Raw genomic sequence first — 136,145 nt, 5'->3', positions numbered from 1 at the left:
CTTAACTTCCTAAATGGGTACCTATTGTGTCTTTTCTACACACATTCAACCTTGGCGAGACTCAAGGAACACTGGCTAATTTAGCCACTGACAGAGCATGCAGCTTTCTTTTTCTTGCATACACTTGCATCTGTCAATTTATACATTCGCATCACATAGATATAGCAATGCACACTACTGACACAAACAATAAAATTGTGTATAATAGACCATACACAATAGTACTGCTTGGAACCCCATCTGATTGGGAAACATACTATTGCAGAGTTATACATAGAACCTTTAATGGTTCCTCCAAAAGGACAAACAAAGAACCCTACAAGGTTTTATTCATTTATTTATTTATCTCCAGAGACAGTGGTTCTGGACCTTATTTAGAGCAATTTAGAGTAGACAATCCACCCACACCTATGTTCATGGGAGGTGGGAGGAAACTGGAGAACCCTCAAGAAATCCACACAGACACAGAGAGAACATGCATCAACCCGGGTACCCACTGCACCACCATTTCACCTATAGAATTTTAGATTTAACATAAAAAAAAGTAAAACACAGGCATATCACTCATGTTCTGGGCTTTTTTCTTTCACTGTGTTTCATTCAATTTAGTATTGTTCCACAAAAATACTCTCTCTGCACATTTACTAGAACCTGTTGGAATTAAACCTGGAGTTTGAGGAGAACAGAGTCAATTTACTATAACATCTTTCAAGATCAATAGACGTTTTTGGTTTCTCTATGGTTAAAGGTGACATAACAATACTGCTTCCTGCCTTTATTACTGCACTCATTAAAAAAAAAAAGTAAGTTCTGGACACCACAGGTCTCCTTTAAAGCATACAAAGGACAGGCTGACTTATTAGTGGCACAGTGGTTAATGGTTATTGGACCACATCCATCCATCCATACATCTTCTACCGCTTACTCCTTTTCAGGGTCACGGGGAACCTGGAGCCTATCCCATGAGGCATCGGGCACAAGGCGAGATACACCCTGGACAGGGTGCCAGTCCATCGCAGGGTTATTGGACCACAGTCATTTTGAATTCTCAAATCTGACTGGTCAGAAGGTGTTGATTAAGCTTTATGATATATATGATATAAGCTTTATATATCATTGCAAATCATAGGTTTATATTTAATGTGTTTGTTCTAATTTCTAATTCATAGGGACTTACCTGGCAGATGCTCAATGTAATCTAAGTCTAATAATTTTATTTAAAATCTGTTGTTATTTAACAAAGTAAACATAATTGTTGATACTGTGAAGCTTTCTTTAAGGAGCCATTTAGTTAACACTTTTTGGGACTAGTCTCCAGTGTCAGAGCTTCGTAAAGCTGTTTCTTAATGTTTTATGCCAACATATAAAGACAGACGACATGACATTTTTCTGTCTTTCTGTCTATCTGTAAAAAGCAATATAGTGTATGTCATTAATTTCAAAAGACGGATAAAAAGTTGACGTTGATGTCTTTAATAGATCAAACTTGCTGTGGTATGAAATAATGCTTTGGGACATGTTGCCAGAGTGAAGCAGTTGACTTTCTTACTTCACGCTGAGGTGTGAAATAAATATTGGAGTGCATCAAATGATAGTGATGGTAATATATGGTAATATATATATATATATATATATATATATATATATATATATATATATATATATATATATATATTGCTGTACTTAGTCTACTAAGATGGTTCTAGACTTCTATGTAGAACCTTTAAGGTTCTACAAAATGAAAAAAAACCTGTTAGGTTTCAAAATTTTAAAGAATTTGTAGCCCTTACTCTAGCACAGGGGCAAAATTGACCCCAGTGATGGGCTGTTTTGTTTTCTATCAGTAGTCCCAACCTTTCAACTGCTGTGCTACCATTTGCTGGAACCTGTGGGAATTATGGCTACACCCTGAGGAGAACAGAAAACCATTTGGTAATTAACTACCTTCAAGATCAGTAGGAGTCTCTGTTTCACTCTCTCTGTCTTTCTGGGGTTAAAGGTAACAGACCACTCACTGGCATATACTCTGTAGGAGCCAGCAGTCTTCAACAAAATTATCTGTTTCTAGGACAGAACAACATTCCTTTTTTCCGTTGGGCCCTGCGGTCCCGAACGCTGCCATTAAAACCTCCAGAAACGCTCACTTTCAATTGATTGCACAAAAAAACAGCCATGTGGGTGTTTGGTTTCTATACAATCCTTCTGTTTCTGTTGACTAGAGAAAACAACACAATGCATCTGTTTGTATGTCTCTGGTGCTGTTTTTTCATAGTTCACATTGTGACTCCTTTAGGATCATGAAAACAATGAGGTGCCTATAAAAATAGACTACCATGCTGGAAAGATGGTCTTATGCCACAATGGAAGAAATACACACACCACACACATACACACAAGTATGAAAGGTAACTTGATTTTTTTGTTTGTTTGTTTGTGTGTGTGTGTGTGTGTGTGTGTGTGTGTGTGTGTGTGTGTGTACGGGTTAAGAAATGTCTCACACTTCCACACAGTCTTCCAGAAGTTAAATGAGTTCTCTGCTTGTGGTATGTCCAACAATGCCAATTACATTATGACACACTATATGTAGCCCTTTAGTGGATGTCATTCATTTCTTTCCTTGTTCTTTCCCCCACTTAAAACAGTCGCACACAATCAAGTAGACGTTTACTTAAAGTGACATTTGAAAAAGCAATGTGGCATGCTACATTCATGATTTCATTAAATCAAAATCACCCTCAGAGAGTGAGCGTATTAACAGAATTATCTGTATTTACATGGAGATTGACCTTCTTTAATCTGGTTGTTTAAATGCTTTTGTAGGTGTGCATGTTGAATACACCTGACGTGGAATGACTTTTGCATGGCGGAAGATGATCATAAACCCACACTCCAGCTTTTAAAGTAAATACGTGACAGGACCATCTTGAGTCCTTATGTACCCTGCCTTGATCATGTTAATGAATTCATAGTGTCTAGCTCTTTCTTTCCACTACTTTTTAGTAATATACAACACCTACTCTTTAGTTCAATAGATTTTGTCTTGAGAATGCATTTTTATACAGTGTTGCTAAGAATATCTAAGTGAAATGTGAGAACGTGTGAAGACACCAGTGTACCCAGAGGGTGTATTTAGCACATTCAAAACCAGGTGGCTTGTTTCAAAGCCCTAACAATGTGTTTCTTGCTTTTTGTTGTTTTTGTTTGTTGGTTGTTTTTTGTTTTGTTCCCTGGATTTTTCATGTTAGTTAAATTAATATTCATAAACTGTTATTTACAAAGTGCCGGAGTTTAAAAGATTTATTTAAGCAGATCCTACATATTCCAGCACACAGATGAAACAAGCGGTGTCATTTTCCAGAGATGCGCAGCATGACCCAGGTGTCAGAGGATTTTATTCTGCTCTCTGCTCATCCCCAATTCTGGCTTTGAATTCTTGTCTTCTCCTAGAAAGATTTTCCTGTGTGAACTTGAAGATGCTCCCAACTTTATATCGCATAAACTCTTGTAAGCATAAATGCCAGAAAATTTGACTAAAGCCTCATCAATGCAGTCAAGTTCCTGAGGAAACATTTAGCTTTTATTTACTATAAAGTGTTTTAATGTAGCCAAAATGATATATTCCTCTGTTTAATATGGAGAGAGTTCTGGGTTTGCTTTCTTTTGTCACTTGAGGCTGTTGGGAATCTAGCAGCAAGCTTTAATCCCACAGTACTGAAATCCCCCTGTGAAGTGTTCCCTCTCTCCCCAGAGGAAGGCTATAAAATTCCTGCTCTTACTTAGCAGGCTGCAGTTCATCAGCAGCTGCACACAGCACTGGGTAAAGAAACATTGTGTGGTGGTTTTGTGCTTTAGGACCCTCAGGGCCTTTTTGCATGGGTCACTTTTCCTGAACCAAATGGTCACCTCTGGGGCCGTTTGGTCACTTTATAAAGAGAGTTTTTAATGGGCTGTGTGTACTTTTTATGTTCTTCGACATTCATGGTCAGCAATATGTAAATAATGGTGCTGTTTTTTGTTGCTTCTGCATTAAATCTATGTTGAGTTCACTGAGTCATCATTTAGTTCCACATTGACCAAAATGGCCATTTTTTCTATGTAGGATTGTTTAATTATTTAGAATGCCCTAGAAACTTCTAAAACAGGACTAAGAACATCTCTGCTCATTACCCCTGTTAAAAGGCTTGGCTCTGTGTATTTATGAGTAGCAATGGGGTGGTATTATGGCATGCCTCAAAATGATCACATTATCAGTACTTATACCACAGCGCTGTTAAATTCTCAAATCTAATTGGTCAGAAGTTGTTGATAAATTTTCTATATCTATTAATAAGTTTATATTAATATGCTTACTCTAAGACGTTATTTAACAAAGAAAAAACATTTAGGATATGGTGGAGTTTTCAGTAACAACATGTTTATTTAACTTTTATGGAAGGAGTCTCCAGTGCCAATGCTTTGTAATAGACAATAAGTTTTCCACCATGGGAAAGTCCTCAAAATAGAAGATTTGTGCCTTCTGGTTTCTTGGTTTCATTTTGAAGCGTTAACTGCTCAGACGGAGATTCAGTAGTTTATCTACAACTAAAGTAAATGAGACACTCCTTTCGTTACATTATTTAGACATAAGACACAACTGGTTTGGAGGAAGTATGAAGGAGGCCATGTATCTAAAACATGGCTGAAACATGGATACCTGAATGGGAGCACCTTACCGGACATCTCATCTCATTAGAGGTAAACTGCCTCCAAAATTATACCATCATAATTCCAGGCATTTTACCGAACATTTCAAATGATCTGGATCACATACATGAATAGAGACAAAAGTCTGCAACACCATGTATGATCTGATTATAGTGCAATCCAAACATGTTCACCCTGTTTCACAACCCCCCACACTAATGACTATCTTTTGACCATAACAAGTTTCATTTCAAGTTTCAAGACTAAAAATATTGAATATTGAATCTTGTAATGATAAGCTGGATGTCTTATTAACTTAAAGAGAAAAAAAAGCTGGTGAGAGAATGGCTGTTTATAGCCATGTGGTAATAAGAACTAACTTGTTTCACAGTTGTTCCACAATGTTCGACATAACTATAAATGGTTAAAATGCACTATAATAATAAATTATTAATACATTTTTAATGAATTGAAAAATTGAAACATTGGAAAATTGCTGTGGTATAAGAGGAATAAAACTGTTTGGGACACGTTATTAAAGCACGCCCTGTCATTGATTATTCCTTACTTAAAGTTGAACCTGTTGTCGAATAAATATTTGAGATCATCAAATGAGAGTGATGGATAATTTGCTTTGGATAAAAGTGTCAGGCGCATGTAAATTTCTGATTTGGTGTCAAAATATAGCTTTGCAAGATAATGATTCAACTGTTCTGCAGTTTGTTCTCATCCAACAGGGCAACTGGACTTTTGAAAAGATAATAGACACCGCCAAAACTCCCAGGGTTTCAGAGTGGATTAAATGCTGTTCCACTAAGTCATGGGATCCGAGTAGAGCATCCAACAGACCCTTGAATCCATAGCTGTGCTGGTCAGAGGCTGGTTTGGACAGCTTGGGATGCCTGCTGAGCCATGCTGTGAATGCACACACTCAGGAAACCACTAAATTATAGATGCAGAAACAGGAAATTCCTCCAGCCCTCAGCCCCTGTCATTCAGCCCATGACCTTCGACCTAATCAATTACCCAAGCCAGAGGCAGGCAGCAGGGTTACTCCTGCACCATGCTGAGCATAGTTTTAATTTATGAGAGACTCGTGGACCTCACTGGACTGACTCTGAGAGGTGGGTGGCCACTCTTAACCAGGGATAAAACCCTGCATTAAGTATTTCCATTTGCACAAATTTTCCAAAATTAGTTTGATTATACTTTCATCTTTGTAATTTACATTAATGCTTCTTCATGCAGGCCTTGAGCATTACACAAGTTCCCTTGTTTACTAGAACATTTTACAAATATGGCTGTAACAAAAGATTACCAATTAATATAATTATCTAGGATCTAAAACAGCGCATTAGCAGCCAGAGTTCATCAGAGTTTCCTAAACAGCTACTTAATTGAACTGGAAAACATAATAACATTGTGAATTACCCCTCTACTTCAGGCTGTTTCTCTACCAGCAAAGTTTAATGCTAGTGCTTCATTTTATCTAATCTCAAGGAAACAGCTCATCAGTGATTCAAATCTCCGAGCACAGAGGTCAAAGCCCTGTAGAATACTCCGAGACCAGATGTGAGCAGCGTTTTCTCGCAGCTCAGAGACCAGCTCATTTTACAAGGGGATACGAACAGTTGACTATACAGCTTTACGGTCTTTGTGTGAGTAGACATAGTTTCTATTGATGACCAGTGAGCCTCTGTAGTTTGTTGTGGTCTCAAAGCTTCCTCTAAACACTTTTTCAAACACAGGCGAGGAGCAGGTTGAACAAACTGACACATTTCACCAATCAGTCATAACTAAATATGGTATAATAGATGTCTTTTATGGAGCTGATCCTGAATTGTAAAGACACAATAGATGAAAAGAGACTCTGTTGTGGGTGTGTGGTTAGACATGATCAAAGATATTATCATCAAGAGAAAGTAAATACTAATAGGAGTAGACTTAGTAACAATCAGCTTAAGAGTTTTGTAGTAATTGAGAAATAACTTTAATGCATGTTTAAAAGCCATTTCTTCAGTAAGTAAAATGTCTTTCTCATAGGCTACCGAAGGTGAGAAAAAATCTTCCATTCAGGACAAACTCTGGATAAATGACACAGTTTCAGCAAACTCTTCTCCACCTTCAAGAGCTTAATGAGGTTAATTCTCAGCTCGGCGCTAATGCACATTGTGTAATTATACCAATTAGTTGTAATTGGATTGTGTACTAATAGTTACTCAAGGCGTCTGGACTTAACGTTTCACCACTTACCCAAGTGTCCACCTCTTGATTGATGTCATGAAACTTGTTATGGTCACATGATAGTCATTAGTGTGGGGGGTTATGAAGCAGGGTGAACATGTTTGGATTGCGCTATAAGCAGATCATACATGGTGTTGCAGACTTCTGCCACCATTCATGTATGTCATCGAGATCATTTGAAACGTTCAATAAAATGGCTGGATTTGTGATGGTATAAAATCAGAGACAGTTTTTGTCTCTTTTGGTTTTGTGCCAAAATCTTTCTCAGTTAAATGTGGAAGGAATGTACCTGGTCAAAATGAAGATTGCATGGATTCTATTTTAAATGATGTTTACCTTTGAGCTTGTTTTGATCAAAGGTGTGGAAGTGGGGCTTGAGTGAGATATTATGGGGGAAGACATGCAGAGTTTGATTACTTGCCGCGAATGCTGTGTTTTTGACATCTTTGATGATTACTTGCACTATTGTGCAGGACAGTGGGGGCAGGGGACCAGGGGCAGGGGCAGACAGAAGCTGACAAGCATGCTGTTTAATAGGACACACTGCACCATTTCACTTTCAGTTCAGTTCAATTCAATTTTATTTGTATAGCACCTTCAACAATAGACATTGTCACAAAGCAGCTTTACAGAAATCCAGATGTGGATTTAGATCTCTAATGAGCAAGCCAGAGGCCACAGTGCCAAGAAAACATTCTCTGAGATGACATGAAGACAAATTTTGTGAGGAACCAGACTCAAAGTGAACTCATCATCTTCTGGGTGACACCAGATAGTGGTAAACTGTCATATAGATAAAGTGCCCGGACAAAGCTCCAACTCTAAGACCGGCATTAAAAATAAAAAAAATATTTAAAAAAACAAATTTGCATGTGATCACCAGTCTTTTGGAGGAGTGTTCTCAGATCAGATGAAACAAAAATGCAAGTGTTTGGCAATAATTATCATGCCTCACCCTTTATATGGAGTAAAAAGTGTATGGGTACACTTCAGGAAATAGATGGCATCATGAGAAAGGAGGATAATCTACAAATATTACAAATAATAGAATCTACAAATCTAAAAAACACCTCCAGCAAGACAATGATCCTAAACATACCACCAACGTTGTAAAAAAAAAAAAAAAATGGCATAAAGACAACAAAATGAAAGTATTATATTGATCATCAGAAAGCCTTGACCTGAATCTCAGAAAATTTGTGGATTGAACTGAAAAAGAAAGAAAGAAAAAAAAAAAAACGCTTCTGTGCAAGGAGGCCCACAAACCTTACTAAGTTACAGCAGTTCTGTCAGGAAGAATGAGCAAAGATTTCCTGCAAAGTATTATGAGAAGCATATGGAAGGCTAAAACATGGAAGCTCAAGCAATTAAACAGCAATGTCACCAAATACTAACTAGGTGTATGTAAACGTTTGACCCACTGAATATCTGATATAGTAAATAAAACCTGAAATAAATCTGTTGTGTTTTCATCAATACTTTTTCCATTAGAAGCTAATTATGACTACTTATTAATTTATTCATCATCAGTAACCACCTAGTCAGGGTCATGGTGGATCTGGAGCCTGCTAAGATAGGAGCACACCCTGGATGGGTCGTAGTACTACAGGCAATTTAGCATTGCCAATCCACCCACCAGCATGTTGTTGGTAGGTAGGATGAAACCAAAGAACCCGAAGGAAACCCACAAGGACATGCAAAACTCTGCACAGGCATAAATCCAAGCTTGAATCAAGGTCCCTGGAGCTGTATGGAGGCAATGCTACTTGTTAGCACTGCACACCCCAATGATTAAGCAGACATTAATTTAGCAAAAACAAACCAATCAGGCATTTTCCAAATGTTTTTTGTCCTGAACATGAATAGGCCACCACCTAGTGTGAGCCCAAGGCTGAAAAACTGGACTTACCCCTGGCAAAAACACTGTAGTTCAGGAGGAATGATACATTTAACAATTATTTATTTAAGGTTTTAGAAGCAGATAGCCTAAGAACATTGGTTTATTATTTATAGTGCTCCATACTCACCAGTCTGGAAAGTTTTCTACAATGAGTTTTCTGCTTGGCCCGTCAAGAGATATTTAATGCACCATGTATGACCTGCTCTTGTCCTGCCCATGCTTCTTCTTTCCCACATCGATCCACCTGGATGTGCAGTCCTTTTTTAATATTTTTTCTGGTAAACCAACACACACAGGAAGGTGCTAGAAATGGAGTGCACATGTAGCACAGCACCCTATTTTAACCTCACCATACCAAATTAATCATTGCTAGGAATCTGTCTTTACAGCCACCTGGGTATTTTAATAACCTTCTTGATATTTAATGAAATCAGCCATAATGGATGGAAGGGAAACAAGGGGATGGAATGGATAAAAAAAAAGGTTTATGTGAACTGATTAAATGACTGTTGCAATGTGAAGGCCATCTGAAATCTTAGTATAATGCATCAGGTTTTCGTCATCCCTCCATGTTGAACGAATTGCAAAGACACTTTGGCAGCATTGCACATCACATCATTCATGAATGTGATTCTCAAAATTATATAAATGCTCTGGGAAGCTGAATGATAATTTGCTAGCTTTTTTTCTCTGCATGGTTTGTTAATCAGAAGCTTCTGTAAATATGCTGATGAGCAAAACCTCTGTTTGGGTACTTTGTGGCATCCACTTCAGGATGGCAGACTCATTATAAAATGCAAATGCATCTTTCTTCTTAAAGCGCTGCGGCTTTCGTCTCATTCGCTTACTCGCGGGTCTATTAAAGACAGGGAACTGGAAAACAAAGAGGGGAAAAAATGACATTTTGAAATGATGTGGCAAGTGAAACATCAATAGTTTTGATGTCAAAGAATGAAATCGAGTGTTCTTGTGAGGATACTCTAGCCAGAGTGTAATTGAGAGTAGGGACATTTACAAACATTTATTTCAAAAGTCTCATATTATTTTGGGTAAGACTTGGTTCCAACTTTCACCAAAACCACATGCTTTCTTCCTTTGCGTTGCGGTTATGCTGTTTGCTCAGCACCCTGTGCTGTCCTGATCATGTTTCCCCTCTGACCTTTGACTCTACATGCTGTTCTCTCCTAATTTGGATAATTGCAACATGCACACGGACACACAGGCCCAGCCCACCCTTCTTACTTCACACAGCTGTGAACCCAATTCTAGGTCAAATCAGTTGTTCCACATTGACCACCATGATGTCCACGAATGTGTCCTGCAGCTAGTGACCTATAATTCACAATCTGGGTTAGTATATGCATCTGCCATTGTACAACATGGCCTCTGGGCTTTGGATCAGTTCAGGGTCTTGGCCCTGATGCGTCCCGTGTAGATTTCTTCTAACCTTTAAAATGGTGTCTGGTGTTGACTCAGGTGCCCTCTGATTATTTTCAGCCTGAGCATGATCCAACCTTTACACCTCCTATAAAGACACTGAGGGTCCCATTAGAGAATATCTGGCCTGTAATACTACTAGAGGAACCTGATATGTCTGAAAATGCCCACGTCATGGTTAATCTCTTATTAGATGTGCAAAATCTGAAGAAACTGAGAAGCTTTATAAACCATTCAATGCTGAGACATGAGACAGAGCTTTTATGTTTTATATCTGCTCTCCAGCTGAGACAAAGAGCCGTTCTGTTTGCAGTAAAGGACAGACGGAGTCAGCGTTCAAAGATCTGCATCACCACAGCTGCCCTTGTACAATGCCAATGTTTTATGACTGCTTGTGTAATTGCATGGTGTCCTCTATTTCACTATATAGGTGTATGGAGGAGTTATGTACTCTGTAGATGCCTGTGTGCCTAAAGAACTTTACATGTGCAAGTGTAGAAGTGTTTATCCACAGCTGAGAGTCCTTGTGTGTGAATTTAGGGTGCAAAAAGAAGACTATATTTAAGGACAAACACAGCCAAGGCACTGTAACCCAATCTTCCACATCCCGTATGTGTGTGTGGCTAATATGCGCTCCATCTGTCTCTGTGGGAGGTGAAAAGGTGATTACATGCTTGGAAAACCAGCAAGAAATCTCTTCACATTGTAAGCACTGTTCTATCCTTAAAGTAGGTGTTTAATACGTTCTGTATTCTTTAAGAAAACGGTAAGAATAATGTAAACTCTTCACTAAAGAGGGCAAGAAGGGAAACAATGGCCCTGTTTTTCTCATCCATGAGCAGGCAAAAATATGAAATTAATTTTCCTCACGTGACAGGATCTTCAGATAATTTGGGAAGAAAATGCATATGTATGGGTTAAAATGGCGGGTGAGTCATTTACAGAGTGAATACTGATTGTGTTCATCTTACACAGCTCTGTCAGCAGCTCTGTTGCAGAGAGTGTAGATAAGAAAGTTACAGATATTTCACACTGTGAGTAGAGAGCAGGCACCATGCTGGGTGCAAATGATCCCTTTCTGTGACATCATCATCGTGGGACACAAAGACACGCTCCAATGATATTATGAAGCCCTGAAACATGCCTGTCCACACTTCATCTGCTGCTTAAAAGCACATGTTCCATTTATTTTCTCTTAAAGCCAGGAGAAAATATCTGCGATTTTAATGATTATTGAGACCCGCTTTCTGAAAGGCTTTGTACTGTTGACATCATCTTATGCATTACCATTCACATTCACAGTGAGTCCTCTACCTTTTTACATTAATCCATGGGCTGTCATGTTTTGAAAACCTGGCCCCCTGTTGCATTCATTTGCCCAAGCGATATTAAGAGAATTAACTCTCAACTTTAAAGCGTAGAGTTGAGGACACGGTAAAATAAGTGTAGCCATCAATAATCCTGACGTGCTCACATCTGCGCTGGGTAGAGCAAAATGGATCCTGAGGGGGGAAAAAAAACTGAAAGAGTTCATCATCTATTACACATAGTAAAGCTGTGCAGACTTTGAGTGTTTCACGTCAGGCTGTGTGATTGTGTATTGTATCTTTCGTCTGGCTTTTGTTGAATACCGTATTGGAGGTGATGAGGTCAAGGTAAGTCATATGTAGTAGGGTTTGAGACAAAAATAAAAGCTTCAGTATTACCACTTAGTGAGGAGATGGTGTCTGCGAGGGTTGCATGAAGACAAAACCACCGTCACCACTTTACAGCTCGCGTACTGCCTGCGGTTTTGTATTTACTGTTGCGTACGAGTGCTCCAGTACTGCAAGTGGCGCTATTAAACTTTCATGACAATTTCCATGACTGATAGAAGATGTTTACCTACCGCAACGATGTAGGAGTTGGAAGTATGTACAAACAAATGATAGAACATGAGGAAGAGGAAGATCTGCTGCTCCATATTTACAAAAAGAAAAGGAAATGAGAATTAAGATGCTTGCAGTACTTGAGAACTACTTGGAATGAATTGTCTTGGGCTTGCCTAGTTTGTAATGATCAGTCACAGGCTTGGTCATGCAGTGTGTTTTACAGCAGAGTTCTCGCAGCTGCCATTTGCACGAGATGGCCAGCAAAGTCCCTGCACAATGTCCGTTTGCTTCACAATTACACCATATTTCTGAATGCTGTCTCCACACAAAGAAAGTTGAGGCCTTTATCTAACAAACCTTCATACAGCCGTGTCAACTTCTTACCAATGTATAAAACCAGACCATCTCTGAGATTTTAGAAAATGGTTTGTACCTCCTTGCAACTTTTACCATCAATTTGAATTACAAATTCAAATGTATGCTACATGTTTGGACCCATGCTGAAAGATCCCAAAGGCAGTTTTTAATAATTCATATAATATCCTTAGACCTCATTTAGTACTGTGTCAGTGAGGCTCACCACCTTGCTGGAACTGTCCACTTGTGTTAGAATCATTGTGTGTGTTTTACATAGCTGGGTGTGGTCTAACAAAAGACTAAATAAATGGTGAAATATAGAAGGACAAGTATCCATTCACATCATAACAACAGTTATGATCGGTTTAACAGTTTATGGGAAACTGGGAGCTGGGTGTACATTCAATGTGTGTAATGTACTTTTAAAAAATTTCCTTGTACGTCCATTAGGTCCCTGAAGTGAAAGAAAGTCTGGTGTTGAGTGTAGAATTATTGATGACTTCACCAGTTGACCAGTCTTAAAACAAAACTCTAAGGTGCTTTTTTTTCATGCAATCATTTGAGCTCAACTGCACTTAGCACAATAAGGCAGCTCTTTTCTACACTATTCACTAAGCCCTGGTGGATAGCACTATTCTGCAGATGCGCCGTTTCGATTTTCAAGTAATTGCTTATATATTTTTTTTAGACCCTCTTACAACCTGCTGCCGCACCCCTCTCCTTTCATGTTCAGTGCCAGCTTGAAATACCACCTCTTATAAACCATCCAATTTCGCAAGATGTCTCCGTCTCCATTCTCCTTTTTTTTTTTCAAAACAACTTGTCAACCAGCAGCCGAGTCTCCAGCACCCGTGTCCTTGTGCCAATTCAAAGCATGGTACTCTACAGAGAAGACTCTCATTCAGATCCTTCCTCTGAGGACTGGCAGCTGTGCTCAGCTCTGTGATCTTCTGCTTCAATGCATCTGCAGTGGAAATCTCAGGGTTGAGCTCAATCCTCCATGTAATCCTTTACTGACCAGTAGTCCAATAATCCAATCCTTTTTTTTTTCAATCCTCTGCTGTTGGGTTATATTTTGTAAAATGGTCCTATGGCTGATAGTCTGGAATATTCATTTTTGGGATTGTGAAGACAGAGTGAAGACTGTTGTCTTTGCGCCAAATGGTTTGGTTTGTAAAACTCGCAGATGTGATTAGGTGATTATCTGCAGTGAATGAAGCAGATGCTGCCGGCCCATCCCACACCTCTGTTATTCAGTCAATGACACATGGTGAATACGTGATGGAGAGTTATTGCCAGAATGGTCCACATGTTGGCAAGAATTAAATCACTGAATACGAATGAACTGCACGGGCGATGCATTAGACTCTGGTTGTCTAGTAAGACCTATACCTTGATAACATCTAATATCTATTAACATCTATTAATCAATGCTTTTCTTGATTGTTTAGCTCTTTTATTAGATATACAAAATGTTTAGTGTGCATGCACAGGTGACTCATGCTCAGCTGCTGTGGATCAATTTACCTTGTACCTAAAATCTTCTGCTATAATTATAAACACTATGATTCTCACATTGAACATCTTTTCAACTCACTTAGTATTGTTGGGCTTTATATTATACAATAGCAGAAGTGTATTCATTTATAATAACTTTCATAATAGCACTATTCAGTATCACCAAGAAGGGAAAAGGGTTCATTTTTAGTCTGTTTCCTCTAAGTTTTTTTCCTCATCTGCCTCAGGGAGTTTTTCCTTGCCACTGTTGCCTCTGGCTTGCTCCTTAGGGATCTAAAACTATATCCAGAATTCTGTAAAGCTAGTTTGGGAAAAGTAGACTGGGCGTGGGGGCATGGTGGCTTAGCACATTTACTTCACACCTCTGGGGTTGAGGGTTCAAACCTAGCCTCCTCCCTGTAGGTGAGTTTGAATGTTCTCCCCATGCTTTAGGGGCTTCCTCTGGGTACTCTGGTTTCCTCCCCAGTCCAGCGAGATTTTAGGCTGACTGACACTGACAAATTGTCCATAGTGTGTGAATGTGTGTGCAATTGTGAACACCCCCCCCCCCCCCCAAGACCTGTATATGATTTGACTACCACTAACATGAGTCCATAAATATAACAGTGGTAGCTCAGTGGTTAAGATGTTGGACTGCTGATTGGAAGGTTCAAATCTGAGCACTGCCAAACTGCCACTGCTGGGCCCTTGAGCAAGGTCCTTCTACCTCAACTGCTCACCACAAATATATCCATGCTGCGTGGATGGCAATGAATCTGTCTAAATGATGAAGTTCTGCCTATTGTTTTGTAGCAAGCCTGATATGCATTGGCAAAACCTGGGCTCGATCTATGTGTTGTGACAGCAGTATTAGATTGTTGCAGCATCAGTGGTTAACATATGCTGATGTTTTTGGACACTCTGTTTAGTGCATTGTTGAACCAAAGAGCAATGGATTCAAGTTTTCAGTATTTCTTTATATTCTTAGTGTCTACATGTCGACAACTGCCTGAGTCCACAGCTAAATTATGTGATGTTTTTTTGCAGAACAGCTGAAACATGGGACAAAAAGATATAATACTCGATACACAGAGCAATAAGAAATCCATGGGTCCAATAAAAAGATGTCATGTCTCTGTCACAGTTGATCTGTAGTTGGAGCAGCATTGGGTTAGTGCATAACTTAAAAAAGGGGCGGCTTCTTGCTAGATGCATCTGTTTAGTATAAATGTATTACAGACAGTAGAAATGTTTGATGTAATTGACTATACACAGAGCCCAATCTTGTACAAATTATGAGAATCCTTGTTACATTTTATAAACAGTCGTGACAAAGCAATGCTGATCCTGCCTCTTGGCCTCTTGACTTTGCATATGTTAACCCTTTAAAATCAACTCCTTCAGCAAGTCCAGATTTACATCGATCACTCATAGGTACATAGCATTTCCATTTGTTTAAGGATTTAAACCTGTGCTTATTACCCAACAGCTTGACCAGTCTGAACTGGATGCAACAAATAGGAAACAGACACAACAGGATGTAAATTCAGACCCTTTTTTGTCTAAGCTGTTCCAAAAATCAAAGAAGGGTATCATTGTCAAGAGTCTATGTACATCCCTATCCTTAGGATATGGTCTAGATCCTTCACATCCCTGACCAGGTTAAAACGCTATTTCCATTTAAAGATTAGACTAACAACAGAACAAAACACAGGTGAGACAATAAATTAAAATTAATGATCAGAAGGTGTGGCCAAGGCCAGGCTAGGACACTGGCAGATAGAAACAGGTGGGTGATTCCATAGTTGTGGTGCCATTTGTGTCCCACTTAATTACAGTACATTACATTTACAAATATATAAATGTCATTTTAAACATTGGCAAAGTTTCCTTCATGACAAAGTAGGTTCATCTATCCATCCATTCATTTTCCATACCACTTATCCACACAGGGTTGCGGGGAGCTGGGAACCCATCGCAGGGCACAATCACACACACATTCACACACTACAGACAATTTGGAAATGCCAATCAGCCTACAGTGCATGTCTTTGGACTAGGGGAGGAAACTAGAGTACCTGGAGGAAACCTCCAAAGCACAGGGAGAACATGCAAACTCCATGCACACGGAGCAGATGCGGGATTCGAGCCCCCAACCCCAGAGGAGTGAAGCTAACACGCTAACCTGTTAATGTGTGAATCCTGTTCACATCTCATGCTGTAAACATCCTTTTCCACAAATCATCCATTATAGGTTATGAAAAATGTACCTTTTATTTCCACAACACTCACTCAACCCTATTACATAGACACATTCAACATGTTCAACAGGATGTTGCATCATATGAATTTCTTGGAAATGATAAGAAGAAGAAAAGTAAACCCTTTCATTATTTTTTCTTTATTTTCAATGATATTGTGCTATTGACTGATGAGATCACTTGAGAGAGTGCATTTTAAGTATATCATTAGAACGTCCTTAACATACTCGGCTGCTAGTTAAGCACTACTGTAATTCGATGACTAAAACACTCAAACTTGTTACTTTCAATCCTGGTACTATTGTAAGAGCAAAATGCATCCATTGTCAGCAAAGAAACCTTGTTTAAAAAAAAAAATGAGATTTTGATGTTTTCTTAGATTCAGTGTTGAAATTTTTTTGTTAAAATTATTTTTCATTTTCATATGATTCATTTTCATGTGATTCATTTTCATGTGATTCATTTTCATGTGATTCATTTACATGTGATTCATTTTCATGTGATTCATTTACATGTGATTCATTTTCATGTCATTCATTTACCTTTTCTCTTCTCTCCACCCTTCCCTTTCCCAAATATTTCATTGAGAAGAAGAAAAAAAAAAAACAACCAAAAAAAAACCACCCCACCCCGACAAATAACTGTCGCTGGTTATATAAATATTATAAAACCCAAGAACAGGCACAAAAATTTAAGTGGGAAGTGTCTGTAACTCCATAAAGTATACAGGGATGCCATTTATAAAAATAAATAAATAAATGAATAAATAAATAAATAAATAAATAAAAAAATTCATCTAAGTTAGGAGTGTATACAATACCTGTCTTTGCATTAGAGTACCAGCAACTATAATATATCTACCGTTCGCATCAGCGATAACGTTAGTGGATGAAAACTGTAAACCTTTCGTCAATTAAAATAGCGACCCCTCCTACTTTCAAATTAAAGTTCGAGTGGAAGACGTTTCAAATATGTAAAAACCTTAGATCTCTTGACAGGATTACCTCTGACGTTCCAACAAATAAATCTTAAAGGCGTGCCTGTCCCAGCCGGAGTGGGACCCCCCTCCCCCCCAACACACCCAAAGTCTCCATAAAACAAAGGGAGACAGCAGTGTTTCCCACCAAGAGTTGTCCACAATGTGAAAACAACTCAAAGAGTAAGCCGAACTAACCAACTAAATTACCTAAACAAAAAAAAAATTCCAGTAAGAGAAAAGTCCCCTACTGACTTCAAATCTGATCAATAGTCTGTGCACTTTAACAAATATAATGTCCTTACCTTTTAAAGACTTGTAACAAATAATATAACACAGTGTAGCACATAAAGATGAGGAAACAACATTAATAAAATGAAATAAACTCTAACCAAGTCAGAGCATCAAAACAGAGAAGCACATTAATACAGAAGTAAATCTTAAAATAATTTTTTTTTAAAAACTTTTCATTTTGATGAGTAGCAAGGCCTAGGTGGCACAGTAATGGTTGAATCACCCAGGAGTATTACAGTAAGGTTTTTGGACCCTAAGACCTACCAGCCCAAACCATTTGTGCCAGGGCCCTATTAGCCCATCATTTCTAACAAACGGTGGCTGAACTGTTGAGTCCTTCAACATGCTCAGAGGACGACATTCCAATCTGCTGCAGCACTGTGCAGATGTATAGCAATAAGGAGGACAAAGACTGCTCTCTTTCCTTTCAGATGAGCTTTCAGACAGTCACGTTTCCTGGCTGGCTGCACATGAAAATGAAAATGCATGACTTTAACACAGGCCAGTAGTAGTGCAAACCACTGCACTGCTAAAAGCAAAAACACATATTTCAAGGTGTCACCAATGACAGAAAGATTACACGGAGTTGCTAGTTTATTAGGTACACCTATCTAGCACATAATAAACTGGGAACTCCGTGTAAATGAAAAAATAAAAAGCTATAAAAACAGAGTTGACGGTTTATTAGGCACTAAATATGTGTATCCAATAAACGAGCAACTCAGTTTGTTTCAAGTTGTCACCAATATTGATTGATCGTCAGCTGTTTTAAAATGCTGAGATTGAAAAGTATTGCCAGGTTTTGTAGTTGGATTTGTTACATTCATTAAGGAAATCTTTGTAATACAGTACATAACAAAATGCATATTCATGTAGTTCTGCTCATCTCTGTATAAAATGAACAAGCTGTGGCTAGACAGATGGAGCACAGCTTAAGGGTTCTTATGCCAAATGCACAATGGTATGTAAGTTGTTGTTTCTTTTTTTTTTTTTTTTTTACTGAATATGACTATGGACCCTCCTCAACCCCCTCACTAGCTACAATTGTGACTGTAAGTTTCTTTAGAATTCTGGAGTGGCTGTGGCTCAGGTGGTAGAGCGGGTTGTCCACTAATCGTAGGGTTGGCGGTTCGATGCCCGGCCCACGTGACTCCACATGCAGAAGTGTCCTTGGGCAAGACACTGAACACCAAGTTGCTCCTGATGGCAAGGTAGCGCCTTACATGGCAGCTCTGCTACTATTGGTGTGTGAGTGCGTGTGTGAATGTGTAAAGCGCTTTGGATAAAAGCGTTATATAAGTGCAGACCATTTACCATAGTTAGTTACACCAGCTGAAGTTTGATTGTAAATCAGGGGGTAAAGTAAAAATCTTAATTCATACATTGAGAGTAGCTCGTTTTTTGGAATTTTGCTTGCACCACAGACACCGAAAGAATGCTGTAAATAGTACTGCAAAAAATTATTGTAGATCAAAACCTTTTTGCACAGACTCACATATTTCACCATCACCTGCCAATCGGACACAATCCGAAATCAACAGGAAATACTACATCCATAATTGGGAAGCAGGGAACTGATTAGCGGTTTGCATCTGTCCTTCTCAGTATAACATTTAGGCTACTTCCAACATGGTCTGTCTGTCACTTGAGTGAGTCATTTAATCAAAATCCAAACAGATTGTGCTTTAAAATAAAGTGGAGACTCAAATTAGTCATCTCTTGTATTTGGGCTTTATGTGCTTGAGCTCTCATGAAGTCTTACTGGAATTTGAGTAAAACACCATTGCAACAAAGCGGCTCTAAGCTTAATCAGAATTCACGTAAACTTGATTTTGACGTAATTGTAAAATTGATTTTGACATTCACGTAAATGTGACAAAATAAAGTATAACATTACATTAAGAGTACAATGTTTTACATATTTTGTGATGTACCTTTCCAGGAATCTCAATTTGACATTTTTATGCAAGCTGAGTATAGTTATAAAAAAGATATATATATCTAGAGATCAAAGAATAAAATATATATTATATATTGTACATAACCCATGACCCTGAAGGAAGGATAAGCGGTATAGAAGATGGATGGATGGATGGACATTATGCATACATTTGTATGTGCTGTTACAAAAAAAAAATATTTAAGGGGTGAGGTGGCCATGTCTGGTGATCATAATTCACAAAAATACTGTAAAAAAAAAAAAATCATTATACTCTGCACAACATATTAATTATAAAAAAAAGTTTAATCTGTACTTTGGACAGCATCACTGGGTAGTTTACAGCAGATGTTGCAAGTTTTAAATTATAATTTAAGGCTACATTAAAACTATGCTACTTGGTCCAACAGTTAATTAATTGTAGTTCATTAACCTGAATGTAGTGGCCATTTACATTCAAACTAGGCTACGACAGAGCTTATGTTTTACTAGTGCAACCATCTGTTACTTGAAGTCTCAAGTCAATTATCCTGATTTGTTAATAAATCTGTAATATTCCCCTTTACCTGCTCAGTCACAGCTCTAGTTTCACAAAGACATCAGCTAGAGAACGTTAATCTCTAACATAGCTAGCTACAGGTCATGCTAATAATGACATATGTGTTATGCTAATGTTATTTGCTACGATGTTCCTGCATGGTGGTGATTCTGTGGTATCCTTGTAAACTGATGTAATGGTAATGAACAAGTCAAAATTCTTTTCCCAATAAACAATCACATAAAATTGACTTCCATAAATTGTATTCCAGGTCCTCTAAGAGGTGGACACATTTCTGTATTCTCTCAGGGTTATTTAACATGGAAACAATAAGCGAGTTATGGATATAAAATTAAACTCTTCACCCTCCTGCCATCTAGTAAAAGGTACCGAAGCATTCGGGCCCTCGCGACCAGACTGTATAACGGTTTCTTCCCCTAAGCTATCAGACTTCTCAATACCCAGAGACTGGACTGGACTGACACCAAACTAGACATACATACTCATACTCAACTGAACATCATTCCACTACCTCTGCAATTTTTGCTCATTTCTTTCTTAAATTGTTGCTACAACGCAGTAAACAAAATACTGTATTGACCACCTGCATTTTTGCTGCTAATTAGTATGTTATGTTTACATTTACAACATTTATTTTTATATTGTCATATCTCTTTACAACGGTGGCTTAGTGGTTAGCACGTTCGCCTCACACCGACAGGGTTGGGGGTTCGATTCCCACAGCTCTGTGTGTGCGGAGTTTGCATGTTCTCCCCGTGCTGCGGGGGTTTCCTCCGGGTACTCCGGTTTCCTCCCCCAGTCCAAAGACATGCATGGTATGCTGATTGGCATGTCCAAAGTGTCGGTAGTGTATGAATGGGTGTGTGAGTGTGTGTGTGATTGTGTGCCCTGCGATGGATTGGCACCCTGTCCAGGGTGTACCCCGCCTTGTGCCCAATGCTCCCTGGGATAGGTTCCAGGTTCCCCGTGACCCTGAAAAGGTTAAAGCGGTATAGAAAATGGATGGATGGATGGATGGATCTCTTTACACCTTATTCCACACAAGAACTGTATACTGGTCGGCACCACACTGTCCTTTACTGTGACTTGATATAAACTCATCTGTGGAACATATGCAAAAAAACCCCCAAACAAACAAAACAAAAAAACAACAACAACAAACAAAACAACAAGCCAGTGAGTATGCATATGGCCTTTACTCTGAACTCAAACTGGTTGCAACATGTTTCTTTATGGACTACTGGCAGGAGAAAGAACAGCAGCGCACTTTGATTTGAATGCATTTTAGCACCTCCAGAATTCAATTATCACTTATGAATAGGTGATTTTTGGAGAGAGATTAAACAGTTTAATGTTTATTAATTCATGGAATAGTTGAAGAGCTACCTACTCAGTGCACAAAAACCAAAAGGACAAGAACTCATACAGCTAAGTCTTGTTTGCTCTTTAGCCTTCATTAGTAAGCCTACTTGGTCTTTTGCGATCTACCAGCTGTAATTATAAAACTGCTCATCTAAAAATGAGACAGAAAGACAGTGAACAATTAGTATATTTGTATTTCTTTCCCTATGTTGGTGTAAAAATCACTACAATATCTTACAATCATGTTGATATGCAACTACAAGTTGCACACTCATGACATTTGTAGATATGTTTTTTGGAAAATAAAGTGAACACCATATAGTGCACAGAATATAGTGAGGTTTTGTGATTTTTAATTGATTTCTATGGAGTTTATTCTTCACTCATGCCCACAATAAAATAAACAAAATAGACACAACATGGAAAACAGGCACAGTATGTTATAGAGGCTCTAGCATGCTGCTAACATGGCTGGTGTGTATTGAAACACGCGTTAAAATGAAAACTGAATGTGATCTTGAGATGACATATGACATCCAGTGTGAACTGGCCTTTACACCAAACTGATCACAAAAAACTTTGTACTAATTCAAAGGGTTAAGGGTGATGATGTGCAAATGCAAACAATACCTTTAAGACTAAACATAACCATGTGTAATCTTTTCATATAAAATGAGTCATTCGCGGAGTTGTTGTTGTTGTTGTTGCTGTTACAAACTTAAGCTATATAAGACCTTAAGCTATGTAAGACCTTATTAACTACATCACTGGGTCTACATAACAAAAAATATACATATTCTTCAGGGACACTTTATCTATAAATTATATTAAACAACTTTTTTTTTTTTAAAGACATTCTTCTGAAATTTTAATATATTTAAATGCCTGCTTAAATGTGATGCCTTATTTGAAATAAACTGCATTTAAATGTAACCCATAGGTAGATGTTTCTAGGACACACTGTTAATCATCACTTAACAACCAGCAGACTCAATATTTTTCTCAGTGATATTGCAAAATGCGCACTTACTGTATTACACAGTATATTAGGACTCTAACCTTGAGGAAGTAGTATCAGTAGCAAGGGTAATCTTTCTGATGTCGTGTTAATGAAGAATGATGGTATTTTGTTAGAGACATATAATTTGGCAAGACATTTTGTGTGTTTTTTTTCTTTTCAAAGCTGATGAAATTAGAACAGTTATTGGTAGTGCACTCAGATTATTGGACTGCACAATAAATTAACAACCAAGACAGGCATACTGAAATACACATCCACACTCACACGTGCTATCCACTTCTGGCTAGAAATCAATTGTAGACCCACCTTTAAAAAAAAAACAAAGCAATCAATTTAGTTGCCTAAGGCTGAACTTGCAGAGCAGTTTTATTTATGCTACCCCACAGCAAGGAGACTTAACTCCATACAGCAGCAAGTTTAGTTCATAATGAAGCTGGTCTTGTGCTACAGTGGCCTAAAACCGGTGCTGATTATCAAGGGTATTCAATTTGAACATTTAGCACATTCTGCGTCCTCATAAGTACATCAGCAAACCTTTTCATGGAATCTGGTCTCGAAATCAAGATCCAAATCACCACGAGTTGTCAGTGTAAATCACATGGGCTAGATCCAGACCACTTCAGCAGCTGTCCATTTGTACGTATCCAACGAACCTCATCAAATGTCTTCAGCAGTTTTGATATGTACTGCTGACACATCTTTCCTAACCCTTTCATCATAATTATAATTTGCAAGCAATAAACATGCATTGAATTGCAAAGGTACTTGAAACATCTGCCTCACTGAAAGCCCACCAACGACAGTATAGGAAGACGTGAAAATGTAAAGTGTGAGCGGAAAAGGAAAAATGTTTAGTTGCTAAACATATAGGGATTCAGCATAATTCGGATTTACACTGTAGGATTTCACTGGACATTTATTATTGTACGAAATTATCTCAGTAAAGGTTTGGCTGAATTCTATAACAGATAAAAAATGAAGAAGTCTTTATTTGTCACATATATATTATAGCACTTTGAAATTCTTTTTTACATTAGGAGGCTGGGGTCAGTCATGATACGGCACCCCTGGAGCCCATGGGGTTAAAGGCCTTGCTCAAGGGCCCAACACTGACAGCTTGGCAGTGCTGAGGTTTTAAACCCTGAACCTTCTGATCAGTGACCCAGAACCTTAACGGTTGAGCCACGACTACCTATGTCAGCTTATACTGTGAAGATCCACTGGTAGACCTGTGATTTAAGAACATCACTATGTTCTACTTATATCATTACAAATGATCTGGGCTTGAGAAAATGAGCTTGAGGTAATAACGATATATTGTTCTCTCTGAAATTGACCATCAGTGACAGAAAGATGCAGAATTGTCACTGGGGGACATGTGATGTGTCTGAATGGTAGTTAATGAATTATAATTTGTAAATACTACAAGGTGTTCCAAAAGTCTCCATGCATAGGGGACTATGGTTGCCAGCATCACGTCGGTTGTGCCTTCGTCAGTGGACATTCGTGGATGTCCGCTTCTTGGTTGGTCTGCGACACCTGCAGTCTTTTTGAATGTGTTAATAAGTTTGGGAACAGTGTCTTGTGCGATGTGCTCGCCCTGTTTCCTGTTAGAGTCCATCGCAACTTTACAACAGCTTCCCGATCCAGCCATGAAAATGATTTCAATACGTTCTTCTTTGGTCAACGGCTATCTGAAAAAAATATAGAATATGTACTAAGTATGGAAAAATTTTGGAAGACATTTTGCTAAAAGTCTTAATGTCCGCTATGTATGGAGACTTTTAGATCAAACCTTAACTGAGCAGTGTTTCAGGTGTTCATATTAGCATTTGACATCTCTGGTTAATGACAAAATGTAGTGAAATGTAAATGTAAATAAATGGAATCTTTAACATAATTAGTCTTAAACAGTAGGCTACTTGACAAATAGTAATTCCTTACTCTTACTGATGGAGAAGCTCCAATAGTGTTTAAAAACAGACTCACATTCTCCATCAGTCTGCGGTAGGAAGACATTCCTGGCATCGAACAGCTTCAAGTTGGTTAAACACTCCTTCAAAACATCACTCCAGCCATTTTCTGTACTTGGAAAAAATGAATAGTGTACAGGAAACTGCTCTGATGAACCATGGGTATGTCTCAATCAGCTACCTAGTTCAGTTGTCAGGGCACTGATCAGGGAGTCGGCCATTTTAAGCTCTGTCTCAACCGCAACATCCTTCCAGTGCAGTGGAACATTCACTCCATGGAGAAAAAAAAAAATCCCACAATGCACCGCAAAAACCAGGCAGTATCGATGCTCACTATGTTCACTTATTGGAAATGACCATGTTTTCTGAAGCCTCTCAGTTTGAAAAAAAAAAAAATGGGGGACAAACTCTCAGCCAACTTCGTCTACAAATGTAAGTAGCTTATTATCGTTGTTGTAGTGCTCAAACGATTACTTACGCTAGCGATTTTTAACTTTATTTTGACATTCTATATATGGTTTGTTTGAGTCTAACGACTTTTAAGTGTTTAATGATTTAAAAAAATTAAAAAATCCAATAGCTAATCTACGATCCTGCATGAAGTACAGTACCACGACAGAAATCTGTGTGATGAAGCAAACAAATTTATATGACATATAAAACTGAAATGTTTGTAACATTTTTCAATTTTCATTATGCAAGTACGTAAACATGTCTCCGGAAACTGTGTTATGAATGTCCCAACGTGTAGTGAGGCAGGATCCTTACCAGTTCCCGTACACAATATATTGATTCACGATCTAGGGAGCTAGAGGGCTGATCAAGACACACCCCATGTTTGCTGCTAACAAGCTGCTACTGTTGAGCAAGTGGGCGGGGCATATGCCTGCTAGATAGCATTTAACTGGACAAACACAAGACTAGCACAGGATGAGTCATAAAAAAAGCATTTTCTCTGAAGTGACAAATTAAACAAGAATATGTCCAATACTTTTTTTTTCTTCTTTAATATATATATATATATATATATATATATATATATATATATATATATATATATATCTTAATTCCAGGTATTAAATTGGTGTCTAAAACACTTAGGGACTGATACAAAAAGCCCTGAAACACCTATTATTATTTCAGGGCCACTTTCAAAAAATTTGCAGTTTTCGTCTACACTTGCTACACCTGTCTTACTTTCTCTCCCTGCAGTCACACACACTTTCTGTCTCTCGAGCTCACACTCTCTCTATCCCTCACTCTCTCACACACTCTGCTTATGCGCTCTCTCTCTCTCTCTCTCTCTTTATCTCACTCTCTCACACACTCTGCTTGCTCTCTCACACACACTCTGCTTGCTCTCTCTCTCTCACTCTCTCACACACTCTGCTTGCTCTCTCTCTCTCTCACACACACTCTGCTTATGCTCTCTCTCTCTCTCACTCTCTCACACACTCTGCTTGCTCTCTCTCTCACACACACTCTGCTTACACTTTCTCTCTCTCTCTATCTCTCACTCTCACACACTGCTTCCTCTCTCTCACTCTCTCACGCACTCTGCTTGCTCTCTCTCTCTCACACACACACTCTGCTTACACTTTCTCTCTCTCTCTCTCTCTCTCTCACTCTCTCACACACTCTGCTTGCTCTCTCTCTCTCTCACTCTCACACACTCTGCTTGCTCTCTCTCTCACACACACTCTGCTCATGCTCTCTCACTCTCTCACACACTCTGCTTGCTCTCTCTCTCACACACACACACTCTGCTTACTCTCTCTCTCTCACTCTCACACACTCTGCTTGCTCTCTCTCACTCACTCTCTCACGCACTCTGCTTGCTCTCTCTCTCAACACACTCTGCTGACACTTTCTCTCTCTCTCTCTCTCTCTTTCTCTCTCACTCTCTGCTTACACTCTCTCTCTCTCACTCTCTCTCTCACACACACTCTGCTTGCTCTCTCTCTCACTCTCTCTCTCACACACACTCTGCTTGCTCTCTCTCTCTCTCTCTCTCTCTCACACACACACACTCTGCTTGCTCTCTCTCTCTCTCTCTCTCTCTCTCTCTGTGATGAGTTTGACGGCGTTGCAGCTGTGATGTGCTGACAGTATGAGATTCGCCTCGTTTGTGGCTCTGTGTATCATTAAGAGTTCTTTTTAAACCCCAGCATGGGGAACTTTCAGTAAACCTGTGCAACTCTGCGATCTTATTCCGTCAGAGAGTCGCGTGCGTCTGATTCGAAGCGCTCGGACTCCGGAGCGGCTCCAGTCTGTTTCTAATCTGAAGCCAGTCGGACTTCAGCCGGTGTCGTGATTATATATGAGCGGGACATATATGAGGATTAGAGATCCTCAGTGAAGCCACAGAGAATGGACCTGACGGGCTTGTGCTTCATGCAGCTGCTGTTCTCAGGTGAGTGGCTCGAGCGCTTTCTGTAGAAATAACCGCGATATGAACAAAGTCCAGCACCTGAAACAAAGTCCAGCACCTGAAACACACACACACACACACACACACACACACACACACACACACACACACACACACACACACAGAGAGATCGTATATAGTTCAGGATGGTTGCTCATGTGATGGCGAGATGCACCACAAATGTTAATGTCAACGCAAATATTCCTGAACTCGTGTCTTTAAATAATCATTTTGCAAATGAGATTTAAATGTGTCCGAGGGGTTAAGGGAAGTCATTTATTAGAAAACAAGTTTGTGATTGTAGCTGGACCGTTAAATGACAGTAATAATAATCCTTTAAGATAGATAGATAGATAGATGGATAGATAGATGGATAGATAGATCACAACAACAACAACAACAACAACAATAATAACAATAGTAATAATAATAATAATAATAATAATAATAATAATAATAATAATAGTAATAATAATAATAATAATAATAATAATAGTATGGTGTATTGATGGACCGATATAGTAGACAGAGTCGACTCCAGAATTATTGGCACCGTTAATGATTTCTCATCTGATTTGATAATATATAGGAAACAAGTTTTCTGACAGCTTTGTGTCATATACAATAGATAGATAGATAGATAGATAGATAGATAGATGAGGTGAATAATGATGATGATGATGATGATAATAATAATAATAATAATAATAATAATAATAATAATATAGTGAGTTGGTGGACAGATAGCTATAGTAGATAGATATAGTTGACTCCAGAATTATTGGCACCCTTACTGACTTCTGAACTGATTATATAGGAAACAAGTTTTGTGACATAGCTTTGTGTCATATATGATAGATGGACAGATAGCGAGATAGTAGATGTGAATAATAATAATAATAATAATAATAATAATAATAATAGTGCATTTATGGACAGATAACTATAGTAGATAGATATAGTCGACTCCAGAATTATTGGCACTCAAAAATATTCAAAGAATGACATATTCAGTGAGTAATGTTTTGAGGTTTTGCACACAGAGATGCTGTATAGTTTAACACGTATTTCAGCACAGCTTTTTTTTTTCTCCAAACAAGTTTCTAAAACAGTGCGATTTGCTCTGCATATCACTGTGCTCAAATGATCAGCTCCATCACATTTTTTTAGTAAGAATCATTAACAGCACTGAGCTTCTTTCTTTGTTGTATAACATGATTTGAGACACTTGTGGAGGACCTTGAAGCCACCTCCATGCAGAACATTACAAGCTCATTTATATTCTCAGGTCTGTGCATATTCAATCCACAGGATTTCAGTAGAGTTAATTGAGAATGAGTGACTGAGATGGTCATTGCCAAACATTGATTTTGTGTTCCTGTGTTGATTTAAATGTATGTTTGAGCTCATCTTCTTTTTGAAAGATGTGTGGTGGCATTAATCTCCTCAGAGAGGCAGTAACATTTTCCATTTTGTGTTAAAACATCAGTACATATACAAGAGCTCCTGTCCACTAGCTGCAAAACAGCTCCATAGCATCAATGATATTTTACAGTAAGGCTGGGTGCTCTTCATTGTTGTTGTTTTTTTTGTTTCTGGTTAAATGTTCTGATGGTGTTCATGGTGAAAAATGTCTGACACATGATTCCAATTGTAGTTGTAATGATGCTTGTTGAATTTTACATGCAGAGTTTTGCAGGTAGTTATTTCCTGCAACCATTTCAGACAGCTTGCTATTATGTATAGTAGTTGATTTAGAAACTTTGAAACAAACTCAAGAATCAGCTAAACTGTACAAACTGACTTTGACTTTATTGCACATATACACACACATGGCAGTTTCACAAAACTGAAATATGAGCACTTACATATCCAAATAACAGATAAAAGAAAAGCTATTTTGTAACTTAGTTCTTATTAAACATTGTGTTAGGTAATTTTCTTTACCATTCAGTGCTCGTTTTTGGGGATCTGTAATTGAGTATACTTCCTGGTTTGCCAGAATGGCACTAGCGCTTAAGGGGAGTATTCAGCATGCTTTTGGGTCCAATTTCTGGCACTCTTCAAGACTTTTGAAACTTCTTATTATGGTACCATTGTGTTTAATGGGTTTAATGGTGTCTTTAACTACCTACCTACCTCTCTCTCTCTCTGTCTCTCTCTCTCTCTCTCTCTCTCTCTCTATATATATATATATAAATATATATATATACACAGTATCTCACAAAAGTGAGTACACCCCTCACGTTTTTGTAAATATTTGATTATATCTTTTCATGCGACAACACTGAAGAAATGACACTTTGCTACAATGTAAAGTAGTGAGTGTACAGCTTGTGTAACAGTGTAAATTTGCTGTCCCCTCAAAATAACTCACACACAGCCATTAATGTTTAAACCGCTGACAACAAAAGTGAGTACACCCCTAAGTGAAAATGTCCAAATTGGGCCCAGTTAGGCATTTTCCCTCCCCGGTGTTATGTGACTTGTTAGTGTTACAAGGTCTCAGGTGTGAATGGGGAGCAGGTGTGTTAAATTTGGTGTCATTGCTCTCACACTCCCTCATACTGGTCACTGGAAGTTCAACATGGCACCTCATGGCAAAGAACTCTCTGAGGATCTGAAAAAAAGAATTGTTGCTCTACATAAAGATGGCCTAGGCTATAAGAAGATTGCCAAGACCCTAACACTGAGCTGTAGCACGGTGGCCAAGACCATACAGCGGTTTAACAGGAAAGGTTCCACTCAGAACAGGCCTCGCCATGGTCGACCAAAGAAGTTGAGTGCACGTGCTGAGTGTCATATCCAGAGGTTGTCTTTGGGAAATAGACGTATGAGTGCTGCCAGCATTGCTGCAGAGATTGAAGGGGTGGGGGGTCAGCCTGTCAGTGCTCAGACCATACGCCACACACTGCATCAAATTGGTCTGCATGGCTGTCGTCCCAGAAGGAAGCCTCTTCTAAAGATGATGCACAAGAAAGACAGCAAACAGTTTGCTGAAGACAAGCAGACTAAGGACATGGATTACTGGAACCATGTCCTGTGGTCTGATGAGACCAAGATAAACTTATTTGGTTCAGATGGTGTCAAGCGTGTGTGGCGGCAACCAGGTGAGGAGTACAAAGACAAGTGTGTCTTGCCTACAGTCAAGCATGGTGGTGGGAGTGTCATGGTCTGGGGCTGCATGAGTTCTGCCGGCACTGGGGAGCTACAGTTCACTGAGGGAACCATGAATGCCAACATGTACTGTGACATACTGAAGCAGAGCATGATCCCCTCCCTTTGGAGACTGGGCCGCAGGGCAGTATTCCAGCATGATAATGACCCCAAACACGCCTCCAAGATGACCACTGCCTTGCTAAAGAAGCTGTGGGTGAAGGTGGAGGACTGGCCAAGCATGTCTCCAGACCTAAACCCTATTGAGCATCTGTGGGGTATCCTCAAACGGAAGGTGGAGGAACACAAGGTCTCTAACATCCACCAGCTCCGTGATGTCGTCATGGAGGAGTGGAAGAGGACTCTAGTGGTAACGTGTGAAGCTCTGGTGAACTCCATGCCCAAGAGGGTTAAGGCAGTGCTGGAAAATAATGGTGGTCAAACAAAATATTGACACTTGGGCCCAATCTGGACATTTTCACTTAGGGGTGTACTCACTTTTGTTGCCAGCGGTTTAGACATTAATGGCTGCGTGTTGAGTTATTTTGAGGGGACAGCAAATTTACACTGTTATACAAGCTGTACACTCACTCCTTTACATTGTAGCAAAGTGTCATTTCTTCAGTGTTTTCTCATTAAAAGATATAATCAAATATTTACAAAAATGTGAGGGGTGTACTCACTTTTGTGAGATACTGTATATATATTTTAAATATTCCTTTATCAAACGTATGCAGGTCAAACACCACCTGTAATTCTTATGTTGAAGGCTGTTTAGTTTTCCTGTCAGTAATGGCTGACAAAAAGATTTTACATGTTTGCAAGCTTATGTTTAATGAAAGGCAAAAATGAAGTTTCTGGATACAGAGAAAAATGATAATAATCTTGGGTCACAGTGTGTTTGCATTTATTTAAAAAAACAAAAAACAACAAAAAAAACCTAGAATACTAAAAATACTACTTTGATTTTAATAATTAATTTAGTCACTTATGTAAATATGAAATTGTATGAAATGTTACCTTTTATTGTTTTTACCATTTCTCTGTAAGGGAGCAATAATGATGATAGACAGACAGACAGACAGACCGACTGACTATTACCCAAGTTAGTGAAAGTTTGTCTTTGACTTCTCCATACATTAAAAAGACATAAAGCACATATTACAACCATACAAAGCATTTTGTTGTGCAAATCAGTAGTCAAGCAGCATCACAATAGTGTACTCAGTATTCAAATGTCTTAGCTATAGCTATTCAACACCTGGACAATGTGGTGAACAAAGAGACTTTTATATATGTCCCTTCTGGTCCTTGGAATGTAAAAACGTCAGCCAGATGGGAGAGACTCAAACTCCAAGGAGCTGAGAGGAATCTTAAATTATGCACATTGCTTTCCTGTGCATATTGCAAGAAAAAAACCACTCAGCTGTTTCTGATCACCTTTATTATAATGGGAAACTTTGAATGTCACTGTGGTAATAATGTCCAAATAAATTGTGGATATGCCCTTGAGTAGATGTCCAATAAACAAATCTGGTCATAAATCAGCCAACTTGGGTCTTAATTAGGTAACAGGTTTAATAAGGTGTGTCCAATCAGGATTTAGTCTCATGCCTTTTTACTGTAGCTATAGTGTTCCTTGTTTTTGCTCACATTTATCAAACTGTAAAAAAAATTTACACAAGAAATGTGGTGTTCATGAAAATCCAGTTAGTTTATAAAAACGTTTGTGTTCTATGAGAGCTCAACAATTTACGTACAAGGAGACTCACTAATGTGAAACTTGAACAATTTTAAATTGTATAACTGGCAGTGAGTTACTGCTAGGCTTGTGAGATCATGTACAAGATGCCCTCATTCTATCGTACCCCCTAACTATAACAGATTTACAGTAGTATCACAGTGGCTTTGGATGGGTGTAGGATGTAGTGACAGCGAGGAAGCAAAAAAGGGGGCGTGGCCAGACATACATGCTGTTACTTCATTACAGCTAAAAAAAAAAGAAGCTGTTTACAAGTTGACTGTAGCTGCTAGATTCTAGCATTTGCATATAGGCAGTTTTTTTTAATACTTTTTTTTTTTTTAAATTAGCCAGTAACAAGGTCAGCAGTGCTGCAAAACCGAAGCTGGGAATAGCTAATAACCTAATGAGTTATTAGCTCTAAGTAAGCTCATTATAACATTGAAAGAAAAAAATATATACACCATATTGACTACATTTACATGCACATCAATATTCTGATTTTAATTGGAATTTGGCAATATTCTAATTAGTGTTGAGTCATGTAAACGCCGCAATCCAATTGCAAATCAAATTAAGACAATATTTTGATGTGCGTGTAAACGTAGACGTTGTTTCATTTTCCTCAATTTAATCCCCTGTTCACTTTTTGCAAGCAAAGACATTCACAGCTTTATTTCTTTGGCAGCATGGACAAGGGAAGCTAAGATGCATCAGAGACAGATGTTTTGTTGCTCAGATCCAAAGTCAGACAACAGGTTATTAAGGTTTGCATAGGATACATAATAAGCTAAAAGGAAACACATATAACATGATACAACACAATTGATCAGACATTTAAATTGTCATGATAACCATTGTGATAGTTGGAATCTATCAGCGATTCCCTGATGCTATCATCAATCAACCCAAACCTACTGCAATACTATATACGTCAAGTTTATTCTTATCGCTTTTTTATTCCAATTGCACATGAATTTAGTAAACGTTTTAAGATTAATGACTTGAAAGAAAGCAAATCCATAAATGAAGACAAACAATACTAGCTATTCAATAAGGAGAAAAGTAATGGCACCCTGCAAATGGTGGAAGTGTCAATTGTGTCTACGCTAGCCGATGCAATACAATGGATAAGGTGCATTACAGAAAGATTCAGTCCATGCCATGTTTAAGAGGTGCTCTTTTATCGTTAATAGTGAAAAGTAGTCGATTCTCATTCTCAGCTCTCTAGGATCTTCTTCTTTTTGAGACATTTGTGGGTGTCACTAAGTGTGAATGAGTTGTGCCATGAATGAGCTTGCTAAATTTCGGGTGATTTGCATTTATCAACATACAAATAGCACACAGGTATGAAACGAAATCGGTATTACTGGGACTTTTTAGTTCAGATTGGCCTAGGAAAACACACACATTTTCACACACCTTTACTGAAATATTTATAAATAAGGCCAATTTCTAGTATTGAATATACAGCTCTACATTCCCCTCCAGAGTGTTCCAAACACTGAGGTCTGTAATCTGACCTGAATGGGTATGTGATTTAGGTGTGTGTGTGTGTGTGTGTGTGTGTGTGTGTGTCTTACGTTTTCTATTGAAAAATAAGTTCAATGGGGACTTTGGAGAATGAATGTTTGACTATAGTAATTGTGTGTGCACATGTTTGGGGCTTGTAGACCGTATGGTTTATCACAGTACAGCAAAGCCTCCAGTAATTGCATACTAACATTAATTTAATCTGTGCTTAAAACATGCAGAAAAAACCTTGGAACATTTTATTCTCAAATGTATTTTGTAATGGAGCCAGGGTCATTTAACTAAATGATAAAAAAATTAAATAACTTCTCAGATTAAACTCTATTGTTGACCATTACAAGACCTGACATCTCAGGAGGTTACACTTTATTTCCATGTGACTACACAAGGCTGTGGCAGGGTGAACACCGAAGGCAGAGTGGAGGCAAAACAGGAGGTGCTTTTATTTTTGTATGTGGAGGAGAAGGGGGAAAGTGCGGGTGTCAGGTCCCAGTGTGAGGGCTGTGCATAGCATGGTCTTCCCGTAGTGGGGAGAGCGGACTGGCTGGAGCAGGCTCAAGGCGGGAACCAGAGAGTGTTGCGTAGGCAGCGGGTATCAGCTGGGAGAGCGGCGGAGCCAGGGAGTGTCTTCGTTGGTGCTGTCGTCTTCTACATCAGCTTCTGCACTGTATAAGGACAAGAATATCAACATGACCAATATCGGAGATGTTTCTCTCCTCTCTGTGCTGCCATGGTCCTTTTATTCTCTCTCAGCATCTGCTGGATGGTGAGCAGCTGCCACTCCACTTATTGATTGCTAGCCTTGTGTTTCTGCTACCCCGCCTCGCAGCCATGTGCTTCTGTGCTGTCCAAAATATTCACAGTTCTGAAGTGGAGCTGTCCATTCAGCTCCCAGGTGGCAGTCGTGCGAGGAGCGCACAGAGGCGTCAGTGTGGACCGTGAAGGGCAGGTCGAACTCTGGGTTCCGTAGAATGGGGGAGCTGGTGAAGGCCTGCTTGCGGGCTTAGAGTGCCCACTCCGTGTCCTCTGTCTAGTGCACCCGTTCCGGCTGTCCTTTTTTCGTGAGGTCTGAGAGGGTGGGGGCTAGAGAGGAGAAGTTAGGCACGAATCTTCTGTAGTATCCTGCTAACCCCCAAAAGGCACATACCTGTTTCTTTGAAGTGGGTTGGGGGTACTCGTTCACTGACTCTGTCTTGTTCTCTTGAGGTTTTAGGAGGCCCTGGTTGATTCAGTACCCCAGGTACTGTGCATTGGTCAGCCCCAGATGGCACTTCCTTGGGTTAGCCATCTGCCTGGTTTTTCGGAGGCTCCCCAAAACTTCTTCCAGATCGTGGAAGTGATCCGACCAGGTGGAGGAGTGGCTGATGACATCATCCAGATAGGTGGCTGCAAATGGCCAGTGTGGTTTTAGGACGATGTCCATCAGTAGCTGGAACGTCGCTGGGGCTCTGTGGAGGCCAAAGGGGAGAATCCGGTACTGCCAGTGGCCACTGGCGGTGCTGAAGGCAGTCTTTGGTTTGGCCTCAGGAGCCAGGGCCACTTGCCAATATCCTTTGATTAGGTGCAGGGTAGAGATGAAATGGGCTCTCCCCAGCCTCTCCACCAGGTCATTCACTTGGTGAAGGGGGTAGCTGTCAAAGTCTGAGACCTGGTTCAGCTTCCAGAAGTTGTTGCAGAACCTGATACTGCCATCAGGCTTTGGCACTATGATGATGGGGCTAGACCAGGGGCTGGCGGACTCCTCTATGATGCCATCATGGAGCATCAAGCTGAGGATGGACCGGGGGAGGATGCGAAGATGTCGGCAAACTGGTCTAATCGCTCTGTCAGCTCTTGGTGCTGCATGGGAGTAAGGTCCTCTCAGAGAGCACTCAGACACCACTGGGGCAGGTTCAATCCATTTTTTAATAGATTAATGTGGTACAGTTTGGGAGTCTGCATGCTTACCAGGCTGTTGCAGTCAGTAATTGACTGGGCCAACCCTCTTGAGGACCGTTCGGGAGGCATTTGGGAGCAGAAGGAGCACCTGGTCACCCGGCCGGAACTCTGTGGGCTGGGCTGGTCGGTTGTACACCCACTGCTGGTCTCATTGGGTGGCCTCCATATGCTCCTGGATGATTTATGTTACTCTGTGAATTTGCTCCTGCATTTCCTGGATGTACTCTACCAGGGAGCAGAAGGGCCATGTCCAACAGTCCTCAGGGTGTCCTGAAGAGGAGCTCTAATGGGGTGAAGCCGGTGGACGCTTGGTGGCCTCTCAGACGATGAAGAGCATGTAGGGCAGGAGGAGGTCCCAGTTCCTACCGTCATCATCTACCACCCATCACAACATCCTCTTGAGGGTCTGATTAAACCTCTCCACCAGGCCATCAGTCTGAGGATGGTAGACGGATGTCTTTAGGTGCTTGACCTGCAACAGCCGGCAAAGATCGATCAGTAACTTTGGCACAAACGGCATACCTTGGTCTATCAAGATGTCAATGGGGACCCCCATGTGGTTGTACAGGAGCATGAGCTCTTTTCTGATGTTGCAGGAGGTGGCTTTCTGCAGGGGCACCACCTCGGGGTACTTCGTGGCACAGTCCACGATGAGCAGGATGTACTCATGACCCCGGGTGGATTTTAGCAGTGGCCCTACGTCGTCCACACCAGTCCTTTCAAAGGGGATGCCAATAATGGGCAGAGGAATAAGGGTGGTGGGTGCTGGCTTTCGAGGCTCAGTCCACTGACACTGGTGGTGCCTTCTGCAGAACTCTCGGACTGCCGCATCCATACAAGGCCACAGGAACCTGTCCTTCAACTTCTCCAGAGTGTTCCATGCCCCCAGGTGACCCCCAGCGGGTGCGAGTGGGCAAGGTGCATTAGGAGATGGGTTTGGGAGCATGGGATGATGAGTAGGTCACAGGGCTACCCCCGGTGGTCTGTCTGGAAATATAGTAGTCCCTTTTTTACTAGAAAATAGGCGGCGGGCAGTTGCTGTTCAGGGTTCTGGCTGACCCCCTCTATCTGCTGCACCTGGCTCCAACAGTTTTTCCAGGAGTCATCCTCTTTCTGTTTGGCCCTGAAATTTCCTTCTCAAGTGACCTGGGAAATACAGACAAAACAGGGTTAGTGTGTGTGGGTGTCTCACCTGAGGCAGCTCTCTCCATGGGCCAGGTAGGTCCACCGGACCTGCAGTTGAGGAGCTGTTGGCTTCCAGTGTCATCTGTTGTTGGTGGGCTGAGGGAGGGTGGTCACGGGGAACCCTGGCCAATCTTGCCCAAGGAGTAATGGGACGGGGAGCCCTGGGATAAGCCTGACAAGGAGGGGCCATTCTCCTGCTGTGGTTGAGACCCTGACTTGAGCCGCTGGAACTTCACGGTCATCCCCATACATGCAGGAAACCAGGAGAGTTCCAGTCTTCCGGGGGCCCTGGCCTAGGATGCTGGGCTGGGCCAGGGTCACAGTGCTCCCTGAGTCAAGGAGGGCGGAGACGGGCTTGACATTCACCCTGATGGCTAGGGTGGGGGCATCTGGAGGCTCTAGAGCATGGAATGCACACCCAGCCAGCCAGGGCTTGTAGGTCCATTGTATCATGGGCGGGTCTGGCTCAATGGGCATGAGCTCGTCCAGGGGCATTCAATAGGCAGGGCAGCTGTCCAGCCGTCATCTCTCACACTGGAGGTCCACTTCCATTCATCGAGGGGGCAGACCGTGGCGAGGGCCTAGGGGAACCTCTCTTCATTCTTCCATGCCAATCTCCAGGGTGGCTAAGGCACAGTCTAGCGGTTCCAGCATCTTTTTGGGGGTGGCGGCGCCTCGCATACCAACAGCCAATAGGCGGCAGAGCTTGCAGGAACCGGTCCATCATCACCCTTTCAACGACCTGGGCTATGGTGTGTCGGTCTGTCTGGAGCCGCCTCTGGGCTATGCGCAGCAGGGTGTCCATCTGGGCTCGTGGGATGACTCTGGGGTAGGACTATTTGTGAATCTCGGCCACCGCATTGGTGGGGGGTAGGCCACAGCGGACCAGAGTTTAGTTTTTGAAAGTCTCGTAGTCTGCCACTGTGGCCAGAGAGAGAGAGAGAGAGAGTAGTAAGCCAATTGTGCTTTCCCCGAGAGAAATGGCATGAGAATGTTGGCGCAGGTGTGCTCCTCCCACTCTTCTCATAGGGCGACACATTCAAAGATCTCCAGGAAGGCCTGAACAGCTCGATGCTTTGTGATAGGGGTCTGGAAGAGGGATGGCGGTAGTGTAACAGGACTTCTTTAGCTGCAGGAGCTCTTGTGTGGTGGTCCACAGACTCTGGGCCAGCTACTGGGTCACCACCTGCTGTTGGAGATTAGTCTCCAGTAAGCTTTGCAGAATGGGGTCCATACAGGTGGCCTAAGCAGGTTCCGTGGCCATGGGCTCCATGCAGGGGTTTGGTGCTGGGTCGATTTTCATGCCTGTATTCTCCACCACTGTGACTACTCAAGGCTGCTGCAGGGTGAACACAGACACACAGAAGGCAGAATGGAGGCAAAACTGGAGGTACTTTTATTTTAGTATGTGGAGGAAGGGGGAAAGTGTGGGTGTGAGGTCTCAGTGTGAGGGCTGTGCGTGGTGCGGTCTTCCCATAGTGGGGAGCGGCGGACTGGCTGGAGCTGGCTCGAGGCAGGACCCAGGGAGCCTGGCGCAGGCAGCATGTATTGGCCAGGAGAGCAACGGAGCAGCGGAGACAGGGAGTGTCTTCGTTGGCGCTGTCGTGTTCTATGTCTGTTTTCGCAATTTCAGGAATATCAGACGGGCAAGAATATCAGCATGACCAATATCAGAGACGCTTCTCTCCTTTCTGTGCTGCCATGGTCCTTTTATTCTCTCCTGGCGTCTGCTGGATGGTGAGTAGCTGCCACTCCATTCATTGGCTGCCAGCTGTGTGTGTTTCTGCCGCCCTGCCTCGCAACCATGTACTTTTGTGCTGTCAAAAACATTCCAGGTGTTGAAGTGGAGCTGTCCATTCAGCATCCGGGCCGCAGTTGTGCGAGGAGCGCGACGATGCTTCCCTCACCAAAATCAGTCTGTCACTTCAGCAACAATGAGTGATTTGAATTAATCAGTGTGCTCTGAAACACTACAGAGGCAGATCAGTTGGAGACAAAATTCGAAACAGGTGGTGGAAAAATCTAACGAAGCATAACAATGGCTGAAGACTGACATACAATTATCCACTCTGAAGGCCATTTCTTGATGGAAAAACCCGTTTTTTTCCAATTTGTCTTCTCACAACTGAACAGTCAGTTTTCATTCTGTTGTTACCTACAAGAAAAAATATCTACTAGTCTATGTATTTGGTGACGGGCTGAATTTTTAGAAGAATATAACGCTAGCCTTCATTTACACCCGTCTAGTCCAAAACTAGATATATAATGTAATAAATAAATAAAATAACCGTAATGTTAACCAATCATTAGGTTTTTTTTGATACCACAGTGATGTTGAATTCCCAAATCTCTAGGGGATTCATTTTCTATAACAGCAACTCTGACAGTTGTGCCAGCTATAATCAACTTCGAGAGCGAGAAAAAATTAGAGTATGTTGAGAAAATGACTGTTTATATCTGTTATAAAGTTATAAGTACAATAACAGGAACTGACTTGAGGACTTTTCACAACATTAAATGTAACCATAAATGTATGAAAGTATGCTGCATCATTCATTGATAAACTTAAAGTGTAATCATTCGCAAATCAACATGGATTATGAAGAATAATACACTTTAGGTCATGCTGTTATTGGAAAATGTTCATGACAGTACATTTACAGTATACAGTACTTCCATGAGCATGAGCCAAGTGAAATGAAATCTATTCCCATAACGCTTTTACAAACAACTTTCCCTGAACAAACTGCTGTACAGCGGTAGCTAATTCAAGGATATGGAGATTATCCTTGGATCGCCCAACAAGATAACACCAAAGTCCCAGTGTTTTGCTTTTTTCATCTCAGGTTCTGAACTTAACCTGGATGTAACCTGTTGTCTGGGCCATCTCTAAGTGCATATGTAGTCAATGAATAGCCATATGTGCATGGAGGATAGATCACTCTAAATGTGTTCTTCATCCTTAACAACATATATTCAGACTTGGTATAATTAGCCTTGCAAGTTGATGCTGAGGCAGGAAGTATTAAACACAGGAATGCCAATAACTGTGAATCTGTATAATATATCTTAGTAATGAATTATTTATTTCACTGTCTTATTCCCTCCTTATTTTCATTAATGGTATAAATAAAAAATGGTTCTTATAATATCCTAGGCTTTGCGCTATGGTCTGTAATTGCACCCCTGAGTAAGGTATGTCCCTCAGCAATGATGCAAAAATTTTGTGAACCTTTTGGTGGTAGTTCTTTAGTGAATCTCAGTGAAGGCACAAAAAAGGTTACCTTTGGACAGCTTTCAAACACAGACACGGATTTGCCAGCTATTGTGTGAGATGAAAATCCACAAATATCTGCGTGTCTCTAGTGTAGTAAGTTGTACTCATATAGAATTTCAACATTTACATTTTATCTTAACATGGCAGGCATCCTTGGTCCTGATATTTATCAGTTTGTCAAGTGCATTCTATTATTTACATTTATTATTATTATTATTATTATTATTATTTATATATATATATATGTGTGTGTGTGTGTGTGTGTGTAATCATCAATAGCGTAGCTCGTATAGTCCTTGGACTGCTCACTTCCATGACGTTTGCAATCAATCCTAAACTCACCACTAAATGGGTTGAACTAAATAAAGAAAACCAAAGGAAGAGCTTATTTTAAGCTTGTTTTCTCTCTGCCCAGCTTGAGAGATTGGATTAAAGTTAATGCCTACCTAATATAGGATTTAATTCAATTTGTCTTGAGGTAATTCCATTGTCAGCAGAGAAGACAGACAGGCAGCCACTTCCCCTCCAATTAGCTGAGCCAGGGGTCGATTTGTGCTAAAGGAACCTGTGAAGAAGAAACTCTATCAGTGTCCATTATACAAAGGAATGACTGTCACATGTTAATTCTGACCTTCTTATTTCATTATTGTTTACACCAATATTGATAGCTTTTTTCAGCTTCTTGCAGCAGTGTATCCTATAGCATATATCACACTGTTGTTGATGGTCCCTTAGCCAGAGGAAGAAACACTTGTATAACAATTAGGAAAGTGTGAGATCTTGCTGTAGGGGAAATGCATTCATTAAATAATAATAATAAAAAAAACACTTATCCAGTCTCACTAAAATGTGGTGTAGTTGACAAGATTTGGTACATTAGTACTTTATTTACTGTAGTAAATAAAGTTTTTGCTGTAGTACATATGTCCATTAACCTATTTGTGTTACATATTTGTAAAATTATAATTAAATATCTAGAGTAAAATAAGTAGATTAGGTTATAAATGTAGAGATAGGGGGGCTACTTTAGTTTAATTGGAGTGAAATATTTAAATGTGATTTTTCCCTTTTCACCTTTGGGGTTAACCAGACTTTAAAATGCTAAAACTCTGCTTCTGGTTGAAATACAAACATATTTCTGTTCTGGAAAACCTGTAGTTTTTGAAACTGTATATATACGACACTATATGGCCAATTGTTTGTGGACACCTCACGTTGACACCCATATGTGGTTCTTCTCCAAAGTGTTGCCACAAAGTTGGAAGCACACAATTGTATAGGATGCCTTTGTATTCTGTTACATTACAATTTCTTTTCACTGGAACTAAGAGGCTCAAACCTGTTCCAGCATGACAATGCTCCTGTGCACAAAGTGAGCTCCAGGAAGACATGGTTTGCCAAGGTTGGAGTGGAAGAACTAGAGTGTCCTGAACAGAGCCCTGACCTCAACCCCACTGAACACCTTTGAGATGAACTGGAACACTGACTGCACCCCAGACCTCCTCTCGCGACATTAGTGCCTGATCTCACTAATGCTCTTGTGGCTGAATGATCACAAATCCCCATAGCCATGCTCCAAAATGTCTTCTTACCAGAAGAGTGGAGGTTATTATAACAGGAAAGAGGGGGGAATGGGATGTTCAGCAAACAAGGGAGCACGGTGGCCTAGTGGTTAGCACATTTGCCTTGCACCTTGGGGGTTCAATTCCCGCCTCCGTCCTGTGTGCGTGGAGTATGTGTGGAGTCTCCCCGTGTTTTGGGGGTTTCCTCCAGGTACTCTGATTTCCTCTCCCAGTCCAAAGACATGCATTGTAGGCTGAGTGGCATTTCAAAATTGTCTGTAGTGTGTGAATGGGTGTGTGAATCGGTGTGTGATTGTGCACTGCGATGGGTTGGCATCCCGTCCATGGTCTCCCCCACCTCGTGCCCAGAGATCCCCGCAACCCTGTGTAGGATAAGCTGTAGTAAAAGTTGATGAATGGATGTTTAACAAGAATGTATGAGTGTAATGGTCATGTGGCCATAAACTTTTCTCCATATAGTATAGTAGAAAATGTCAAAATTTGATTCTGTGAAGGGTTTTCCCAAGCGGCCGCACATTTATTACCTGTTTATTAATTTATTATTTTTTATTAATTAATTAACCTTTTAATTTACTTTTATGCTCTGTGTTGGTAAATAGCTCTATATGTGCATTAAACTTCTGTTATGATTATAAATGCAGTTAAATGAAATTGTTAATTGGAATAATGCGTTCAACAATGAATCAGCAGTGAAAAAGTATAATTACTTAGATTTAGACTGTTTCTAAAGAAACTTGGGCTAAACAAACATTCCTGTAGTATGAAAAAAAACATTGTAAGCATCTGCCTGCCCATACTCGAAAATCTGAAATATAGTCTGCATTTGAGTAGAGTTTTTCTCATCCAATACAGCATTTCCACAGTGGTTACCCAGCAGATCTGTGCTGGAGAATTCACAGCTGGGAAACGCAGCCCGTGCATTGATCTTATCTGCATGACAAATGTGCAGTGGAACTCATCATGACAGACCTCCAAACGTTGCATGATATAAAACTAAACGCGTTCACATAAAGTGGGCCCTTCTTGGTTTCTAATTATTTGTCAACCTACTATAGTTCATCATAGTCACACCATGGCCATTTCGTCTTAAACAGCTAGTCTAACTTTAAGGTGAATGTGAGTGTATTGAATATTAATGGCACCGTCTGCAAGGATAAGACATGATTCTTGGTGGGATCCAGGAAAAAAAATCCTTCATCAAATAAGTGATAAGAAGACAATCCTAGGTGAGATCTATGGCAAAATAAAAGGATTTTGCAGAAATTTCCCCCTCACTGATAACATGACTGACAGTGATCTCTGATGGCTTGGCAGGACTTATCTGTATTATTAAAAAATCTCAAAATCAAAGTACCATCAGCTGGAGAAAGGACCGTTGTCTTTTATAATTCCATTATAAAGGCGTCTTTGTCCTCACATTTTCTACAGTGGATGGTGGATTGAGATCTGTATCTGTAGCTTAGAGCAATAGGGAGACAGATAGACAGAGAAAGAGAGAACGGTATCAGCGAGTGTATTCTGGCTCCTTCTGGAAGGAAAGTGCAACAGAGATCATTAATGAAGGGTGTATTAGATGTGACATGTTCTTCAAATGGCACAGCTATTAGAGTCACCTCACTGTTAGGAATATATAACATGGATAAGATATCTACATGGATCAAAGCTTATAACCTACAAATGTAAAACATTTATTATGCACAGTATAGGCGATCTTTATGTTGTCATTTTGAGCAGTATCATTTTTCTTCTTTTTTTTTCTTTATGGGATTAATTGTGCTTTATTAATGGAGTCATTTAGCATTAGGATTCCTGATTTATTATTTTTTTTGTTTGACTTTCATAGTACACTTTGGATTTTGACCGGGGAACTGATGTGTCTTAACGGCAGGGAGTACTTTCAGACGTAATAGAGTTTGATCATATTGTTTGCACTGGCAGAGAGGTGTATTAAAAACCATAGGGAACCGATGTGCAGCACTGTGTACTACCTCACTCACACTGCCCCTTCTGTTCCCCTGCTATATCAAGATCCTTTAAATTTTTTTCCTGATGTTTAATTATAGATGCCTTAAACCTTGCTGTTGAGCATGCTCTTTGCCATTCAACTAATGCCAGTCAGTTTGATGGCTTTGACCTTTCATCCTGACATTATTCAATACTGCACACAATCATCTGCCTACAATATTAAACTATAATAGCTCCAAACAGTACATAATGTTGGGAGTAAGATGGAGTCACAGTTGAGAAACCTAAGAGGCCTTGGCCAGGATTAATCTTGGTGACAGGTCATTTAAAATGTTCGCTGCGCAGCGGGCTGGAAATTACCGCTACAGACTGAAACAGTGCTTTCAGAAGTGCTGGCATTTGGTTGGGATGAAAGCCAGGTCTTTTCCCACCAGTTGAGAAATGCAGGGGATGCCTTCAGGATTTGAGAACTATGATGTCCTTGGAGATCCAAAAAGAGGTCCATTAATTGACTGACTGCTGCATGAAAACATGTCAGTATGTGCAAAAAGGAAAGAAATGTGTTGTGCCCTGGGATAACCCTTCACATTTTTTAATTATACAAAGTTCTGAAAACTATTTTCTGAACTGAAATTTGCTTTTCTTTTGCACATACAGCATCTCGACTGTCGTTCTAGCATTTTTAAACTTGGTTACCTCCGAGCATGGAAAAGGAAGAAAATTCCATTTAAGGATTTCAATCCAATTCCACTAACTGACACAAACACACTGATTAATGTAATAATAATAAATATAATACCAAATGTAATAAATACAACATAGAAATAATAAATATGACCATTTATAGAAGTCTTTATTCATAACTTACACACTAACAGGCTATTCAGAAGTCTCACCCATCCATCAGGCATTCGATGTTTAATAATAATATCCTTCATTTTCTTTTTTAATAAGGGTAAATACATTTTATAGATTATTATAACTCATTATAATATTTATTTTAGCAAATAGATTTGGCATCCTCTATAACTCCGATCTCATCTCTATATTTTCTCAGTTGAAATCTTAACACGATTTAATATTAAAACAAACGACTCTTCTTACTCTAAACAACATTTAATCTGTTTATGAAAAGCATTAGTGACACTTTATCAAAGATTAGAAGGAAAACGACTCATCAGTATCATCCACATCAGACTCGCTAGTCTCTGCCATTCATGACATTTGACAAACTGGAGCCTCACTGTTGCTCTTCACATGACTGATCACTGTCTGTCTCTTACATCCGTGTTGAAATAATTACCGATTTAACTCAGTGAGTTTTGTTCTGTTGGCTAAATTTTCCATTTTTGAAATCTGGCATTCAAACATTACAACTTGTCTACTGCCATCTCCACAGTGTGAGCAATGTCGCACGTGCATCATGCATAATTTGACAGCTGGAATTTATACACATATATCCTGCAAGCTAGCAATTAAAAGATCTTTAGGCAGACTGAATGTTTTTACAGTCACATTTGTTAAACTGTCTCCTTATAGGCAGATAGTGTAGACAAGGTTAGAAAGTATAAAAAATGAAAACATTTCTGCAACATCCATCCATCCATCCATCCATCTTCTACCGCTTACTCCTTCTTCAGGGAACCTGGAGCTAATCCCAGGGAGCATCGGGCACAAGGCGGGGTACACCCTGGACAGGGTGCCAGTCCATCGCAGGGCACAATTACATACACACTCACACACCCATTCATACACTACGGACACTTTAGACACGCCAATCAGCCTACCATGCATGTCTTTGGACTGGGGGAGGAAACCGGAGTACCCGGAAGAAACCCCCACAGCACGGGGAGAACATGCAAACTCCCATTTCTGCAACATACAATATATATTCTTATTTTTTAAAGCAGAAGTATCAAAGTGTGTTATAAGCAGGAAAACCCAATTTTAGTCAAAAACCATGGCTGCATACAAAATCGCATATTGTGACAGTACCTACTGCATTTGATTCAGTACTTACTGCTTGGTCGTTGATATAGTACGTACTGATCAGTAAGCATAAATACAATTTGGACATACTTTGTGACGCAGATTCTGACAGCTCTTCTAGGCTAGTCCCATTGCATTATGGGATAGTGCAGTATCTACAGTGTCTAGTGGTTCCATACTGCAGAATCAAAGAGGAAGCAGTAGGTCATCCATGTACTTCTCGCGTACTGTTTTATGAATACTGAGAATTCGGACATATTACTCTTTTGGCGTACTGCTTTTTGCCTACTGCAGGCATGGTCTGGCCAGTGGGAAGTTCGGGAATTTTCCCAGTGGGCCGGTCTTGTGAGGGCCGGTCTTTTTTCCCAACCCCGCCATTATATAGCCTATGTACAGATATTACATTTTTGCTTCCTGTACACAAACAAATTGTTTCATCATTTTACATATTAGCTTAACACAAACAATACAAATGAACAGATTTGTGTGGTTTTTTTAATGAATGATTTGTTAATTGAGAAACATGTTGTGTAAGTTCGAATATGGTGTATCAAATTGGGTCTGCTTGACAGCAAATTCCCGGGCTGCTTTTTGTTGCCAGTCTGCCCCGGCCTACTGTGTAGTAGGGTAGTAGGGATTTTCAGATATAGCTCAAAATTCAGCTGCAGCAACGTCCAGTAGATTTTCCTAGACCACCACACAAACAGGAAATCGACTTGGTGTCTTCTGCTGCATAGTGACAGCATCTCATCAAATCAAATAGAGGGCTTTAGCTATTCCACAGACAACGTGGCAGTTTAATGAAAACAAACTAAACGTGCTTGGCAACATCAAGCTGCACTATTTGTTAGCATGATGAATACTGGGACGCGTATGTATTTCCTCAAGATCCTTCATAGGATGTTTGGGATTATGCATCATTCCAAGGATCATGTTTTTCCAGGTGGTCACAGTGGAGAAAAAGTATACTTTAAGTGTAGTAAATCCTGACTTTTACCTGTGATGAGCCCTTGTCTCTTAAGTTTATAGCAAATGGCAGGACCTCCGGGTCTCTAAGCTCTTAAATTAGGTGTCAGACTTTCCTCAACTAGAAGCTGTCAGTTTTATTTGTCAGATGTACACAGGGGTCAGTTTTCACTTCAGCTGCCTTTTTTACACTTGGTCAGCCAGGGTTTGGGCTGTTGGCCAACTCTTTGCCTTTTTGCTGCCCTTATGAAGAGTTGTTGTTTCCCAGAATCATCCTGACACAACCTTTTGCTCTGTCACTCATGCTTGAGCTGATCACCAGTTCATGTCCAACCTAGCCTCTGTCCAGGACAACTATCTGATGTATTTTTCACCTGGTTGTTAAAGAAACAGATAGTCATGTCTGGCAGCACTTTCCTCGCTAGATATTTTCAAGTGAAATAGACTGGTGTGTGTGTGTGTGTGTGTGTGTGTGTGTGTGTAGGGCAACAAACTTTAGCAGTGATATGAAATGACTGAGCATAAGAGCGTGAGAGTGAGTGTGAATAAGAGGCACAGAGAGAAAATAAACTAATAGAAAACACTAAGTGGATGCCACTAGTAAAGCAGTGATGGATGTGCCTGTCTGATTTCATTGTAGTCACGGCACGGCATGTCCGACAGCCAGGATGAATGAGCTCCTCACACAGAACAGGTATTATATCTGTACGATATGCACGTGTTATTTCCGTTTTAATTTTTTCATTTCTTTATTATCCCTTCCTTTAATAAATACCAATTCAGGTTCAATATATTTGGCATTTAATTACAGCCGCCTATTCAAATGTTTGCTCATATTTTCAGGAAGGTAACAGCACTTGCAGAATCAAACACCGTTTTATCAGCTGGTGCAGGCCGCCATATATACAGCCGTATGTGTTGGTGCCGGATTAAGTCGAGTAAAGGCTAAAGTCTGAGAGTGCTGCTGTTTCTTCACTTTTATGGATGGACTTTTAATGAAACAAATCAATAAAGCCAGTCCTCCCATGTGATAAACTCTGCCTGGAAATGTTTCAGTCTCAGTGGTTGTTTGACAGCTGAGCCGACCTCTGGGACTTGTAGGCCCTTGGAGAGATCCTGAAAATTGGTCCACTAACATTATTTTACCCCTATAACCCATTGCAGAAAAATATCTCCCAACCCATAATCAATGAATAATCAGTAAGCATAATCAATTAATACCTAAAAAGTAGATTTGTTCTTTCTTATTTTATTAATGTTGCATATTCAGTACAGCTTTATTTCAAAAAGAAAGGCAGAATTAGTGTACGTGTGAACATCACTTTCCCATCAGTGCCAATTAACAATAAAATGTATACTATTATATAAATGTGTAATATTAATATATGTATTAGATCTACAATATACAACACGTTTATGAGGTATACCTATCTACTATCTCACTCACTGACTACTGAATACCTGTACACCTACTCATTTATGCAATTGTCCAATCAGCCAATCATGTATCAGCAGCGCAATGCATAAAATCATGTAGATACAGGTCAAGAGCTTCAGTTAATGTTCACATCAAACATCAGAATGGGGGAAAATGTGATGTCTGTGACTCTGACTGTGGCATAGCTGTTGGTGTCAGATTGACTGGTTTGAGTATTTTGGAAATTGCTGATCTCCTGGGATTTTTACACACAACAGTTTTCAGAATATACCCAGAATGCAAGAAAAAAAAATTCAGTGAGGGGCATTTCTGTGGACCGAAGCACCTTGTTGATGAGAAAGATCAACGGAGATTGGCAGACTGGTTTGAGTTGACAGGAAGTCTACAGTAACTCGAGTAAACACTCTTGACAACCGTGGTGAGCAGAAAAAACATCACAGAACATACAACATGTCAAACCTTGAGGTGGATAAGCTACAACAGCAGACGACTACATCAAGTTCCACTCCTGTCAGCCAAGAACAAGAATAAGAATCTGAGGCTACAGTGGGCACAGACTAACCCACACTAGACAGGTGAAGATTGGAAAAAAAAAACAGGTGTTTTTTTTCCCAATCTTCAACTGCCCAGTTTCACTGAACCTGTGTGTACTGTACTCTCAGATTCCAGTTTGTGGCTGACAGGAGTATTTGAAAAAAGTTTTGCAAAATACAGCACAGTGCAGCACAAAAACTGTTATATAACTGTTATATAACACAACAGCCAGTCAGTATTTCTTTATCAGTGTTTCAACCACAAACATCTTTGTAATAATTTCAAAACGTGAACATCAATGTGGACACAGTGAAAATAATTAACAACTAATTTCCTCTTTCGCCTGCTCCTGTGTGGGATCGCCACAGCAGATCACTGTTCATATATTTTCGCATATTCCGGCACAGTATTTATGCTGGATGCCCCTTCTTGTGCACCACTCCAGTGGCTGGGGTTTGTTGGGAATCAAACGGCAATGAGAGCACCGCATGCAAGCCACTAGTCCACCAGGGAACAATTAACAACCTATAACCTTTTTTTTTTTTACTAAATGGCTAAAAGACAAGCCGGCCTTGCATGACTCAAAAACTGACATCAGTCATCACATCACATATGTTCAGACCTCTTTAATGATATGATAAGAATGAGGAATAAAGGGACAAGGTTGAAGTTTCTTTTAAACCTCAAAGGCACTTTCCTGCTTCCAGGCTTTTTTTTTTTTTTGGAAACCATATCATGATGCAATTCAGTGGGGAGAAGTGACACTTCAGTCTAATTCATGCTCAGCTGAAAATCTAAAATTAGTAAAGATGAGATGATGGGGCAACAAGGGTTTTGGGTTCAAGTTGATTTTCCAGAATACCAAGAAACATACCATTAACAGAGTAGTAGACAGGAACCGGCTGGAGGGCACCTGTCTCACTGAGACACTGTGGATTTACAGCTGCTGCTCCGCTGGAGAGAGCCTGCCACCTCTTGTGATTAATTATTGCAAGCAGTAGCAAAAAGAAGAGCTCTACTTGCTAATGCCATGCACACAGTGCTTGTTTTCAATTTCCACACATTTAATTTTATGACATCTGTGATTGAATATTTATTTGGCATTTCCTTGTCCTGGCTATGTCCTTGAGGACTTTCTATCAAAGCCAATTAATACATCTTCAAAAGCCATATAGTATGTATGAGACAGTATTAATATGAAATGCATAACAAACATAGCTGAGTGCAAAAGTTTACATAGCCTTAGGGGAAAAAATAGGAAGGCAAAATAACTTGCAGCAACAATTTGTGTGGTAGGTTACACAGATGTTTCTTCATTATGACAAGCAAGAAGAGTGGTTAAATAGTCTTTGTTACAATATAGTGAATATGGTATCATAGTTTAAATGTCCATCTTTTCCTGTATAGGTTTCCTTTAATAAATTGTATTTTTTATCATATGAGCAACGTTTGAATCCTCTCAGCTGTAGTATTCACCCCACACCTCCCCTGCACATTATGTTTTATAAAGCTGTTCGAGCGCTACCAGACTGCTTGGCAAATCTTCACTATTCTTCTTGACATATCTGTTATAACTCTGCTAGATGTCTTCTGCCTTTTGAAGACCAGGAAGACTAGATTCATGGCAAAACTTCCTTTCTTATTTTTTTGTGTAGATTTGGCATTATGCATTGGATTCGTGTCTTGTTACTGAATACAGCTCCATTTCATTACTTTTTATCAATTTGGAATTGTGTTTTTGTAGATAAAATTGAAATATAGAGGTATGTTTCTGGTCTGTGTATGTAGCACTCATTCGTTTGTTTATTTTTTGTTGTTTTTGTTGCTTCAATATGAAAATAGAAAAATAAGGAACACACTAAAACAGGAAATTATTATTTTTTTCATAAAATAATTATTTTTTGAAGTCCAAGTCTAGAAATCCAATATTCATGAATCCAATTTTGAAAACTCCTCACTGCAGTGTATTTATGCATAAACAGAGTGGACCTGGAACTACATACACAATTTTAAATGTTCTTTCTCTGGTTAAGATGTGTTCTCTGGACCCTTATTCTGTTTCTATAAAAGATATGATAAAGATGGGATCAGTACATGCAGAAATTATTTTGGGCCAATTAAAATGTTCATAAATTGCATTTATTGGGTCCACTTACTTTTGCGACTCACAAATATGAAATATTGACTCATTTTCCTCAATAAATAAATGACCAAGTATAATAGTTTTAGCTCATATATTTGATTGAGTTCTCTTTGTCTACTTTTAGGATGTGAAAATCTGATGATGTTTTAGGTCATATTTGTAAGAACTCCTCACTGGACTGCCTTGGACTATGTTTGTAAGAACTCCTCACTGGACTGCCTTGGACTATGCCTCATCATTAAGTCTTGAGACAATGTTAATAGTCTTGAGACAATGTTCTTTATTTCCCTTTATTGTTGCTCTTTTCGTCAGTAAAGACTCTATTGTGGATTATCTTTGTGGATTATTATTGGGAATAGCTCTGCCAGTAAACTCAGTGACTTTGTACATGAGAGACCCAGGTTTGATTCCCCCTTAACACAGCCTAGTTACAGCAAGACTGAACCAGAAACATGAATCCAATGGAGGAGACTTCACCACCCTCTAATGTGGATCGCATTCTGTCAGCCATAGTAGGGCAAGCTGCAGATCCTGTCTGAGACTTCAGTGTTTAACTTGACACAGTACTGTATATCACCCCCAGGAAGCCACCACCACTGTTGCATCACCTGGGAGACTCAATGATTTGGAGGAACCCATTAACCAGAAAGGGAGCAGCGGATGAGGGAGCGGCATTGTTTGTACCGTGTAAGGACATTTCTGATTTGACTGCCCTGAACTGTCGGGAAAAGCCAACTCTCGTCTGGGAAGGGGGGAACTGGAACAGGAACTCGTCCTGCCACCTCTGGAGTTATGATCGCAGCCACTATCCTCCACGAGAACCAGCATCACCAGATTGGCTCTTTCATTGACTCTGGGGCTGCTGGAAATTTCTTGCATCTAGGTGTAGCCAGAAATTGGGGCATTCTGTCAGTGCCCCTCCAAAGACCTCTAACCATCACAGTCCTAGATGGCCAACCTCTGGAGTCGGGACAGGTCACTCACTGCACTCCATCACTTCAGTTTGTAATTAGGGGTCATAAAGAATTAATGCAATTTTTTCTGCTTCAGTCACCTGAACTACCTCTCGTTCTTGGATTTCCCTGGCTAAAGTTGTACAACCCACATATTGACTGATCCAGGGGGATGATTAAAGGGTAGGGAACTAACTGCCATGTTTATGCTTTCTCCTTGTGTCACTCCTAAACGATACAGTTGGTGTCCCCAGGAGCTTTGTCAATTCCCCCCAAGGGGCCTGCCACGCTCAGCCTAGACATATCTAACACCTGAGGGCTACTGGTTTCTCAGCTCAAGTCTGCCAACCAGAGGCTCCCAGTCCTTCACTTGAACCATCTCAAGTTCAACAGTCTAGAGTTCCCCCAGAATACATGGACCTCGGAGAGGTCTTCATTAAATCCTGAGCCACCACCCTTCCACCACATAGGCCATATGACTGCGCTATAGACTTGATCCCTGGAGTATGCCCGCCGAGGGGTAGAAATTACTCCCTCTCTGCTCTGGAGAGGGCTGCTACGGGGAAGTACATTAAGGAGGCCTTGGATAATGGGTTCATTCATCCCTCAACCTCACCTGCTGGAGCAGGATTCTTTTTGGTTGAGAAGAAGGAGGGGGACTTCATGCCCTGCATCGACGACAGGGGCCTCAACTGCCTCACCATTAAGAATCGCTAACCCCTGCCCCTGATGGCCACTGCCTTTGAGATTCTGCAGGGTGCAACCATATTCACCAAGCTAGATCTCCATAATGCCTACAATCTGTTCAGGATTCAAGAGGGAGATGAGTGGAAGACAGCATTCAACACGCTGACAAGCAACTATGAGTACAGGGTAATGCCCTTTGGCCTGGTCAATGCCCCAGTCTTCCAGGCATTCATCAATGATGTCCTGTGGGAGATGCTGAACAGGTTTATTTTTGTCTATCTGGATGACATCCTCATTTTCTCATGTAACTATCAAGAACATAGAACCTGTCGGACATGTTGAATATCTCAGTTACTTAAACACAGCCTCTTCATTAAGCTAGAGAAAAGCAAGTTTTATGTGTCATCAGTCCCATTTCTTTGCATCATCGTTTCCAAGGGCAGCCTCCAGATGGACCCTGGCAAGGTGCGTGCAGTGCAAGAATGGCCTCAGCCCCATTTGGTGAAGCAGGTACAAAGAGTTGCCCTTTGTGGTAGAGGTGGATGCTTCAGATGTGGAGGTAGGGGCAATCTTGTCCCAAAAAGCCAAGGTGGACAACAGGCTCCACCCATCTGCATACTTGTCTTGACAACTAACAGCAGCAGAGAGGAATTACAACATCGGCAACTGGGAGCTTTTGGCAGTCAAGGTGGTGCTGGAGGAATGGAGGCATTATTTGTAGGGGACTACACATCCATTCCTTATCTGGACAGACCACAGAAACCTTACCTATATTCGGGAGGCCAAGAGACTAAATTCCCGCCAATCACACTGAGCTTTGTTTTTTCACTGGTTTGAGTTTGACCTCTCTTATCGCCCAGGTTCCAAGAATTTCAAGCCAGAGGCACTCTCCAGGCAGTTTGATTTCCCAGAGGAGTCCATACCAGAACCCATCCAACAAACCTCCAGAATAGTAGCAGCCTTCCAGTGGGGCATTGAGGCTGCTGTTAAAAAGGCCCAGCGGCAGCAACCTGATCCAGGTAATGGTGCACCTGGACATCTCTTTGTGCCTAACCGACTGTGCGAAGATGTGTTGCAGTGGGCGCATGCTTCCCTTCCCTCGGGCCACCCTGGAGCCACTAGAACCTACAAGCTCATCGGGAGGAGGTTTTGGTAGCCAAAGCTGCAAGAGGAGGTCTGAGAGTTTGTTGCCACTTGTATGGTGTGCGTCCAGAACAAGGAGCCTAGAACCCGCCCTCAAGGACTACTGCACCCTCTGTGGATCCCTAAACACCCTTGGTCACACATATTCCTGGACCACGTCATAGGTTTGCCTAAGTCCAAGGTAATACAGTCATTCTGGTGGTGGTGGATACAGTTTCTATTGCATGTCACCTCTTGCCATTACCCAAACTTCCCACAGCAATCCAGACTGCAGAGCTCCTACTGCAGCACATGTTTAGAATTCACGGCTTCCCCCAGGATATGGTCTCAGACAGAGGGTCTCTGTTCACCTTCTGGTTCTAGAAGGCATTCGGCTGCCTTATCGGGTCTGATATCAGTCTGTCATCCGGCTTTCACCCAATGTCTAATGGGCAGACAGAAGGGGTTAATCAGGAGATAGAAAAGAATTTGAGATGTTTTCAAACAATCAAACTACATGGAGGTCTTGCTTAGTCTGGGCAGAGTTTACACAACACTCTTTATCACTCTTTCCTAGGCATGTCCCCATTGTCATTATGGCAATGAGTGTCAGTATGGCTTCCTTCCTCTTTGTTCCCCGTGCAGGAGCTGTTGCTCAGCTGGTTCGCTGCTGCCGACTGACTTGGAAGAAGGCCTGGGCAGCCCTACTGAAAGCTACGCCGCAAAAGCGGAGGCAGGTGAATCAGCACCGTGGGTTGGGACCAAGGTTTCACCGAGGCCAGAAGGTGACAAGAGATCTTCCTCTGCGGGTGGAGTCTTGCAAACTGACGTCACGTTACATTGGCCCTTTTAAGATGCTCAGGAAGATAAACTCTGTATCTTACCAGTTGCTTCTACCCAGGTCCATGAAGATCCACCCTATTTTTCATGTCTCTCAATTAAAGTCTGTTGTGTGTACTTCTTTGTCCAGAGCTCATAGACCAGCTCCAGCTGCCTGCATCATTGATGGACGACCAGCTTACACTCTGCACAGGCTGGTGAATTCTCGTGCGTCCGCAGAAATATGCAGTATCTGGTCGATAGGGAGGGTTACGGCCAAAAGAGTGCTCATGGGGGCCTGCTCGAGATATTCTGGACCCTACAGTCATTACGGCCTTTCAACGCCTTTCAAAGACTCCATCATGGAAATGTCAGGAGCTGTTCCTAGATGGGGGACTTCTTTAAGAACTCCTCACTGGACTGTGATGCCCCTCCTGGTTGGCAGGGGGTGCCTCTCTCTAGACTCATGCTGAACTCTGCAACTCATTAGGCCTGATTTGCTACTCCTGAGTTTTCTCCTGTTTAAGCAACTTTTGACTATGCTTCATTGTTCAGTCTTGAGCCAATGTTACCTGTTGCCTGCTGCAAGCTAGGTCTGTGTAGTTCATGTTTTTGGGCCCTTGTGTAAGTTTGCTTTTCATTTTTGTCTCTTGATTGTTGCTCTTTTTGTCAGTAAAGACTCTATTGTGGATTATCTCTGCCTCCTTGCCTTTTGCCACCTCTGCTCTTGGATTCATTACTTGGGGGATAGCTCTGACAGTATACTCATTGACTTTGTACAATTACAATATTTATGTAGATATAAGAATATACAGTATCTCACAAAAGTGAGTACACCTCTCACATTTTTGTAAATATTTGATTATATCTTTTCATGTGACAACACTTTGTATATTGTATATTAGATACTGTGTATATATATATATATATATATATATATATATATATATATATATATATATATATATATATATATATGTAGATACTGTATATATATATATATATATATATATATAATACATGTGTGTGTGTGTGTGTGTGTGTTTCAAAACAAAAAAAGAATTAATAAATTTATCGTATATATGAAACAAACAATTTCTCTTTTTCAATTCAGAACCTATGTGAGATGCTTACTCTTGCACTCAACCATATTATCCCTTCTCTAACCTGTTGAATATATCCTATTTCATTATGAATTTTTTTTCTATTAATGAATGACTCAAAAGTCTGCATTAGGTATTAAATTTATTTCAAGCTCCAATGATCTACCCCAAAATGCTATCAGTGCTATCTTATTAGTACGTAAATGTATTGCTGCATGCGAGATGAAGCATTTGTCATCATTTGGGCCTTTGACTCTCCCTTGGCTTGTTAGAGCCAAATGAACTGGATGGTGGGAATGTCAGTAAGCATTTGACAGCTTCCTGTGAAGAGTGCTTAAAAAGGCAGGGCCCCGTGCCAAGAACCTTCCCCTGGAGAGAGATCACTCTATGTTAGGCGTGTTTACACTCTCTCTCAAACGTCAAGGGGAATTAGACCAGGTCTTAAGTTAAACATCTGAATAAAAGTGTGCATTTTAAAGGAACACTAGCCATGCTGACCTTTATGCTAATTAGCATCAAACAGCATTCACTACTGAAATATTTAATGACCACAATCGTGATAACATGACCATTACGTTAGACTTTCATCAGATTGTCCCTGATGGGAAGTCTGTCCCAGCTTCAATGCTCATCAGCTGGGTAATTGGTTGTTAATTAGTGTAATTACAGTGTATGCAATGGCTAATAAACACTAACCAGGGTTGTTTGCGCTGTTGAGTACCCACAGAATTTTTGTACCTGTGTACTTTAACCTAATGGGGTATGTGTTTAGCCTTCGTTATCTTCCCAGTGGATCACTTGCTTGTAATTTTTTGTAGTCAGGTTTCTGTGTCTGTTGACTGGAGCACCTCTTTCAGTACTTTTAGTGCATGTTTGCCTTTTACACCAATACCCATCCAGCGTTCTTGGGAACCTGAAGGTTAACACACGCTTCCTTCTGAGACAACTGAAGCCAACAACTGCGTCTACTCAGAGCAGCTGAACATGCTAGAAGGAGAGCATTCAAGGAAAAATCCATCCTAAATGACATGTACATACCTTTTTATAGCTAAATAATTTTTATCATTTACAGTGGCATTCAATCATCTTTCAGTGACACGTTGCTCTGTTTTTTTTACTTCCACACATTACCCACAATGCCATTTCAACTACCTGCTGCTAGTGCTGAGAAAAGAAGCTCTTGCTCTTTTTTTCTTAAGAGCTGTGACTGTTATCATTTATATATGGGAACATTGACATTTTATACTCCTGTTGAATACCATTGCAACCGCGCTAACAATGTCCACCTGTGACATCAGGGCAGCAGAGAACTCATAAGAATAACAAAATAACAGCAACGACCAACAGTATTAACTAATTAATATCTACAATTGGCAAGCTTTAGAATGATAGAAAAGGGGAAAGGAGCAGGGGGCAATTAGCCAGACCCTGGACTTTCAGACATGCTAATCATGTTATCCGTTATATTTTGTTGCATGACATTTGTTTAGGTTGTAGATTACAGACACTGGTATTTATTCTGTGCAGTGCTGCTTTTGTTCTGGTGTGCAACTACCAGATTGGCTGAAACAAAATTTAATATGTTCAGGTTTTTGTATGTTGTAGTATTACAATTTCCCTTCACTGAAACTAAGAGACCCAAACCTGTTCCAGCATGTCAATGCCCCTGTGCACAAAGTAAGCTCAATTAAGGCAAGGTTTGCCAAGGTTAGAGTGGAAGACCTTGAGTGGCCTACACAGAGTCCTGACCTCAACCCCACTGAACACCTTTGGAATGAACTAGAATGACGATTGTACCCCAGGCCCAGCATCAATGCTTGATCTCACTAATGCTTTTATGACTGAATGAGCAAATCCAGCCACAGTCACACTCCTAAATCTAGTGGAAAGCCTTCTCAGAAGAGTGGAGGTTATTATAACAGAAAAGGGGGAATAAATTTGGAATGGGATGTTCAGCACAAAACTTTTGGCTGTGAAGTATAGTGTAAATTATGTAAATCCAGAAATTCCAAGCCTATATTTAACTTGGTTTCAGCTCAGACAGACATGAGTGGCTAATAGGGGTTAAAGTTTGACTTTATGCTTCATGTTCAATTTCTCTGGTACAAAACTGGCTTTACGATACTGTTAGTTATAGTCCATGAACCTCCTTTCATGCCTAATAGTTAATGCATGATGTATTTGTGTATGACACGAGTCTGAAAAAGTCAGTAGGCTGGAGTACATGCCTATAGCATGGATGAATTAAATCGACTGTGTTAGTGCTTGGCTCATTGCATCATGAATGCGCTGCTGTTTTGCTTCTCTAAGAAGTCTTTGTTTTGTCTCTTTAAGGGCCTTACATTTTGCCTCCTTTAGCCCCTCTTTATGGAGCGTAGCATATCCTTTTCCTCATTTAGAGGCTCTTGTTTCTATCTTTAGCAGGCTATTGTTCACTTTTACTGGTTATTGGTTGGCTTTGTTCAATATTGGTTGATCTGTTATTTTTTGGATTCCTTGAATGTGTTTGGTATTTGTAGCATGTTTCACAGCTCTTCCAGGCAGGGTTTCTGCCTTATGTGTTTTGTAACCAATTGAACCATTGTTATGAGTATTAGCATATAATGCTTCTATTGCCAGAAGCAATAGGCCAGGAAACAACATTTGCTTTCTAATAATTATTTTATGCTTTGTGATGGACTGGAGTTGCATCTAGAGGTGTAGTCCCACCTTTAGTTTTCCCAGTATAGGCTCTAGCTCTACCCTGACCCTGACTGAAGATGAGTGAAGAATGAATGAATGAAAGATTGAATGAATATTTTAATGCCCTGCTACCTAGATTTTTTTTCCTTTGCCTTCCTAATTATAGTAGGAGCTGAATGCTTCTAGAGCAGAATCTAGTTTCCTTGGGTGCATGAATCCATTTGTTTATGTAAATGTTTCCTAGATCACCTGGAAGTGTTGTTCATTTTGCTTTGCTATGCATACACATGTGGTTGGCGTGGTTCTGGAATATGTCCCTGGAGATTCTGGTCCCTGCCTCCTTCCTTTTTTCCTTCCTTCCTTCCTTCCTTCTTTCCTTCATTCATTCATTAGTTAATTTATTCATTTGCTTTTTTTCCTTCTTGGACTTTACTAGGCAAAAGTTTGGAAACACCTGATCATAAAAGGGCTTTCTTCAATATTTACTATTTTCTACTATTTTAGAATAATAATTATAAAATAATAATGAAAACATTGACACTGTGGAATTGTGCATTGACCAAGAAAAGTGCTAACCAAACCAATTAAATACATTTGGATTCAGAAATGAATTCACACATGGACATTAGCTTCACTAATAAAATAGGAAACAACCCATAAAGGCTTCAACCATAAGCCTTTATCAAAATGTCTTTAAGACAGTAAAAATATGTCTACTGTGTCCAAACATATGGCTGGTAGTGTACATTAACAATGCATTCAGTCATGCAGCCATACACTTGTCAGCCATTCTAATTAAAGAAGCTGTTTTTGTGAATTACTGGTATATCTTGAAGTTTAATTCCACCACTACTTTCTAAATTATATGAAAGGTTTCTGAAATCACATTTCTTTCTTCTTTGTATAATGAGCCAGTGCGACCTTAGTTTCCCTGGATGCAATTCCCAGCATGGCCGCATAGTCAGCTACGATTGAACAAATGTCTCAATTTACACCCTATAAACTTAAGTGCGGGTCTGTAAAATTTAAAATCAAATTTCAGCAGATCATAATAAGCACAGAAGCCAAACAAATAGCAATTAATGAAAACACCTTAACATGACCAATCCTGGTCTCTTTCAACAACAAATCTGCATCCAAATCCTAAAGACGGTAGAGCTTTGACATATTTATTTTTTATTTTTTAATGGATTAATGAGGCTAGTTTGTTCATTTTCCTACCTTCTAAAACTAATTACTAATGCTCTCAATGTGGCAATTATCTATGCGGAAGTTGCATGATTGCCTAAATCAAGACCAACTAATGTTTTGGCCGAGTTAATATTCACAGTCAGTGACATATCTTTCAGATGCTTTCAGAAGGCCTAGAGTGACAGATTTTCCACCAAATTCTCTTTCCCATTGGAAATAAAGTAATCATGATTAATGGAGTTTGCTAAACTTGCTATCACACTTTGTGTGTGTGTGTGTGTGTGTGTGTGTGTGTGTGTGTGTGTGTGTGTGTGTGAGTGTGGGTAGATATTCAGATGTGGAAGTCCTTCTGCTCCTGAAGGAAATATACTAAATGGACAATTTTCTTTTTGCTGGTTTTTTTTTTTTTCCAGGCAAAACTTGAATCTATTAGCACAATTAAATTTTAGTGAGATTAAATACAAGAAGCCTTACGTGAAATAAAAATGACGGGATACTACAGGTACATATTACAGTCGTCACTTTTAAGATTTTAGCTCCCGGAGAATCATTAGGGTTTCTCTGAAGGTCTTTCGCTTCCCCTCTGGTAAACTCCACCCACCCACACCACAATGGGAAACAAGTGCCAGGACTACATGTAATTAGCTAGCTACATTAGTGACCTTGGCTATGTCTCGATCTGCTCCCTAGCTCTCTAGGCCATGAATCAGTATATCATGTACACGAGATCGGGCACTGGTAAGGACCCTGGTTCACTACTGCACACATTGGGACGCTGATAACTCAATTTCCGGCAACGTGACTACATACTCACATTGTAAAAGATCACCAAAAATTAAAAACTTAAAAATATTTGTTTAATATGTCATATATATGTTAACGTAATGACATGCATTTCTGTCAAGGTACGTCAGGTAGGATCGCAGGCTAACTAGTGGCTTTAAAAAAAAAAAATCATTAAACTCATTAGGCTCAAACATCAAATAAAGTTAAAAATGTAAGTAATCAGTTGAGAGCTACAACAATGGTAACAAGCTACTTACTGTTGGCTGAGAGTTCATTTGCCATTTTTTTCGAGCTGAGAGGCTTCGGAAAACATGATGTCATTTCCAGTAAGGGAACACAGTGAGAAAGATTGGAAGGATTTTGCGATTGAGACAGCCCTTAAAATGTCCGACTCCTTGATCAGTGTCTTGACTACTGAACTAGGGAGCTGATTGAGACGTACCCCTTGGCTCAAGCAGGGTTGTAGTGCATAAGAATGGATTTTGTTTCACTTTGGAGAAGCACTTCTATCCGGCTGTAAGTAAAGTACGTTTCATCGTCTTCACCGAATCAAAATCCATCATTGTCAGTGATGGGAAAGACAGGAAATGATGGTGGCTGATCATCAAGAGCAATGTACTCCTGTTATTTTCACTCACCTAGGGTTATCTGTACAATTTTTTCTCACCTAACTAGCTTTCGCTGCACAGTTGGTTTCCAACTCATGTTTAATATGTTTTTATCAGGTTACTTGTATTGTAGGAAGATGCTGTAGTACCTTCTCTTGATATTTTAGTGCAGTTTGTAGTCTGCTGTCTGCTGTATAAAAGCTCTAAAATAGGGATGCACTGATACTTGGTTATACAATGATACATTGATATATTGGGTATCCCTAGGATCCCCATGCTCATAAAAATAGTATGTAAAAATATAAAAAATAGTATGTAAGATGTTAAATGCATTCATAGCATCATCAGTATCAACAAGACACGACGATTGTCATCATTAATCAAAATACATCCAGATCACTGCCATTAACTGTTTATGTATGTTTCTTTTATACAGTATACTTTGCATAGTATCACATCATATTGGCCTTATACTGATAGAGCATACTTTTATGACTAAAAGTATGAGTAAATGAGCATGTGTTAGACAGATATCCAATACTAGTATCAGTATCGATGCATCCCTACTTTAGAGTTCTGCAAAATTAGACAGAAGCAGTGAGTTTACAGAAAACATACACTGAAAACTTGGATGAGGAGTTTTAAGTTTTTAACACCTACTGTAGCAGAAGAGTAACGCTAGCAGCACCATATGTTTCAAAACGTTTATAGATGTTTCTGTTGATTCAGATGAATAGGCTGCAGCTGCTGGATTCTACCTTCTTATGCAGGAGTGCAGAGGCATAGCAGTCCCGTGCCATGCAATGCTTACCCTTCAGCATAGATTTGCCTGAGTCAAAGAGCAACATATGGTGCATGGTTGCTACCACAATCCACAGCCTTTAGAATTCTCCCTGTTTTTGCTTGGTTTGTTTGTTTGTTTTGTTTTGTTTTGTATTTATATAAACTTCTCAAAGAATCAGTAGCATAAAATCAAGAAGGTTCTCAGTTCTAGTAAGAACTGTAAGTAGATGTGAATTTTAGACAGAGATCGAGACTTTAGAAATGCACATATCAAGGGGTATATACACATACACAGATTGGGCTGAGCAAACAACAACAGTCTGTTAAAACAAACTAGACGCAGATGATGCTAATAATAAAAATGTGTGTGTCTGATCCAAGGAGGGTTCTGCGACAAGGATAAGTCCATCGTCTCTCCCAGCTTGGAGGCTTTTTGGCCAGCACAGCCATGTTTCCTAAAACGTGACAAACTGTTTCTATTAGGGGCCTGTCTCTCCAGGAGCGTCCAATTCTTAAATAAAGGCCATGGGTTAGAGGTGACATGAGAACTGGCGCGGAAGAGTATAGACAGGGGTCATATTTTATTTGGTTGCTACTAGCTCATGAGCAAGACAGGATGATAATGCCTGCCTTTCTGCCTCACACACCAGCCATTTATCCACCAATGGATTTTTCCATTAAGCAAGAGAAGAGGAACAAAATTTCCCATTAAGAATATAGAGCAATGGCAACTCATTTACCAATGACATTTGTGCAGAGCTAGAAGCACCCTGGAAACCTCATTACAGTAAAGGCTGCAATATGAGAAATTTAACTAGCTACTCTAGTTAAAATTTATGAGCATATTTCATATTTCATAAGTAAACTTCGGGTTATTTAAATGAACTGGCTCTCTGGTTCCCAAATGCCAAGAAATACCAAAAATATCAGAATGAAACAATCAGACCCAGACCTTAATTATTCGGTCAATATATACATCAGTTCATCCATCCAGGGGCAAACTTTACCATTAGGCAAAGGTCAGCAATTGCCTTGGGCCCCGAGCTACCAAGGGCCCCCAAAACGCTGCATAAACTTATGGTTAAGAAAGTTTTTTTTTTTTAACTTTCACAAATTAATTAAGTTTTTCTAAAAATCCATATGCTAAAATGCCATCAGAATGCTTACTTTATGAGTGTATCAGTCAACCGCAAACCCCCCCCCCCCCCACCCCCCACCCCCCCATGCCCACTACATTGGATATTAGTGTGCATCTTGAAAATAATTCAGGAATAAAGTAGCCAGCGCATGCAAACGTCGGACGTCACGTGTAGTGTACATACAGAGCAAAAATGAAGCGAAGCTACCCCAGCAATGCTGAAAAAAGGAGAAAACGGGAGGAAACCAAACGTTTTTATTAAAGGCTGTGAAGTGTTTTAAATGAACAGATTTTGCCTTTGGCGTGAAGGCATGTTGCAGTTCTGCAGGCGCTGACAGCTCTAGCATTACAGCCAGAGAACAGCGAGGCTGGGACAGGCAACAGGGTTCATTCTCTCTCTCTCAGCAGGGTTCACTCTCTCTCTCCTCATTCCCTCCTAAAGCTCTGCTCACCTGTTCCCAAATGAAGCAGTAGGTGAGTTTAATGTCACATGATGATAGTGGGCCATTCAGATGTGGATTAATGTTCAGTGCTATTTCAAATAAATATGTTTAAATATTACCACAATTTAGAAAAAAAGAAGAATATTTTATTAAGCTGCTGTCCTACTGTACCATACAGTGACTTTGTTTGCTCTTGGTTAATGGTCGTAGTGAAATAGACTTGTTTATGAATGTAGGTGTAATATCAAGATTAATTTAATAATATTAATATTAGAAAATAAAATACATTATTATATTATTATTACAGTAGTAGTACTAGTAGTAGTAGTTGTAGTAGTAGTGGTCTATTTTTGGGGGCTAAAATGATCAGATATGGATTCATGTTAGTGCTAAATTATAAAGTTTCAGTCCTGATTCAGGATTGTACAGCTGAGTGGTGCAGCTCTCCTAAACTGCGCCCAGATGATGCCCCCTGACTAGCTAAGATGCTGTCTTGATTGTTTTATATTCTTTGTCACACTGTTCTTCTGTTTCTGTAAGTCTGTTTTACAAATATGACTTCATATCTGTTCAGTGCTACTTTAAATAAATATATTTAAATAGCATGTATGTTTCTGTATTCTCTTATATTTTTATCCTAGTAACTGGTGTTAAATTTGGTCTAAAAATCAGTGAGCCGATGTGTTATGATGTGGCGTATTGTGGGCCGGGTGTGGTGGTCCGCTCAGGGCCTGAAAGTCCAGGGCCACTTTTTGGACCCAGGCCACCCCTGATTATTGATATTAATGCTAAATAATGTATGGTGAAAATTTAAATATCGATGTTAAAACACTGAAATGAGGGCCTCATTCCAATATTTTGCCTAGGGCCCCCAAATCACTAAATCTGCCCCTGTATCCATCCATCCATTTATTTGTCCATCAATTAATCCATCCATCCCTCCATCTATCCATCTGTCTATTCATCCATCCAGTCATCCATCCATTTGTATGTCCATCCATCCATCAGTTTACTGTATATAGTTTACTGTATATATTTGTCTGTCCATCCATTTAACTATCCATTCATCCAGCCAGCCATCCATTCATCAATCTATTTATGTATTAGTTCATCTATCCAACATCATTTATTTGTCCATTCATCCATCCATCAATTCATAACTTTGTCTGTCCATCCATTCAACTATCTGTACATCCATCCATCTATTTATGCATTTTCATCTATCCAACATCACTTATTTGTCTATTCATCCATCTATCCAGTTCAAGTTAATCAAGATTCAGTCTGCATTTTTACATGACACCATGTAAAAAAGGACATTTTTATATAAGTGGTGAATAATAATGTATGCAACAAGTTCTATACACCAAGCTCTGTATAGACACATATGAAAGGCTTAATGAGTTTTTTCTCTCAATGGTCCTAAAGTCTGGTTTTATGCAGAACACTGTCATGAGCTGGGAGGCTGCCTGAGTTCACTTATGTTATTTCAGCCGATTTACATGGCTATTATCTTAGCCAGGAGCACTGCTACTGGCTTTTTATCATGTGAAACATTGTACATGTATGACAGCCTTCATGAAAAGTGGGTGAAATCAAGCATGAACATTGTGAAAATTTATTTTAAATCTTGTGCGCATACACACACCCACACACAAACACATATGTAGAGACGTATGTCCTTACAGTGACCTTCATCAGTCAATTCAAGGCAGATCACAGAACAAGCTGGGTGAGGGGGCAAGAAAGAAATGAGAGCAGATTCAAAAGAATGCTCTACCTCCAGGCACTATTCATTTATCCATCATTCTTTTTTGGTTCAAAACAAACTCCAGACTTTGTTTGCCATGATTCTGCTATACAATTTGTCAGACATCTGAATGAGTGTTTTCAGATGTCTTACTGCAACCTTGACACAACACAGCCCAAGTGTTTTAGTCCATTTGTGTATTCATAAAACCTTTTAGATGATGATTATAACCTTAGTAATAATGAGACTTGGCATTCTTAATTGTGTTCATCTAGACAGACTGACCAGTGAGTGCAGGTTGAATGTTGGCAGTCTGGTCTTTCCGGCTTTCCAAACAGAACAGCTTGCCATGTGCATGTGGAATAGGTTATGACAGGAAATGCAGGTAATGTCCTTCACAAACTCTTCATCATATGTTTACAGCAATGGAATGAGAACTTCAAAGGACAGAGATTTATAAAGTCTTTGCAAACAAATTAAAGAAGAAGCATAAAAGAATTCAGATAAATGTGAATCATGGAAATTATTCTCTGTTACCTTGGCTTTACTTGTATTTATACAGACTTATACTGTCGGAGAACAAATGATCCTTTTAATACCATTATTAATGTTCTTTCTCTAAATGGTTCATTAGACGGTTATAATTTGAACAGACCACCTGTCCCGAGTTTTCAGGTGGCTGCTGCCACTTTTTCTGTTGCAAGTCACTGTCATAATAAGCAGTCATGAAGCATGTATATGAGACAACGTATCTACCCATCTATCCATTTTCTGTACCACTTATCCTACACAGGGTCACAGGGAGCCTGGAGCCTATCACAGGGGATTTGGGGCACAAGGTGCGGGACACCCTGATCTCATTCTCTGATCTCAGGTGGTAAATTTTAGGTCTTATAATAAGGACAGAATCAAATATTGTAGAAGAACTGACAAATGATTTAAAAAATAGCAACTCTAGTTTTGTCAACATTAACCAGTTTGGCTTCTACAGCAGATCCTCTGTTGAGGCATTTATGTACATTATGTAACTGAAGTCAGGAGACTAGCTACAGGGTTAGAGATATTAAATCTGAAAAGGGAGATTTGCCCTCTCTGGTCTGATTAGTGAACTGATGACATGGCCTGTTGAAAAAAAAAAATCAGTGGTAGAAAAAGACTGTTTAAAGACAAATAGACAAAGAAGTTCAAAACAGATGTCTCTTCTCATTATCCATGGCATTATCCAAAAATCTTAATATGAAGTGCCATTCCAAAACAAAACATAAACAATTTGAATTGTCTTATTTCTAGCCACCAATGGTTTGGCATTAAAAGGTAATTGTTATCGCCATTTAGTCATGCTAGTTGCTTATCCGGTAGCCTTTTCTAATAATACTGTTTTCCTCTATGAATCTTTATACAGTACATCAACAACCTTGATGTCCAGTTATTCTCGCTGTTAATAGAGGTAATCAAATTTATCCAGGTCTTTGCAGAGTGAGTTTGCATTAAATTCATCCAGCATCCCACAATCCCAAAAATGCTGATTGGGTCAGTATGATTGACGACCAGTGTATCCACACCTGGTCGTCCAGATGTCTGCTGTTAATTCATCTCCAGTTGCTGATGTGTGTGCAGAGGATGTCCGGATACAGTCCAGACTGGTGCAAAAGTGATTCCAGTGCAAGTCTGTCTACCTTGAAAGCAAGACGGCGTGACCCACTCAAATTCCAATCCCACATGCATTGGTAGCAACTAGAAAAATGGGATCGTGGGATGTTGGATGGTTATTCAGGGCATACTCTCTGCCTCATCTTTAGCCAGCTCATGGAGAAGGCCTGGATGAACTCTTTGAAATCCACCATCAGCTTGACTTAAATGCATGATGTAACAGGCATGATACCAGTTAACCACAATATATGCATATATATATATATATATATATATATATATATATATATATATATATATATATATATATATATTATAGGCTATAATTGTATAACCTTGGCTGGGTTACAATGAGCCTGATTTATGGGATTCAGATCAGTTGATGAAGGTTCTAATAATGGATAACTTCAAGATCCAACTTGAAGTAAAAGGTCACATAGGCCCTATTGACTGTTATCAGTGCAAGACTACTAGACTATTGTTCAGCATATTGATTAGCTGTGTCTTAGATTTACGTCATTGGGGTAGAAACTTTTTACATCATTGGGGTAGTAACTCTGAAGTCTGTTTTTCTTTTCTTTAGTTTTTTTTTTTTTTTGCCTTACCTTCCCATTTTCTTTAAGTATCCTGAAATTCCAAACATGAACTTTTTTTTTTTTTCATGTCTTCAACCCCACTCACCCATCCTTTCTCTCATATATTGTTGTGAGAGAATTATAAATTGTCTTCTTTTATCATTTTTTCTCAGGTGTCTGATCATATCTTTACATTTTGAATCAGGAATGCTCAAGGCAGTGATAATGTTCACATTACACATCTTGCTTGTTTGCTTACAGCCACAAATAACACAATACCTCCTACTTAAAATACTCCTGATTTAATAAATCATGTCCATGGTAGACTTTTTGATGAACAGCCATTGCTTTTTGGAGCCTTAACCCCATTCTTAAGTCATTATTTCTATCAATAAAATATTAAAATAGAGTATAACTTTATAATTTTATAATTAAACCTCAACTTAACCTCTAAAATGGTGACATTGGAAAGCACAAACTCAATGGGATGGAATTAACAGAAGGAAATCAAGGCTTATCAAGGGGTGCCCATCTTCCTTTGTCCAGCACACTAAGCTAGGGATTCTGGATCATATTGAGAATGGAAGTGGGAACTTGTAGACCTTGTAGACTGCAGGATTGAAGGAGTTGTTTGTATAATAATGAGTCTTTATTTGTCACACATACATTAGAGCACAGTGAAATTCTTTTCTTTGCATACCCCAGCATTGGGGTCAGAGTGCAGTGTCAGCCATGATACAGTGCCTCTGGAGCAGAGAGGGTTAAAGGCCTTGGTCAAGGGCCCAACAGTGGCAGCTTGGCAGCTTGGCAGTGCGTCCGACTGACCTTCCGATCAGTAAGGCTTTGTAGACCAAATGGTGGAAGCAGGAGCTTTTAGACCTTGTAGACTTCAGGATGGAAGCAGGGACTTGTAGACTCTTATACCTCAGAATAGAAGGAAGTGGGAAGTGGGAGCTTGTAGACTCTTATACCTCAGAATAGAAGAAAGTGGGAAGTGGGAGCTTGTAGATATTGTAGACCTCAGGATGGAAGCAGGAACATGTAGCCCTTTTAGACCTCAGAAGAGAAACAAATGCTTGTAGCCCTCAGGATGGAAGCAGGAACTTTTAGACCTTGTAGACCTCTGTATGGAAGCAGGTGCTTCTAAACTCAAGGATAGGAGCAGTAACTTGTAGACCTCAGAATGTGTGAAGGAGCTTCTAGATCTCAGCATGGGAGCAGGTGTTAGGATAGAAGCAGGTGCTTGTAAACCTTTAAATAGGAGCAGGATCTTGTATACCTCACGATAGGAGCAAAAACGTGTAGACATCAGAAAGCAAGCAAGTTTTAATCTTTTAATGTTGTAATCAGAAAGGAGTTTTTAAACCACAGGATAGAAGCAGGGTAGGATGTAATACCTTTGCAACAAGGGTCCCTTCAGTAATATAATATTTATTAGCAATAATTATTGAAGTCTCCAGGTATAAATATTGGAACTCGTTTACCAGGTAACATAATATAAAGCTGCCTTATGTTATGTTACCTTTGTAGAGCTTCAGTATGGAAGCATTGTGGCCCTCAGGATAAATGTTGAGGTATGAGAAACAAAACTGTTGTATATAGTGTAGTGATGTATGCATAGCGTCTTTTAGTATTTTTAAAGGCCTAACTTATGCAGCATAAGCCTAAAAGAAGTGGCCTGCTGTCATGAGTGGTCCCTGAGATACCAGCAGCTATCTGTACCAACAAACCTGAAAGTAACCTCATACCAAAGCTTCTAAACTGCATTATTAACTACTCTGGTGTCCACTGCTAAGGCCTTGCAGCTTCTCTGATTTCTGATGTCTGCTTGATCCTTGGCTGTGAAGAGTTGTGATAAACTCTGAGGAATGCATGTAATCCAAATGGGGCAGATCACCAGGCCACCCCAGGAGACCTCTGTGATTGATAATGTTCTGATGGAACATTTACCATCATGGGGCCCACCCGCTCAGCAGGATATGACCCAGTGTGATGGATGGCTAACAATGATTCAATCATATTGACAGTACTTACAGTTATGCCCACGTAATGAGTGCGGAAAATATTTAAAAAGAGTCAGATCCTGTAGCCATGTGTTAATGATGTGTGGTTCAGGTAGTAGTATGACACAAATATTTGGCAATACACACCTGCCTAATGACAAGCATTTTATAAACTATGCACTTAATTGTGTTGCTACATTATTTCATACTGTAGCTATGACTTGGCTCTTGACCTGTTCGTAAAATAGTTAATGGATTCTCATGCTTCACATATTTGCATTATTCTGAAAATACCCTCTGCGTATGGTTTCTCTCCAACCCGGACAGTTACTCATTAAAACTATCTGATGCTAATGATGTGTTGCTTTGTTTGGCAGCGAGCGCATGAGTCACACTGCTTCTTATACTCACACACAGTGAAGGACAATATGCTGATAAGTTAATTGCTACTCTTATGAAGCAATAGACACTGTTGCTGCCCTGCTGTCACTCAGTGCATATCTGGAGATAACCTGCTTTTGTAATGTTATGTTGAGGGTGAGTGTGATAGCCCATCAGGGTGAATGCTGAATCTGTCACCATCTGATTTTATCAGACAGCCCCATTAAGGCCTATTTAATACATTAAAAGATATGAAAGCTGTCTTCTTGAGATTGTACTTCCTTTCATTCATGTAGGAAAAGCATTAGCTCATGTTTGGCAGCTCTTTTTGTTCAGATATAAGTATCTTTTTTGTCATAGCATGAGAATGGCTTCAAACACAAATATATGTGGATTAGATATTCCTTGGTTGAGTGCATTTCCAGCATGTATTAGTTGTGCTTAAGCTGTAACTTGTCATATTTAGAACTTCAATCAATTCTCAACACAAATCTGGATGTCACTGTATTTATACAGATTCTGCTTGAATCTGTCCGCAAAGCACTTCGGCTCTGCAGATAGCAGATGTTTTTGTAATGTAAACCCCATGCACTCTTCCTGCATTAATAGTGGTTTATACAGTACACACTGACAGTATAGATACTGACTCTGTCCTTATGCACAGTGTCTCCTTCCATCTTCCTGCTTTTGTTTTGAGGCTAAGAGGCTGGGATAAATGCTCAGCTCCTACCTATTACCTTGGCTAAATAGCTGGAATGTTGCCTTTTGCTTCCTGAGGTGGCAAATTGTGTGTGGATAATTGTGAACTTGCTGCGTTTTTGTATCTGTGTGTGTCCTGCTTGGGGCTTGTCTCTGGCTCTTCCAGGTCAATAAATAAGAAAACGTGCAATGCCTTAAGATGGTAGCTGTTCAGATGGTGGTGCCTGTGATTGTCCTACTCTTTTTATTCTGAGTAGGGAATTTGGCAACTTGCCACAGGCCTGCCCCAAAAGCTATCTTTTCTGAGCCCGCTGTTTTGTCAAGGCCTTTGGGGTGACCTACAGTACATGAGAACTTGGATGCTCACCTTTGTCACAATGTCCGGTCATAAATAATTCCAACGGACTGCATTTATTTTTTATACTTGGTTTAACACGTTTTACTCCATTCCAGATTGAATTAGTTTTATACGGGGAGGTAATGTAAGTATTCCCAGAATATCTCAGGGATTTTAGTCCCATCTAAATCAGTCATGTCAGTAATTTTTATGGACTGTGAAGCACGCTTCTGGAAAGATTATGCTGTATTTTACCTTCTATAAAATGGCCTTGGGTGATATATATCCCGTCCAATTTATATGTTAGTAAAAAGTCACTCCAGGAAAAGGCCTCTCCCACTGAAACCAAAGCGAAACCAAGTACTGACCGAGTGTTAAAGCAGAACAATAAAATATAGACATTTAAAGGGACTTTCAGAGGTTTTTAGATGGGTTTCTAGAATGGTTATAGCCTACATACATGTTATGGTCATGTGACCTACTGTAGCAATGATCAAGTGTCACGTGTGCGGATACGTGTGCAGCAAGCAGTTACATTACAAAAAATGATATCTAAGCAAGTGTAAATATCTTAAATATGGGCAAGTTTATCTAATATTTCTTATTATGAGATTATTATAATCAAATATAAGATTATCCAGCCTGTTTTTCAATGATTTTAACAGCTTTGTTCAAGCTTTAAAGTATAAATTTAATTATGATTTTTTTCTACAAATTATTCTTGAAATATCCAGAAAATAGAACCAATCGGAACAATTCAAGCTATTTCTAGAAATAGGTTTATTCGTCATTTACACCATGGTCGATCAGAATACTTGACTGGAAGGTATTCGTTCAAACCGTATATACCACCGGTAGTTCCAGTGAGTTTAATTACTGTTCTAAATTATAACATTATAAACAACTGTAATGATAGTAACATACAGTTGCAGTTGCATACAGTAGTTAAACTCGCAGCTTCATTATTAGAAGAGACGCGGCACAGACGCACAGTCTCTCCCTCTCTCTTTCTCTCTCTAATAACTATTTACAATAATTCATTCAAATAAATGTAATCTTATCGCACTACATTATCTCTGTGTATGATTTAGAGCGGGCAGAATTCTAGATCTAACGTCCCATATATAAAATAACTAACGAAAATTAACCGCTATTTTTTATACTTTCAGTCAAATTTTACACTGGAAACATCAACGATAGCTTTAACTTGTCAATGCTGGCAAGTGACCATGGTATAAGCAGGATAATCCATGATAATCCAAGTGTACGTCACACGATTTTAATGCACTCCACTTCACGTCGAGTGGTTCTTTGCCTCGACGTCATGTACTAAAGTTGTGTAATGCACACCTAGCCGTGGGTTATCCCTTATATTAGATAAATATATATAAATATATATAAATATGACTATCTTCAAGATATATTCAAGATAAATCAAAACACTAGATAATAATAAAGTTCAAAATACTCAGTTTGTATAAAAGATGTACTGTATTGTAGTACACATATAATTTTTTCTATGTGATGAACATGTGTAAATTATGAAGACACTCTCATCTCTGTAATTTATACAGAGATTGCTTACCCAATCCAAAACAATCAGAATTTCCGAATTACAGAATTACAGAATTAGATGTCTTCCTAACAGACATATGTCCAGAAAACGTCTCACATCAGAATTTCTGAATTACAGAATTACAGAATTAGATGTCTTCCTAACAGACATATGTCCAGAAAACGTCTCACATCTGAACTAGACTTTATTCCGAGTTGTATTATATTCTCAGACGCTGTCTTCGTTGTGATGCATTCTGTTGTTTACTTTCACCTGCCCCACATTCCCAAACAACACTATAAAGCAATATGCAAGGTATTTGTAAATGTGCACTGAAGCTTCCCTTCTGAGTTGCCATGAAGCCTATCAGATTCAGGATGCCCTTAAGGAAATCACAGGCCATGCCAGATGGTGTTTCATACAGAAATGTTTGTCTTTGCATCACTCCCAGGGGGTAGCAGGTTGTGCATTTGTTATGGGGAGCTGCATGCCTGCATGCCTCTGTGAAAGATTATAGACGCGACATGATTCTACCTTTAGTGACGGTTACTGATAAATCACAATAAATAGCAATCTGCAAAAAGTAAACAGCAATTTGTGAGCTGATTGTGTGGATTCAGGGAGGCCAGGGTGTTCTTTGCATAGCGGCAGATCTATTAACCCATGTTTTAGGATGATGTGCTATGATGATATCCATACAGTGTGTGAGTTGATGTTTCTTGACAGCAGAATTCATGACCATTGCTGATTGTTTACTGCCAATACTCCGACTCACAATGGAGTCAGTGTTTCGGAATGTAGACTTGACTTGGTTTTCCGCTTCGTAGTTCATGAAGGAAATCATTCCTGTGTGTGTAACACATGCTTCTAACAAAACACCTGGCTTCACAACAAGAGACAAAAACATTATTAGTTTTACATTTCACTTTCTTGCTTAACATTCATGAGGCACTGTTGACACTGGCTTACTTCCTGTTTGATTGCGCATACTTTTTGAATATTAGATGCATTCCATTAGAACACTTTTCGTTTTAGGTTCTAGGCTTGCATATGCATTTATTTTTTCCCATCCCTCTTTTCTGTTACAAACCCAACAGCATACAGAATCTGAGACCATCTAAAGTAGTGGAGGCTGATTATTTTAATGATAACTCAGAGGGCAAGCCAAGTGGGTGGAAATGAAGTTAAACTTTCTTAGTGTGTGGAACAGCTGATAAAATATCCATTATTTTTCATCCTTAAACTGAGGAAGAGGAAAAGAAGGACACATTTCCCCTGAAACTGACTTTCGCAAATAACTTTTCTATCAAAACATTGTACAAGCAAACCTGTCTTTGCTTTGGGCTATATCTGTAGTATACAAAAAAAAGTGTTTGATGTCTTACATACAGATTATTTGAGCTGGGATTAGTACATTTTGGAAACAAAGTGAAATGTTTTTCTGTGTCAAATTTCCGAGAGCAATCTATTTGCCTTTGAAGTCAGTAAGTAGTTTTTGTGCCAAAATGACTAATTGTGTCTAGGCTCCCTGAAAGTGACAACTTCATTTCACTTTCTTAAGTTTTCCAACTTTGTTTTGGCTACTCTTCAATTTAATGTTAAAATCTGAGCCTGAAGCTTGTCTGTAACGTTTTAAGCTTCAGGGTTTTTTTTTTTGACTGATAGAATCAAACTACTAGGTCTGATTAGTATTAAGACTGAATAGTTAAAATGACATTTCAGACACCTGTAATGTCCTATCTTCCATCTCTTTGTTGTCCATCCATCCATCCATCTTCTACCGTTTACTCCTTTTCCGGGTCACGGGGAACCTGGAGCCTATCCCAGGGAGCATCGGGCACAAGGTGGGGTACACCCTGGACAGGGTGCCAATCCATCGCAGGGCACTCTCTTTGTTGTATGAAATAAATTATTAGTTACTAATTCCCCATAGATTTGATGCAATAAATACATTGGAAAAGCAGCTGGCTTTAACCAACAGTAAAACTGTGATGTTAGTATTGTAAGGTCCATCTGGGTTAAGGATCAGTAAGAGATAGAACCTTATCAGGTCACATGCTCTGGCATTCAGGTCACATGCTCTGGCGTTTGCATGATACTGAAACTTACAACCGAAACTCTTACAATAAATACACAGATTATTCATTCTTATCAATAGTTTTTACATACAGTTTATTAGCTTTTAAAGGTTTTTTTTGTTTTGTTTTGTTTTTTTTTTTTTTGTTTTTTTTTTTACCGGAAGGACAATCCAAAGTGCTTTAAATGTAACCTTTTTAAGAGTGTATAATCTTAGGCTGTTTTCACACTTGTATTTTATTATTTTTTTTCAGACCCAGGGCCATTTGGCCTGAGATTTCGTATACTTAGTGAAGTGTAAAAGTTGTTTTCAAGTCTGGGAGCAGAAAATCAATCCCCGATCCTCTTGAAAATGGTGGCCTGGGGTTCGCATCCACAGAACTGTGTTGCAGTCCACATCAGGTGTGGAAGCTCTCTGCACTGCATGCCAAGTAATGTGATTACATGACAGATACCAACCGGTGAGGGTAAAGGCTAACACATGCTTCCTCTGAGACATGTGAAACCAGCCAACCAGATCTTTTTTAATTCAGGTTACGTCACAGGGCAGCGTAACCCACTCAGAGGAAAGTGTGTCCTCTTCTGCATACATGAGCTCATGGATGCCCATGATTGACTGGTGTCTTTTTGATTGGCAGGGGAGAGATCAAAATGCCATCCCTCACAACCAGAGAGCACAGACAATTTTTCTCTCTTCACTCCTAGCCACTGATGGTTTTTGGCATCATGGTGATTCAAACTGGTGACCTTCAGGACAATAGGGTATCGCAAATTTGATAGCTAAATATTCTCTTGTAAGGTTTTAGAATGTTGAAGGTTCGAGTGGGGAAAACTGATGAACCTTTTTTCCTTGTCTCTTGACTTCTTGAAGAGGTTCTACTTAAATCACGCTGTTGCAGCAATCTATTGAAAATCTGAGAAGACGAAAAAGGTACTTCCATAGGGGTAGGCCAAACACCCCTACTGAATTCTCTAACCATTTCTTCCTAAGAATATTTTATCTTTCCAGAACAGTTCTATAATATTGTGGATAAATTGTGTAGAAGTGTTGCACCATCACACTGCTGCATCGCAGTACTGTTGACACCAAACAGCGTGGCTCCGTGGACTCGCATTCTTTACACCAAATTCTGATTCTTCCATCAGCATGACACAAAAGAAACCTGGATTCGTCTGACCATGAAATACTTTTACACTCTTAAATTATTTCGCAACAGACTTGGCTTTGAGACAAAGTTTCTTTTGACCTCTCTGAACCACAAGGTGTTTTTTGGCTGCAGGGTGTCTACAGTTCATGGTTTTTGTTTCGTGATGAACCCTTAAAACTCTCACTCTCACTAAGAGAGTGATCACTCTCATTAAGATCACTTTGTTTGGTCCATTTTGTCCAACTCCGAAATGAAAGCTAACTGATGCTAGTCAATGCTTGTCAGTTTGATCTTCACCACACACCACAGCAGAGTGTACTTAATAAACGTACCTCATTACTACTGTATTCCACTGACCTTATTAAACCATTTTTTAGTGTATTTTTTTTTATATCCCTGTCATATGTTCTAAGCTTTTAAAATGAAGCTTTCAAGCAACAAAGTGTATTCACGTTTGTTCCATAACTTCACCATTTTTATGTAAGACTAAAACTGAAGTACTTTTTTTTTTTTTTTAAAGAACTCTGTCCCACACAGGCCTTTAACATAATACACACACACACACACACACACAGTCAGCTGCACCACTTAAGGATTCTGGTCAGGCTTTGGTTTAGTAAGAAGTGTAACTCTTCTTTCCAGTATTATAAAGCAGGGAGCAGTATATCAAGTCCTACAAACAGTAAAATAAGAAACACGAGATTAGCTACTTGCTGAAGATAATAAATCTTCCACCGGTCACTGTAGAGCAGCATCACTGTATTTTACTTGCAGGAATTTTTCTATGGAGGTATAAAGGCAGTTTGTTGGTGTCATCCAAGTAGAGTTCATTAACTTTCATATCCAGCTTCATCCTTTCTAAAGTGGGCTATTAAGTCCATGCATCTGGGTAACTGATCAACTAATCGGTGCGTGATTTATGTGCTAGGATACAGTAAGTAAGGATTTATCACAGGCTCAGAAAGTATTGATTACTGACATGGCTAATTGGCTAAATCCTCCAGTACACTGAAACAGGCTTATTGGAGATGTCAAATCAGGCACTTCATTTGCATTCATGATGTACAGCATCCATTCTAGCTCCTGCCAATGCAGCATAAACTGACACAAATTGCAGTGGAGATGGGGCTGAGGTTTCAGTCTGCCTTCTCAATCTTAGGACTGACCATCTGTCCTTGCGAGAGGTTTGCTTAATCACAGGCAGGGGTAAATTTCTAATTGCTCATCCAGATGTTCAAGAAGGGAAAAAAAGGGGGGTTTTAAAACAAAAAAATATATATATCTTAGCACACTTGGTAAAGTATTGAACAAACCCAACAAACCCAGTGAAAGGAGTCTTTCTCTTTTCCTTATCTTCTTTTTATTTCTGGAAATGAATTGTTTTTGAAGGATGCCAAGAGGACCCATATTGATTTGAACTGAATAATGAATAATTTTTTAAGATTATGATATTTACATAATGGATAAAATTGTACAATTTATCTAACCACAGATTCCATGCTTTTTGCAGATACTGATGTGTGACACAGTTGGTAGATTGGGATCAATACAATTCTAATGGAGAAAGTTTGAATGGCAGCTTTCATGACTAAGCTAAAAGCATTGGTGGGTCTGTTTAATTATGCTGCAACAACATATGCAAATTTAAAGTGCTCTCATGTATAAAGGCTGTGATTGATATGGTTCTGTTGGTGTAAGAGAAAATAGACTACAGCAGAATGTGAACACCCTCGCTGTTTTGCCTGGATTATTTATGGACAGGTTTGTCCCCTGACATCAAGCTCCTTTAGGCGAGATGACCATAGGAGTCATGAAATAGTCATGACAGTCCACGATGTGGACTAGCGTCAAATTCGGGCCAGGCATCACTCTATCAGGGATCTGGGGATATTACAGAGAATGTTACAGGAAGCTGATTACAGTAGATTAAGTATATAAAAATGCAATATATTATACAGTATATTCTGTCAGTCAAGCATTTTTTCCCCAGTTTTATTCCAGTTTAATCACTATTATTTCCACAGACACCCCCCCCCCCCCCCCAACAGAAAGGGAGCAGAATTAGATTTAAATACAGAAAGTAAATAAGGAACACTAAATCTTTGTGGAACTTATTAACCAGTCGCTTTCAGCTCCTCAGGGACTCTGGGTGCTTTATTAAAAGCAGGTACATTTGGAGGATAAACCTGCTATAGCCTGTAGCTAAAAGACTCCCACGCTGGGCTATAATTAAGTGTAAGTTATAAATATATGGTGTGTTACAGTGCTTAATTAGAGCGATACAGATTTTGGCCTTTTCTGATTAGATTAGATCAAGATCGTTTCAATAAAATTAAGTCATGTCTAACATTTCTCAATTCACCCAACAGTTAGTAATAAATATTTCTGAATTTGATAATACCTTATTCTTAAAAATATATATATTTTTAAATATTATTTAAAATGAGGTCCGTTAAACAAAAAAATGCCTTAATGTAAGGTGTTCAAAAGCTGTACATATATTGTGGTCTGCCAGTCATACTAAATTTTCATACATATACAGTGAGCACTAATATATATGGAATGAACATAAACAATTGGACAACTATCAAATCATTAACCATTTTAAGAATCAACTGGTTTCCAGTTCTACAGACAATTTGTGTGCACAGCTGATGAATGGCTTTTGTTTGAAGTGTGCTGTTTCTCTGTGAACTTTCTGTACTATGCTTACCTTTAACTACATCACTGTATAAGAGGGTAAATCAAATGAAACCCTTGAAAAAGCAACATAGTACAATAGAGAAACAGACAGGTTAAGCTGTGGAACACTTGCTTCCAGATAGCAATCAGCTAATGATGAATAGATACCAAAAGTCGTCATTTTATTTAATAACCCAATTGTTTTTAAATTGTTTGGTTTGAAGAATAATTATGCAGGTACTGATCTGAGGCTGCACCACTTCTGAATCAGCTAACAGCTCATCTTATTAATGAAAATAACGTTAAGAATTTAAATTTATGGAATGACAGGTCACTGGCAGTTGCTGAATGTGAAAATTTCCATATCAGTACACCTGAATACACTGGCCTTGTCATTGTGGGCTTGGAAGATTTGATTTAATCTGCAATTCGATATGACATGCTTGGTATTATTTAGGTTTGCAGTTAGTCATTGACCTGGCAGAAGTCTGTGAAAGCCTTGACCAGACTGCAAACCTTTTTCCACTTTTTAAAAATTAATTGTATTAATAGAGGAATACAGTCCTTTTCATGAAATGTGTATAGAATTGATCTTTTTTGCAAGACTATTCAATTTAGAAAGTTATTACAGTGATAGCTACTCTAATTACTTAATTAGATTCCACTTGTACCATGTTGCTTTGGGTAGAGTATAGGATGTTTTCACAGTTTGGCAAAGGGTGAAGGCTGTTTTCAAAGTCCGGGAGCAGTACAGTAAACCGATCACTGATCCTGTTGAAAAATGTGGTCTTGGGTTTGTTTCTGTATAACCGTGATGTGCTCCACATCGTTTGAGGAAGCTATCCACTGTTGGCACCACATGCAGAGTAAAACCATTGGTTCAACTTGTCATAATACTTCCTGTTTCAAGTTTTATGGGGAAATGGTTGTAATACAAATATATTTAACGAAAAAGGCATTCTAATGCTAATGGATGCAACTCAGAACCTTCTCAGTGCTTGCACTGAGAACATCAGAGATGCAAGCAAACAAATGAGAGGCTCATTGTTTACACATATTCCTGCATTATGACATTTCATGCATCCAAAAAATGCTGGTATTTATTGCTTGAGTGAAAGGAAACTAATACAAACCAATAAACTGATTTTAGATTGAATGCCTTCCGTGTTACAAAGCTGCACGCATAAAAGTCATATATATATATATATATATATATATATATATATATATATATATATATATATATATATATATATATATATATGAGCAATTCTTCTATGTGAAAGCTAACCTGAGTTTATAGGCCCCTCCACTAAATGACCCAGAATCGAAAACACTCTTAATCATTAATGCCTTAATTAACATCACACATTAAAGAAACCAAACCCAAGGTCTCATTGTGAAGCACTTAACAAACAAAGCCCCCGCTTCCTTATTGAAATTCTGCTACATGTCTTTCTTATGAGCACATTTTCATCAATTAACATAACGCTCAAATAAACAGAAGACTGCATGAAAAAAAATAACAGTTAAAATCCAGATAAGGGGTTGAGCTGATTTATATCCCTCTATGTGTAAGATGGCGAGCAGGGAAGCTTAAGGGTCTAAATAATGCATTTTCTCATTGTGTCTTGTTTGATCGAAGTCTTGCTAGCCAGCTTTGTATCAAACACATTTATCCCTCCCTTAATCCCGTTCAGCTGCTGATGCAGAACAGCGCTCAAGCACAATACAAGGTCCTATTTTGCCTCCTGTCATCTCCACTTATTCTCATGTGTGTAGTCATGCTAGCTAAGCGTGTGCTGCCTCCGCAGAAACGTCTGCACGTGTCTGCTCACCTGACAGAGGCTCTGGAACTTTATTCAATATATGGGATATTGAGCCTCCCTAGATGTGTCATGTCTGGAAATATTGAGCTATCTGTGAACAGTGAAACAAACTGTTTTTTTTTGTTTGTTTGTTTTTCTTAGGATACAAACATGCATAGACACATCTGTCTGTTCGGAAGTGCACACATGCATTAACATGTTTAAAATAACACATATTTTGTCATACCTTTTGAACTTTTGCCCAGAGCTCATTTCTGATGCAGTTAAATTTATGAGGTGAATGATGGTGCTCCTGCCTGTAGTTATTTAGTATTTTCCGCCTTACTCCTGGAAGAAGCTGTTGTCTCACACTTTGAATTAAACATCATTAAAATGCATTAAAATGGGTTCTCTTTTGCAGAGAGGTTTATTAAATGATGAAAATTGCCAAAAAAAAAAAAAAAAGCGACATACTTTACTCATTCAAATGTGGAAATATGCTCAAGAATTTACATGTCACCCATCTGTGAAGGACAAATAATCTCTATAACTGGTTTTTAGTGATTTTTTTTACAGATCCCTTGGGAGACCAAGAAATAAATCTTTTTTATTTTTATTTTGAGTACACAGTGTGGCCATGAGATTTGAAATTGAGTTCACCGAATCATAATGCATGCACTATTTGCTTTATTCATGCTCTCAATTTGCTATTTCAAGTTCCCAATTAACAGAATTGTGCCTAGGTTTTGGTTCATTTATGTACTCCTTTAAAGATAACATCACCATGGAGTGCTGTGGTAGGTTACTGGGAACAGTGTGCATAATAATAAAATGAATTTGCCAGTGGTGAATGTTTATACACCCCTAATATCTCTGTCCTCTTGTTCACAAAGCCAAAGGAGGTATGTGCTCTGAGTATTTCTCCATAGGGAATCCCAATGGAAAAGTATACATTAATTAAACAATACATTACAATTCCATTACAATAATTAAAGAATATAAAACATAACATTAATTTAAAAAATCTCTGTCCATAAAGGAGACTGATGATCTACATTTGAGTCGTAGCCCACAGATTAGTTTGTCCATTAGAATAAATCATGGGCATGTTCTTTTTAGAGGGGAGCACATATTAACCTAGAAAGGCTGCTTGTTGGAAAATGGAGCGTAAATGGCACCTTACTGGCTTGAAGATCTATTGTCAAGCTTGGATGGATCTTCTGGGTGACTACAGAGCATTAATTGGGACCGAAAGATCATTTTATTTCTCTCAGATCATTGTAAACAATCAAGGAAATCCCAGATGCTTGTTCCAAACTATAAATAGATTGCTTCAAGTTAATGCTGTTATCAACTTGCCTGTTTCTCAACAGCTATGTAATTCTTTTCTTCAGTTTTTTAATTCTAAAATTGATAATGTTCACAAAAAATTTTTGTCACATCTGATTCCACCGCTTCATTCTTTCGTCCATCTGGGTTCGCTGGTGTTTCCTTTTCTCGTTTTTCACAGCTTGATTCTGAGGCTCTCACAAGGGAGGTATCTAACATGAAATCTACCACTTGCTTGCTTGATCCTATTTCCATAAGCTTATTTAAATCTTGCTTCGATGTTTGGTGCCCTGCTATCCTCAGTATTATAAATGAATCATTGGAGACTGGGGTTGTTCCAGCACCATTAAAGATTGCTGCTGTAATACCTGTGCCAAAAAAAGAAAATGCTGCCCTGGATGATTTTAAGAATCTTCGTCGGATCTCGAATCTCCTGTTTTTGGCAAAAATATTTCAGCGCGTTGTTGCCTCTCAATTGTGTAATCATCTTACGATTAATAACCTCTTTGAACCCCTTCAGTCAGGTTTTCGAAAATCTCATAGTACTGAAACAGCTTCGGTCAAAGTTACCAAAGCTAGACTTGTTGATGGGTTCTAATTCTGGAGAAACTTCCATTCTCATCCTTCTTGATCTTAGAGCCTCATTCGATACTGATGATCATGGTCATTTTCTTACCAGCCTTGAAAGAGTTTTTGGTGTGTCCGGGACAGTTTTAATCTGGTTTAAATCCTATTATACTGCCAGTTCCCAGTTTATTTCTATGGGTGGTTAGAGGTCTGACATTATCTTTGTAATCACTGGTGTTCCTCAGGGCTCAGTTTTAGGCCCTTTACTATTCAATATTTATTTATCTCCACTTGGGCATCTGCTGAGATCGCCAAATTTATATACAGTGGGGGAAATAAGTATTGGACATGTCAACATTTTTTTTCAGTAAATATATTTCCAATGAGGCTATTCACATGAAATTTTCATGTGAAACGTCAGTATTAACTCAAGAAATCTGGAAATATAAAGAATTCACTACATTAAAGACCATAAATAAAATTGTGTGTAATAAAGTGTAATGACACAGGAAAGAAGTATTGAATGTGCTAACTGAAATTTATTTAATACTTTAAACATGGATGAATAATAATTTTCTCTGACTGAATAATGGTAAAACCAAATTTATGCTTATAAGTTCCAGTCATCAAATTCTCAAAGCTGGTTTATTAGTCTCTGTTGGTTAATGGCTCTGTTTTGGAGACTCAAAGCAAATTGAGGAACCTTGTAGTCATTTCTTATGCTAGTCTTACATTTGATTCTTTTCTACAGAGTACTGTTAAAGCATCCTGTTTATCACCTCTGTTTCTCGGATAGATTCTTGTAACAGTCTTTTAGCCAGAGTATCTAAATCTACAATCAATAAACTCCAATATGTACAAAACTCTGACGCCGGGATCCTGACTGGGACCAGGACATGCAATCATATTACTCCTGTTTTGGAGTCCTTGCAATGGTTCCTGGTCAGGTTATGTGTCGATTTTAAAATTATGATGCTGACCTACAAAGCATTACATCGCTTGGCTCCTCATTATTTATCTGCATTGTTAATCCCTTACCTCCTAAATCACAGGCTGCGCTCCTCACAGTTTAATTTGTTGACTGTTCCACAAACCTGCTTAAGATCTATGGGTGACAGGGCTTTTTCTGTCTATGCTCCTACCCTTTGAACTCTCGTCCTCTTGAATTTAGGGAAGCTCAGACCTATGACATTTTTAAAGCTGAACTCAAGGCATACTTTTTTTAACTAGCATTTGCCTGTTGATGTTTGCTTGTATTTTTATTTATTGTGCTGCTTATTTTGTGTACAGCTCTTTGATAAGCCGCTTTTAAAGGCACTCTATAAAATAAAGTTTAGTGTTACTATTATTATTATTAACCAAAATGTGCAAATAATTTTTCTAATGCAAAAACTTCAAATGAGTTGAGAACATGGATCAAGGAAATCATGTATTACAATTTCATGTCCTTTTTACCGATGGCCACGTAAAACTAAACTGTGCCCACAATTAAGTACATCATGTGCACCAATTAAAAAGAAAACTCTTTTGGGGGCCTCCCCAGAGGTCATTAAAAAGTTCAGTATTTTTTATTTTTATGCAGAGAAAAGAGATTTGTATCACAGCAGTAACTTTTAACTTATAGGTTCTGCACTGATGACATTATGTGTGTTTATGTTACAGCCCTGCAGGTGGTATTATGTGTAGGAAGGGACTGCCTCCTGGCTGGGGACTCATGCTCCAGTGATGAGACATGCAGCCCGCGCCTCAGGACCCTGCGTCAGTGTGTGGCCGGAGACGGCAGCATGAAGCTGGGCCCTGGTGCACGCAGCCAGTGTGCCAATGCTGTGTCTGCTCTGTTGTCCAGCCCGCTGCATGGCTGCCAGTGCCGACGTGGCATGAAGAGAGAGAAGAACTGCCTGAGTATATACTGGAGTCTCTACCAGTCTGGCATACATGGTGAGATACTGTTTATTGCCCATAATTTCTACAGTGCTACTTAGTAGAAAAAAAAAATCACACTGCATTACTGTAAATAAGTGCCTTGCACTTGGAAATTCAACGTAATTCATTTAGTTATAGAAGTTTTATAGTTAAAAAGTTTTTTTTTAATGTCTGAAGAGTAAGTCCTTGTTAATGATGAGTTGGTGTTGATACACATTGGTGTGTATTTGATTGGATGATTTAAATATAGTTAATAATGATAAAATGCACAGCAATGTAAGTGATTGGATTAGGAGCTGGGCAAAAGAAAAAAAAAAGTTTTGCCAACAAAACAGGGTTATTAGTGTTAAAAAAGTTACCCGCGATATCTCAGCAAAGTGTATTGTGACATAATTTATCACAGTGACAATATTACAACCCCAATTTTGAAAAAAGTTGGGACAGTATGTCAAATGCTAATGAAAACAAAGAGGAGTGATTTGTAAATGTACTTTGACTTGTATTTAAACAAAAAATGTATAAAGACTAGGTATTTGATGTTTTACCTAATCAATTGCATAGTTTTTTGAAGTTAAACGTTTATTTTGAAATTGATGCATGCAACATGTTCCAAAAAAGTTGGGACAGGGGTGATTTAGGACTAATACTGATGTGACAAGGGGAAATAAGAAGGTGATGTGAAGCAGGTGAGGCAATCGTCTAATCATAGTACATAATCAGCCTCCAAAAAGACCTAGTCCTTCAAGAGCAAGGATGGGTCGAAGCTCGCCAATCTGCCAATAAATGTGTCAGCGAATACACATTGAGAACAACATTCCCCAGACAAATCGGTAGGATTTTGGACATTTCACCTTCTACAGTGCAAAATATAATTAAAAGATTCAAGGAATCCAGTCAAATCTCGGTGTGTAAAGGGCAAGGCCGAAAACCACTTCTGAATGCACGTAATCTCCAATCCCTCAGAAATCACTGTCTTAAAAACAGTCATGAGTCTGTAATGGATATCCTGACATGGCTCAGGAATACTTTGGTAAACCTTTGTCAGTCAACACCATTCACCGCTGCATCCACAGATGCAAGTTAAGGCTTTACTATGTAAAGCAGAAACCATACATCAACACTGTCCAGAAGCGCCGCTGACTTCTCTGGGCTCGGTCTCATCTGAGATGGACAGTAGCACAGTGGAATCGTGTTTTGTGGTCCGATGAGTCAACGTTTCAAATAGTTTTTGGACAAAACAGCCATCATGTTCTGCAGGCCAAAGAGGAAAAGGACCGTCCAAGCTGTTATCAGCATAAGGTCCAAAATCCAGTGTCTGTCATGGCATGGGTAACTTGCACATCTGTGAGGACATCATTAATGCAAAAAGATATGTACACTTTTTGGAGCAACATATGCTGCCATCCAGAGCAGGACAATGTCAAAACTGCCTGGAATACAAGCGCATGGTAGCGTAAGCAGAGAGTGGGGGTGCTAGCATGGCCTGCCTGCAGTCCCAACCTGTCTCCAATTGAGAATGTTTGGCGCATTATGAAGCGCAAAATAAGGTAATTAAGACCCTGTACAGTTGCTCAGCTGAAGAAACGCATAATGGATGAATGGGGGAAAATTCCACTTACTAAACTTAACCAACTGGTGTCTTCACACCAAACGCGTAATAAGTGTTATTAAAAGAAAAGGTGATGTTACACAGTGGTAATCAGTCGACTGTCCCAACTTTTTTGGAGTGTGTTGCAGTCATCAGATTTGAAATGAGTGTATATTTTCTAAATTAAATTAAATTCACAAAGTAAAACTGTAATAATGTGTTAAAAATGTGTTTTTGCATTTTCCATACTGTCCCAACTTTTTCATAATTGGGGTTGTATATAGTCACTTCACCCAACCCTGTCGTTGCTGTCTATCTGGATAAATTGTACTTCAAGTCTAGAATTTTCACTCTTGTCATACTGACATACTCATCAATCTGGAGATTTTAACTGCATTTCTTTAACCCTATAGTAAATGAACTCTGTAAACTAGGCCTACTTGTCCTTCTTATTTTATTTATATTATCTTATTTAATTATACAGTTATTCACCTTCAAGCATAGTATTCAGTATATACTGTGAATTATTCAGTAACGACAGTAAAATGAATAGGATTGATGTGTATTTGTGACAGAAAATATAAATATAAATCTAGGCCTGTTGACATGTTCTATGAGTTTAAGAGGTAGAACTGTTGCATTTTTCTGAAGTGTGCATAGATATCAAGTGCTATCATGTCTCTCTTAGGACTCAATCTGGTGGAGAGCTATCCATATGAGGCAGTGGAGAAAGGATATGACTACGTCCGTCTAGCGTCCATCACTGCAGGTAAACTTCTATGCTTTAATAAGAATATGCACATTTAATCTCCCATGATTACAGAAGTCTGTCAGAAGTAGTGCATTATAGAGAAGTGCTTTATGTTTGCTAATAAATTGACGAAAAATGACCAAAGAGGATTCTTGATAAATAAGTATTTCCTCAGGATACCATAGTTTGTGGCTGACTGCAACATCCACGATAACTGTACATAAATTCTGTAAGGTATAAAAGCATCCAGTAGGCTTTACAAGAAAATAGACTAGTATTATTGCAAGTACGGCTTCAAGAGAAGTTCGACCCAGACCACGGCCAGTCCTTCATTCTCAGTGTATGAAAATAAGCGAACCAAGTAATTGCGAGCTGTAAAATTTACATTTATTCATTTGGCAGACACTTTTCCCCACTCTAACCTACATATAAGGCAGAATGAAGATTAGCTTGCTCAGGGTTAGGAAAGAAATGGGTTTGACATGTCAAAATCTGCTATTACTCAAATGTAAAGCTCTATAAGAATAAGTGTGGGAAGTGATAATAATCAGAGTCATAAAATCAGATTGACACATAAACTACCATCAGAAGGTGGAGATAATTCTGATATGTATAATTGGTGCTAGGCAGGAGAACTTGAGCAATTACTGAAGCTGGGCAGAAAAGATATGGGGTGCTAGTGTCACTACTTTTACAGAGTAGAAGTATAAGGCTCATATTTTCATTTGGTGTTTCATTATGCAGTATATTCTTGGTAATTTTGTGATCATTTTAGGCATGTTACTGTGAAATCCAAGCACATTATTAGCTTAAAAACAGTTATTTCTGTTATAGGTTTTGCGTCTGTATGTTGGTGGTAGAAATAGCCAGCTGGCTGACTAAATGTTCAACAAATATTTATATTTGTGTACTTTTTTTGGTGTGAATCTCTAGGGTTTAAGGTTTCATTCAGCCAATTCCTAATCTCTTTGATTGCTATAATTTTGGAATTGACTTATTAATATTCAGAGGTGCATTATTTACAGTTTAGCGCTACCATTTGCTATATTTGTCCCGTTGATACAGTGATTTGGAACACACCTGAAAACTACAGTTTCTGCTTTTTCACGGAAAGTAGAGATCAGATCAAATGAGAATAAAATTAATCCAGTGGAAAAGCCAATTCACAGAAGGGGAAAAGTATGCAGCATGTTGACAGAAGCATTTGCAGTTACCTTAGTGTTGAATATATCTGGGTGAACTTCTGTCTTGTGAGCAAATAGAACACTAAAGGGCAAGTATTTTGCATTTAAATGTCAATAAATTGGGTGCAGGGTAATGTGCTGCCATTTAATATTTTCTTTTAGTACATATTGTATACTTGATAATGTCCTTTTTCATGAGACATTTTGTATTACAGTGGTGCATGAAAGCTTGTGAATCCATTAGAATTTTCCAAATTTCTGCATAAATATGACCTTAAACATCATCAGATGTCCTGAAAGTAGACAAGGAGAACCCAGTTAAACAAATGAGACAAACTATTATATTTGTCATTTATTTATTGAGTATGTGAACAAGTATGTGAACCTTTGCTTTCAGTATCTGGTGTGACCCCCATGTGCAGCTATAACTGCAACTAAACATTCTCTGTAACTGTTCTGCACATCGACTTGGAGGAATTTTAGCCCGTTCCTCAGTACAGAACAGCTTCAACTCTGGGATGTTGGTGGGTTTCCTCACATGAACTGCTTGCTTCAGGCCCTTCCCCAACATTTCAATTGGATTAAGGTCAGGACTTTGACCATTCTTTGGTAGAACGACTTGTGTACTTAGGGCTGTTGTCTTGCTGCATGATCACTTTCTCTTGAGATTCAGATCACAAAAGGATGTCCTGATATTTGATGATATTTAATGATGCATCAACTGTCTGATCCACATTTAGTACCCACAATTGAGTTGTTGGTTCTTATTAGTCACAGATTTCAAAAATCAATCAGTAGTTTGGTTAGTAGGTAGTTGAAGTAGCTGTTCATGTAGATATAACAGTTTTAAGAAATTAATGCTTGAATGCCCTTGACTGCTTGAAATCAATTTGTACCAAAGGTAGATTTGGAAATTTCAGCTTTTTGAATGTCATACTCCCTGCTGTGCTTCTCCACCCCTGTCAATGCAAACGCTTTCGTTTCTAACAACAAAACTAGCAATGAGCACAAACAACAAAACTGTCTTACGCCCAACCAAATTAGCAAACCAGGTGATTAAGGTTTTGCAGGCATGGAAAAAAGTGGTTTACATCTTCTAAATTAAGCAACTCCATTCAGGTTTGATTATCATAAACATACAATGGAACTGCTTATGTGACTCCTCTTATAGATAAAACACAATTTTCATCTTCTCTGTAACCCATAGGTCCTGTGACAGTGAGACTTCACAAATAGAACATAGCAACAAAGCCTGTCTAGATTAAAATCACCCCTGGTTAATATTGCTGATGCTGTTATAAGAGCTGACAACACCTCAGTTATTATTAATTAGCCAAGTTGCTGAGAGCTAAGATCTAAGGTGATGATATGCACCTACAAGGAACCCGCTGAGATATGTAATCTTGTTTTACAGTAATACTTAACAGCTCAATTGATCTTCAAGCAATCTGAAAGTATTTTAAGACCTAATAATGAGTTGTATGGATAAAGATCTAAGCACACAGTTCACTGAATATGACAATACTTTGTTCATTTTTTCCCTAACAACATAAAGGCAAATCAAGTCTTTATTTAGAGACTTGGAATTTAGCTGTCTGAAAATCACTTGTTGGCTTTCAGACCAACTGTAGGCTCATTTTAAAGCAAAAGGGCTTTACATTAACATTCCTAACATTATTTACTGCATTATTCAACATTAACAAACCATGCATTTCAGAATTAGCAAACCATTTTAATTGTCTTTTGTTTAAATGTTAACTAAATACACTTGCACTGACTGATGTTTATTCAATACATGACTCCACATAAATAAGCAAAAAATAATGTACAGCATGTTTATAAATGTTGATAGCTTACTGAAGTCTGATCTCCAGGTGTAAAAAATATAAATATTGTTACTTGCTATTCAGCCGTGCTTCTGAAATTTGCCAGTTAACAAGCACAAGCATGTTCATTAAGGTGTAATGGTAGTCCTTTTGGTCAGTGCAGGCATAATTTTACTCACTAATGGTAGAAACATTGATTGATGTTCGGGCTGATTATTTGGCTTGTTTGGTTCATTGTTAAATAAAACAATTGATACAAGTGGAAGTATGGTGTATAGTATATTGATGCTGAATTTCATAATTTGTTCATGTTAATTAATGTGTTAAATAATGTCCGTTCAGAGAACTTTATGCATAGTGTTACCAATTAAAAATGATGTAGCATGTAATCGTAGATATATACATACACTAATCAATAGGTGCAAATACTATCACATTTCTTTGAGTCATTAAAACCCAGATTTACTAAAGATTTGCACAGGTAAAAAAATGCAAACTTGACAACAGCTTTAAAAAGGCTTATTGGTAAAAACATATATAATATCATTGTATTATTCATGTGACCAGAATGGCATGTCTTGTCAGTTTTGCATGTTTGTCTTAATGAATGTTCAGCATTTCTTCTTAAAAATGCAAAATACAGTGTGCTGTCTATGTAAATAGATGAATTGAGCATGAGGAGTGCAATTTACTGCAGCCTAAAAGTCACTTCGGGACCAGCAACTGCTTGTGTAAATGCCAGAGAAGGGCACGTATTATATTTGCAGAAGCCACTTTGAACAATCAATTTGAAATCATATTTTAAATGTAAAAAAAAAAAAAAAAAAAAATAGTTTATAGGAAAATAGTCAGGAGGGGTGGTGAATTTACTGCTGGTGGTGAAGTTACTGCTACCACACTAATGTTGTTTTTTTACCCCCTATTACAGCATGTACTTTATTTCACTGCTACCACAGCAATTTGCTAAGGATGATATTTTATTATTAATTAAAGATTCTTTCGTAGTTAAATTTAGTGTTGTGGAACATCTTTGAAACAAGTTAGTTCCTGTTATCACTTATGTTATATCAGATATAAACAGTTATTCCCTCACAAGCCTCTCTTTTTTCTCTCTCTCAGATTTTAATAAGAAGTTAATAAGATAAATGAGATAAAAATGCTTTTAAAAAAGCATTTTGAAATCGCAGTTTGTCATGTTAAAGAGAAACCCGAAACACAAAGTCCTCTGTCCTTTCCTTTGGTAGAAAATGTACTAATCCTGTCCAGGGTGTACCCGCCTTGTGCCCGATGCTCCCTGGGATAGGCTCTAGGTTTCCCTTGACCCTGAAAAGGATAAACGGTATAGAAGATGGATGGAAAATGTACTAACTGTTACTGGAGACTTCTTCCACAAATGTTAAATAAACTTCTCCTTACAGAAAACTTATCACCAAATTAACAGTTGAACGGTTCCTCCTTCTTTAAATATGTTCTTCAAATATATTTTTTTAAATGTTTAATGTTTTTGTTTATTGTTAGGCTTAGATTGTGTGATGTATACGCCATATGAGTTCTTTTGAATGAACTGTTTCTATAGAAACAATAATGTATGAGTATTCATAAACCTGTGATTTGTCTTGCAGCCAGAGCTACTCTCAGAGCTGCTGTTATAGAAAACGAATCGACTTCTTTTGACCAATCAGATTTGATAATTCAGCATGGGGTATCATGAAAAAAAAAGATAACAGACACATTCACATACACACACACACACTCTAAATTTCTCTTAATTCTGTGTCCAAATCGTAATAAGATACTGATATTAAGACACGTAATGGACATAATATTACTGTAGTGAGTATATTACTTCCCACAGCATTTAAAGATCCTGTAAAAAGGTTTTGATTTACATATCCCTTATGAACAGAACACATTTGATTTTCGATATGTGCTAGGGCAAGTTCTAGTTTTACTGTTGTGGAAAGACAATTATCATATGCAAACTTATTTAAATATTGTTTCCTCCTCATATTTTGCACGTGACATCCTTTGCACAATTATTCTTTGTAAATGACATGAAAGGTGCCCACTTTGTAGATCAGGACCTCTTTGATGGCTTAATCTTATGTCACATGAATATATTTCAAGCATTATATGTTGTAAAAGTGCACGTGTATGTTGTAAAAGGCATTCTTCAGACATTACTCTGTTAATAATGAGGACTAATAGTTCTCTAATCTCCCATTGTTGGCTGTAAGCATTGTTGGAGTCTCAGTAGTGCTGGACTGCTGGTTTGGGTTGGACTATTTATGTGTGTGATGTGGCTAGGGGCTAGAACAGGATTAGAGGGTGAATACTGGAGTTATTATGGAAGATATTTTAGACTTCATTCTGTAAATATATTTATGTGCCTCTGATGCTTGTCTGGATCTTTGAGTCTCCACAGATGCAGATAAAATGTGCAATCTTAAATATGTCTTTTTGCACAGTTAGCTCTGCTTGTGTTCAAATATCTTTTAACATTTCATTTAAGAGCAAAATGTAATACAGGCCACTGCTGCGAGGGGACACGGCCGGCACCTCGAATATGTATTTGCTTTATTTATTTATTTATTTATTTAATTTCCTTTCGCTGCATTATCTCCTAAATTATCCTCCTCGCTTTCATTCAACCCCACCACGAAACTTATTTGTTGATTCTGCTTCATAGCCATGTTTCTCCACAGCTCTGCAAACACCAACAAAGCCGCTTCCTTTGAATGATGCAGATAGGCTTCGTCTGCGTTTTTTTTTTTTCGGGCTAAAAATCCATCTGCTAACGGATTCTAAAAGAGCATGTAATGAAAGAGCAAGGCAGGCAGACACAAGAGTGGATGATTGATTTTTATTATTATTTTCATTTCCCTTGGGTTTTACTGACCTTAACTTCTTTCCAGTTTTCGACTGAGATGTGGAAAACTTCCTCCGTTCTATGTTTTTTCTCCCAAGAATGTAGTGAGACCCTACAACAGAGTGCCTGAGTTTTGTGTCAACACAGTATAATGTCAGGAGCAAAGGTTAGGAGTAATTTAATCAGACCTCTGATCACCACACAACGTTCAATACTGCCCCCTGCTCCTTCTCTAACCCCTTGCAGACTCTGATCTGGGCCTTTCAACTGCAAACCGGTGCTTGGATGCGGCCAAAGCCTGCAATGTGGACGACCTGTGCCAGAGGCTGCGCACTGAATATGTGTCAGCGTGTATCAAGACTTCAGGCAAATCAGGCCTGTGCAACCGTTCCCGCTGCAACAAGGCTCTGCGCCGATTTTTTGACCGTGTGCCCCCTGAATACACGCATGAGCTGCTCTTCTGTCCCTGCAGCGATATGGCATGCTCTGAGAGAAGACGCCAGACCATTGTGCCTGGCTGTTCATACGAAATGCCAGAAAAACCCAGCTGCCTGACGCAGATGAGGAGCTGCAGAGCCGACTACATCTGCAGGTTAGTACGTGTGAGTCAAATATTGTGTAGGTGGTGAAAAAAAAGAGTCAATGTACTTGAACTCTGCTGGATAATCAGGTAGGACCTTGAATTCTCAATAGGCCTCCAGAGAAAGCAGTAGACTGTTACTTTTTTATTATTTTTTTTCCTTCAAGTTTATCATCTTAAGACTTGGTTAAATAAGCAAAAGCTGCTGCCGGGGACAAATAAATCTCTCAGAAAGTTCAAAACTTCAGCTTTGGAGTTTGTTAAAGTTAAACAACCATACATTATACATTGCATAGTAATATGCATTATTAAAACATTGTATATTGTCAAAATTGGGGTTTTAGCAGTCATATGCCCTGAAATCCAAGTTTGATGGGAATTCATGGGGATACTTCTACTTAGATAAATAATAAATATATTTTTATATTATATATTATAATATATATAATATATAATTATATTATATATTATAATATTATATATATTATATAATATATATAATAAATGGGAGAAACCATTCTGTTAAACTGATCTCAATTTCCATCCCATTTTGACTAAAGTAATTCGAGTTCATGTCTATTAAGAGTACTGCGTGGCTGTCCTTCCAAATAAAATAAAATGGCTGGAGGTAATAAAATTGTGGTAAGTGTGGTATTTATGGATTGTTTAATTGTGTTTAGTTAGATTTTTGGCACCTGTCATGAATTTCCTGAGCAAATTGTCAAAAACTGTGCTACCAAACCTGAAAAGGCATGTATCATGAATTTAAAAAATATATATTTAATAAAGTTAAACCCCCTATTTTTCAGTAAAATTAATCAACTTTCATTGTTTTGTTTCATCTCTCTCTCTCTCTCTCTCTCTCTCTCTCTCTCTCTCTCTCTCTCTCTCTCTGTCTCATTTTATAAAAATGTTTTTTTTTTTACAAATCGACCACTGAGTTGCAGTACCAGAGACAGAATATGATTCAATAGCTAATGATGAAATAACTGATGAGCTTGACAGGTGCTTCTGTACTGCTTTACTCTTTTGTTATTGGATTTGGTTAAAGAATTTCTCACACAAACTGCAGTTATTACTCAGTGTTGCTCGAGATCTCATCCTGAAATTCTGTTGTGGTGAAGGGGTTTTTGCACTCTGGTGAACCTCATATCACTGGGAGCTTAACACTTCCAATATGGCCACATTTGGTGAACAGATCTAAAGGACAGAGGTCAGACAAAGAGCGATAAATTGTAGCCTGACCAGATTAGGGTTATCGGGAATCACCCCTGGAACCAACCATGAACGTGGTGTCCGTAGGCAAGTGTCTGGCCACCCATAGAACCCAGAAATGGCAAAGTGGAGCCATCTTTTGAGCTCAACACCTGCAAGATGAAGTGTGGGGGTCAGGTGCAATGCTAGTCAGGCAGCAGGCATATAATTGACAGTTTAGTCTTGGATTAAATTGCCCCTTTGTAATAGAAACTGGCTATGGGCTGTGGCTAGGGATAAAGAAGTCTGGTCTGACCTTCTCAGCCTGTTTCCCCTGTGACCCACACAAAAGTTTTTTTTCTTTTTTGTATTAAGTATTAAAAGTGGAAGGAGAACGATTGTTAAATGTGCTCTATAAATAAAATGGAATTGAATTAACTTGAAGTTCATAAATGTAACTATGGAGACATTGATGCACCATGCTGTTTCGAAGTCAACCATTTTTCTGTGTCAGTAGTAATAATTGGGCCAGGAGTGCTGCTCTGCATCGGCCAGCATGATGCCTGCCACTTTCATTATCCCTTCTCTGTGTGTGTGTGTGTGTGTGTGTGTGTGTGTGTTGTGTGCGTGTGTGTGTGTGTGTTGTATGTGTGTATTCAGCCTCTATTAACGAAGATCCTGTGCTCTCTGGTTGTCCTCCAGGTCTCGTTTGGCCCAGTTTCAGTATGACTGTCTGCCAGAGGAGCAGTCCTCCAGCGGCTGCAAGCACGGCAACTACGCTGCCTGTCTTGTAGCCTACACTGGCCTAATAGGTAGGTACAAAAAGATGGTGGGACGAGGCTTGACTTGACATGTGAAAGAGAGAGAGAGAGAGAGAGAGAGAGAGAGAGAGAAAGAGAGAGAGAGAGCGAGAGATGGAATGGGATGCTGTGGAGAAACAAAAAAAATGTTTTGGAGAAATATGTATATATATAAAAAAAACAAGCTATATGAATAATAAAAAGGACAAATAACAGGTACAGACAGAAACTTTGGTGTGTGTGTGGAGGGGGGGATATGAGAGAACCAGGAGACAGAATATTTTATTAGAGGATTGGATACAAGACCATCCACATCCAGTCTGTGAAGTGCGGGCGTTGTTATTTCTCTCTGAAATACCTTTGATGGCGATCGGCTTGAAATGCACTGTTTTATATCACCTCTGGAAACGAGGCTATTTTTTCATGGCCTCTAAAACACAAACCTAGACAGTCTTAATGCATTTCAAAGGTATTGCCACCAGCACTTCATAGACCAACCACACCAATCTCTCAAACACACAGACAGACAGGGGTGGTTTTATTAGTTTACCTGCAGTTTAAGGAGCAAAGAGACACTTTGAACCTTTCATGACGCATTTAACACTAAGAGTTAGCAATCCAGCTTCTCACCTTGCCATGTTATGGCACATTATATGCAGAAACAGTGTGTATTTGTGTGTGTATTATCAACAGCAAAAATGCAGGCCACAAAGACTACATTCAAACTGCAAGTCTAAGTGCTCAATCTCGGTTTTCATCTGTTTGGTTGTTTACATAATCTATATAATTTGATTCCAACAGTAGTCCTGAACTGGTCTTGTATCTTGTTGAATTTTGTATGTGTACAATGATAGTAAAGGTAAAGCCGGAAAGAGTAAGGAGACGGAAAGTTAACATTTAAAATGTAAGAATATTCATGTGAGAGAAGGAGTGAACAGTGTTGGTTTGTGTATTCATGTCATTTCTGTTAACGTTGATGTGTCACAACTACACTAAATTGTGTAAATACATTAAATATATTGAATAAGGTCAGTGTGACAGCTTAGTGATTGTTTTTGACAGGTGAGAGATCAACCTCCCTTACAGGCAATTTCAGATCTTTTATCTACTGTGAATAAAAATTGTTGGAGAAAGAAATACAACAAGAAATAAAACAAGACAGGGTGTGCTATTTTCCTATAACAGGAAGTGTTTTATTCCTTACACTGCAGCAATGAGCCGATGCTAACAATTTTTTTCTTTAGTAAATAATGGCATATCATACTTTTGATCCGTTTCTTGTCGTCTAAAATGTTGTCCCACTTCTTTCGGTCTGTCCAGTGTGAAACTCTCAAAGCTGATTAAATGATTAAAGTTGCTACATGATAGATTGGTATACAGTTTTCATCGACGTTGAGTGTAAAAATGCAAACCATAACTAGTTGCATGAAAGTTTCACATGAAAATGCCAACCAGAGTGAGGAGGCTGTTTCTATGGTAACAAATGAACAGCTCCAATTAAAGTACAGGCATGAGATTCAACACTGTGGAACAACTCTGCTCCAGAGATTAATGTAAGCACTTCCATCTTAGTTTCTATCTTAGACGTTGCAAAGCTTAATGAATAAGGAATGCTTGAAGGTTCTATGTAGAACCTTTGTAGAAAGCTTAACCATCCAAAGAAGTCTTAACGAACCTGTTGCTCAAAAAGTGTCGTTGTGTGAGAGTTTTACATGTAGCGCCAGCCAGAGTGAGAGTCCAAGACTTTGATCAACATTCATTAACTGCACAAGATTTGACACTTGATATCAGTTCTCGCTGGTGTGAAATTATAAGATTTATGTTGGTACACTGTGTAGAATTGCAGCCTCACAGCTCCAGGGACAACCATTCGATCCTGATGATGTCAGTGTGGAGTTTCACATATTCTTTCCATGTTTCCTCTGGGTTGTCCGGTTTCCTCCCACTGCCTAAATTCAGGCCAGTTGGTGGATTGGATTCACTAAGATGGTTTTCACACTGGCCATGTCTGCTGCGGTCTGAATCCGAGTGCGATTGTTCCTGGCGCCTCCCGCAATATTGGTCTGGTTTTAGACTCACTTGATTCTGTCGAACCCTCAACTTAGGTCATCACAAACGTGCTATTACATGCAGCAGTGGACCTCTTCTATGTCCCCCAACATTCCCCTCATGGTACATGTGTGTTGTGGAAACTAATGATGTTGTCATCGCCTAAAACACATGCACAGGTTACTGTACATCCTGAACAAGTGCGGACCCGGGTACGAGTTGCGTTCACATTTACGGGAATGGTGGCTCAGTTCCGGTGCAACCGAACTCAGACCACCTCCTACAGATAGTCTCGGGTTTGGTACTGCGGTGCGCTTTACGATTTTGTGTGTCATCCTTGCACAGGGGCCATGCTAATCTTCTCTGTACCGTTCCAGTTTTAGTATGTGCTGATGTAGAAAGCGTGGTGCGCTTCCTGGTCTGCATGACAGCTTTCCCAATTTCACCAATCTTTCATGAAAACCATGCTCTGTTGTGGACTAAATTGCCAGCTTGAAAGCCCCCTAAATTGCCCTTCTTTGTGAATGTGTGTATTTTGTCCTGTGATGGGTGATTGTCATCCCATCAAGGATGTATTCCCAACTCACCTCCAGTTTTCCCGGGATAGGATCCGGATCTACCTTGACCCCGACCAGGAAAAAGTGATAACTGAAGATAAATGAATGCATGAATGAATATCCAATGTTATTTTTGCTGTTCACACTATAATGACAAATGATCAGGTTCAGGCCACTTTTGCCTGTGAATGAAGATTTCAGTACTGCAAACATAAGCAAGTTTTTCGGCAGCAGTATCTGGCACTTCATATTAAGCATGGTTCGGGTAACATGGGCAAAATCTATCAGTTTATTTTAGTGATCTCAGAAATGCGTGTTTGTCTAGAGAAAAATGTTCTACAAAAATGTCTCTTGTGTGCAGGCAGTCCCATCACTCCAAATTACGCTGAAAACACCACATCCAACGTGTCGCCGTGGTGCACATGCTCAGCGAGCGGCAGTCAGAGACAGCAGTGCACACAGTTTCTGGATTATTTCACCAACAACATCTGTCTCAGTAAGTCTCCTGTGCACTCTTCTGATTATTATACTCACTGAAGCCTGATATGTCTTTATTACAATCGCCACTGATGCCACATGTGTCCGGTGAGCTCATCTGCGTACTGCTGTAATTAATGATGTGAGTTTATAACTGTACAGTGACTCGTACATTTTCAGTAGGGTTACATTGATACATACATCCTCATTTGATCAGAAATGGCAGAAATACATTTTCGTTGCTTTTATAACAATGTGTGCGGCAGTGCTCCCGTGACTCAGAAATGCACCGATGTGAAAAATATGCGCATTATAACAACAACCGTATTGCATTCATAATTATGGTAGAATAACCTTGGTGTAAGCTAATGCTTGCTTTAAAATCTCAAGTGTGGGCATTGTAATGGCATTGTAAAATTTATTTAATGATCTGCTACAGTGGAGGGACTGTTGCCCTTCTTTGCTTTCTGTTATAGTGCTGAGAGATGTGATGGCTGCCTTTGTATAACAAGTACATAGATGAACACGTGTGCAGATCAGAAAAGATGATCTGTGAAGTGAATACTTAATTTGAATGCTTCTAATTAGCACAACCTCTAACAAGATTTGATGTTACGGTAGGATGAATTGCAGGTAAATGGACTGCAGGAATGAGGTCTGCTTTCAACTTTTTGAAAATAAAAAACACTGGCTCATATTCATAAAATATTATGATTTTAAGTGGGTAATGATTCCTTGCAAGCATATCCATAAACTTTAATAATGCCTCATGAAGCTCTAATTACTAGTGCTATAAGTCATTCCAGTGACACTTTCTATGGAGGCCATATGTGCTCTATAATGACCTATGCATACATTCATAATATGTTGAAGTGCATTCATAAAGAATTGCACACATCTTTGTATTTACTTATGAAAAGGCATTACAGTTCATAGCAATATTTATTATGTAATATAACGTGGTAACAGGTAGTGTTTATCACACATTATAATCAACAAAACCAAAGAAACCCAGACCCACTTTGCTGAGCACAGTATGTTTAGTCATAGGTACACAGACACCTGCCTAGATTATTTCTAAAGCAAGGGATTAGAATTTATATAGTGTAAACTAGTGTAAACCATTGTAATATATAGTATTACAAGCTAAATATAATAACTTAAAATATATATAAAATCAACAGTATTTCCACAATTTTATATCTCACAATTCAAACCCAAACTATGTTTTAGTTATGTACACATTTTAAAGCACTAAATTATACATTTTATGAAAAGAAAAAGGTCTAAAGTTTTATAATATGGTCTTCTTTAAAGAAAAGGAAATAAATAAATAAATAGAAAACACTTTCATGATGCACTAAACAAAGCTTAGCTTGAGCATTACATAATGTTAGCAACTCATAATATGTAATAGTGTAATGCATTTTCATTAGTAATTATAACATTACTAATGAATGTGTATAATGTATAATTATACACATATAATTGTGTATAATGATGTGTATAATTCCTTATGAATGGATTATGACATGTTATGAAAGAGTTCATGGTTCATTATAAATATGACCTTCATACTGTATAATTGTAATGCTTTGCTAATTTTATAATACAAGTGTCGCTATCTATTATAATGCATTGCTACTGAATAATGTGCAAAATTGTGAAACTATTGTAATATTTATTAAACATATATGGTTAATTAACAATTCTAAAAATGTAGTACCTAGCTACATGTATGCCATCCTTTTTAATGATGGTTTTGAACAGAACATCCATCAGTGTGCCTGTTTTATTTTAACATTAAAGATCTTATGTATGTGCTTTAATAATTCAAATTAAAATACAGCCATACACAGTACGACGTTCAGTGAAATGCTTTTTCCGACTGTTTGTGACCTAAAAATAGAATTTACAGATAATTAATCTAGAATTAAGTGTTTGCTTATAATGTTGTTTTTTTTTAGTTTTTTTTTTACATTGCACTCAGTGGTGATACTGTAAATGTTTATAATGTTTTAGAATTGTTAATAAATATTACAATTGCTTTACAGTATAATTATGCACAAGTTATTATTTATTTACAATGATTAGTGGCACCTCCATTATCAAGGAGTTACTTACAGGTACAGTATAACACATTATCAAACGAGGCATTATTAATGATTTATGAATATGGCCTTCTTAGAGAGAATTAGCAAGTCGTTGTTTTAATGCCGAGACCAAATAGCTCCACATGAGCATGTTCACGCTCTACCAAACAACAAACGCATGAGAAAAAATCAGCCCATCTGTCTTACATGCCTTGTGTCCTCATGCATCATTCAGGCAGGAAGGATTTCTTTTCCCGTGCTTTCATTCATGGAAATGTTCCTTGCTATTAATATTTTAAACAGAGCAAATGCATGCATTTGTCAATGTATCATGATGAGACGTATGAATCACTGGAGGATGTTTCGCTCTCGCTCACTCTCTGCTTCTCAATCAGATCTTTTTTTTCTCTCATTCTCTCTGTCTCTCTTTCTATGTTTCTCTTCTCATTTTGTAATAGCTTGTCATGATCAGAGACAAGGCAAATGGGTAAATGGCTGGGATCCATTGTGGCCAGTGTCTGAGGAATGCTTTTTTTCCCCCCTCTTAGTCCCTCTCAGACTCCAATACTAATGCCCACCTCTCTTCCTCTCTTCACTGTCACTTTCACACATACTCATAGCAGACCAGCCTGTTTTTTGCATTATAAACCGTGATTCATCTCTATTATTGATGCCGCGAGCCTGTTCAAACAGAGATGTCTCATGCAAACGAACTCTCCTGCTCATCTCTGAAATGAGGGATGTGTGCGGAGGAGTTTGTGGATCCTGAGAGCCATTTAGCTGAGCCACTTGTGAGGGAGTTAATGAGAGGAAGTGGAGAGGCAGGTGCAGCTCAGGGACCTCTGAGGAATACTGAGTGTTCGTCTTGCCTATTTGAGGCGGCCCGTCCGGCTGCCTCTCTCACCCCTCTGAATTCAAATATCCGCCTTATAAAAGAACCAGGAGTCTAAGTAAAGTGGGATTCAGGACGGTACAGGGCATTTTGCTGTTCTAAATCCAAAAAGTCGCTGACTCTCGACCTGTTGTGTGTTTTTTTATATGAATAGACAATGCTCTTCTGATGTTCGGGAATGGGATGGACCAGAGTCCCACTGCCAGCCAAACAGATCGCCGAATCTCTGTGACAGACAGAGACACACGAAACAGTTCTTCTGGCTTTGTCTCCATGGATACAGAAGAGAACATTGCAAGCCCAACCATTTCCACACAGGTGAAGGTTAGGGAATGGAGAAGAGAGAAGGCACTTTGCTGCCGCTCTCATCTTGGCATGTCCATAAAGCAAAAGAGCACCTTTCATTTCTGTAGATTCAGAAATGTTGTGTATTGTCGAGTCTTGAAATTTCACACAAAGCGATTTAGTAGTGAAATTAAAGTTTGCTGTTGTGATAGTATGGATTAAACGTTCACTGATATCCGGTAACACTTTACAATACTGTTCAATAACTCATAAATAACTATGCAAGGACTAAGCAGGAACGACTGAATAGTTCTTCATTACCACCGGTCTTATTCCTATTTCTATCTATCTACGTAAACTCAACTCCAGACTTATAAGCAGATGAAAAATGAGTAATGCATATTCTGAGCTTAAACGTAAATAGTTGATTTTTTTCTAACATGAAAAATATTGCATTTTTGTTTTGCACAACACTGGTCTGAAATTTACTAGCACCCCTCTCTAGATAAAATAACAGCATTGAGTCCGTATCTACAATATCTAACAGGCTAGAGACACTTGTTTTAAGCTCTTTTATATACTTAGGATTGTATCCTCTTCAAATCAGGCCACAGATTCTCAATAGTGTTCAAATTCTGAGACTCAAATATCTGCAACAAATGTTGGAGTCATTATCTTGTTGACAAAGGCAACCCGGTTTGTGGTAAAGTATCCTGGTACTTAACAGAAGTCATGAGGCCATCAATCTTCACAAGAGCTCCTGCACCATTAACTACAAAACAGCTCCAAATAATCAGTGATTCACCCTTATATCATATAGTGCATTATACACATGGGTCCAATTTATGCCGTTTTTAACAGGTTCAGACTTATTCAGATTTATTCATATATATTTTTTATTAATTGTTAACTGTGACCCTAATTGTGCTTCATTGTCTCTTTTACTGCTTATTCATTCATTCACTGATCATCAGTCACCAGTCCTGGCCAGGGTCTCAGCTGATCCAGAACAAACCCCAGGAAGACTGGGTGCACTTGGAGAATTTAACCCGGATGGGAGACCAGGGCATTGCACAGCTTTTACTGCTTATGTATTTTTAAATGTCTATTACCATTTATAACTTACTTGGGTCAAAAACCATCTGTCTTTTTTGTGTTGGAAACTCTTTGGTTCTCCTCATGATAATGGATCACAAATGGATCTTCCATGTGTGCACCTACATGTGTATACCCCAGGCAAACAGGACATAGGATCAAACCAAAATTTTTTTTTTTTTTAAATAATTGTATTATTTTTATACTAATTATATAACACATACCACATTGTAGTACTTCTGAGAGACTCTGCCTCTCTAAGATACTCTTTTTATGCCCAATCATGGTACTGACCTGTTGCCAGTTAACCTAATTAGTTGCAGAATGTTCCTCCAGCTGTTTCTTTTTAGTAACACTTACTTTTCTAGCCTTTTGTTGCCCCTGTCCCAATTTTTTTGAGACATAGTGCGGCCATCAAATTCAAAATTATTTTATTATTTTTCCTTAAAATGGTACATTTCCTCAGTTTAAACATTTGATATGTTCTGTTGTGAATAACATGGGTTTATGAGATTTGCAAATCATTGCATTCTGTTTTTATTTACATTTTACACAGTCACAACTTTTTTGGACTTGGGGTCGTAATTAATTATATTATACGGTCACCTGATCTGTCTTTCAAAGCCCACCATCCTACACACCTTGCTAATTTTATCCAGTATGAGTTTAATCCTTCGTCTAGCAAAGTATGAAAGTTAATAAGCTTGCAAACTATTTAAATAAGTAATACCCTAATGCTAATAGTGCAATAATGCTATTAAGGATTAATTTAAACCTGGTGACAAACATTGGAAACTACAGCAAACAGAACATTTTGAGTTATATGGTAATGCTGAGTTCGTAGCTAATTTGCCTTTTATGTTTTATTCCTTTCTTAGGACACCGAAAGGGGGAGACTTTGGGGTGACTCCACCATTCCCTTCAACACACACCGTAACTCTAGCCAGGTCTCCACTCGTGAGTGTCTGCCAATACTCATCTGTCTGCTGCTCATCCTTCTGCTGAGCTATGATCAGTAAAATACTTGTGTGGGACAAACACAGAGCCTGGGCCTTAGGACCAACTGCAATGTTATTTTTTTTAATCAAGACTGTGGAAAAAAGCTTCCTCCAACATCCCCCTCATGTTTCATTGTGCTATCTGTGTAGTTCTGTGGAATGGTTGGATTTGGAGAGACAACTAATTAATGGACCTGATGCCTGATGTATGGTTAATCTAATTGGAAATCATCCTTGTACATATGTACATATCATTATGCAGAGTCGATATCAGAGTTTATTGTTTGTGAATAATTTCAGCTCCAAGGCCTACATTTTCTAGGGACATTTATGAGTGTGGTGCCTGCAGTGTTTGATAACCAAATTAATGTGCAATGCTCTAAACTAGGCTGAAATGTGTGGAGAAAAGAATGAAAGCCAAATGTTTCTTTTCTATAGCTCCTCATGCATCACTTCAAGTGTTCAAAGGCGCCTGTGGAGGAAACAGCGATTTAATATCATTTTGTTCAAGTTGACTGAAGACAAAGACTAGGGCTGCCTCTGATCAATATTCGGACTGCAAAGCCTTTGGGTGAAGGTAAACAAAAGGCCTGTTGACGTTTGAACCGATATTTTGGATATACCCGTTTCTAGATCATTCCAAGGTATTTTGTGTGTGTTTTCAGGAACGTAAGCGCTTTCTCTTTGCCTGACTGAAGAACAAATATAAACCAAACATTTGTGATTTTTGTTGCTTTAGTCTTGTGCAAGCACAATGGACTGTTTGAGACTAAAACAGTGGCCAATTCTACAATGTTATTTACCTTTGAGTTTACTCAAATCCTGTATAGTTTAATGTTTTGTTTTTTCTCAGACACAAATGACAAAAATCTGATGTGTCAAATTATGTAAAGCACAAGAAAAGACTAAACTGTCACAGAAACATAAGCAGTGCTGAATCAATTAAGCATATTTGCAGTGTATTGAATTAACACTGGTACATTCATCATCTATAAGCAGAATTTTTATAGTGTTCTTATAGCTACAATGCATTTGAGGAAACTTGGCTTTGATTTGCAGTTTGTGTGGATTTCTCTCCCAGCATAATATCTTTGGGCCATATTCAGAGTTGAGTTATGTGCACATAGTGAGAAGTTAATACAAAAAAGCATACATCAGTATTCACATTTCAGAGTTACACATATGGCCTAAAACAGAGACATGTTTTAGGATTTTGTGCAATTCTGGATTTGCATTTTTGCTGATTTATTTATGAGATATTGGCTTGAGATAGAAGCAGTATTGAGTCCACTGCCAATATGTCATATTGAAATTTATGGAAAGTTTGGGCTGTATAATACATAAATATTAAACTATTAATTCATTCATTGTATTGTCTATGTAAAGTCCATGGATTAAAAAAAAAGATACATATATTTTATTTTTTGCATAGAGGACATGGGAGGAGACATCATCTTCAGATTATCCTTCAAAACGTGGGCAAGAGAGTGCACTGAATTAACCAAAACATTGGGATTTTTTAAGTGAAATTGACAACTCAATATTACGGATTAAAAGTTTGATAAAATAGTCTACACCCAGCAGACACATTATAATTTCATTGCCTTGATTTAGTATCTCATGGCTACATTAAGTTGCACACAGTTTTTCGTGACTTGTACAGTCTCTGAACAGTAGACATGGTTCTTTTGTTTGTTTGTTTGTTTGTTTGTTTTAAACCCCTATGTAAGCATGACGCTTTCTGCTGCTGTACTTCCAGTTCATTGTGCAAAATACAAAAGGCTGTTCTGGATCAAGTGCTATTTTATGAGCTATTGAAAATTGGTGTCCAGAATAGATGTTTATTTCAATGTTTGCCATCTTCACATTCATATAATATATTAATCTTTTTGATTGTTTATCACCAAGTAGAAGTCCCTATCCCTAGGAATTATCCCTAGAATTATCCCTATCACCAAGTAGAAGTCTTTTTTTTTTATCCAATCAACACTAAAAGAACCACTTTTTCTTAGAGCATGCTTCTTGTACACCTCTAATTTACTTCTTCTTCTTTTTTTTTTTTTTCAAAAATCTGGCAACATCAGATATGTGAAAGTTAATATTAATAATCCGAATGGGCCACCTAGAATATTAACTTCATTTCCTGTGTAACCCAATATTTTAATATGAGGAACTTTCTTTGTGTTAATATTGCATCTTTTTGATCTTAAGTCATGAAGTCTGAATAGGGCCCTTCATTCGTAGAGTTGCAACTTTCTTTGGGAGTCACAGTGTAAATGTGGACGTTCATCTATGATACTTGAGAAAGCTCGAGGTGACTGCTGGGGGACTTGATCATATTTGCAATCGGGGATGTGGCCTATAGTTGGTCACATGGTACTCTCCTTTAAAGGTTGTGGAATTTCATTGTCAGTTGCTGCCAATAAAAGATGCTGGATCATTTAAAGCCTTGTGTTTTCTTTTGGGGGGAAAGAAGCACAATAATGTGAAAAGTGTGAAAACATTTGTCAGATGAAACTTCAATGAGTATGTGAATCCGTCAAAAATGACATGGTTAATAGTTGTTGTAGAGAGGGTGTGTTAGTCCTAGAAATAAAAGACCTGACACAGATTCCCAATATGACGTGTGTATTACCTGGAAATCGTAACTGCCATATCAATTGTGGCAGGGGAGTAGTTCTTTGTATCTCAGCAGGGGAGATCTTCAAAATGGAAATAATAAAAAGGTCAACCAAAATTAAAAGGCCATTTGCACATATTCATTGGCACAGCATCCAGTAGATTATAAAATGCACTTTGCATAAGCATTTGTTTTTGGTGCGCTTCTTGGTTACTTGGTTGGTATTTCAGTTGCTGTAGTGCTCGTTCTCAGTTTTCTGTTTGCAAAATAGTTAAATATTGTATGAAGCAGAGATTCTTATAGAAAAATAATGGTTCCATCAAAATGCTTTGTCACTTTGTGGAAAATTCCTATTCTATGTATAGTTCTATGAAAGTAGCAAATAAACCCTCTTTTGAGTCATTAGAAGTCACAAGATGATATTATAGATTAATTTGCTTATTCTTTGACAACTCATCATAATTTGTAGATCAAAAAATAATACATGAGATGAAGAAATGGAGCAAATTGAATGGAGCAAAACAGAATAGAACAGTAAAGAATTGAATATAATAAAATAGAATGAATAGAATAGAATAGATTAGATTAGATTAGATTAGATTCAAACAGAATATAATGGAATAAAACAGAAGAGAATAGAGTGCAATGGAACAGAATATAATAAAATATGAAACATAACAGAATAGGGTACAGTAGAATAGAATAGAACAGAATTATTTATAGAACTTCTTGTAGAATGGCATTTTTGGTTATGACACAACAAACTATTTACATAATTACAAAATGTAGTCAAATTGTTGTCAAATGGTTGTTGGGAACATTGGTGATAAGTGGGGGCTTGATGGCAACATTAGTGACCAGTGATTGGTTGTTAGGAGCAATGGTGATCAATGGTTGGTTTTAGAATCATGAACTATCCAAAAGATACATTATGCCAAATTGTCTAAACTCCATGCTGCAACAACCATCATATACCTTATACAGTGACCTCCACTAATATTGGCACCCTTGGTAAATAAGAGCAAAGAAGGCTGTAAAAAATTGTCTTTATTGTTTAACCTTTTGATCTTATGTTTAAAAAAAATCACAGAAATACTCTTGATAACAAATAATTGTAAACAAAATACAGGTTTAGCAAAAAAAAAATTGTTAAATATAGGTGTGCAACAATTATTGGCAATGTTATGTGTAATAAAGTGGAATGACACAGGAAAAAAGTATTGAACATGTTAAGAAAAAAGCAGTTCCCCAAGGCAAGATAAGATAAGAAACCAGCTGGCTTAGCAAATTGATGGTCTATAAAAAGGCTTTTTCGTTTTCATCACACAAGAAACATCTCATGATGGGTAAAAGCAAAGAGCTCTCCCAAGACTTTTGCAACCTTATTGTTGTGAAACATATTGATGGAATCAGATACAGATGTATTTTAAAACTTCTGAATCCTCCAGTAGGCACCATTGGGGCCATTATCTGCAAAATTGAACTTTTTAGCTGTCATACTACACACCATGTTTGGAAAAGAAATGGCAGTGCACATCACCCTTAAAACACTGTACCAACAGTGAAGTTTGGAGGTGGAAGCATCATGGTGTGGGGCTGTTTTTCATCGCATGGTACTCAAGGACTTCATATAATTGAAGGAACGATGAATGAAGCCCTTTTACCAGGAGATTCTTGAGAAGAATCTGCTGCCATCCACTAGGATGATGAAGATGAGACATGGGTGGACCTTCCAGCAGGACAACGATCCAAAGCATACAGCAAAGGAAACTCTCAATTTCAGAGAAATAAATCAAGGCATTTGAATGGCCCAGTCAATCACCTGACTCGAATCCAATTGAACAAGATTTAAAGACAATATGTTTAGAAGAACGGGCCAAAATCACACCTGAATACTGTGGCCGATTAATTTCTTCATACAGGAAGCGTCTGGAAGCTGTCATTACAAACAAAGGCTTCTCCACTAAGTATTAAATAAATTTCAGATAGCCTGTTCAATACTTTTGTGTCATTCCACTTTATTACACATAACTTCATTTATTGACTTTAATGTTGTGAATTCTTTATATTTCCGGATGTCTTGAGGTAATACTGATGTCTGGTGAAATTTTTATGTGAATAGACTCATTGGAAATATATTTACGAAAAAAAAATGTTGATGCATCCAATACTTATTTCCCCCACTATAACTGTGGGCATGAGGTACTTTTCCATAAGGTTACCTCTCTGTGTGCGCCAAAACCACCTCTGGCCAAAAAGCTCTATTTTGGTTTCATCTGACCATAGAACCCGATCCCATTTGAAGTTCCAGTAGTGTCTGGCAAACTGAAGACGCCTAAGTTTGTTTTTGGATGAGAGTAGAGGCTTTTTCTTGAAACCCTTTTTTTTTTTTTGTAGTTTTGGAGAGTTTCTGACCCCAAGACGCAACTAACTTCTGCAATTCTCCAGCTGTGATCCTTGGAGATTTTTTGGACACTCAAACCATCCTCTACACAGTGCATATTCCTTGGTCTTACCCACTGTTATGAATGAGTAGGTGAATTTGGCCTACGTGTTACCTCATTTTTATACCACTGTGAAACAGGAAGTCATTGTTGAGCAATTTCCTGTTCCTAGTCAGTCAGGTGTAAAATGTCAGTGAGAATATACTTCAAATATATTTTTCTCATATGACTTCATAGGGGTGCAAATAATTGTTCCACACCTGTATTTAACAAAGATATATATATATATATATATATATATATATATATATATATATATATATATATATATATATATATATGGTTAAAACTGTGTTGTGTTCGCAATTGTTTGATATCCATCAGAGCAGAAAGGGTTAAGCAATAGGTTAAACAATAAAGGTTAAACAATAAAGACAATTTTTTTCACAGCCTTCTTTGCTCACATTTTCAAAGGGTGCCAATATTAGTGGAAGTCACTGTAAATGCAGCAGAAATCTCCATTGAAATGAATAGAATGTTCCATTTCAACATAGTCTACATTTCTACTTTCTCATTAGCTGCCTAGTATTAATAAATGATTAATAGATGATCTGATTCAACTGATGCTGATTCCAACACACTTGGAGGTTTAGCGGTAACACATTAAATTCTCATTTAAAGTCTCAAATTATTATTCTGTTGTACAGTAGGCTATATGTAACAAAATTGGGGGAAAGAGATTTTAAATGAACATACGGTTCCTGAAATGTTAAAAAGTTTATACTTTTTCATTTTATTTTCAAGTGTTGTTTGGTTGTGGGTTTCGGTCGACTAATCTCAGTTTTACTATCAACGCCCTTGTAACAAACTGCTCTTATCTTTCGTGACCGCAAATCTTTCGACCTTTCCTCCATCTTGACAGCTGTGCAGTCTAACCTTCTTTACTGACACCAGTGATCGCATCAATCTGGTTGATATACTCATCTCCTATAATCATTTATTTCTGCCATTTTCAGTGACCTTGTGCCTCTTAAGACTTGACTGATCTCATCCACTCACAACTACCTTTTGTTAGACCTAAGATCTATGTTATGAAATGTGCAGGTAGGCATATTGAGTTCTTGTATAAGAACACTGACCTTACTGGCTTACTGCAAACATTTATTCAAGTAAAGGGATGCACTAAATGCTGCTCACTCTTCTTATTACTTTAGTCCTCTATTATTAATAGGGGCAGTGAAAAGCCCATAAATCCTCTTTGCTGCCATAAATAAACTTCTTAGTCCAAAGGAGTTGTCTTTAGCTTTGAGGACCAAATTTTTCTTCTGTGATCAATTTAGTGTTCCAACTCAGAATTTTCTGTTCCTGTTTACTTCTGCTCTATTTCCTCTTTGAGCAATAAGTCCTCTGAATCTTATTCTGTTCTTTTTTTCCCCCAATTCTCAACAAACCTACCACTGATGCCCTTAAGTCTCAAAATATATTTTTAACTTTAACTTTTAATCCAAAGTGCTAGAAAGGGTAGTGCCCACTCCTATATAAAACTATATATGTTTTCACAGTTTCCAGTCTGGTTTCTGTCTACTCTATAGCACTGAGACAGCTCTTATAACAGTGACTAATGATCTCCTCCTCTTTGCTAACACAAGTCATTGCAATATTCTTTTTATATATATATATATATATATATATATATATATATATATATATATATATATATATATATATATGCTCATGCTATGGGCCACCGGCCGATAGTTTAAAAACATCCGGTGATCAAGGCTGATTATATCCTGTCAGTCAGAAGATGGCGGGAAAACACATCGATTTCGTGCTGTGTGTAAAGATGATGTCTCTTGTGTGGAATGATGACAAAACTGCAGTTTGTAAACTCTGTGATCTCTGCACTTTTGAAATTTTACACGAGAAGTGAGCAGCAGTGAAGCGGGAGTTTCAGTGTCGAGTCAATTATTTTTTTTTGCCGCGCTGCTCGAGCTGCTCACGTTGAATTAAAGTGGCAGTACACCGTTGAAAGATTTAAATGAAGATGAGTTGACAAAAAATTAGTAGAAAAATATATTTGTAGTGTATTTCATATCCATTTAATGTTAATATATAAAAAAGTGTATATTCTATATTACCAGTTTGATGATATTGATGAAGTAGAAATACTTTTGTTTGTGCTGAGTGAATGTGAGACTAACAGGAGGTTTTTTTTAGAATTCAGTCAATTAATTCTGTTAATATGAATTAATAACATTCAATAAGTTAAGAAATCTTATTTTAATCTTCAGAACTAAATGTTCATGTGTTAATGTGAGTAATGTGTTTTCTGTTTTTGAGACCAGTTACTGTGAAACAACTTGTTGAAATGGAGAGAATAAAGTTTTTATCTGCATTTCTTTCAGAACTGTGGAATTAATTATTATTAATTTAAAAGTAAGCATAAAAGGCAGATCTATCGGTATCGATTATCGGTATTGGCCGATATCAATCTGAATAATCGGTCATCGGTATCGGCTGAGAAATTTAGTATCGGCGCATCACTAATATATATATATATACAGTATCTCACAAAAGTGAGAACACCCCTCACATTTTTGTAAACATTTCATTATATCTTTTCATGTGACAACACTGAGAAAATGACACTTTGCTACAATGTAAAGTAGTGAGTGTACAGCTTGCGTAACAGTGTAAATTTGCTGTCCCCTCAAAATAACTCGACACACAGCCATTAACGTCTAAACCGCATGCTATGGTCGGCAAAGAAGTTGAGTGCACATGCTCAGCATCATATCCAGAGGTTGTCTTTGGGAAATAGATGTATGAGTGCTGCCAGCATTGCTGCAGCGGTTGAAGGGGTGGGGGGTCAGCCTGTCAGTGCTCAGACCATACGCCACACACTGCATAAAATTGGTCTTCATGGCTGTCGTCCCAGAAGGAAGCCTCTTCTAAAGATGATGCACAAGAAAGACAGCAAACAGTTTGCTGAAGACAAGCAGACTAAAGACATGGATTACTGGAACCATGTCCTGTGGTCTGATGAGACCAAGATAAACTTATTTGGTTCAGATGGTGTCAAGCGTGTGTGGCGGCAACCAGATGAGGAGTACAAAGACAAGTGTGTCTTGCCTACAGTCAAGCATGGTGGTGGGAGTGTCATGGTCTGGGGCTGCATGAGTGCTGTCGGCACTGGGGAGCTACAGTTCATTGAGGGAACCATGAATGCCAACATGTACTGTGACATACTGAAGCAGAGCATGATCAGTATGCAGTATTCCAGCATGAAAATGACCCCAAACACACCTCCAAGACAACCACTGCCTTGCTAAAGAAGCTGAGGGTGAAGGTGATGGACTGGCCAAGCATGTCTCCAGACCTAAACCCTATTGAGCATCTGTGGGGCATCCTCAAACGGAAGGTGGAGGAGCACAAGGTCTCTAACATCCACCAGCTCCGTGATGTCGTCATGGAGGAGTGGAAGAGGACTCCAGTGGCAACCTGTGAAGCTCTGGTGAACTCCATGCCCAAGAGAGTTAAGACAGTGCTGGAAAATAATGGTGGCCACACAAAATATTGTTTTGGGCCCAATTTGGACATTTTCACTTAGGGGTGTACTCACTTTTGTTGGCAGCGGTTTAGACATTAATGGCTCTGTGTTGAGTTATTTTGAGGGGACAGCAAATTTACACTGTTACACAAGCTGTACACTCACTACTTTACATTGTAGCAACCTGTCATTCCTTCAGTGTTGTCACATGAAAAGATATAATCAAATATTTACAAAAATGTGAGGAGTGTACTCACTTTTGTGAGATACTGTGTATATATATATATATATATATATATATATATATATATATATATATATATATATATATATATATATATATTACAGAGTCCCTTCATTTTCAGAGGCTCAAGCATACAGGTGCATCTCAAAAAATTTGAATATTGTGGAAAAGATTCATTACACATAAAGTAATTCAAGCCATGGTCTAAACACTGAGATCACTTTTTTTCCTATTTTGCTGTTTGATGTGTAGATTACCTGAAGCTCATGACATGTATCTGTATGACTTTATGTATTGCGCTGCTACCACATGATTGGCTGTACACGTGTTCCTCTTAAAGTAACTGGTGTATATTGTCATTTCAATAGGCATCTTGGATTGTTTATAATAGAATCTCAACATAATCTTGGGGTTGGGAAAAATCAATTAAATTTATATGCTGAGCTAAAAGCAGTTTGTTTCAAAAAGAGCCCCTGGACAGAGGATAAAAGGGCATGGGGCTGTAATGTAGTGCGCGCGCACACACACACACACACACACACACACACACACAAACACACACACACACACACACACACATACACACTCACTCACACTCACTCACACTAGGCTTCTCATCTCCTCATTTCCATCTCTTTCATTTAATTGATCTGCCTGGGAAGAGAAACCCACCACGTCATAAACCATCTAACTCCTGCATTGGCTCATGTATGAAAGGGTAATTGGTTGATAGATTTGTTGGAATGTGAATCATAATGCAATTTCCTTTCTATTTCTGATCGAGTTTTGAATAAAGGTGAGACATAAGGGCATGAGTTTCCAGAATGTGACAGATCTGGGGCAGCATTTTGACACTGGCAGAACAAGACTATTGCCAAAAGAGCCTTAATGAGGCAACATAGCTGGGAACCCTAACCAGTGTTGTGTATAGCATGCATATTGGTTTGGTTAGATTATTTATATTATTTAAATGTAGCTTTTTAATACATCTATTGAGTGATTATAGCACAGAGACACCTCTAAAAACAATGTTTTAACAGACATCTTGACATCTTTAATCATGCTACTGTATATAAAAACAGTATTTATTTTATTATTATCAGAAATGTATAAAGGAAAAACGATACTGGGTGTATTAAAAACAGAACGCTACTAGCGTTACTTATATAACCATGTTGATTCATAAAACAAGACACAAAGGAATGAGTGAAGTTTAAAGCCCTATGCAATATCTAATGCAAGCCGCTGCCAGTGGACATTTGATGGTTTTATGGTTTGAATTCATCATTTAATTCTCACTGCTTTTCCAAGCACAGTAATGACCAGCGTTGATATCCCTTTAGATATAGCTGATCCTTTTAGATGGCTTTTTAAATGAATATGACACTTTAAGGTGATTTTTCTGTTGAGCTTATCCTGACCCACTTTACTTTGCAGTGACAGAAAGGCTATATGAGTTGTGGATGTATTGCTCTTCATTGCCAGCATTTGCAAATTATATATACTTGACATTTGAGCCAGATTTCAGTAAAAGAAGGGCTGAGAGCATTGGGCAAAAGATTGTTTTGCTGGCTGATAAACATAAAGCTTATTGCACACAAGCAAAATGCCAACCTGGTGCTTCTAATATCGTGCTGTTGATGTGAGTGCTGTTATTGTCTATTGCTTGCTGCAGCATAGCTTTTATGTAGGACACTAAGAGTCTTATTTAGAGCTGGCAATAGCATTTTCTCTGCAGAAACCCCATTTTCTCCAAAGTTAATCTCCAACAAGGTCTTAAAGTCTAGCATGATCAATAGGAACAATTGAGAAGTGTGCTGGGGGGTCGAAACCTCTTTCCATTCCAGCTTCATTTGGACTATATCTAGCTGTTCATTCTCCTCTCTCCAAAGAATGTGATGGCATTCATAGGAGCTCTTAGCACACACTCAACTCAAATTATTTCCTCAGCTGGAGTTTGCAAGGGGAGAATTTAAATTGATTTAAACATTGTGTTAACATAGGGCACAAGTTCCCAAATGTGCACAATTTATGCCTCAACAATGTCTCAAAAACCTTTATTTTTAATTCAAAGTCCTTTTATATCGCTGAATTTTTGAACCATACTTGAGTACAATGTGTGACTTAAACCCTTTACCACATCTTGGCAATAATTAATTTAATCTTCACACTCTTGCAATTTGATAAGCAAATTCAGCTCAAGTTCTCTTTTTCTTAGCAGAGTGACACACAATGACCTACAATCCTCAATTGACTAAATATTCATCTTTGTCTAAAGCTATAAAAAGCAGAATATTAATAAGATGTATTAACAGTGATCCAAATCAACATTGTATTAATGCCCTCCCGAAGCAAACAAATTATACATGATGTAGTTGATGATTTTCATCTATAAGAATGTTAGGAAATGTACCCAAATCATCAGTGTCATGCTTCACAGAATCGACCATTCAGAAGAAACACATATTTATTTGTTTATATTTATGATTCATTATGCATAAGATTTATTACTGTAATTCATTTGTTATTGCACATCTGTGGGCATGTGTACATGATTTTTCTACATTGGCTTTCCTTGTTTACTCTTAGTGTAGTTTTTCTGTTTGCTATTCATTCTAATTAGCTATTACATTTGCATGTTCTTTATTAATGTTTTTTGTATCTCTTGATGTATTCCGTTTCCTTTGCAGATACTTGTGAAAGCCTACACTTCTGTACCCTGTATCCCTGCATACCTTCAGCTTCTTCAGGTTTTGACCCTAACCTTTGTTTTGAATTCTGAAATTTTGATTTTGGTCATTTTATTAACTGTCAATGGATCCAACCTGGAGTCCTTCCAACTGCCTCTTTATTACAGAATCCTTGGGTTACAGCCGAGTCTGGCTTTCTTCAAGTGGCACTGGCAGAATAATATACAATGGTGAAGAAGAACATGAAGAAGCTGAGAGAATGAGGTTGTGCTCGATGTACGCAATCGGTTGTGGCAAAAAAAAAAAAAAAAAAAAAAAAAAACTCCATAACCTCTCGCATGTCTCAGGGTCCTTTTTATTTTTATTAAGAGCATAAATGGGGAAAAAATATAATGACAGCAAAGGATAAGAGAAAAATATATGTAAAAGGAAGAGAAGTTTATATTAGGGGGAAAGAAAGAAGGAAAGGTAGTGAATAAATATTCTGCACATGTTCATGTACTCATCCACAAAAAAAACATCATTCTGCAGCAGTATAAAAACAAATACTTGGGGGGAAAAAACACACAAAAGCTATAGACATACAGTATACTGCATGTATACAATTCCTGAACATTCAAAATGCATATATACCCCCCACTTCTCCAATAACACTGGTACACCTGCTTTTGCATGCAGTTATCCAGTTTGCACGTGCCAATGCATAAAGGCATGCAAATATTGCTCAAGAGCTTCATTTGATGTTCATATCAAACATGCTGGGCGTAATGGGTAGGCCAGAAGCACAGAGGACAACAGTGGACACCACTCCCATCAGTCTCGCACAAGATTCCAAAGCCCCAGCGTGTATAGCACTGAAAGCAGACAGCCCAAGACTGGGAAAAAAATGTTGTCTTGTTGGATTAATCTGACATACAAGTGGTAAGGTCAGAATCTGCCATCAACAGAATAAATCCATGGGCCCAACCTTAACATGTCAGCAGCTCAGGTCGGAGGTGGCAGTGCAATGAAGTAGGGAATGCCCTTACAGCACACACTGGAGCTCTGTCCAGATGCCCCAACCCATCTGCACATTTGCTGCTGACCACATACATTTCCCCATGGCCATAGTCTACTTGTCCTGCAATATCCACTTCCGACCCTGCCCAGCTACATCCAACCCTTAGGAACCCTGTCCCTATATCTGCTTCCCTAAACCCTGCCCAGCTACTTCTGATCCCCAGAACCTTGCCCCATAACTGCATCCTTATACCCTGCCCAGCTACTTCTGACCCTCATAAGCTCTGCCTCATAACTATATCTGTAAACCCTGCCTAGCTACTTCCATCCCTCAAGAACCCTGCTCAGCTACTTCTGACCCTTAAGAACACTACCCCATAATTGCATCCACAAATGCTGTCCGGCTACATAATCCTTTTCTGCTGCTGATCATGGGTGGTTGGACCCGTGTTGACTGAGAGACTTACACTTGTTGTTAAACCCTGTCCCAAAGGTGAGCTAGTGTTATAACTGCACATAATTTAGGTGATTTCTTGAATCAGTCTTTTCATCTGATGACCTGGTATGCTGACTTCATAGTGCCACTAAGCCAGCCCAGGCAACTCAGGTAGTTTTGTAAACCTTCCTACTGTAACTTATAATGGCCACAGTTATGGTGAGTTCTAAGAAGTCTTGACCCTTATACCGTTCCACAATTTGTATACCTATTTTGACCACTTTCTGTTCAGTCTCATATATCCTCCTTGTATTCACATGGGTTTCCACCAGGTTCTCTGGTTTCATCCCAAAAACATGCTGGTAGGGGGATTGGCTATGATACATTTCACCTAGGTGTGAATGTATTTGCATAGTGCCTTGACTTACAATGAACTGGCATTCAGGGTGTATCCTCATGCCCAGTGTTCCTGGGATAGGCTCCAGGTGCACCACAACTCTGACCAGGATAAGGTGATTACTAGAGCAGAATGAATCAATAAATGAATGACTTTAATAAAGTCTGCAAATGGGTTCTGTCAACTCTCCCATATCATCCTGTTCACAATTTATATGTATGCAATACTTGCCTTAATGCATATATTCATTTGTTTGTGTGTTTACCTGTCCCTTTTGCCTGCAATGCCAGATGTGTGCTGGAAGGACTCATATCAGTTGACCCATGTTGTGTGCCATACCCCATTTCCAGTGGGATTCTGTATCCCCAGCCTATCCTCTAGAGACCACACACCCCTGGGAGCAACACAAAACATGCTATACATGACCACTGGACTGGAAGGTATTAAGCACTCCATTTAATTCCTTTTCAAAATGTGGACAAAAGAAAATGGGAAAATGACAGCCTCATGCATCAAATCAGAAAGTTATTTTGTTTTGTATGCCATAACCTTACTATAGAAAATGTGTGTCTTTAATTTTGGCTTTGTGTTCTTTGGATTTGAAATTTGTACCTAATACTGAAGAGCACCAAATGTAGAAAATTAAAGTTCCGTAATTATCATATGTGCTTGATGTTTATAGGTATACAGTAATATAACTCTGCAGTAATGGTCTTTGGTCCTTGCACACAATATTAGATTAAATTTAGTACTTGAATCGTGTAGCAATTTGAGCAGAGGAGATATTGGTTTCCTCTGGTGTGTGCTATGTGCAGGTTGTATTTTCAAACCCATTTTAATGTTTTCTATGTTCACACCGTGCCCTTCATTCCACTGTGCAAGATTCATTCTCCATGGCTGACGTCCTCTCCACTTCCTCCCGTGTCATTAAGTAAATAGTTATTTTTCTCCCGATAAGCTCTGTGCTCTTTTCTTCCATGAACTGTGTGCAGTGTGTAAAAGCCACTTTCTGTGTGGATAACGGTGTTTACAAACACATCCGGCACGGTAATTCTATAATACCGTATTCATTTGTAACACTACTCTCTTCCTCCTTTAAGCTAGCCCAAGGTCAGATATACTGTAGCGTTCAATAAATGAGTAAATAAGGTAACACAAATCAATACTTAGGTTGAACAGAAGCATAAAACAAAGACAAAACATGCATTAGCGTTCAGGCAGAAAAGGATATTTCACAGATGGTGTTGGCTCAGCCTATAGAAGAAGGGTGCTGAGCAGGAGGTGAAGCGCCTGCCCCATTACATAACCAGCTAATTGGAATGCACTTGGTTGCCAGGTTGAACAAACAGAAACGAGGGATGTCAACAGTCCCCTTGATAAACCAAAAGCATTTTTTCGGCCTGAATGCATAACAGAAGAGGAAACTTTTATAGGCTTTTATGATAAGTATGACCATGACATCCAGACTTAAAATAAATAGAGTCCATCAGATCATTTTACATCAAATGTGTCATGTGACTGAGAAACCAGCAGTTTGTCATGTGACTGAGAAACCAGTCCTTTGTCCTGAAAACTCACTCACTGTTACAAAGCAATGACACTTTAATCTCTTTCCATAATCGTTAAATAAATGTCTGCTTACAGAAAACTTCACCATTTCAACAATAATGCATATTTTTATTGTGTTTATGATTAAGCTTAGATTATATAAGGCATCCGCCATGCACTTCCTTGTCCAAGCTGGTACTACAGTAAATTAATCAGCACCTTCTGACCAATTAGATTTAAGAATTCAACAGTGCTTTAGTATCAGTATCAGTAAGAAATGGAAGGAATGTGTGCCATTTGGTTAATTGGTTTGGCTTTTTTTTTTTTTTTTTTTTTTTTAACGATAGGCCAAAAATAGAATTTCTGCCTGTTTTGGTGGTGTTACAAACAGTTGTATACTACAGAAGCCCTAAGCAGCCATGCATTATTAATTAAAAAAAAAAATCTTTGTTGTTTTCTTAGTTTTTCTTAATTTTCTCGTAATCTCGAGATATCAGAAGTTGTGTTCTCGTGATATCAACTTCATTTTCTCGTGATCTTGACATAACCAAAAGCTGTTTTCTCACGACAATTTTTTCCAGAGAAAATCTCGAGCCTTGTGAATGGGACTGGTGTTGCATGCACGTTGGCATCTTCGCCAACATAAATTTAATATTTGCCCGCTGTAAAGATGGACTTTATCTCCGCATTAAAGGAAAGGGTTGTCCCCTTCTTAAGTGCTGGACACTAATGTGGAAGTCATCAATCCTGCAGGGATGACATATTTTTGTAAGCCAACCCGGAATTTAACATCCCCCGGTTCCCTCGACAAAAATCCAATAGGATTTTTCCATTGGGTTTTGGAATATTGCAGAAAATAAACTCTGTGACCAAAAAAAGTTTATGATTCTTACATGTTTTGTTCATCAAGATAATATTCACAAATGAACACAACTTTTATGAATTTTGAAGCCTAAATAAAATCGGCAGAAGTGAAAAGCTAATGTTAGGCTATAAACAAACTACACCACGGTCACATGACTTCAACGTCACCATTGCTACGCTTCTGTCAACTCTTTCAATCTTTATTAAAAAAAACACTACAATTGGAAAATACTATAAATTGATAAATCTACAAGTTTGAGTTGGGATACTTTGCAAGAGCATGATTATAAACACAACGAGGCTGTAGTGGACGAGATTTCCTGTTCGGCGTGATTACGTTTAATGTCCCTGACAACCTCTGTAGTCCCATTTGTCCACTTGTTAACAACCTTCTTGACAAAATCCTGAGTGGGGTATTACCGATGTATTTTATGTTGTAGTGTAAAACGTGAACATATCTTGAGATTATGTTAACCACAGACCTTATTTCAGTCATTTAACCAAAAACCCATTCGAAAAACCAATTCACTTCAGGATGATGGCTGTCGACACAGAAAAATTAAGTTGCGATACAAGAAAACAAGAAAGAAAAAATTAATAATGCATGGCTGCGTAGGGCTTCCGTAGCATACGGTGTTTTACTATTCATTTTATCTCTGTACCAATGTTATTTGGAGAGGTTATTTGCCCAGCAGGGGGCTCACACCCCTCCCATTTCCCATCACCCTATTCACCAGCAGCTAAACACAGAGTCACGAAACTCTACACACAGAAACCCAACAGTATCCTGACTAATCTTATAACAGACTTGCAGCAATTAAATAATTGATTTGTTTATAATGATTGAAAATGTTCAATAAGTCAATTTCCATTCTGCCAGTGGAATGGAAGGCCCGTGTACTGTCACAGATGTATTTCACCTTGGTTCTGTGTTTTGACTTGAACATAATCTATGTGATATTAATATGGGACTTTGTAATATGACTTTTGAGACATTAATATGATCATTTTGACCTGAATGGAACATGAGGAATAAGCATTATTCATGAATTCATGGCCGTATGGTGAAGCAGATATTTGAAACATACTGCCACGATTGGTAAGTTTGGCTCTAAGCTCTCAGACTTGCTGTGCCTCACATCTTACTCAGTGACTGGCATGGGTTTGGCATCTGTGTTGACTGGAGCGAGGAGAACACTATCTGCAGGAAGATCCTCCTCATGGCCATTATGGCTGGGGATTAGCTGTCGTATTGGCACATTTTCTCTCTTTTTTTCTCTTTCCTGTCTTGCTTTCTTTCTGTCTGGGATTGTGATGCAGTTAAAGCATATTTCCAGTGTAATGGCTCCAGCTGTATATCTATCAGCACTCGTCCATCATCTCTGAGTGGCCAGCCAGACCTTGGGCTAAAACAGACAGAAGCCCTTATGTAGCATTTCCTGACACATAGAGCATGTCATCCTTCCAAACTTGCCCTGAACTGGCAATGACATTCTGTCAGCTGCATGTTGATGTATAGGGTTGCTGTTGGCCCACAATTTGTCAGTGGATGGCAAAAACATCTCTGATATTAACATCCGATCTCTTGATCTGCTTTCATTTGTTAAATATTTCTGCAGGAGTTGACCTTAGGAGAGGACGTGAGATGAAAGTTTCAGTAGCTTACTGCAAGAGCGTGAGGGATGAGTGGAGAGAAATATATTACCTGTGAACTGCACTGAACCTTTAACTGTGGGTTGCAATCAGACCCTGCGCAAAGGCAATCATCTTAGTCCTTCAGACGCAATCAGACAAAGTTATTAGTTGTTAACAGTCTAATAGGTATTCCTCTAAAAATGCTGACTGTGATACCAAGCAGAGAGTTTTCTTCTTTTATTTCTGTTTAAACTTTTTTTTTCTTTCCTCAAGCTTTTTTTTTTTGAGCGCTGCTATTCTCATCAAGGTTCAGAAACTCTGACTTGAATCAAATTGGATCCAGAAACAGCTGAGCACCCTAAATCGCATTTACTAATAGAGACAAGCTCATTATGTCCATTTGTTAATGAAATGAGATAAGGAGATGAAGAAGAGGAGGAGGAGGAGAAGAGGAACAATACAACATACACAACAATTTTGACGAGTCACAGTTACATCTGTTTAATGTGTGTGTGTGTGTGTGTGTGTGTGTGTGTGTGTGTGTGTGTGTGTGTGTGTATACACATCTGTATGTTGTTTGAAAGTTTTTCCCCTAAGCCAGTTTTCCTTTGTAGATACACTACCCCCTACTGTTTATCAAAGTTACTGCATTACCATTCATTCATTCATTCCTTCCTTCCTTCCTTCATTCATTCATTCATTCATCTTTAGTAACCTCTTTATCTGTATCAGGATTGCAGTTATTTAAATTATGAATAATTGCAGCCAGCAGTTTTGCATGTTTTGCCCATGGTTTAATGTCATATCTTAGATCATTTCTTAATCTTGCTCAGTACTGAACACTGGACACTATAACTCCATATACTGTAAATCATCTAATGGTCTCTCTCTGAAAAACAGCATTAAATCCCACCGTTTATGCCCTTGACAAACTGACAAAGAACCTGGAAGCATACCAAAGAAGCCAGGATTTGACTTTATATACATATATATTTTTTTCCATTTTCTTTGTAGATGATGCAACCTTGAGGAAAAGAGGAGGGAAATCCTCATTGGGATTGGAAATGCTTTAACTCTGAAAGAAACAGTATGTTAATATTCAAGACTGCAGTCTCAGCCTGATTTACACTAACACGCCTTCTTTAATAACTTTAATATTTAAGATCGCAGCACTATGGTCCTAGAGATTAGTTTAAAAATGTTGATTAATTACACTTGAATAAAATGATAAAAGTATCAAATAATGATAAACAGACTATCTAAGATAGCAATTTAACCATATGGAATCAGTGGATGCATCCGTGCATCCAAAACACATGATGCCATATTCTTACAAAATAAGTCTGAGACAGTGGTATAATACAAAATCTATGGAAAGACATATGGCAAAAAATACCTGAGACTCCAGAGGGCTAATATGTGTTGTACTAAGCAGTTGTGTAGATGGTAGTAGTATCATTATATATACATTACATTGATATTCCTTTTACTTCATTAATGAGATTAATTAACCAAATAACCAAAGCCTATACTGTATTAGCTTAGTAGTTATAACACTTTGAAGATTTTGTTCACATTAGTGTGTAAAGTAGCCAAAGGTTTTACTCAATTAAAAGTACTATAACTTTAATATAAAAATTTAAGTTGAAATAAATGTTAATCTTATTTAATGAAGAAAATGTAAATAAATCAAGACAAAAAAGTTTAACACTTATGTATAAATGTATACATTTTCTTGACTCTGACAATAGTACTGTACAATAGGCTGTATAATCCATTCAAATGAATTATATTAATGTACTATCTATAAAACATTATCATTACTATGGTAACTTACACAGGGAAGTGTATGGTGGACACTACACATAAATGGATTTAAAAAAACATTAAAAACACATGTAATTGTTGATAGTTTCAGTGTCAGCGCTTTGAAACCATCAGAGGTTGAAAAAATTGTTCCTTTAAGTTTTCTGAAATTAAATTCTTCAGCATGGAGGAGTTTATGGTTTCTCGATGGCATGACAAGTGGGTTTTTGTAGTTATGAATTTCAAAAAAGAGAGTGAAAAATGCGAAGGAACGACTGTTTATAGCTGCTAGAATCTATCTGATAAGACATACCACAGCATTAAATGTAAATATAAACTGATAAAATGTACAATTAATATATAGAAAAACTGTAATAGTAGGCAAATTGCTGGGGTCTAAGAGAAGGAAGAAAAAACATTGGGACTTGCTGTTATTGGAAAATATTCAACTATGGTGTTGGGCTGCATCACACCACTCTGTCTTTGATTTTTTTTTTTCTTTTTTTTTTCCATAACAGATTCCAAAAAACCCCACAAATAATTCCTTATATATTATACAGAACCATGTAGCTCTTACCTGTAGAATAATGACAACATTAAGCATAACATTCTCTTCTTGCTAGTTATGTGACATGCTACCTATGTAACAACACCACTGTGGTGAACAAGGCCCAATAATACCTATGGTTGTAAAATCCAAGTCCAAGTCACAAACTCGAGTTTCCATCTCTGCTGTCAACAGTCCTTGTTGTCACCCTGTTATCCTTTTCACTCTGCTTCCATCAGGTAGACAACAGAAAATGTTATCTGCTTCTAGCAATAGCTCAGTGGTGTATATGATTGCTTTTGTTGAAATTGAATGTCCTTGCAGTTTCATTAGGCTTGCTCAGGTTTTCTTACTTTAGTTTGGAAATGTGTTTACTATGTTTATGTATTTACTATGTTAAAAACACTAAGTACATTCATATGCTGATTAATATTAATGCTTCCAATCCATGCCAAGTAATAGACATTCAATGAAAATTCAAGGCTTTATCCCAAGATGGATGTTGTTGCACTATTCTGGCATAGTAAAGGCACCAAATTTGCTTATCTATTGAGTTTGCTGGTATACGGTTGGGGACAAAATTTCTTGATACTGAGCATATAATTATCTTCTGCCATTATTTTGAATAGATTAGATTTAGATTTGACACAACTTTATTGTCATTGAGCAAAGAAGTACAAAGCAAATGAATTACAGTTAAGTGTAAAGTGCAAAGGGACAATGAGTAAAGTGCAAATGGCATGTTATCAACAGTGCAATTTGAATATAAGGCATGAAAAAAATGGCATGATGTGTGTAATTGAGTTACTATTGTTTCCTCAGTATTAAACAAGTGTTACACAAAATAATATTATTGTGCACATCAATGTTATAACAAGACACATACTTTCAACAGGATCTTCTCTTTAAGCTACTGTAAGCTGTTACTTCTTTTTGTGTCTGCCTGATCAAGTAGTATTTCATGCCTAAAATTGGGGCTTGATGACATTTGATATGAATTACTATTACATGATTGTCAGAAGCTCAGAAACATCATATTGTATAGTATTTATCTTAATAATCAGCAATCACTGTTTCATTTTACACAAAAAACCCCAAAATGTGTACAGTTCTAAGTTAATTTAAAATTTAAGAGTCTGCACTAAATAATTTGAATAAATACTTAATAGCTTTTTACTAGAGTATTTTATGGATGAATATTTGCAGTGTTACTCCCATAAGAAATTTGTGTACTTCTACCACAAGTAATGGATTATAATGAATCCATAAATAGATAATGATGAAAGGAGATTCAGATTAGCATAAACTCCATTATATGGACTCTAGACTTTTTTTATTTATTTATAATTGTAGTGAGATAAATATTTGTTCTTAGAGAAATGTTTATGCCACAGAATCAAATGTTTTCTGCCTGATGCACTCTAAACCATGATGAACACACTTAGTCAATGCTGATGGAAAAAACTAGCCAAGGAGATGAAGTTCACATGTCAGCACACCTGCTTTATCGCTGAGTAAGTTTCATCACGAGTGTTCTCTGTTCCAGCTGCTCTTATTGCCAGTCACATCCATCCTAAAGTGCTGGACAGAACAGGGTCGGAGTCAAAGAGGCCTTTGTGTACTGGTACATGCTTGCTCTACACGCTGGAAACACTTCTACCAGCTCTGTACTGGAACTGAGAGCAATCACATGGGATTCAGACAATCACATTGAGCCTCAGGGGTACTTCTCAAATGTCTGCTGATAAATATCTCAACATGATATACTCCTCTGTAGTTAGATTAACACTCAATCTATTTGTGCCTTAGGGATAGTGTACAGAAAAAGGACTTTAAGTACTTCACCAGCTCCAAATGTTAACATTGCTAAGAATATATATATATATATATATATATATATATATATATATATATATATATATATATATATATTTTTTTTTTAAAAAGAGTCAGGGTCGATGAGGTTATGCAAACAGGAACCACTCAGCCTTTCATTCATCAACAGAGTTTAATGACTTTTCAGTTGCACCTTGAGTGCTTGGAGAGAAGAAGAGTGTGAGAGAAAAGCAGTAAGTTTCCTCTGCTCTCTTCATTAGTTCCACATCTGTGAGTAGATATTGTTTGGCAAAATTAAAAAGCTAAACCTTCACCTACAACCCCAATTCCAAAAAAGTTGGGACACTGTGTAAAATGTAAATAAATGTAAAACAAACAAACAAACAAAAAAACAAAACAAACAAACAAAAACAGAATGCAATGATTTGCAAGTCTCATAAACCATATGTTATTCACTATAGAACATAGAAAACATATCAAATGTTTAAACTGAGCAAATTTAAAAAAAGAAATAAGGTAATTGTTAATTCGATGAATGCAACACGTCTCAGAAAAGTGTTGACAGCACAACAAAAGGTTGGAAAAGTAAGTGTTACCAAAAAGAAACAGCTGGAGGTTAATTGGGAACAGGTCAGTAACATGATTGGGTATAAAAGAGTATCTTAGAGAGGCAGAGTCTTTCAGAAGTAAAGATGGGCAGAGGTTCACCAATCTGCGAAAAACTGCATCTACAATTTGTGGAAAAATTCCAGAATAATGTTTCTCAACATAAAGTTGTGAAGACTGAATATCTCATCATCTACAGTACATAATATCATCAAAAGATTCTGAGAATCTGGAGAAATCTCTGTGCACAAGGGAACAAGGGCGAAAATCTTATTGTATGCCGTTATCTTTGGGCCCTCAGGTGACACAACATTAAAAACAGGCCTGATTCTGTAATGGAAATCACTGCATGGGCTCAAAAACACCTCCAGAACTCAGTGTCTGTGAACACAGTTCACCGTGCCATCCACAAATGCTGGTTAAAGTTCTATCACGCAAAGAAGAAGCCATATGTGAACATGATCCAGAAACACCGCCGTCTTCTCTGTGCCAAAGCTCATTTAAAATGGACTGAGGCAAAGTGGAAAACTGTTCTGTGGTCAGACGAATCGAAATTTTAAATTCTTTTTGGAAATCATGGACGCCGTGTCCTCTAAACTAAAGAGGACTAAAGAGGAGAGGGACCATCCGGCTTTTTATCAGCGCTCAGTTCAAAAGCCTGCATCTCTGATGGTATGGGGTGCATTAGTGCCTATGATGGTGCCTTTCACACCTAGAAAGGCACCATCAATACTGAAAGGTATATACAGGTTTTAGAGCAACATATGCTTCCATCCAGATTCCATCCCATCTTTACTTCTGAGAGACTCTGCCTCTCTAAGATACTCTTTTTATACCCAATCATGTTACTGACCTGTTGCCAATTAACCTAATTAGTTGCAAAATATACCTCCAGCTGTTTCTTTTTAGTAACACTTACTTTTCCAGTCTTTTGTTGCGCCTGTCCCAACTTTTTTGAGACGTGCTGCAGCCATGAAATTCAAAATTATCTTATTTTTTCCTTAAAATGGTACATTTCCTCAGTTTAAACATTTGATATGTTTTCTGTGTTCTAATATGAGTAACATATGGGCTTCTGAGATTTACAAATCATTGAACTCTGTTTTTATTTACATTTATTTTACACAGCATCCCAACTTTTTTGGAATTGGGGTTGTATTTACATATGGTCCTCAGATAACTTTTTGCCTCTGCTGCCAAGAAGAGAAGTCTCTACTTCACTATAGCCATTGTGTGCAGAGATCCATATGTTAGCTGACCTTAAATCCAACCAATAGTTGGAAACAGTCCGTTTCTCCATTTAATGTTAAAAGACTAGGAGCAGAGAAGAGAGCTATTATTTAACCTTTGCAAAGATTTGCCAACTAGGCAGTTTGTATATGTTTTGAGCGCAGTAATTTATTTTTAGCATTACTTAGAAGTTTAATAGTATTATACTTTCAGTATAGTAATTATTATTAGTGTTAGAACTACTGATTTTTTAAATAAAGCTAATCAACTGACAGACAGAAAAAAAGACAAACAAGAAAGGATTCTTAAAGCTCAATCAGCTTTGTTACTTATTTATTTAATTATTTATTTATTCATTCAAATAAACTACACATGAATGGATCTTTTTTTATTACTGAAAAGGAATTTCAAGACCAAAATGAATACACGTAATTAAAACCTGTGAAGTGGAATTGATTCTGTGACTTGAGTAGTAATATGAGCAAATCCACAATAGCAACTGTATTCATCGTTATATTTTAATCTCAAAGAATCAATATCAATATATGCCATGAAAACAAACTAAAAGAGTGACAGCAATGCCAGCATGATACAGGGTAGATGATTAGGTTTATCAAAATACATATGATAAATCCCCAAATGTTTGCTTTATAAAAGAGAGGTTATTTATTTATCAACCTCCTGAGTGCCAAATTTCCACTCCTTACTCACATATTTGCAAAATAATTTTGCACAGTGTTTTTCAGGACTTGTAAATGAAAAAAATGACATTAATGAATAAAGTAATTGAAGCTAATTAGAAACTGCTCATTTAATATACAATAAACAATATAATTAACTAGTATTAATTCACAGGAAAAAAAATGCAGTGTGCACATGCCTTACATGTTTTGCTAAGAAAACTTTTTTAGTAATTATTATTACTATTATTAGTAATTATTTTAAATCATTAGAGGTTTATGATTAGAATCAATTCAAAGCACATGCTCTAAAAACATGAGCACATGCTCATTTGGAGTAAAAAGATAATTTAATAGGAAGTATGTGTTTGAAGTGTAATGTATTTGCTAGAACTATTTGATGAATTAGTACCCCAAAGAAATATTCTTAACAGAAACTGAGGGCCAAAATGAGCCCACATCTGCAGTTTGAGGGTTGAAGACAAGTGAACAAGTGAAATGTTTTTGAACCCCTGATTTATTGGATCCTTAATAACTTTAATACACAAAAAGGAATACTGCATCCACAAATGCTTAAGGGTTCATTGCCTATCTAGGGAAAGTACTAGGCATTGAATATGATTAGCATAGAATATGATGTACCCTAATACCCAATAAGCTGAAAGTGAAGCTGTGATAAAGGTATTTTATTTCCTATTATTATTATTAACATTATAAATAAGACTGATGATTGAAGATTAATGATAGATTGTGCATTAAATAATTAAATGACAAATTGTGAACACCATTACTGTCTGACAATCCACCCCAAAATTTTAATTAATGCAGAACATGTCATATTTATCAATTCAGTTGTACAAATAATGCAGTGATTTTATTTAGCATATTTTCTCATCTTTCCCTAAAATTAATTCCTAGCTTGCCCCTAGTGCAAGCCCCTCGGTGTTACATGCTGAATACACCTCTGGTGCTTTGGTGTTGGTCCTCAGCAGTAAGAATCAGAAAGCCAGATTGGAATTCACAAAGAAATAAGAGATGGGCCAGAAAAGTTCTGGAGACAAGTTTAACCTCTACCAGAATGTTGCAAATCCAAAGTTTGGGGAAAGAAAGAAATTGCTCATGCAGAATCTGCCATGCAATAATCACAAGCTCATCTGTGAAACATGGTGGAGGTAGTGTCATAGCTTGGGCTTGCATGGCTGCTTCTATAACAGGATCACTAATCTTTATTTATGCTGTAACTCATGATGGTAGCAACAGAATGAATTCAGAAGTTTACAGGAACATTTTGTTTGCCAATTTACAGAGAAATGCATCCAAATTAATTGGGAGGAACTTTATCATGCAGCAAGACAATATTCCAAAACACACTTCCAACTCAACAAAGGACTTTATCAAGGGGAAAAGTGGATGGTTTTAGACTGGCCAAGTCAATCACCAGACCTTAACCCAATTGAGCATGCATCTCACCTCCTGAAGAGGAGACTGAAGGGAGAACCATATAATGCACATTTTCCCCAGATCTACAAAATTTGGCAAACTTTGCAATACCTTTCCATAACGCTAGCACAGAATAATTCAATATTTCTTTGGATGAAGTCTCAGTTGAATTTAAAGTTGTAATTCATAGTGTATAATGTGTACTGGCTGCATCAATGTACTTCTGCACCTGTGCTCAAGTAAATGTGGCCCTACTTAGAGTCCTTATTCTAACAAAGTCATGGACTATGTGGGAAATGTGACTGTGTTTCTAGTCATAACTGTCTCATTTTATTTCATCTCAACTCAAATAGTTGTGGGTCTTCCATTTTTACTGATCCTCACCACCATATAAAATGAACACCACTTTAGTTATTTTGTTGTTGAGCATCAACATTGTGTAATGATTTACTGATAAATAGACTTTGCTATCATAGAAGGGGCTCATCATATGCTAGTGTCCATCTGTTGCTAATGATATGGCTGGAAATCTTTCCTAAAAGATCAGTTATGGGTAGTGAGGTCATTACAGAAGCAGTCCAAGGCAGAGGGCCAATCGTTGACTGAAATCAGCCTCCTGACACTAGGTTAATGATAATGAAATCACAGTAGGGTGGTAAAAATACTCTGACCCTCTTTCAGAGAACATGGAAGTTAGTGGTGCTCTGAAGTTCATCAGCTTCGTACAGTGCTATTGTGAAGCTTCTTCTTCATCACTAGATATATAAATATTATAGAGTGAGGATTAGCCCCTCACTGTATAGTGCATTCATATTGTAATGATGAGTCAGCGAGGTGAGGATTCATGCGCAGATTTATTAAACAAAGCAATGTAAACAGACGTAAGGGCAGGCAGAGGTCAATCACAGGCAAACACAATATCGTAGGCAGAGCAGAGACATAGTAAGTAAACAGGCTAACGGTAGGCAGCAAAGGTTCAAAACAATGTAAACAGTCCAAGGTCATACACAGCAGAATACACAACAAAGAAATCACTCAGTAATGTTAGCACAGCAAAACAAGACTTTGTAGTGATGGAGAGTGTGGTAGAATCCTATATGAAGATGAGAAACAGTTGTGTGTGTATGATTAGTTCCGGGTGTGGGATTATGGGAAATGGAGTCTGGGAAGGCTGTCAGTACTCGGGTGATGTTGCTCTCTAGTGGTGAGAGGGAGGAACCTCCCACACCCCCGGCGGGTGGCTCCTGACACAAGATGTAACCCAACGCTGGGGTCTCCCTCAGGGTTGAGGTGAGGGTCTTTGTGGATGGGTCCTGTGAAACTCAGTAATGAGTGTGGGGTTGAGGATATCGTCCCAAATTGACCCAGGATCGTTCCTCCGGGCCATACCCCTCACAATCCACAAGGTACTATATTGTCCTACCTCAGCATCTGGAGTCTAGGAGCTCTGATAGGCCTTCTCCCCATCCACAACAATGGGTGGGGGACCCTGGTCGCTGGCCTCCTCCTCCTTCCCTCTTGGGCTACCAGTGGGCTTGAACAGAGACACATGAAAAGTGGGAGAAATACGATGTGGAAGGCAGGGCAAGACTGTACAATACAGGTGTGATTTGTTTGATTATTTTGAACAGACCCATGTACCTTGGACTGAGTTTTTTGCAGGGCAGATGGAATCGGAGGTCACGGGTGGAGAGCCAGACCCATTGGCCAGGGTTATATTCTGGGTTAGCTTGATGATGGCCGTCAGCATGTTCCTTCTGTCTTCTGAGCGCTCATTGGAGATGAATGTGGGCCTGGTTCCAGGTTGCAGAACACTGCCCATAGGCAGGAAGTAAACTGGGGTTCTTGGTTGGAAACAATGTCTTCTAGTAGGCCATAGAATCGGAATGAATAGTTACATAGGTGCTCTGTTGTTTCAAAGGTGGTGGGTAGCTTGGGTAGTGGGATGAGATGGCAGGCCTTGGAAAAACTGTCTATGACGGTAAGTATGGTGGTGTGACCCTGGGAACTGGGAAAGTCTGTGATGAAGTCTATGGCTACATGAGACCAAGGGCACGGAGTTATGGGGTGGCCAGAGCTGAGGAAGGAGTGAACCCATTGGGTGACCTTCTTGTGGAGCTTAAGTGGAACTTAAGTGCCATTAGGAGGACATTCGTGGGGGGGGGGGGGGGTGGATCGTGAGTTTGACTGTGGGTTGTTTCTGTCATGATGTCCCATTGTACAGGAGCAACGATTATTGTGGGTGATATAATGGGTTCCTGAGTCTGAGATTGTTGGGGCTGTTCGTGTTGGGGTGAAAGGGCATAGGCTTTGATATTCTTTGAACCAGGGTGGTAGGTGACTGAACTGGAAGTGAGTGAAGAACAGGGCCCATCTGGCTTGTCTAGGGTTGAGTCTCTTAATGGCGCATAGATATTCTAGGTTCCGATGGTCCATGAGCACTAGAAATGGGTGTTTTACACCCTCCAGGTAGTGGTGCCACTCCTTGAATACAGCCTTCATGGCTAATAATTCTCGATTCCTGATGTCATAATTCTGTTCGGTGGCACAGAGCTTGCGAGAGAAGTAGGAGCAAGGAAAGAGCTTGGGGGGAGTGTCATGACACTGGGAGAGTACGGCTCTGATACCAGCAGAGGCCAGCGGCACAGCGACGGTAAAGTTCAGATAAAGCACCTGTAGAAGTTGGCAAATCCTAGGAAACGTTACAGATCCTTTACAGTAGTGAGTTGTGGCCACTGAAGCACTGCCCTTACTTTATTGTCCTCCACTGTCACACCCTCATGATTGATCACATAGAGTAAAAATGATACCTGTTTGATGAAACTCACATTTTTCAGACTTGGCATAGAGTTAGTGAGATATGAGACATTGCAGCACAGCTCAGATGAGTTGAACATGCTCTTCAAGTGTGTTGGAATAAATGAGGATATCATTGACGTAGACAATCATGAACTGGTTTCGCTTGTCGCAGAAGGTATTGTTAATGAAGGCTTGGAATTCTGAGGGACTATTGGCCAGTCTGAATGGCATGACAAGGTATTCGTAGTGCTCAGTACTGTTGGAGAAAGCTGTCTTCCACTCATCTCCCTCATGAATTCCAATAAGGCTGTAGGTGCTGCAGGGGTCTAGTCTCATGTAGAACCTGGCCTGCCGTAGTTACTCCAGGGCTGCTAGCACCAGGGCAGGGGATAATGATACTTGAATGTGATGTCATTAAGTCCATGATAATCGATATAAGGGTGGAGCCCTCCATCTTTCTTGTTCACAAAGAAGAATGCCAGACTGATGAAGCCATTGGAGAGCTCCTTTTCGATGTAAGACTTTATGGCCTCCGACTCCGTTTGGTGGCCCTCTGGTGGTGATTGGGAGGAACCACAAAGGCTTGATTCATGACAATTATGTCAACTATGGTGTAGGCAGGATATTTTTATTAAAAAAAAAAATTAGTTCTTGATTTCTCCGGATTTAGTGTATTTACTTAACTATGTGCACCATAGTGTGAAGAATTTCAGGTCATTTCCTTGTAGGAGATTCTTATTCAGTAGGAATAAGCATTAAACCTGTTTAGCTGAAGCTCATTATAATGGAAGTCTAAGGGCAGTAGTTGGGAAGTCAATTATACAAAGAATATGTTTGTAGAGTGCATTCATGAATTCTTCAGCATTTAGTATTTAAGCTCTAAATCTTTATAATTTGTCCTTTCAGAGATGGCAGTAGGTTTTCAGATAATATATATATATATATATATATATATATATATATATATATATATATATATATATATATATATATATATTTAAGAGAGGCAATAAGACAATAGACATCACTGCATAATTCTACAGATTAATAGGGCAGGGACTAAGTAAAAAATAAAAAAATAACTATAGTATTTCTATAATTTCTCAAAAGGTACCAGTTATGTTAATGCAAGACCTCATTATTGGAATCATGGAATAACTTTAACCACAAATTTGAAAAATTTAGAATTTTAAATAATTCACATGACAAAGATTAATGACATGAATATTCAGTCATCATAAAATCAGCACAAGCTTCATTTTCTAAGTGAAGAAAATCAACATTCAGTTTAGACATGAGTGTATGGCTGCCTGTTACATGATGACATTATTAATCTAGTTTTGGCTCTGGGTGATATGTTGATTATTTCCCATGTCACCACTTATTCAACATGCATGGCTACCTGCATGACTGTGTCTGAAGCAGCTGGCTTCACGGTTGTGCTTTATAAACCCCATGAAGTACCCTCCTGTTGTTTGGGACAACGAATAGAAATACACTGAGTGTATTTCTTAGAAAAGCACTATATAAATGTAACTGTAACTAACTAACAACCTGTTGAGTTATTCTATAGGGCTATGGTGAAAGCTCTCTGGCTTTAAAAAACTTCCTTTATAAATATAATTGGTGATAAATTTGTCCTAGTGATTCGGCCTTTATACAGTCTTTCAGTCAAAAGAATATTTGCCTTGGATCCATGTCTAGTATATTTACGGAATGAATGAAACCCATATTTAATGAGTATTCTTAGGCTCAGTGCACACTAACATGAGGAATTTGAAAGTGCCATTATGATGTTTTAGCATGATGTTTCACCAAAAGTTTGTGCACCCACAATAAAATGTGAAAAAAGACACTTTTGCACTTTTGATTTTGCACACTGGATATCTGGCCCATATAATTTCCACCACTTTCATTTGTTTTGACAACTTCACACCACAATGCTGCTTGTATGCTCTAACACTATATATATACACTGTATAACACACATTACCTATTTTATATGAAGGGATAAATGAAATTGTAAATTATTTAAGTGCGACGACGTGTGGGACAAAGTATGGGACTAAGTGTGACTAAGTGTGGGAGTGGAGGTAAATCTCAGTGGGACATTACCCATATTTTGTATGGCTGCTCTCTTGTTTTTTTGTCTGTCTGTCATCCAACCTGTCTATCTGTCTGATGTGTAGCTGCAGTTGGGTTATACTTATTATTATTGTTATTATTGTGGGGTTTTTTGTAGTCATTTTTGGTCCTATGCATATTCTCCTTTTACTTGTTAGATATTCTCATAGTGCAACAATGAATGGGCAACAATGTATATGTAAGGGAGGGATGTGCACACAAACTCACTTTTGCCAAGGATTTAACACTCTATATACTGTATGCGTACTTTGTAACTTCTGATTATATGACAATCATAGGTCAGTGTAATGAAAAACAACCGAAATTTCTGAGTGATCCACTTTTGAGACTGGATTAAATATGTGTTTTGATCCGTGGTCAAAAATGGCATTTTATTCAGGATGGACAGGCAAAACAGATAAGAGGACATTTCAAATTTACCCGTGTTAGTGCGGTGGACTAAGCCTTAACATGCTTAGTAAGAGTTGATTGATTAGAAGAGCACATTGTGACAGTAATCCTATTTGTTTGATTTATGGGCACATAAATCCTGATGTAGCATACATGCCTGCTTAAGAGGAGTATCCATAAATTTAAAAAATAATTTTATGATCAATTCATCTATTTTAGAACAGCCAGTCTGTTTTTCTAGATTGTGTGAAATCTAATAAATTTCATTTGCATGCAGTGAGATGGTCTAGTAGTACTTATCTGTGGAAACTCCAGATTGATAGGTCTAGACTGGATGTTCATGGAGTCCATTGTGCTTTTATTGTTTCTCTGAAGTAGAATGCACTTTTTTTTTTATTGCTTTTTCTCTCCACTTTCGCGTATCACGAAGGAAAATGAAATAACCCCTTATCTTGTAATGGTTTCCATACGAAGGTCTGATTATAAACTAAGGAGAGAGTAAAACATATGATGTGAAACATCTGCATTGTTATTAAATATTATCCACCAGAGAAATATAGGAATACATAACAGAAGTGCATTTGTGAGTACACACATTCTGAGGAAATTTCCCCTGTGTCCCTGAGCGTATGATCTATACGCATCATCCCTGTCGCCCTTGTACGCTGACCCAGAATAGAGAAGCAGTAACTGATAGTGTTCTGCAATAATCAGCTCTGTCATAGTGATGGCTTGATGGGTAATCTCTGTTCCTGAGCTGACAGTGTGGAAGCATGGCTATTTATAATGTCCTGACCTTTTCTCAGCCTGCCTTCTTCACAATGTATGCCAACAGAGGGAATCATGAAAGCTAGGTTATAAACAGCTTTTTATTTTTTTTTTTTCCCAATATTTAGACACTGTAATGATTCCCATTTGTGCAATTTTGTCTGTTATTCAGTGTGCCAAGAGCAGATTAGTCCCATGAAAAAGCCTTTCATGTGTATTGTGTAGGGTCTTGTGTCATATCAGTATCATTAGGGTAACAAAGATAAAAACATTAGAGATAAAAACATTATCTGTAATTGTTATTAATTTTGGGTGGGGGGGACATGGCCTAAGGCCTTTATAGTGCACTTCACAGTATTAATAGTATTTTCTATAACAGGATGCATATAGAGAATAAGCTTGCTGAAAGATCATACTGTACATTTACTGTACAAGCTGTACAAGACACTGTACAATCATAGACACAGGATAAAATAAAACAAAATGAAAATATTATTCAGTTGATAATGATAAAACAATATTTAAAATACAGCTTGAAAGTTTGTGAACTCTTTAGAATTTTCCTAAAAGTCCTAAAACTAGATAAAGAGAACTCAGTTAAACAAATGAGACAAAATATTAAACTTGGTCATTTATTCATTAAGGAAAATTATCCAATATTACATATCTGTGATTGGCAAAAGTATGTGAACCTCTAGGATTAGCAGTTAGTTTAAAGAGGAAATTAGAGTCAGGTTTTTTAAATCAATGAGATGACAATCAAGTGTGAGTGAGCATCCTGTTTTATTTAAAGAACAAGGATCTATCAAAGTCTGATCTTCATAACACATGTTTGTGGAAGTGTATCATAGCATGAACAAAGGAGATTTCTGAGGACCTCAGAGTTGTTGATGCTCACCAGGCTGAAGGAAATTCAAGACCATTGTTTCCCTCCCCAGGAGTGGTCAACCAACAAACATCACTCCAAGAGCAAGATGTGTAATGGTTCATGAGATCACAAAAGAACCCACGGTAACTTCTAAGCAACTAAAGGCCTCTCTCACATTGGCTAATGTTAATGTTCATGAGTGAACTATCAGGAGAACACTGAACAACAATGGTGTACATGGCAAGGTTGCAAGGAGGAAGCCACTGCTCTCCGAAAAGAACACTGCTACCGCTCTGCAGTTTGCTAAAGATCATGTGGACAAACTAGAAGGCTATTGAAAAAAAAAAAAAACGTTTTGTGGCTCGATGAAACCAAAATAGAATTTTTGGTTTAAATGAGAAGCATTATGTTTGGAGAAAGGAAAACTGCATTCCAACATAAGAACCTTATCCCATCTGTGAAACATGACGGTGGTAGTATCATGGCTGGGCATGTTTTGCTGCATCTGGGCTTGGATGACTTGCCATCATTGATGGAACAATGAATTCTGAATTTTACCAAAGAATGATTAAAGAAGAATAAGGTTAATGTTTTGGAATGGTCAAGTCAAATTCTGACCTTAATCCAATGGAAATGTAGTGGAAGGACCTGAAGCAAACAGTTCATGTGAAGAAACCCACCAACATTCCACAACTGAAGCTGTTCTGTACTGAGGAAAGGGCCAAAATTGCTCCAAGCCAATGTGCAGGACTGACCAACAGTTACCGAAAACATTTAGTTGCAGTTATTGCTGCACAAGGGGGTCACATCAGATACTGAAAGCAAAGGTTCACATACTTTTGCCACTCATTGATATGTAATATTGGATCATTGTCCTCAATAAATAAATGACCAAGTGTAATATTTCTGTCTCATTTATTTAATTTGCTTCACTTTGTCTATTTTTATGAAGTGTGAAAATCTGATGATGTTCTAGGTCATATGTATGCAGAAATATAGAAAATTCTAAAGGGTTCACAAACACAAACACAAATAAGATTTCATTTAGGACTTCAAGAATTCAAAATAGTTTTTATTTTTTAAGACTTTCCTGGACACAGAATAATCTTTTAACCGGTAGTGTATAGAACATAGGCCCTTCTAAAAGTGACCAGGAGTATACACACCTGTCAGTGAGTTTGGGCCATATGCTCTTAAACAAACATAATTAAATATGCTTGGTTGACATTCCATATGGTTTATTAATGCTCAGGTCCATGATAAAGTCAAGAAGCACCTGCACAGCAAAGACATAAAGTAAATTATACAAAG

General features: G+C 38.5%; 1 protein-coding gene and 1 non-coding gene across 2 annotated transcripts; one reads left to right on the top strand and one right to left on the bottom strand.

The window, feature by feature from the left end:
• The first annotated feature begins 26,458 nt into the window (after positions 1-26,458).
• Positions 26,459-105,953, top strand: gfra4b (GDNF family receptor alpha 4b). Its single transcript, XM_053641568.1, has 8 exons — positions 26,459-26,787; positions 82,791-83,066; positions 85,328-85,408; positions 91,516-91,861; positions 93,746-93,855; positions 96,811-96,945; positions 100,066-100,229; positions 102,170-105,953. Exons 1-8 carry the CDS (start codon positions 26,745-26,747, stop codon positions 102,308-102,310), a joined length of 1,296 nt encoding a protein of 431 aa, XP_053497543.1. The 5' UTR covers positions 26,459-26,744; the 3' UTR covers positions 102,311-105,953.
• On the bottom strand, positions 96,193-96,295 carry LOC128618812 (U6 spliceosomal RNA). Its single transcript, XR_008387831.1, has one exon. It is a non-coding gene; the product is annotated as a U6 spliceosomal RNA (small nuclear RNA).
• Positions 105,954-136,145: the final 30,192 nt, after the last annotated feature.

This window comes from Ictalurus furcatus, chromosome 14 (genome assembly GCF_023375685.1).
Source record: "Ictalurus furcatus strain D&B chromosome 14, Billie_1.0, whole genome shotgun sequence".
In the NCBI taxonomy this organism is placed as follows: Eukaryota; Metazoa; Chordata; class Actinopteri; order Siluriformes; family Ictaluridae; genus Ictalurus; species Ictalurus furcatus.
Note: the sequence above shows the minus strand (reverse complement) of the source record. Positions and strands in the feature narration are given on the sequence as shown.

Bases quoted from the DNA above. Each gene is read 5' to 3' on its own strand.
- gfra4b (XM_053641568.1), top strand. From the start codon at position 26,745: ATGGACCTGACGGGCTTGTGCTTCATGCAGCTGCTGTTCTCAG. The intron at 26,788-82,790 runs GTGAGTGGCTCG...TTTATGTTACAG, and splicing joins CATGCAGCTGCTGTTCTCAG to CCCTGCAGGTGGTATTATGT. The intron at 91,862-93,745 runs GTTAGTACGTGT...GTTGTCCTCCAG, and splicing joins AGAGCCGACTACATCTGCAG to GTCTCGTTTGGCCCAGTTTC.